This window comes from Pholis gunnellus (genome assembly GCF_910591455.1).
Source record: "Pholis gunnellus genome assembly, chromosome: 10".
NCBI lineage: Eukaryota > Metazoa > Chordata > Actinopteri > Perciformes > Pholidae > Pholis > Pholis gunnellus.
This window is the reverse complement of record NC_136537.1, coordinates 21,283,522-21,412,120: the sequence shown is the minus strand read 5'-3', so window position 1 is coordinate 21,412,120 and position 128,599 is coordinate 21,283,522. Positions and strand designations below refer to the sequence as shown.

General features: G+C 39.6%; 2 protein-coding genes across 3 annotated transcripts; both read right to left on the bottom strand.

Annotated features, from left to right (window-relative positions):
* Window positions 1-44,712: 44,712 nt before the first annotated feature.
* gria2b (glutamate receptor, ionotropic, AMPA 2b) lies at window positions 44,713-89,793 on the bottom strand (the record flags this gene model as incomplete). Of its 2 annotated transcripts, none has more annotated exons than XM_079167391.1 (15): window positions 89,753-89,793; window positions 89,479-89,619; window positions 66,679-66,918; window positions 58,548-58,744; window positions 56,702-56,755; window positions 56,440-56,598; window positions 54,613-54,780; window positions 52,723-52,827; window positions 52,454-52,561; window positions 51,834-52,040; window positions 51,379-51,746; window positions 49,462-49,660; window positions 48,498-48,745; window positions 47,066-47,180; window positions 44,713-44,958 (listed from the first exon to the last, which is right to left on the bottom strand). In XM_079167391.1, the coding sequence occupies exons 2-15, from the start codon at window positions 89,564-89,566 to the stop codon at window positions 44,713-44,715; spliced, it is 2,502 nt and encodes an 833-aa protein (XP_079023517.1). In that variant the 5' UTR covers window positions 89,567-89,619; window positions 89,753-89,793. The 2 variants fall into 2 exon arrangements, with proteins under 2 accessions (XP_079023517.1, XP_079023518.1); XM_079167392.1 differs by lacking the exon at window positions 47,066-47,180 and adding an exon at window positions 46,444-46,558 and having other exon boundaries at window positions 89,753-89,771.
* Window positions 89,794-97,457: 7,664 nt separating this feature from the next.
* On the bottom strand, window positions 97,458-120,750 carry glrbb (glycine receptor, beta b; the record flags this gene model as incomplete). The annotated part of the gene is made up of 9 exons (XM_079167522.1): window positions 120,620-120,750; window positions 117,487-117,593; window positions 116,063-116,130; window positions 110,574-110,800; window positions 108,382-108,464; window positions 107,676-107,816; window positions 104,331-104,483; window positions 100,502-100,794; window positions 97,458-97,754 (listed from the first exon to the last, which is right to left on the bottom strand). Exons 1-9 carry the CDS (start codon window positions 120,736-120,738, stop codon window positions 97,458-97,460), a joined length of 1,488 nt encoding a protein of 495 aa, XP_079023648.1. The 5' UTR covers window positions 120,739-120,750.
* Between the last annotated feature and the right edge of the window lie 7,849 nt (window positions 120,751-128,599).

Sequence of the window (128,599 nt, the reverse complement as noted above, 5' to 3'; positions counted from 1 at the left end):
CGCCCTGATTGATGGCGTCAAAGCGTAGCCCCCACCTTATGGTTCCTCTTCTGGTAAACACTGTCAGCTCAGCACTGTGGACGTAGCCGGATGGGGGCAATAGAAATGCTTTCAATCTCGAATGTTGCACCTTTAAGGCTATATCTACATTTTCTGACCTCTTATATTTGTGTGAATAGTGACTGTTGTCTTTTAGAAGTAAAGGCAGAGGCCCCACTGCAAACACTCCAATGTAAGATGTCCGGGTTGATGGTCGGATGAGTAACGTGTCTGACTTTGACTCAGGGACTGTAAAATGTTTTCTGTCTCCAACAGCAAACTTTAATTTCCTTTAACCATGACCACAAAACGGCCCTTACCAAAACAAAATGAGTTTTTGTGCCCTAAAATAAATCTGGCCTTGCTCACAATTAATTCTGTGACAGCACGAGGGCCAAATTATATCTTATGTAAGGCTCTTGACCGTATCTTTGATCATGACACCGGTGAGGAGGAGAGAGGCCAGGAAACTGACAGTGAAGATGCATTAGAGGTGGAAGACATAATGAAGACAACACAGATTACGATCCAGAACAAGAGACAGCCAATGCCCACGTCCTTTCTTCGCTAATGAAATCATTCGTCACTTTTGACCGGGAACACAACAGATGCACCTCTAGTGCCTCAAGTTCTACAAACTCAGGGCAATGAGGCCTACAGGCCATAATTAGCAAATAGAAGCTCAAAAATATATTACTTTAGCTGCTAACATTTGTATTAATATGGATTTATAATCAGCTATAATGGGGAAGTCCTTTTAACTGTAAACACATGAGAAATTAACATAAAACATTAGAGTTATGAAGAGAATGAGATGTGGGATATGAGGGAATGGCATAAAAAAAACATATACATACATGGAAAAAAGAGGATTGTGTGTGGTTCAATAGCAGCAGTCATGATGGTGCAGTTTTATGTGAACAGTTAACAGTGCAGACAGCAGATATGCACCTGTGATGTGGAATAAATATGTTTATGAGTGAAGAAGCCTGATGGTCTGGTGTTCTTCAAGTGATAATCTCAATGATATTTTTATTTTAATTAATGTCCCTTAAGTCAATATCTATAGCCAAAGGAGGTAACACAATGGTGATTGAGCCAATGGCCAACTGATGATACGATTGCAATATTTATATATTTGCAGTGTTACACACTGTGTGAGTGAAAACCTGAAGCTCTTGTATCAACAAAAATACTCTCAGCATAAATCCATTGTTTTCACTCAAATAAAGAAGATGTTTAGATGTTTAGGGGACATTTTGTGCTCATATCCAGGTTCATACTTGTATTTTTGGTTTATATTAGAACATGTTTACATGCTTTAATGTTAAAAAAATGAATAATTCCCAACTGTATCAACCCTCACAGTAATGATATAGCATTTAAACCTGCTTCACAGTGGAACATACATGCAAATCTCACTTTTTATTATGAGGGACCTTTAAGGATTTCCATTTAAAGTCCAGTACCACAAAAAAATCCCATTTGAAAAAAGCACTTGCCTGAAATACATCAGAAGTGTCACCAATTCTGTCTCTGCAGCCGAAAAACCAAACCAAACAAAACAAAATGATATCCAAGAAAATGGCCGTCAGACTACACATGCCTGTATCTCACTGTGGTAAAATCAATCTCCACAACCCAACATTGATAGCTGGTCGAGGCTTTTATTCAAAATGTCCTCATGATTTCAAATGAGTATAGCTGGAACTAGAGAGCAAACACAGTCTCAAATGCTTGCAGTGCAATCTTCTACCTGCACAGTTAAACAGGACCACAAGGACACTGTGTAATGAAAAATGCATCATTCATACCCACAGAGTGTCTTCTCTCTTGTCTCTCTGTTCATGCGGTTTTCTGACATGAAGCCTTGTCCTTTGGGAGATGAGAAACTAGAAATACTTCGACCTCCTTGTGTCAAACCCCTCCCGCCTCACAGGGTGAGGCTCTCTGGTGGCCCAGCTGACAGTGACAAACTGACAATGGCCGAACGCTCCACTTCACTTCTCTAACCTTTTTCCAAAAATGCACAGCGGAGAGCGAGGGCAGAGGTTGACTGAGAAAAATAACTTTCAGCCCTCCAAAGACCTTTTCCATGAAGACTTATGGGTTAATAGCACGGACATGTCACAGGGACAGAACAAGGACAAATGCTTGAACGGGGCTCACTAGGCTCCACAACTGTACAACAAAATGAAAATTGAGAGTAAAGTTGATTCGATGTTTCAGGAATAAAATTTGGCCACAAGATGATTTGAATATTGACGTTACTGAACCAAATACATGTTTCATGAATCCGTTTCATATCAGCCTCGTATGTTGTGAAACGATTAGGTTTAGGCAACAAAACAGCTTGGTTAAGGTTAGAAACAAATATCATGGTTTATTTTAAAATAACAATGTAACGAGAATGTATCGAGCATAAATAACCACCCATTGCACACTTTCTTAACGTTATGTAGCAAGTGCATCATCGCTATGTAACAAGCGAAGGGTCAACGTTTACTTTTGGTTTCTCACAGGACACAAGCAGTGGAGTCCTGGGTGAAAGTCCGGTAGTTGTTTGACCCATCCATGTTATAGGCCTACTCCGTATTATAGCAGGTAACTTTAAACAACAGTCGCTCAGTACACTCCGTTACCTGCTCTACCTGACGCTTCTGTTCATCAAAAACGTCCATGTTCAACGTGGTTTGCAGAAATGTACAATGCCAAAAAACACTGTCTGTGTGCCGGTTGGCTGCTCGACTACTGAAATATCATCACAGCTTAAAGCTTTCTCCTTTCCTCTAGTGTCATCATCAGATCAACGTCTGACTCGAATACTTTGGTTTACGACCAAATACCTGCAAAACAAATGCCATCAGCCTCAGTAGTAAAATGCCAGCATGCTGAATTAAGATGGTGAACACAGTAAACAATATACCTGCAACATCAGTGGTCGCATTATCGTTCACATTAGCATGCTGACGTTAGTGTTTACCTCATAGCACCGCCGTTCCTAACCAGGCGACGGCCTCACAGAGCTGCTAACATGGCTGTAGAGCTTCATCCCCAACATGGCCGATAATATTTACAAAGCAGCATATAAAGTTTAAGTTAATTCTATTCTTTTCAAATCTGTTGTATTGGACACTTAAAAGGTATACACTATATATGTGTTTTGATTGATGTTTGCCCTGTTTAGAAATGCCAGTTTTCCGAATTATTTCCACTCAAAATCGTTGATGTCTTCCTCCTTGCAGTTCGTTTTTTGGACTTTTTAGACCTTGTACATGTTTTCAAGTCGGCTATGGTAAATCTGACAGTAAAGTCTCTTCATCTGACTTTGGGGATGTCAGGTACTTTTCTTTCAGCGGCATGAGTTCAAGATAGGTGTGAGATAATGAGACAGGACACCAGTTGGCAGGCTGCTGTCACCACTTTACACAGATGGTTTGACATAAATGCCTCATTCCAGGAACAGCAGGAAAATGCTAAATATGCACCCATGAATAGCAGTTTTGATCTCCAGAAATTAATTGCTTGGTATCTGGCTTGAGATGTGTCAAAATGACCCGCTTGGCGATTTAAACAGCACACAAGCATGTTTATGTCTGTGGCCCAAAGGAGAGTTTGTCATTGTGCAGACACAGGAGGACGGGATGATACCACTACAGTTACCTCCAACCTGCAGCTAACACGTCCCAGTTGCTTTAGTGTTTTCATCAGCTCTGATGCTCTATGATACCATTTGAAAAAGCGGCAGATGGAAATGCATGTTTAATTTCGCAATCACACTTAAATCTGAACCATTTGGGTACATACTCCAAAATCTGATATTGAGGCATAAATCATTGTTCAAGCTTTCATAAAGTACATTAATATTGTGTCATTCTTATGAGCATATTTTGGTGGCAAACAGGGCACACTAGTGCCACAATGGAAGACACCATTAACTGACAGTATTATCTTCTCACAATGTAGAAGATTTGGAGCTTGCGATGGGAATGTGTGAATATACTTCAAACAGGAGGGCAATGTCCATTTAACACAATTCTTATTTTCCCTTTGAGCGCTGCAGTATTTCATGTGACATCTCAAGAAAACCCGATTAACAGTGGAATTATGGCACTACAGATTCCAAGGAATCCAAGAGAAACAGGTCCAGGGGGAACTGGGACTGTCTGTAATTTAGCTTGTCTATCAAAGCGCTTTCATCACCTCCCTCTCACCAGCATCCTGCCTCTCCGCTGAGGGTAGAAGCTGGCACTGATGAATGAGATGAAATAACATTTGGACAGTACAAAGTCGGCAGCAGGGCCTCCCCTCTCCACTTTCCTCCTCTGGGGACCGGAGAGAATATTAACAGAGCTGGATAGACTGAGAAAGAGAGAGAGAGAGGGAGGAAGAAAAGGAATGAATTGTGATACTATGTTAATCTCTCAGAGGACAAAGAATAAAATACAAAGTGAGAGTGACCACGGGAACAAGATGGTATTACTCATATTGAAATGTTGTAACCTCTTTTAAAACTTTTCTCTTTCTTGATGGTGATGCTATTAAAAATTATGATGTCTTAGATTTCAACATTTCACTCAGCGTGAGCTATCATATGGGTTCAACGATGAAGAACAAGAAAAACAAATACAGAGAACAAAGAACACAGAGAAAATCAAAGGATATTGAACAAGAGAGAAAGATGAAGACATGTAAAGACACAAATACAGCCAGAGATAAGAAAAGCAGCAGAGAGAAAGAAAGAGATGTCACCTCTTTGGGGATTGAACTTGACACAGGGCAGGGCTGAATCCTTGGATTTCTGGGGGGAACATCCATCATGCACCAGTCAGAATGAGATTGCGTCCTCCCACCTACAGCACAGCAAACATGATATCATGTTTCATTTACATGCTACACATCTTCTGATATTCATCGCACCCAGCATACCCATACATAGGTATGTATGGTGGGTGTGTTTTCATTTCTGTAATATCTAATGTCTCTCTCTCAATAAATGAACAGCAATCAATGTCATCTTCCATAAAGAATCATTTGAGTTGTGTAAAAGATCACACCACAATCCACCCTCACATTATCTAATATTATTTCCTTATATTACTAAAACATGTTAAAGGAAAAACAACAACAAAAAAACAGCTAAGTTACAAGATAGGTTTGGCGTAATATTTTACTTCTTTTAAAAATGATATGCAAAGGCCAAGACCAATTCTACGAGCAAGTATATAGCCTGTGTAGCCGAAGCCAGAGCTTATTCCAGTGATTTGTGTTTGTGAGTACTTGTCCAGGTGTTTATAGTTCTGTCTGTCTGTCTGTGGACAGAAAATGTCAAGGTGAAAGTGCATCAACCTTATAAAATGCAGTCGCAACACTTTACAGGTGTGTAGTTGAGATGAAAATCAACGCCGAATTCGAAGATGGGTTGTGGTTCGAGCAAGGGCGCAGGAATTAGGGGGTAGGAAGTGAGGAAGGGGCCAATGGACCCCCCCCTCTTTACGCCCCTGGCCCCATTTTGGCGTTGCGGCTGGTGCCTGCCAAAACCTTCTTGGTCATCAATTTCATCTTGTTTTTATTCACTCTTTTGTGGTACATTTCTGTCTTCTTATCATTAATTTGACCTAAAAAGATCAAATTAAGGTTTGATCATTTAAAAGTATTTACACAGACACCCAAATCTGAACTTCGGTCAAACAACGTATCAGATTGCTTTGAATACAATATTCAGTTTCCTCTAAACACCACAAATAACAGACTGCGTCATTAGATTATTATACATATTTTTAACAGGAAATGCTTTACAGCTTAGAGAAATGGATTTACGTCGTTATTTATTTTGCCCATGTGTTCATGTCATAAACATCAAAGCGTAACACCCCCGCGCTTTATTGTTCCATCTGCAATTTTATTGATGCTCCATTAATGCATCACATCATCAGTTAAATGTTGGAAAAAAAAGAAAAGGATCCAGATATAATGAGTCATCGGCCAAATATGTACTGCTGAGGAACAGTTTGTGCTGCATGAAGCACAGCGTGTCAAGCACCAGCTGTTAATGCATTAGATATCACCCACTCAAGATGCCTATATATAAAGTGTGTGAAAAGAACAGATGAAAAAGAAGAGAAGGCTGAAGGGCAGGTGGACAGACCGACGATCTGAGATAAAAAAAAGAGAGAAAATGTTATGTTTGGGGGAACAAGGAGGTGGGTGGAGATCGGAGAGGGAGCAGACAAAGACAGACAGGAGGAGGAAGAGAGGAGCAATATAAACGAAGAGACAATTTCAAAGATGAAGCAAATTCAAAGGGGAATCTGTAAAACAAAATGATGCTGAATACTGTCATTAGGAAACAGCAAGACGCACCAGAAATATTTAGTTACTCTTCCCTCTATAACTGAGACACTTGAGTCCACCAGGTTGTGCTGTTGCACTTCAATCTCAGTCAGTGAGGAAACAGTCTTGAACTTATGTGAGGAGGAGGAGGAGGAGAAGGAGGAGGGGGGGGGGGGGGGAGTTCACGCAGCAATGTTCAAAAGATTTACACAGGCAGTGAATGTGAAAAAAATACATGTGAGAGAGGAGGTTACATAGGACACGGCTGCAATTAAAACCAGACAGCATCCAGCTGAAGACAGCAATAGATCTGAATCAACAGGTCGCAGGGACAATATATTAGCATGGACAAGTGCTGACAAAGCAGTGGATGCACGAAGGAGAACGTAACAAAGAGTGATTGCATTTTGTGAATTTAGGAGGGCACTGTAATTGCATGCAGTAGTCCAGAAATGACACTAAACGTGCACTGAAATAGATTTCCAACATGTTTTAAAAACACAATACTCCCAAGAAAGGGTGATAGAAGGATGCCACATGATAATGTGCTATTAAAAAGCTGCAGATTTCATTAAAGTTGAATTTGTCGAACAGAACAACGCGCCCAATTTGACAAGTTTACTCAGATTACTAATTTATTACACAGACGAGAACTACCGCCACTCCCAGAACAGGAACTTTGGTAGGTCAAAAACTAAAAATCAATTTGTTCCCTACAAACCAGAGTCTAATACAGTTTATCTATCATCAATGATTAAAGGACTGAAAATGAATCCTTGAATTCAAAATAACAGGGATTGTAGGAGACATGTAAATCTTCTCCCTTCACGAGTCCAGGAAAAACCCAAGCCTGTAAATTACATAATGTGCTTCTAAGTCGTGCTTCTCGCTAAATGTCATCCTTACAGAATGTCAAAAGAACGTAGTCCTCAAACAGTAAAGTGTATACCCTCTATTAATGGCAATAATGTGTAGACGGAAAGCTTTTCATGATGCATTAATGTGTCCATTTTTATGGTGAGTGATTTTCATTTCTTATTTCCCTGGCCACAGTATTCCTAATGCAGCAACAGTGTATTTGTTCCCCTCTATTCTATATCAGCTTCATGAAATGCTAATGGTTTTGGTGCCAGTCCCTGAGAATCTAATGTGAATAAATGCTTGTATTCAGATTAATCATTTGCACTGACAGTTGACAGTCATACAGGAAATAGCCTATCAGAGAACAATATTTCCCCACCATCAGTCGCAGCATGTGCTCTCAAACGGAAACTCTTGCTCGTATTTCTTCCCTCTCCGCCTACTCATGAATTCTACATCTGGTAGAACACAAGTCTCGCATGTTCTCTGGGGTTGGCTGAAAAGCATTGTGGGAGATGTAGGAAATTAGTTGACGAGACAGGTTGAGAGAATATGGCGATGAATGAGAATTGCATCAATAACCCTAACAACAGGGGGCATTTATCTTTTATTCCTTACATCAGACTTGTACAGTACACTACGTATTATGCTTTTGTATTAAGAGACACTGAATACACCAGTGTAGACAAGTTATATGAGGATTTATTTCATTTTTACAAATCCATTTGTTCGCATCTTTTTGTTTACTTTTTGTTTTTGTTTTACCTCTTACCAAAGGTAAGATGTAACTCTCATGATTATACGCTGTATATGAAGCTACAGCTAGCGGCCAGTTAGTTAATCTTAGCATAATAACTGGTAACAGGGGGAAAGAGCTAGCATAGTGACTCTGGATAGAGGAAACAACAGAACCTCGCTCACTACTTAACACGCTTAATAATTAATCCTTCCGAAAACCAAAGAGCCTGGCAAACTATAACACCTGGTTCCAGATGCATGTCGCAGTTCTGAAAAAGTGAGAACTTAAATTGCGTCGCCCTCTGATTTGGTCCGCTTATCAGCATGGTCAACTTGCAGCAGAAGCAGAACCTCATTGAATTCAGGAACTGTACTTAAGAAACGATTTGCATCAAAAATTGCACCCTGCTTAGAAATACTAGAAAAACGGTGCCAATGAAATAAAATGTAACGCATTATACCTCAACGCACATGCCTTCTTTGTTATAACGGATTATGACACAATCCATTGATGGGGGAAATAATTCTGCTCATCTTCAAGATCGCAGACATTTTGAATCTGTGTTGTGTTTGTAATCCAAGACAATTTCCATTAGAGTGTTTCTCTGGATTTTTGCATCTGCACCACACAGTTAAAGTGTTATAAGTCACCTCTACTGGTAGGGAATGTGTTATTGCATGACACAGATAATTAAAAAAGGGTATCAGCTGAAATGACCAGATAAATGATTGGCTCTTAGAAGTTATTTCAATACTGTGCATCCTTAATTTATACTACTTCATGCTGTGCTACCACTTAACGCTGATTATAATGCTACATGCTGCGCAAACTAATTAATTCAGCCCATCTGAAAGATGATTTAAGGGTAGAACAAAAACAAAAACTGTGTGCTCTACATCACAGATGAACATCAAAAGTGCCTGGCTGGCTACCTGCGAACTCACACAGAGAGGTGGAGAGGCCGCTACACAACCACAGCAACCACGCTGAGCCCTCCCCTGGTGCACACACACAAACACAGCAAAGCCTGCACACAAGACAAGGAGGAACACACACACTCTCCTCCTGGATTCTGACAGCTGTACTTGCTGCCATCCCATAATATTACCCCTGCTGGATACTGGATACTTCGAGACCAACAAGCACCCATCTCCCACGGCTCAGGATGTGGGCAGGTGAATCAAGGTGCAGAGGGAGTACAGAGTCGTGGTCTCCAGGGACAGTGAGCTGATACAATCGACTCCTCCTGTCACTCTCCTGCTTACACACACACACACACACACACACACACATAGACACACACAACCTGGAGGTAGTAAGTGGACTTGCTGAGAAATGGTTGCCTTACCCAAGCATGATGTTGATTAAATTAACTCCCACTGTTACACACTCCCTCCTACAAGACATGTCACTCCCACTGGAGAGGGAATTAGACCAGAGAGAGAGAGAGAGAGAGAGAGAGAGAGAGAGAGAGAGAGAGAGAGAGGCAGAAATATGAAACTGAAAGTGACAAGAGAGACAGTGATAGAGACAGAGAAAAGCTTAATCATTTTAAGGATAAGCTGTTTGAGCCACATTCTCTGCAGCTTCAGAGAGCTGACCCACTGTCCCTTCAAAGAGAGTGAGTGGAACCGACCAATCAGTACACAGTCATTTGACACTTTTGAAGGAAGTTGTAGGACCAAAAAGTGGTTTCAATACAGATGCAGCAAAATATTGAAGTTGCTGTAGAAAACATTGGCAGCTGGCAACTCTAGAGGTTTGAAAAATCTCAACTTCAATATTCAGAAACACCCAACATCAGTCAAATGTGCCCAGGTCGCTCATGTTCACCAGCTCAGCTCGTCTGTGATGTTTCTTCACCAAAAGGGATAAAAGAGGTAAAAGATCTAACGAGGTTGAGTTGAGGCTTTTCTGGATGGGACGCTCTGATCGCTGCTGTTTAGAAGACAGTTTTCTCCTGTGTTAATGTGACCTTCATTGTCGGGAACAGTCTGCACTTGATGAATTAAAGTTTTAATTGGAAGGGATGCGACACAGTTTTCCAATGCAGAGCTACTTTGTAATTCACAAAGGGTGGTTATATCTTCTAAAAGAAACATTTTATGGGCCAATTATTGTTACACTCATAACTCAAACTTGTAGTCTCAGTGGTGTTAAGTATGTATCAAAAGCTGAACATTGTCCTTTGTCCAAATCAATCAAATCCTGATCGTTTCTCTGCTTGAGAACAGTCATCTACAAATTGACTTTTTTGAATGTAAAATACAGCATTATCAAAACCAATGTGTTCACACACCCAACGTGTGTCGCAGCATGATAAATGCACCGAGGCACCCTTTAGCATCTGTATGGGACGCACCAGGCTTTCAAAATCTCCAATGTAAACCCATCGGCTTCATTATTAGTCAGAGCAACTGGTAGAGTGAACTGCGTCAAAGTCCTTGTTGGGCGAGTGGCGTAGAAGCTCGGATGGGACAAAAACACGGGACTTTCACCCCTTTTTCACCCATTTTCAATCATCATCTTTGAGTTATTTTACCGTAGTTTTGTTACCTAACTTCCTGACTTTACAAATGCTATTAGATAACAAGAGCAGTTATTTCATGTAACAGACATACCTTCTTTTAGCTCAAGCCCGGATCATTTCATACAGCAAGCCTAGACACATGGTTCTGCTGCCTAAACCTAACCATCTTGTTTTGTTGCGAAAGTAAACCTAAAAAACGAAGTAAACCTATATTGGAAGTTTATTTTGAAAAGGCACGATGCATGTAACAAGCGGAAACGTGATATGCCGTCCCTGACACATCACGTTGAACAATGAAACTATGAAACGTCTTTGTGTCTGATGTATTTTGCACATTGACAACCACAATAAAATCACAAGAGGTCGACAGAAAGAGATTCAAACAGTGGCTTTGTTCATATCCTTTGTTCATCTGGGTGGTGGTGAGGGTACTGCTCTGCCAAGGCTTTCTGAGTGAATCCTCTATAATTAAAAGTGACGCTGTTCATTTAACAAGTCCCTTTTTACAGGAGGCCTTTAATGCAATGCCATTAGGCTCCACCACCCACTCCGCACATTGTAAATAGTAAATGTCCCCTGCTCGTTCGCTCTTCTGTTGTAAATCGGGGCTTTATCATCCCTTAAAATATGTCTTCCTACAACAGAGGCTGCCTTCATCATAACCTTCAATGACTCCTCACTTCTTTGTCTTTTCTTGAACCTTCTGGACCCTTGAAACCACATTGCTCTCCTTTGTTTTGTTTAATACTTCAAAAACAAGAGGAATATCTGTACTTTAATCTGTCTACATCAAAGATTTTTCATACATGTTCATGAGAAACTGTTGACTCAGCATCGTATTTCTTGAATGCTTCACATTGATTTGCTACCAAGTTGCTGGCACCATTAGGAAGTTTACCTGTTGCCCATGATTCGACTTCATTGGAGATAACTGACACCCTGTAACTAACTAAAACGTTATAATAATCATGGCATGACAGTTTCAGGAAACGCTTAAAGCCAATAACATATTAACGTCCCATCGCTAACTTCATGACAGCTGGTGTGCCAGAAGTTCTATTACATTCCACCTGCCATGGAGTGACGCCAAGTCAAAGATCAGATTTCCACTGTGCCCCGGCTCACTTCCATGACAGAATGAGATTCAATTAAAGCTTAATATCGGCCCACTGCAATACTCCTAGCAGGTGTGCACAGCAGATGAGTGCTTGAGCTTCTTAATGTATCACACACACACACACACACACACACACACACACACACACACTCATAGATACATTTATCCTCTGCGTCGCAGCCAAAATTCAAAGTAATGGATTGCAAAATCAAAGTTTGTTGGTGCAAAGTAATGGCTTCTGAAATAACTGAGAAAAAGAATGCTCGCTTCATGCTTGTCACGCCTCTTTGGGTAACGCTTGAACCAAAGCCAGTTGTATGCAAAGTTGAACATTTCTGACAGTTTACTGTGTTTCTGGGAGTTGTTTGGAGTCACAAAGGTCTTATCTTCTTCTCTCTTTTAAATGCAACAATAGGAGACAGTGGCACATTATGAGTGGAACGCATGGCCGCATACTCTGCCCGGATGGAACAACTTTAAATGTCAGTTTGGATCAGCACCTTTGTGCCCTTTTTGTTGAATGGCAACAAGACACACTGTGGGGCGTTGTGTCGTATACAAAGATACAGAAATGCTGTGTCCTGACCAACGTAGATTTAACAGATAAATTTAGACCGCACTGTCCCCAAGCGGAAATTCCTCTCCACAGCACCGGACATGTCACACAATAATACATACAACAGCACAAAGAACATTCAATGACAGACAACAGCACACACTCGGGTCTGTTCAGAGAGGCCTGTTGTTTACGGTAATGGCAGCTATGGCTGCAGGGGTCAGGCTTCTCCCAAAGCGAGCAATTACGCACCTCAGTGTTCTACCAGATCGGGGTGATTGAGCGCAATGGCCTCATTCAGTGTGTGAAATACAATGAATTGAAACCTGAGACTACGTTAAAGGCTCAACGATGCCACTTGTGATTTTCCAAACATCTTTCATAAGCTTATTGTATATTATATTGATATTGTATACCCTGTTGTTTCTAGTAAGGCCTTCTTTCAAGGGTGGCGCTGTTGCAAATGGTCAACTATGCAACATGCGACCTGAAAACCAGTGGAGTTTTCTATGGTAAGATAGAATATTTTTAGATCTCTAGACTGTTTGCTGTGACTTTTGATTGAGACCTGCTGTGCATAAGGTGAAATGTTGTACAACTACACAAGTGTGTGTGTGTGTGATGGGTTTAAGTATGCACGTGGGTGTTGAATTAGAGAGAGAGAGCTAAATTGTTGCGTTGTTGTGTACTTGTGTGAGCGGCCTCATTGTTAACAATATTAACCTTGGTGATGTGTGTGCAAAGCGTCCTAGTAGGTGATGGCCTTGGCTTGCATCCATTTAAACCAGCAACCTATAAGTGATACTGATACGTAAAAGACTTCTTCATTCGATATCCATCATGTGAATGGAAGCTGGGTGCGTGTTCCACTCGCCGCACTGCAAAGCACTCGTACAGCGATTACCACACACAATCTCATCCCCCAACCCACGATGACGGGACGCCTTGTGACGGAAGCGTAGAGCATCCTCTGGTTCCCTCCCAGGTCAAAACCGTTAGCTCTGTCAGCACTGTTACCGCTGTTTAGCTGCTTGCGCTGCCAACTGCAAGCCGCCGCCTCTGACAACTCCATGTTCAGAGCCGTGTGCATGCAGGTAGGAAGGGTTGGAGCTGTTGTGTGAAACAATGCGTTTGTGTGGGTAGTGGGACAATTACACGACAACGTTAATCGAAGAGCGGTTGCAGCAAAACAAATAGTCTCTTTTTAGTTTTTTAGACCTGGGCACAAAAATGATCGACTGTAAGTGATGTTTGACTGCAGAAGTTTTTCGATAGTTGGTACTGGGTTATTTCAATTCAACCTTAAAGGCTATCAAGTAAAACCCAGTCCTAAAGATGTTGAAGCAGCACTATATGAAAGAAGCATAAACATGTCAAGAAGGTTTACCAAAAAACTTCAAAGTGAGGGAACAAAAAAAGCGAAACACTTCAAAGCTGCAGCCTTAAAGCAAGCTACAACCTCCTACTTTAAACAAAACCTCTTTTAATCAGGTAATCTCATTGAAATCCAGATCACTTTCGTGAGAAAGACCCGAGCACAGCGGAGAGAAAGAAAAATAAACAAAGCCAAAACTAAAGTTAACAATTTAAAATCAGCCTGTGGGACATTCTAGTTTTTTTAAATCCTCTGTAATTAATACCATTTATATCATCTAAAGTAGTGAAAGGCAGTATTTCCAAGTTCAGGATTTACCCAAGAGGGGACGAAAGTTAAACATGCCTGAGATAGCAGTGAGTTTAGAGAAGACGAGTAATATACAGAGCTAGTTTTTGTAGAAGACCTTCATGAATAAATATGATAGAATGTAGCTCTCTTCTTGTTGTTAGTGAGGACCAGCTCACTTTTTTATACAGTGCACGGTGATGAGTATGATACAGGATTAATATTCTGTAATGAAACACAAACTACAATGACGAGCTGCATTAAGTTGTTTTACGGTAACAGACAAAGAGAACAGAGGACATCTGCACAGTCAAGCACAGACACAACATTTTACCATCTCAGCCACACCTGGAACCTACCATCTGCCCAGGTAAGCACACACACACACACACACACACACACACCGGCAGAATCAAATACACAAATATTATGTTTCTTCTTTTTTTCCACAACACAAAATCTGGACAATCATTTTTAGCACAAATAGCCAAAACATAAAACAGGTGTTTTCCTTCAGGTACCATGCTAGAAAAATCCTCCCCCTTCCAAAATGTAATTTCTATTCATTGCTTCTTCCTTCAGGAACACAATGAACGTGAGCTGAAACCACACAGGAAGATCAGCGAGGGCTAATTCTGCCTCTGAATCGGACAACTCCATTAACCATAATCCCCTTTGCCGCTCCTGAGGTGAACGCAACACACAGCTGCTATTGAGGAGGAATTAGGCTTCACGTTGAGGATTTACAGCCTGATGTCACGAGGGGACACACAGTTGTTGGTGCATTTTGAAAGAGATGGAGCGGAATGTGGAAGATATTAATGAAGGTGGATGTTGAAATGATTCATGAATGAAAAATGTGACTTAGCTCCTCCGTGACATGAAGACTTTGCAAGATGTATTCTTAATGCCCAAATTCTGAACTTGTACATTGAGCCGTGTACATTTAGGTACACTCATCCAGGTTCTTGAAGAGTTTAAGATAAACATGGAAAGTTATGCATGGAAGCATAATTTCAGCTTAATATTCTAAAAGGTAGCCTACTTTGAAGCCGGGGAAGATTTCAGAACAGGTTTGAATATTAAGAGAAAACGTAACAGTTATTTTTTTTTGCTCAGATCTAAAACATGTCAGAGGATTTTTTTCATCTCTATCCCTCAAGATTTTGTTCCCGGAAAATAATGTATGTTAATCTTCAACCGAGGCCGAACATCTGTTGTCGAGTAAACACAGGTCAAAGGGGACGTCATCATAATCATGTATTAAATCCACAGTGTAGCTATTGGTCTCAGAGGAAAACATGCAGTAAACTCTTTTTATTTTAACAAACTCGTACCAAAAACAATTGTCTTTTCACTTGTAAGTGCCATGAAACAACTCAGAAGATACAAATGTTCAATTTGAGGTTTAATAGATAAAAAAATACACAAAAATTAGATCTCTGTCTTTCTTAAACACCAAGTAAGATTAAGAGCAACGATTGTATGATAAATCCTGTTTTTACGGCTTCGTATTCTATGCACCACAGGTGGCAGCTGCAGGTTGTGGTTTAGCTTGAAGCCGGCATCTGTTCCTCAGTCCAACTGAGCCAATTCAGAAAGCGAAAAGACAATTCCTCTTCTGGTGATTCATCATTATGTCTCCGTAACAACCGGAGTATTTATGTAACAATGTAAATGTAGAGTGTTCAATACAAAACAGGCTTTTATAATTCGATGCCTGACTATATTTCTGAGAAACTGGGACATCTTGCCTATATTTAACTTTACCGTTCTTTTTTTTTTTTTCCACAAATGGGTTCATCTGCTGGATCCATGCCAGAAGCTTTCTCTACAAAAGGCGTCCAGTCTGCCTACTGCGAAAATGAACGTAGAGGAACAATCCACATGGGTTTCATGACGTGAATGTTACCATATCAAAGCACTAAATCATATGGATGTACTATTTAAAATACTGACTTCACTGTTAAAAATGTATTACAAATAAAATCTTTCAGGAATTGCGTAAATCAATCACATTAGAGTCTGGTCATATGTTTCATGTTTACCTTGTTGAAGTGGACAGAAAAACAACTTTGCAGTTATATATCATTAGCGCCCACATTACACACCCAGCAAAGCAGCAATAGCATTTATTTAGAGCAATGTTTTTACCAATCTGTAAAATTCAAAACACATTCAAGAATTACAGAATATCCACCTGTTCTTATTCCCAACTCTTCACAAACGGACGTCACTTAGTCTACGTGACGCACTTGCTTTGCTTTGTCTGTCAAAGGACATATCACTTTGTTTTAAAAGGTGCACATAAATAAAATTTTTACAATAACTTCGGTAAAATAAGCCAACGTGCATTGGTTTCACACTGGACATGAGCAGCTGTCTCCTGGGTGAAAGTCCCATTGTTGCTTTTTATACTACGTCAGTCGCTCTGAGCAACTAATATTGCTGATGATTGGGTTCACATTGTGTTTACTTGAAGGCCTGGTGCCTCGTGCTCCGGTATCAGACACAGAGGGCCATAATAAAACGTCAGTATTTGACACCCTGGGAATGAGACTGGGCGGAGAATATAAACGAGTATTTTTTATTGTAACTTATTTTCTTCATCTTGCTCGTTTCTTGCATTTGTTTACTTCCAACATTAAGAGGGATTTGCTTTGTTGAGAGAGTATGTTTGAATTTATTTATTTATTGTGAGCATCGGGTTTTACACAAAGAGAGCAATATTGATAACAATATCAACAGTGGAGTCAGAGGTTTTCGTTATGGCTGCATTGTGTTCTGGTATATTGAGGCGACTGTCAGTGGGGAAATTAATATCTGACTCTCTTCATGATGGATTTCTCACTGTACTATTGTATGTTGGAACAAACTATCTAGCCCGTCTTTGTCTGCAAGAAAGGGCCATTTAAACTCTGAAAATGATTGATGATGTCATTGTTGATGCCTTTTTTATCATCATAATAATGCTTATGCTTTGTTCCAGTCTAAATAGCTATTTATACATCAATCCACATGTCAAACATTTTGTTCCTACACTTTACAGAAGCGTATCAGAACAATATCACTTACAAGATACATGCAAGGAGGCTCCAATTGTGCAGTTGCTGCCAAAGCTCCAAAATGAGTTTGACGAGGGGAAACCCACTGCTACCTGTTAAAGTGGGCCTGCTGAAAGGCCTCATTGTCGACTCCAAGGCTCCAAGGCTGCATTGATTTGTGACAGCGACCACCCAAAGACCAGTCCGCCCCGACATCCACCGTGTTTGGTGAACAACTTTATGTCCTGGTGAGTCGAAAGCTGATCGAACATTTTCACCTGAGGCTCAGCCCACATCCCCTCGAAAAAAATAAAGAAAGTCTCATCTCAGCAGACAGAGGGGTAATAGGAGTTTCACCTTAGTTTCTTCCACTGTGTGAATACAATATGCCATTACTGTTCTCTGCCAAAGTGGTTTGAGGGTGCTTTCACACCTATCCAGTTTGATTTGGGATAAAATAAAACGTAGGTATGTTTGTCCGCTGAGTACAGGTCATTTTGCCAAACTGAGAGCACTTAAGAAGGTGGGCCTCGGTCCGTTGTCAAGCGATGTTTGTTTGTAGTGTGAAAGCAAATGAAACAACCACAGTATTTCATAAAAGAAGATATGTGATTTTAGCATGAATTCAAAAGCTAAACTAATAAATCCATACGCTGATCGTGAAGTATGTTGAGGAAGCAATCTTATAATTGATCTGTATGATATGGAAGAGTATTAGGGCATAGTAAAATACTATTTTGATAATACATTTTAAATGTTGAGAAGTCGAATAACCACCTAGAGAATGAAGACAACTGTCAAGAATAAATGTAAGACTTCTGAGATTAAATCACACAACCAGCGTTAGCACTTATACTGAAATCTTGATTTTATGTACATCAGGGTGGGTATTTTTGCCTGCTTAATTGATCAGAAGCTATTAAAGCTGCTGTGTTTGTGTCCGACTCTTGTGTACTTTGTCCGTTTTTTTAAATCCTCCTGTAGCGTAGTCGTGTATCTACCTGTTAGTTATTGTTCATAACATGCATACGATTTGCAGTCTTATAGCCTAAGACCAATAATGCTTACAGAATTATCAATTATTTCTTTGTGAGCGCTCTGTGACATCAGAAGCATTACAAGTGCTGCATAAACTGTCTTTAACCTTTCATACACTTCTTATGAAATAGTTTCCAAAAAGACCTTGTTTGCCCTCATTATGCCATGTGGCAAATCTTTAACTTTGCAGTTGAAAGTTTAATTGAAATTCAGTTTTTTGAACAAAAAGAACTTGAAGTTTTTTCTCAGATTTTACTTAGTATTTAGTTTCTGTTCCATAGTTTAAAACAGAAGATGGCTGTGATGATAATGCTTGTTAGATGTGTTAGAATGCTGATTGAACTGGAAACGCTCCTGCTGGGCTGTATATTGATGCACACAGTGACCCCCAAAAAAGGCCAAACAAAGGCTGAACTAATCCTAAGCCTCTCCATTTATCTGCCAGTATTGGCTGAGATGACATTGTACCTTTTACAGCAGGGTGACAAAAGCAGGGTGACACCTTGTTTCACAGGTCACAGATCTGACCGGCGTCCACTGTTTCTAAAAGGCCCTGGCAAAAAACATTTTTCTTAATCTGATTCTTTTTCTGGGCAATGGGAACTAACAATAACACACACTTTTCTGCAGGAGTTAGAACCGTTTTTCTTCTTTCACATAATAGATTTATATATTTGTGCCTTTGTCGTGGCTTTTCTCACTGGTTTGATGTTCGTGGGACAGAATATGATTGGAAAAAGGTGATTTTAATCCCATTTTGATCACATTTAAATAAAAATATGACAGTTTGCTCACGTTGACTGCACTCCCATGTAGTCAAACCACAACTACAGAGATGTGATCAATCAGATTATCTGAGTTTTTTAGTGTTAAACTTTAAATTAATGGGTTTTTATAGAGCGTTTTAAAACCACTTTTTCACTGGCTTTAAAGCTTTACTTATTTTATAAATCAAACCTCCCTATACAGTAGTTTTCATTGTTATCGGCAGGGTCCGTCATTCCACTGCTGGATTCAAATTGCCTTCACACGAACAGAGGATTTACAGGAAATGATGCATTACTGTTTTTAATCTGATCTCATTAATGTGAGCCTCAGTGTTTACTGTTAACTCTCAGCTGCAAACCAAACATCCTACTGCTGCAGCCTCCCATTAAAAGCATCCAACCAGTCACACAGAGGGCATCGGAAAAGCATCTACCAAACAACACCATAGTCATTTTTAAGCATTTTTCATCAGTTTTAATCGTTTCAGGAGATCGAGAGACATGGTTAGCTGTTCTACGAAGGGCTGCATGCTGCACACCTCCAGCATCTTAGCAAGGTTACATACTCCTTGTACTGTATCCATCTGTTGGGTGGAAAACAACTGTCTTTGTGTGGTTGCATTGTAAACAGATAACCCTGCTCCTCTGTTGTATTTTTATAAAGTTGCTGCTCAACAAGTGTTTGCTGTTTCCATCAATAACCAACAAATATTCAAAATGATTGTATACATTTGAAAAGTAAAAAACAAACATAAAAAATTTGAAAATGAATATTCAATTGTGAAAAAAAGCAATATGCCTCGTGCACACTGACACATGACGGAATTCATTTTCAATTGAAAATGAAATGTAGCGTTCGGTAAAGCTGATCGAGGAATAATTCAACAACACCCGTAATGAAGGCATAGAACGCGGCGGCAGAGCGTGACACTGTGTCCTCGCAGCAAGTGCTTCGTTACGTCATGTAAACACACCACGCACCTATCAGCTGTGGGCTCCAGATCAGACTGGAGATGTAATGTTTTAAAAGACGAGGGAGTTGACACTTGCTGCTATCTCCAACGTTTGTACTTTTTAAAAAGAAATTACACATTTTATTTTAGGATGTTTACATATAATATAACAAATAGCAAGTAGTAAACGTTCATGCCACATCCCTCAAGCCTCCTGCCATCTCATCAAGGTTTTTCTACTTACTTCTCGTTTCAACTGCACAAGTCACCCGTTCCTCTTCCATTGCAGGCTTTCAAAGCTAATGGCAAGAATAAATAGAAACAGGGCGTCCAACAAAGGTCCAGATCAAATCGGCCCGCTGCACAGTGCTGCTGCCTTACTTGCAATTATTTAAAATCTCATTGACATAATGCACAGAACCAGATATTCAAGATATTTTGTTTGTTTTTAAGGACAAATACTTCGACGTTTTCTTGCGCTTTTTTGGCCAACTTTGCCAGCCCTAATAACCATGGGTATCGCTAGCACAACTAAAGTCTTTACGATTATAATCTAAATGTTTTGCAAACACGTCTTTGAACACACCAACTAAAGACTGTCTTTGGGTTGGGTTCAGTTTTGCCTGCGTGCACTGCATCAGTGCTGATGCCTTTCTAAATGTGTGATTTCCAACCCGAGGCCAGGGGTCAAATCATCATTTTGGAGGTGTTGGGATATTTTTGGGATATGAGAAAAATATATATATTTATAAATACAAATGGTGCGTTTTGTTAATGAGCTCAGTGAAATGCTGATAAACTCCCCTGGCTATCTCACCTCTGCTCCCATTTCAGTCAATGTCAACCCCCTCCTCTGGCACATCTGCTCCAGGACCTCTCGTCTCACCCTGTAATATCCACCGCTGCTGTGCATGGCGAGAGCAGATGGCGTGTATACACTCACAAACGCACACACACACATATAGACATGGATGCACACACACACGCACTTTGTACACACAGGCCCTTGTTTGTTCTCTCTTTTAAAGGGGTGGAAGTCAGCTGAGATGGAGCTAGAGGATGGCGAACTGGACAAATAGTGTTGCGGGGTGATTAATCAGTACACAGTGTTGGGCTGCAGGTTACACAGGGGTATGAGGCCATTTTGAATGCCTGATTAGATTTGATGTGCGAAGTGATGGCTTCGCTTGGCCGTCCTGTTCCATTAGAAGTCAGGCTCACAAGGCAGCAACAACAGTTCAAGGACATTGGTAAATGCAACGCTTGCAATACGGGAAACTGAGGAGATGGATGGATGGTTTGTCTGTGCGTGTGTTGCAGTGAAGTGATGACCAAGCAAAGGTGCATCATGCAGGCTCGTCAGATTAGCTGTTTTGATTTTAATTGGACACAACATATAGCTCACTTCCTGTTTCTGGATGTTTGCTGCTAACTTTTTTCATGCATTTTAGTCAAACTCTGTCACTGAAATGACCGCACTGTATTTGATGGTCTTGATCTAAGAAAAATGTATGTAAGAAATACACGGCTCATTGAAACAACAGCTGTCTTTGGCTTGGTGGTGCTAGAGTTTTTCTCTTGGAAATGTGTCCACACTCCGGACTCGATAAGTACCGACGTTTGATTTGTTTGGTGGACATTTTGAAGAGATTATCGACAAACAAGTACAAATTTGATTAATTTGTTATTTAGCTAAAAATGAATCGCATGCTTGTCACTGTATCCTATCGCATCAATAAGAAAACAACACATCTTTAAAATAATACTGAGCATAGCTTGTGGCTGGTCCACCACAGTAAAGACATACTGCACACACACACTCATTTTTACAAAAGAGTTGTCTGCGTTGACACTTAAAGCAAGAAACATATGCAACGCAACGAGGCTCCTTCATGGCCGGGGAGGTAAGTGACTGAACGGGGCTGCTGGTGGTGGTGCTTGCAGATGGAGAGTGGGTGGAGAGCGATTCATTGTGAAGCGACGGAGTGGGTGAGATGGTCGGAAGGGGTCTGTCGCACAAAGCGCAGACGCACAACTTTGCTGCTACAGGGAGCAGGTGTGCGGAAGCAATGCATTAATGTTGAATGGAGAAACAGATGCTGAAATATACATCACAGCATGATTGCTATCCATTTAGTGTGTGTGTGCGTGTGCGTGTGCGTGTGCGTGTGTGTGTGTGAATCATATGTGTACTCCATGCTGCTGTCTATAACGTAATGTGAAAATAGTAACTTCAGTAAAGTAATCTGAAACACTTTGCAATCAAGCTTATTGTTACAGTAATTACACAATAATTATTTTTGCTTCTTTTTTTCCGCTACATGCATGTTTTCTAGTTTGTGGTGAAAAGCTATAGGCTATAAAACCTGTAATGCCAATTCCTTAACACGAACACGGGCACTATAGAGATGTTCAATGTTGTTCAATAGGATCTGGACTGTGCTCATAATCATAAAAAAGTCAGCTTCACCTGTTGTTGATGAACTTAGTCTTGATTGAATGTACACATGCTGCTGGAGATCATTTTATATTTATTGTCCTGTCTTCATTTCCTAAGTAAGTAAGTAAGCCTGTCCCATAGCTCACTGTCCACTCCGGTCCCTTCAACAGCCACATCTCAAAACTTCTCCCTCAACAGGGTCCGTTCCGAACTTCACACCGGCACCGCGGAGAGTTCCAGCTCACAGCTCCGTCCTCAGTCTCCCACTCCACCGTCGCAGGTAAAGATTTCTCCTCCGATCACTCCACCTCTCACCACGCTCATCATTGGAGACTCGATCATGAGGAACGTGAGGAGAAAAGCTGCGGCTACCTTTTGCTTTCCGGGCGCAAAAGGTAACTGACATCCTGGAAAAGTTTCCCAGCATCGTGGCCAAACACCCACTTTCCCAGGACGTGGTCGTGCATGTGGGATGCAATGACATTTGAATTACTGAAACAGGATTTCAGCATTCTCCTGGACTCCCTTGCGGTCCACGGTAAACGGGTCTTTATCAGTGGACCCATACTATGGAGCTAAATCCAGGTCAAAAGTTTTGATCATTTGAAAAAAAAATGTAACCTGAAAGTTCAAGTTGTGGTCTTGAACATTGAAAAATACAGCAATGTATTCAAAATAAAAATAAGTGAATGAAAACATTTGTTGGGTTGAATATAATTTGGATTCAGTTCTGGAATTCTTTTCACCATTTAGCAACTAGAAAATAATTTGCCTTGCCTTATGGTGCACTGCTTTCTTCATCAATGGTACTGGATGCACTGTAAATCATGAAGTGCCAGTTTTTTATTCCCAAAGATGCAGATTGGACAGAGTCGCTCCTACTCTTTGAAGTCATAGCTAGTTAGTTAATTGACATACATTTTATAGTAATAAAAAATAGTTTAGTCCAATATTGTCAGGTAAGTATAAGTTATACTCTCTTGTCTTTGGCTATTTAAAGTAGATAAGGATCATATAAGATAAAGACATCTAAATCATCAGCCTTTTTCCAGAATATTTCAAATTTTGCTAGCATTATTTGTCAGAATAATGTGCAGTTGCTCTCGATTCAAATGGCATGCTACAGATAAAACCCCTTCACGGTTACTCTTGTCCAATTACCCGAGCAGCTTTATGCTCCGTGACATGCAGAGTACAGTCGGTGAAGGAATCCCAGACAGCTGGAAGCGTCGAAACATACTTTCATGTTTTGAAGCAAATCTGAGCGAACAGCATTATAACAGCTAACAGCAGAGACATCTGGCTTCCGTGAGTCTCTGTTACTTTCCGTGTTGCTCTCTTTGTCTTCATCTGCCTCCCCATCACCTTACATGGTATTCATTAATCATCAATATAAATGTAAACTGTATGCCCTTCTCAACCTGTCTGAACAGGTGCTTTGATTTAGAAATTCTTAAAAGTTGTCCATGCTTTGTACATGATGATATAAAATGGTCATAATGGATGTGACTTTGTCTCAAACCTTTTACCATCGCCACCTTGACAAGTAGCTAATGACAAGCGCCACACAACTTGCTAGTGTAATGAAGTACTCAAAGTCCCGTGCCACACTCTCATACTCTTTCTCTTTCACCATATTGTTCCATCCATCTTTGAACACCTCCTTTCTCTGTGCTTGTTTCATTTTCCATTATCCCTTTTTCCCAGTGCTTCCCTATATAATTTTTTTTTTCCCCGAAGAGTTTATAGACGCCTGGATGCACCCAAAACCCCGGGCAGGCAAAGCAGCTCGACCGTGGAGCTGCTCGGCGGAGGCAAGAAACTGCAAAGCTGCAATAATAACGTCCCCCTGAATATTTTAGACACAATTTATTTTTAATCCGCCGGCTGGAAATCAGAGTGATTCAGTCCCATATTGTGGCCCCTGTGGGTGTTTTGTTGCTCATGCTTTTTTAATGACCACACTTCTGTCCATCCAGAGGGAAGGGGCGAGCTGGGAATCAGTATACCGTCATATATCTCTCAGGGTAAAGGACATGAAAAGTCAGATGAGATTCCTCCATTTGAAAAGAAAAAGAGCCACCTGTACCTCTGAAATGAGTGATGGAAAAAATGCAATCAATTGTTATCCATTGTAATCCAAACAAAGGTCACATTTTCCAATAATAGTACTGTAGATACCATACAAGCCTTTGTTTGACAAAATGGTAACATTTGGAATATATTTCATTTTTGATAAAGCGTGACAGCATGTGTTTTTTTTCTCAGTTATTAGCGCATATTAAAATTGCCTTGAGTGGTTGAAGCTGCACATATACTCCAGTCTGTTGCAGATTACATCAGTTCGGGAGTATGATGGTGGCCTCGAGGTCTACGATGGATCCAATGTAATGACATCATCCTTTGATTCCAACCAGTGACATGTCGTCTCTTCTCTCCTATATTTAAAGTATGAGGAAGACAAAATCAACAACTGTTAAGTAATGCCCATATGCATGAAGATATATCAGTTGTGCTGAACTAGCAGGTTGCCTCTCTCTCTGTCTCTCTCGTTGAGTGCATCCTTCATTGCTGAGCTTCACAAAGCACCCTCATTGTATTCGTTAACATTTAATTGAATAAAGTACAAGTGCTTTTCTCCGTCTATGCGTGGCTGTTTTTGGCATCATATGTGACTCATGCCTCATTTAAGCCTCATTTTGATTGGCACCTGGAGTCGCAGTTTCCTAACACATTTTATTATATTTCCTGTGTTAAGGACCGAGCGAAGAGTTTCATAAGGGCCATTATCAAAGATTGTATTACTAAATTAGGCTCGTCAGGACTTACTTCCTTCACCGGAGCAGTGCTGGTGCTTTCCCAAGGGAAATGAAGAAATATGCAATCGACGGATTGACAAAAGAGAACATAGAAGCACAGCTTGAGGATGGAAATACATTTTCCATTCAGCCACCGAGATCATCTGACAGTAATGTGTATTCATATTATTGCAATGCGCATACAGGAGCCTACAAACTGTACTACACACACAATGATACTAAGAACAGGGAACATCATAGTTGAAGTCATAAAAGCAAACATAGATATACGAGGGGTGGTGGGAGCAATCTTCATCAACCTGGGCTTTTGACACAGTGAATCTTTAAATACTATCCACAAACTGGATAATTACGACCTTTCCATAAATAACTAAATTCGATTCACTCATACTAAAGTGGCCAACAACAGCGTGTGCGGAAAAACAATACATTATCATCCGTAAAAACCTGCACCATGGGAGTGCTATACACTTATGAGAAAAACGCATTAGAAGTCGCCGTTTCATAAACTAAAGGAAATGGAAAATGTTGCCAGATGACATAATGACTTCTAAATGTCGGAAAAGACTGTAAATTTGTACTTTTCCAACTGTCCTGACATCTGTAGTAAGTTTGCTACAACCTGGTAAATTACACCTCACCTTATATTATAAAAGGTTAATGTTCTTTCTTCAAATAAGAAACACAACATAACAATAAATCCAACACACTCCGTATCACACAAACACAGTAAAAAATCAGGATAATCTATAATTGACCCTCACTGATGGTTGGAGTTGGGGTCCTTGACGATACCAATGTTGTTATTATAACCTAATTCTGTGGCGGAAGTCAACAGGCATTTCCAGAGTACATGAACAGACATATCAAGGGTGGTTGTGGAGTTGCCCTTTGGGATATCGTGTGACATGATGTACTTTTCATGCAATTATTTTAATTCATTCTGCAGAGTGCGGCTGCTCCTTGCTGACATTGATGTCACTGCAGTACAACAAAAGGAATTGGTATGAAACAATGTGTAAATTACTGTGGATTACTGCCCTCATTGGTTGGTCATACAGTTTTGTAGTCTTGTATTCAAACAAAGCTTACAAGCAAATATTTTCATGTTGTCAGAACTAATGACTGGATTTATTGCGTATCAAGCTATTGTCATCTGAAGAAAACACTACACGATAGTCATTATAATATTATTTATTACCTTTTATAATTATTTTGATTCTGAAAAAAAAGCAAAAGTCATATTATATTTGTCCGTACATTATCCCCCCTTCCGATGTGTGAACTGAAAGAAAATATGCCAAGTAACTTTAACTATGCAGTGATCAGGATTTCCAGATTCCATCTCCAATAACCTCAGGGCTTTATAGGCAGACTGTTCATAGACCATCCCCCATTCACTTCAGCAGTATCTTTTTAGTGTGCCATATCCTGTATGTACACTACTCCAGCTTGCCACTGAATACCGGCATATGTTGATTCTGGAAAGCACCGTTTACGGCACTCGTGTAGTAATTGCACTAAGAGCAGCTGTTCACAGGAAATTGTTCAGCTGACACTCTTATCCAGAGTGACCCCAAATTAAGTGCACCAATGCTTTTCCCATGTCACACACAATGCACGCAAACAGATAATGCAAGGGTTGGATGGAGATACTATTTTAGAATCAGCAACAATGAAAAATAAAAGGCAGGAAGAAACCATCAAAAGTGTTTTTTTCATCAGACCAGACAAGACCTGAGTGTACCCGTATAATATACTGCAAAACCCACACCCATCTTTTTTAATTTTCTAATTGAAAAAACGTTTTTTTTTCATGAAACCTGCATGATATTTATTTTTTTCTTTGCTTCATAATTCCCAACATTCATATCTTAACGTTGGTATAGCTCCACTATACCGTCGTTCCAATAATGAAAATGACAGTTGCTATGGGCATTATTCCAGAGGTCCAGACAGGCCAACTGTAATAATCGTAGATGCATTTGAATTGGAAGTTACTGTCAAAGACGACAGTATTCAACTCTGAAAATGAATATCCTTTATGTATGTATGAATGTATCTTTAATTACCAGTGTCCTCCTTACTTCTCAAACACAAAGACACTTATAGACCCTGAGTTTGGTTTGGAATTACAAATCTCAATATTCCTAAAAACAGGAAGACAAATGTGCGAACGGCAACCCTGATACATTTGATATCATGGGTTTTAAATTACTGACGGAATGTTCTTCACTCAGCTGTTTTTCCATCATGAAATAGGGTTTTAATTAATAACTGGGGCAACAAAATATCCTTTGTTGAGTATTTGAGCTCATGTCTGTTACGTCTTTGAGACAGATAATTGACAATCAGAATAGAGTGTATATAATGTTCCTGTCTTTATCAGCTGGACCAAATATTTTTTAAACCACATTATCAAGTCCGTGTATTGAGGCACCTTACACACATTTCAAGGGACTGAGTGTTTTAATGCCAACTCTGGAAAACACATTTGCAGCGGGAGAATGATTCTGTTCTTATGGGCTAAATTATTAACACGCAACTACAATGGGTATTTTTAGTTTGGACCATACTTTACAATATTAATAGCATTAACCATACCTGCCCATCATCTCCAAATCTGTGGACCTTTAATTGAATACAGGAACATTGCAGCATTAAGCAAATTTTCCAACAAAGCGGCAAAAACTCTTAACGCTGTGAGGATGACAAAGGCTGTTACGGTTTAAATCTGGAGTCTGATGATGCTACGCCATAGCATGGGGCGCTGTAGAACATGTGCTTTGATATCACTGACAAAGATTATCCCAGAGATGAAGTTATTTATTATTGGAAAATATTATAATTAATGTAATTATATCATTATAATAGCATAACATATTTGTTTTATATTGAATTATTCTAAAGCTTAAACATTATTAATTTACTCTTTAATTTACCACTTGCTGAGCAGCGCTTTAAAACTATCAAATGAGAGAAATTACCTCGCACAGTTTTTTTAATCCCCTGTGATGAAAAGAAGAATGAAAAACATGTCTTGCAGTTTTTCAATTTGACCAAATAAATAATGCATTCGAGTGATTCCCATCTGAGGTGTGAGAAGTGTGTCATTTGTCTCTTTTTGAACGTCAGTATGGGTTTCAATGGGATTCTTCTATGTGACGGCCTAAATGCCGTGGTCAAACTTTGTCCCTTCAACTGTATTAAGGTGATTTCAAAGTATATCATGAATCTATGGCAGGAGGGGAAATAACACAAACCAAATGATGAGTTGTTGATGCTGGGTTTTATTATTCAGAGACAGCAGGAAGACGACAGAGAGATATTTGCTGCCAGATGTAAGACGTTATGGAAAACAATTATTGGAGATTGATGTTTTGGTTGTGGGTTAGCTGATGCTTGGATAGTTTATGGTCACCCCTAAAAACTTAAAATGTTGGTTGTTAGTACAATTTGGCAGTGGGAATTGGCTGTGGATGTGGATCTATTTCTCTCCCTGGCCCCACTTGCTTGTCTTGCTGATAGACTTAACACTGGGATGACCTCATATGCATGAAAATAACTCTTGATATAGGCTCTGTAAAAGTTTTAAGCCCTTATGGTTTAAAAATTCATACCTCAAAGAGAAGTAAAAAGACTGTCAGCTATTTTACAGACGTCCCTTTTGTAATGGTGGTTTAAAAGGGAAATGCCTTTTTGGGAAACAGGGGATTTTATTGCATTAGTACAGTTGACCACTGGGGTAAAATGGCTGCAATGCTGGTCCCCTTTAGTTTAGCTCTCTTATTACATCTGTGATAACTACAAGGCAATAGCTGTTAGGTTATATGCCGCAGTAAGCGTGCTCCATAAAATAAATTGCAGCTAGTGGAGTGAGTATAATTTAGTGGCATCTAGTGGTGAGTTTGCAGATTGCAACTAACTGTGCTCACCCGTCTCTTTCCAAGCGTGTTGGAGAGCTACAGTGGCCTTCAGGTAACATAGAAACTTGAATAGTCCTCTCGAGTGCTCCGTATGCAGTTATGAAAGGCAGATTTTAAGGAAACACAAACACAACAATTCTTCGTTACAGGTGACCATACACTAATGAAAACATACTTGTTGATATTATATTCCATTTCTGCCGATAGATACCCCTAAATCCTACACACTACACCTTTAAGGGACAAGAGGAGTTTGTGTTGGTTCATTTTTGACGCACTGGTCTGTCCAAATCTGAGGAAAGACCGTTTTATGTCTGCATGCTGGTTTGCTGTTGGTTTTGTAGCAGACTACAGAGAGATAGACAGAGATAGAGGTCTAAGTCTAAATGTTAGGCTAGATCAGGAATAAAGCGGTGGGTGGGGGTTGGCGTGGGTTTCCATTTAACAGATAACTGCTGAGGAGCACCTGTCATCACAATCTGTCCACCTCCACACTTTAGCTCTGCAAGTCTGCACAGACTTGCTTCAAATCTGTGGTTGTGGTATTCGGTTGAATTGTCTGATGTCGATCCGTATCTCTGCTTCTCTGTGTCTCATTACAACTGCAGCTCCTTCTCACACAAACATCTCACTCTCCGTCTTTCTCTCTGAAGCATCTATAGATTCTATATCCTCTTATGTAGCACAACACAGCTATGTTTATGTCTCACTCTTTGTTAATATTCAATGGATGACACTCTAGTGAAGGACACACGTATGTGCCATTTTCAAGGACCGGGCTGGTCGCATTATACGAGGTCATCCATCCCCCCTTTTTATACAGCTCTGTTATCCTGTGCGTGTGTTGTCTTTCCGCATTGTCTTTGAAAAATGTTGATGGATGAAGTTTATCTGGAGCAATGAGCGTAAACATAATATTGATGGGCGTGGCCCCTGGGTCTCCTGGTTAATGGTTTCTGACACCTTGGCATGGGCTTGATAGATCAGGGGCCAAATAGACGAAGGCTGCAGGCATGGGGAGCCTTATTACAGCCTGACAGAGGAGAGAAGCTGCTGAGATCCATCACCCTCTGGGGAACTGTGTGCATGTGTGTGTTTGTAGATTTGGAGAGGGTGGTGTGTGAAGGGGACATCACTGGCAAACGGAAATCTACTGAGTGCCAGGCTTCACATAAGGTGGGGCTGTCTTGCCGTCTGGACTACCTTGAATCTGTGTGGGTGTTTGTATGTCTGTCACGAAGAAGATTAAAAGTTTTATAGGTTTATAGGTATTTCAATGTTATCTGTGCGGACTGGAGATGAATTTGTGTTGCAAGCCAGCCAGCAAGTGAAAGATGTGATACAATTTAACAGCATTTCCGATCAGGCCTGGTTGCCACTCTGGTTATCTAAATAAATAAAGAATTTAATCAGGATGAAATTAGTAAACAATCGAGAATCTCTAATGAACCAAGTTCCTTGACATTTGTCCCAGACCAAAGTTTATTGATAAGTTTTCCTTGATCATCAGAGCGAAATGGTCCAAAATAGCTGTTTTTCTTTCATTATTTTCGTCACAAATTGCTCTAAAGAAATAATTAATTATTTAGAAATGATTAGTATTTTTAGCTGAGACTACATCTAGACCTCATATATCATGAATAACAACACTAACAAAAACAGACTAGAAAAGAGTTGTCTTGTACAGCTAATATACCGTCATATTTTTCAATGCAGTACTGGAAAGTGTATTACACAGGTGTGACAAACTTTTGTCTGATGAGATTAAATCCTTGCTTGCTGATGTGGATATATGTTACCATGGTTACCAAATGACCTTGCATACACATGCGGATTGCCTATAGAGATCGCTTCAGATTAATTTAACAGATGAATTAAAATGTAGTTTAGCATTTCAATTCATGCCGAAAAGACAGCTACTTTCAATAAATCCGGTTACTGTAGTCTGCTTTATACACCATAAATGAATCACACCTGATTGGAACAGGTGGACTCTCACGCTTCAGTTGTTTGGGCGGCTCCAGAGTTCATTTGACAGCCCAAATGAAGCAGACTAAACAGGCACACCCACCAGAGTGTCTTCCAACAGAGCCAAGGAAGTCTGGTGTGAAAGCACCGTACGTCTGTTCCTCAGGCCAACATTGTTCATTTAAAAAAAGGAGCTGCCAAAACAAGTCCTCTATACTCTCTATATACTCTGTGCTCTATACATCCACTCATGTGACCAAAGATACAGTGACTATGAATGAACAAAGTGATTCAAATCAGCTATATACACCTTTACGGGTGGGATTTGCCTCACTACTTGGAACTGATCACGCTGAACAGGATCGCAGATCAACAATTGAAAATTAATTCAGCCTCTCTTCCACATGTTGCCAATATGTGCCAGGGTTCTACTACTGCTGGTGGTTACCAAAACTACAACAGCTAGTGGGTAACAAAGACATGCGCTTGTGTACTTGCATGCAAGTACCCCCTGTAGTCACGGATAAGGAAACCATGCGACACCTTAGCGGGATATTCCCCCTGGCGTCCCAATCAGTGATGGTGCCAAAACCCGGCACTGCCGACAGACCTCCTGGCAACATCAGCTGTTGAGTTGCACCTTGTCCAACAGGCCTTATGTACGAAGTTGTTTTCCAACATGTTTGGTTGCATTTAGTTTCCTTGTCAGTATATATAAGGAAAATTAAATATTGTATTGCACTGCTGTTGCTGCCTTTGGTGTTTGTTCTCATGTTGGTACTGGAAAGTATTGCATGTGTAGCTCCTGCTAACAGGAGAGGCTGGGGAAAGCCTTGGCAGGCCCATGCAGGAAACTTATGGCTATTACTTGTTCCTCGTGGATGGGTATCATCCTGCTGAACAGCGGCGCGTAAAATCCTGTCCCAATCCGTCCCCATCCATGGGTATTTTCCACCCACCCACAAAAATGTCCTCACTGCCTGTGTTGAAGATAGTTGTATCCACCTGCATTACACCCCTCTCACCAAAGTCTATGCTGACAGCTGAGGAGAAGTGGTTCCCCAGGAGTTGTCAACGACAAGCACGATAATACACTCTAACTGGCTATGACTATATCAGGGGAAAAGTGAATGAATCTAAAATGGCAAAAAAAAATAATGATGTAGATCTACATATGTTGGTATGGTGGCAGGCCATAAAGCAGCCACACCTTTATATTCTCAACATGAATCAAAGATCAAGACAGACATCAGGAAGTATTTTCTGAGCCTAACGGCCTGTTTGACGACTGAGCAAAGACACATCCTAAATGGACTTAATCAAACATCTTTCTATTTCTCTATGAAATACACCCAGTATTCAGTAAGGGAATATCATTTCTACAGTAAATCTTTAATTTTTTTTTACACTTAAGATTGGTTGTGAACACTGTGTTCTGTAGGTAAAAGAGAGCAGTAAAGTGGTGATACTGAAACAGTTGAAGCAAAGGAGCCATGGACTCCGATCACTGAGAAATTACCCATCATCTTAATAACTTCCATTTCTTATTAGCATATCATCAAGCCCAACACCAAATGCTTTATTACACAGATTTCCTGCCGAGTTCCACAGGGTACAGTAGGAACCATTATTCCAGTTGGAAAACTCCAGGTGGTTAGTACCAGTGTGTTGTTGGAGGGGTTGTCCCAGAGGGAATGTTCTATCTATGACAAGCATCCTAGACACATCCTATGATAAGCAATTTATGAGTTCTTAGTCTAAAGGGCTTTGCGAACCCATCTCCAGTCTTTTGATTGATGTTGTTTGTCCTGTCTCCTTTCTTGTGCCCAGCTGCGTCTTTAGGGGTGGTCAGTGTGGATCCGTGAGTTAATGGGTGGATCTGTGGCCATCAACTTTAAATCATTAATGGCGTCTCGGTTTGTTACTTATCTGTGCCACCATGTTGCTAGACTGGTTGGCATAGTTAAATAAATGACTGAATACAGAATTTTCTGCAACAGTGTCCTTCCCAGAATTAAATTATGTTTATACCACAATTTATTAGGAAATCACATTTTCCTGCCTTCAGAATTTTCTTTTTCAATCTTTGACTCACTTAGCTGAGCCGAGGCCAATTAGTTGAACACAATATCTATGAAAGTGAAAAGACAAAAATAATTCCCAGTGGTTGAACATAGCAAAATTATATGAGGATTTCATCAAACCACTTCATCAGAGAGTATCCAACTGGTGGTATGTTCTCTGAAAATACTTCAGGGTTGCATGCTGGCTTCCCCCCTGAATGAATTAGATCCTCTTGAAGGAAAATCAATGGGCCTCCTCCTGAGGAGGTGTTTATGAGAGTGAAAACAGAGATTGAATCCGGGTGAGGGGACTGTATAACTGGTCATCCATCCATGGAAACAGTGTCAATCCACCCTCCCCTCCCCTGCCAAGTGTTGGCCTTCTGTTCTACCCTCTACCTTGGCTCTCATAGCCAAACCAGCCCTTATGTCAATAGCTCCCCAGGGACCATTACATGCTTCCACTTAGGCTCATGGAAAATGTAAAAAGGAATGAAAAAAGTAAAGCAAACAATGTTAAATGATGTATCTGAAAATCATGAAAAAAAAAAAAAAAAGAATCATGACACACAAGCAACCATCATTGACATAATGCATTCGCTAGCCTCTAGAGCCCTGGTCTCACCAGCAGCAAACAGCAAAGCTCTGTGGTAAAATCTGTGAACTTTGTTATGCAAATGTGTGTTGTTAAACAATTACAAGCCGTCTTGACAGTGCTCATTTGATGGAGCAGAGAGCCAGAGCGTCTTAGGTGGAGGAAACAAGTATTGCCTATAAGCTGTGTCGTACAAGCTACGTTTATGTAACCCTCCTGTGTTGGGGTATAGAAACTGCTCCACAAAAGAGGCCCAGTTTGCTTCCTAGCTTGGAGAGCTTTTATTCTCTCTTCAGTGACTCTTTATCTACTGAAATTACGTACAAAAAAGAACGCACAAAGTTATCTATAAGCGGTAAACTCACCAACTACAGTAGTTTATCAACTAGCCATGTCAGTAGTCACTACGCCACAAAGCTCCTAGAACCACATATTTTGAGAAGTAGCATAGATACATTTCACTGTGTCACTTTCTGGTGACAGAGCCCTACTTATAACCTTCTAACTACCATGCCAACACATTCTCACTCCCAACTGAGGCTTGTGCTGCGTTCCATTTGAGATGGAGAGTTGAACAAATCCACTCGAAAATTTCAACTGTAACGCCACCTGAAGTCAGATTTTCGTCTCAGAAAGTCTGAGAAACCCCAACTCCATCCTCAAAACAACCAATCAACATTAAAAAAACTATAGTAATGTGCTCTTATCAACTGTTATTGCCAACAATGGCTAACCTGGCCAGACAGCATACCACATTCAACCAAAACACTTGCTTAGGTTTGGCCAACAAAACCACTTAGTTAGGTTTAGGAGGAAAGGTGAAAGTGAAACGTAACGTTGTGAACACAGAGAGACCACGTTGTTGGTTTCACGGGACACAAAGAGCTGTCTCTTGGACGAAAGTCAGTTTTTTTATTTTTATTCATCCACCTCCTCTCACTCCCCCCCTATGGTTTTTTTTATCTTAATAGTACATTATCATAACCCCGAAGCATTTTCTCTGTATGTCTAGTAACGACGCGGATGGGTTTACATTGCATAGTTACTTGAAAGCCCAGTGCGTCTCATACAGACACTAAAGGGCGCCTTAGGCGTTGACAGACGTCAGTATCTGATGCCCTGGGAATGAGAATGGGCTGGTGGGGTGGTTTGGCACTGACCATGTTGTGGTATTTGACGAGTTGGGGGTGAGACAGGGTTGGCCTTGCCTATCCCCTTATTTTAATCCTAATCTAAACAGAATGTAAACCTAATTGTGACCTTGAGCCATAAACAGTGCATTTGTTTTCTGAACACGTCCTCACTCTTAAGGTCTAAAACTCTAAATGGTCCTCGCAAAGATGCAGGCACTACAACAAACACACACACAAACATTCCCCCAATCCCTCACCCTTATTCTCACACACACAAACACTCAGCTGCCGATCAAGAGCAGTATGAGCCTCCGCTCATGCATAGCTGAAAAGCAGTTTGCTCATGTGAATAGCACTGCAATCTACATAGGTTACATAAATCAAGGCAAGCCAGTGTGATGAAAGATTTAATCTCGGTGGTCTTCAGTGGACATGGAAGATCCATCTTCCCAGACGAGAGGTCCATTTCCTCTAAGGTCCGTGACAATGCCAGCTCCATCGGCAACCTAGACATTTGGAGTCAGATGGTGTCTGTCTGAGAGTGGAATATTCCTTTCATAACCAAATGAGTCCCATTTCTAAAAATTCACTGACGCTAACGCCTCAGATCTCTGGTTACCATTTCATTTATTAAAATTCAAAGTAAGATTTATGATTTTTTTTTATAGGAGAAACCATGACATGTACGTAACATAAGTTACAGATACATATATATATTTTTTAAATGATTCTATACAATAAAACTAAAGATCTGAATTCAAATCACAGGTCATTATCAGTAGAACTCAGTGTTTTTTAATAAAGGTGGATTGGAAACAGCAAGGGACTGAGTTTTACAGCTCAAGACTTTTTTGCACAGATGGCAACTCACTTAGACACACCCCATACAGCTGCTGCATAATTTGTCCTTCGTCAGATGAGCTGCAATGTTGTTTACCAATTTCCTATCACAGTCATCATTATTTTTAAGCTTCCTTCATATATCATTTATAGTGGATCGACTCATTGTGGCATTTTGCTGAATTAGGATTCTGTTGTGACACGTGTTGTGACACGTGCAAATTGATGTTTCCATGCCTCCTGTATTGAATAATCAGAAATATCTATTATAAATGAACCTCACTAATTGTGAAAAACATGTGCATGCAAATTCACAAAAATTCCTTAAAAATATGATGAGAAGAAGAAGAAGAAGAAAGAAGAAATAAATGTGTATATATATATATATATATATATATATATATAAATATATTTATTGATTCATTCATTCAATGTTTTCCCCAGGGTTGTTAGAATGGAAAGAAACCGTACATCCAGAGTTCATATCCATACAGTACATTTCTCTAATTTGTTGGAATGATCCATTTTCTTGGCCTCGATGGCCTCTCTCTCTGTACATCCTCATATGTCCTATGACGTTATGAGACAGACCATTAGTTTATTGCTCAGTCAGCAATGGCAAGCTAGTGAGCGGGAACAATGCGAAAAATTGTAAGAGGACAGGGAAAAATTATCCACCGATAAATTGTGATTGTTTGTTGTTTTTGTTCAGTTTGGGCTGCTGACTTGAATGTTACCAAATTACTCTCAGTCTAGGAAAACGGAAATGAAGATAGATCTGGGATTGGTTTTGTCTTTGCACACACATGCACACCTCTGATTGACTGCAGCACGCATACTACTTAACCTGTCACACCGCAGAGGAAACCCATAAATTAAACAAATGTGATCAAAGTGCAAATCTTCAGTTTGCTTCCTTTTGAATGTCACTGCCATTAAACACAGCTGCTGCGTCTGCTAAGTTGCATCTGTGACATTTGCAGAAGAAATGCCACCTCGAAAGCAGCTCGCACACCTTCGACGTGCTCGAAGCGATAGAAAACAACAGAACAACAGCTTTCCGTGGTCCGTTACCATGGTAATGTATTCGACCTCGTTCACTAGAGAAGCTCTCGGGTTCATTTTGAATCGCCGCTCACTGTCACTCTATCCCCCGAATCACATATGACCATAGACCCGCTGTACAGATAACACCTAACGGCTGTTTGTTTTATTCTCATGGGTGACTTTAAATGGTGGTATGCATGGAGGAGTAGACCCCCCCCCCCCCCCGCCGCCGCCTCACACGCCAACGTGCAGCTACAGGGATGACACGCTGTACTGGAACATGAGAAACCCAGCTAACACTGTTGCCATGACAATCCAGCCAGAGGATAACTGTTTCACAGCATACAACGCCACCCACCACCGTGGCTGCTCGCAGGAATATGTTGCTCTTCCCTGCTCTGTGTGGCACCGAGATGTGAGACGCTTTGGTAGTAACTCGGGGTTTCTAATCACCGACTGTGGCGGTTAGTGGAGGGACTATGTTCTTCAACCCATTAGAGCTATATGGACAAATGAGCGGAGCATGAACCATTCCGCTGTTTGCTGTGCATAACTCAAGCAGAAATGTATTGAAAATGTCACATCTGCATTTAAAATGTCATCGGTTTTAAAGAGGTGTACCCCAACTCTTAACATTATATATGTTCTTTAGATTACCACTTAAAGAACATGGCTATAGTTTATGATGTCAATATTTTATAAGACACATTGTCATCTACCTCAAACAATAAAAATGTAAAAATAATGTCTTCTTTGTAAAAGGCTTAAGGGACAGCTCACCCCAAAATCTGTTGGAGATTAGCATTGTGTTGGAGATATCGGTTGTAGAAATGTCTGCCAAAAGAAAAACACATTTGAAAAACTCAACAGTAATGTTTATTCCATCAAATCATTACGATAGGAACTATTTTCTTTCAACCATAGTTCCTACAGAACAAGGTCTGTGGATTATGTTGAGTAACCGGGTCATGATTTCTGGAAAGAGCACCACAGGTACGTTTTTTTAAATTCTTCCTCTTTTTTTGGCTTATTATATTATCAGTTGTGGTAGTATTGATGTAATTATGAGTCTAAATGAAAGTTGACATTTTTTTCTCCTGTATTTTAGCACAGATTTCATGGTTTTCGTATCCTTCTTCTTGTCAAAACACTAATTAATGTGCATATTCTCCTTGACAACAAGATAATTGATTCGCTAGCATGAGGAGACATTTTGGGTTAACTGACTCCAAGTGCTAATCAATCATCATCATCCATCTCAACCAGTTAATAATCTACAAATTAAGAAATTGCTAATGCATGAGTACAACACACCAACAGAAGTTCTTCTGCTCAATCCTGGTTTAAAGACCGGAGGTCATATTTTCTCATGGCATGAGAATGAAATAATAACAAGATCTTAATTTGAGAAAGTAATAATAATTTCACATCTCCAGGCTTCTTCTCGTGGGATGAAATGTATTCTATTGATCCCTAAGATGAAACAAGATTCCAATTAATTATGTTAAACAATTATTTGTGACCTATTCATCAAAAATAATTAAATCCACCAAAGCAAACACTGGGCAATGCATTTTGTAATCGTGCTTTGCTGTAACCAACACATCACTGTTGGGGGTTTGTAAACACAAACAAATCCCTGTCCATGGCCTTCTGAATCATTGTGATGTAAATTAATCTGATCCTGAATTAGCATTCCTGTCTTACCCGCTCAGGTTCTAAGAGGTCTGGACACTGCCGTCCTCTGCCTTTCATCCCCTATGAAAGTAATGCTGAACTACTGTAGTAGATGGCGTTGAGTTGTTGTTGTCATTTCAGTTACAGATGTTTTGAAATTGAAAAATTGTTGAGTCCTGTCATATCGAATGTTCCATGCTCCATTGGCTTCTTTAAAACCATGATAACTTGATGTAAATTGTCACCTTGATTGTATTCTGGTGACATTTAGGTGAGGCGTCACCTTCGGTTAGCTGGCGGACGGACTACTAAGCTGCGAGACAAACCACAAATGTCACTGGAAATGTGCATCAATATGAAAATAAATGACACCGGATCTATTGCTCATATCTTATTCTTTATTTTTAACTAGAGAGAAAAAATGACATTCTCTCAATTTGCTGTGAGTTGATTCAATTTGTAATCACTTCTGGTTGCAAAAAGCTCTTTCATCTTAAATCTGCCACATCATTGCTGTGTGAGCATTTCTGTGCCATTGCTGCATTTTAATGAGGCCACGGCAGGAAGACAGGCCTTAGTTAATAAACCTTAAGATGAAGCATTGCCCTGGCTGTGCTATTGATGTCTCCTATATGAGGTGGCAGATTAAGGCCATTCCCTGTGTACCTTCTGTCATCATTAGCTTCAGCCCAGGGAGGATCCTATCAGAGCAACCATGGACAACCAGCAATGTGGGACACAGGAGAAAGAGAGAGAGAGAGAGACAGAGCTCATGCATCTCAGGCTGATTGCTCACATGGGTGAAGATTAATTTTGGTTAACCATCCCTCCCTGTCATGATTGGCTGAACTAATGGCCCATAAGCACACTTGATTGCACAAAGGTGGTGAGACTGATTGGTGGAATGATAGCGTCGCTCATGGGGAATATAACTTCAATAAGTCATTTCCACATAGAGGAAAAAACTAAATAGTATCAAAGGTTGATTGACTTTCAAAAGTCAGGCATCAACAAGATATTTCTCATATGTGCAGAACTAGTTGGTACTGATAATAAGACAAGTTCAAAAGCAATAAATGGCAAAAAACCTCAGGCTGCGGCTACTCTCATAGAGAAAATGTTTGCAATGTAGCTATGGGACAGTACTAACCTTTATAAAGTCATTGGTCTTATGTAGAGGTTAAAACTACAAAAAGCTGGACATATTAAGGTTATGCAAATCTATTTATTTTGGTTGAAAGTCAAACAGCATTATGGTGCTTGGAAAGAAACTTGGAACATGAAAATACAGGGAAAGATTGTCTAAAACCGAAATCTGCTTGTGTTTGTATTCAACTTTAAAAAGCATACATTATTCAGTTTTATAGGCAAAATATACTTTTTTGTGAGAGTAGGACCTTCTTTCAAACTAGATATATCTAATTTAGCTACTAAACCCTTCTGTCTTTAAAGGAATGAGGATCAAGAAGACATAAAACAGGAGGGCTTAATTCTTCAACACCTTTAAGCTGTGGAGGGACAGTAACTCTCACACACAAGACTTTTCTCATTGAATTTCATCTTATGAGATGGTTTCATATTCAAGCTAATTATTTTCTCGCCTTTTTCTTGTTCGCAAGGGCCAATAGAATTATGTTAATCTTTAGATGTAGCTTAAATGTAGACAAATCTAACTTGAATCTCTAAAAATACTGTATCTGTTTTCATGCCCATATGTTGTGAAACATGGCTGCTGGCAACGTGCAGTTGGTTTCAACTTTTATCATAAAATCTCTTGCATATCATAACCCTTGCATGCCAAAGACTCCATAAATCCTATTATATCTAAGACGCGGTATAAGGTTATAGCATCAATGTCCTCACTGCTCATAAGCTTTGGTAGACATCAATTTCAGAGGGTCACATAGCTTTTCAAAGCTCTTTCATGCAAAAAACAAACAAGTAAGCAGGTTTTATCGCAAATACTTATCAACATTATCAATCACAACTGTTATCAACGACTGTTGAAGTTAAGACCGGATGGTTTTGTAGTTTTTTGGCCACTTTATTTGTAACATTAATAGGCCACAGTGACAAATCCAATGCTGAACAATCCCAGTAAAGCCACATCCACAAGGGTCGTGAGTATCGGCAAGGCAAAAATGACGTCACACCAACAGACACGGCCCTTTGCATGCGTTCCGTGCATCAGGACCAGCTCATATCATAGCAGTCTCTTGGATACTTCCGGGTCATTTCACTCAATTAGAAACCTTCCTAAGCAAGAAAGTGTTTTAGCTGGGAGCCATGGCTTCCATCACATTTGACTGAACAGACATGGAGCAGGTTTCCTCCTGGGTGTGACAGCAACAGAAATTGCATGCCAGACCTGGGCAGCAGCAATTATACATACTTGCATTCTCTATGGAATTGTAAAGAGGAAGTGGGACTTATTTTGGTCAGCCAAAAGTCTGGTTAAAGACAAAAATGCCATGGGTGAGGAACGTTCATGGCTTGGATGGAGATACAGTACAATCCTCAAGGTTGAGTCCTCGGTTCAAAAGAAGAGCTACTGCCTTTGAAAAAATGTGGTTCTTTAAAAAAAATGAGTCAAAGTGTACAAGCCTGCCCGCATAAAAGGATGACTACTAAGAGAACGGTTGGTAAGAGAGTTCATGTGGACAAACATGATTCATGGTTTTAATATGATGTAATTAACTTCAAGGTGTGATGGAAAATGAATACAAAGAACTGGAGAGGGACATATTGGGAGACAAGAGAGATTATCCTTTTGGAGCAGAGGGGAGTCAACCATCTGCATGGAAATATGTGACATTCATTACCACTCAGCAGAAGGAGGGTGGACTAAATAAGGCACCTCATCACTCTTTGCTTTAAACTGCTTTAAATTCATGAAAGGAGATTTATTCTCCTCCATGGATTGTAAAGTTCTACAAAGGCTTTGTCTTGAGTTACCAAACGGACAGAATTCTGTATTTAAGAAAAAATCAAAAAAAAAGATTAATTTATTGTGTTTTTACACAAATGACATGGTTTGAAATGTCACAAGAGGTGGAAAATATTTACATTGACCTGTTGAAATACTATAAAGTAGTGTTCCTTATTTTAAAAAAAATATTTTGATATAATGACATTACTTTGGGAAGAAAACTGTTTCAATATAAATTAACAAAACAACAACATTCATTGTTAACTATTGTACAAATTAGGGCTGCGCACACCCACACAGGTGTTTTCAGTTATCTGGCTGATCAGATCTCTGCTCAGTGTGAAGTTGGGTCCATCTGCACTGCACTCGTGTTTTTAAAATTTAGCAAAGCTAAAGCTTCTCACAGCCTCACCCTGAGCAGAGGGCTAATCAGCCAGAGAAATTGGAAACATGTGGGTGTAACAGGAGTCAATCAAGCACATCTGCACACAATCCCGAGGAGAGGTCTAATCAGGGAAAATAACTGACACATTTGTGATTGCACCGTGGTTTTGTGTGTACTAAACCAATTTACATCAGCCAAATAATGCTCAGTTGTTGTTTTTTTTAACTCCACAGCCAGTTGGCAACTTAATTCATAATGGCTTCAAGAAATGTAGTATTCCATCAAAAAATAATCTAAAACTTAATTTTTGGGATGGACTTTCACTGTAGGGTCACCTTTTCCGTAAACAATTCGGCATCATTGAACTGTACTGACATCTATTGGCATAATGATTAAAGTATTTATTAATCCTCTAAATGAGTTTAATAAACTGATAAAGTCTTCTACTGTTAAGACTCTGGCACTCGTTGCTCAAATTGTCTAACAAACAGACAGAACTAACCATTGTTTGTATTTAAATAGGTTTACTAATCATGTTCCATCTCATTTAAGACATTTAATTGCTAAAACCGTACATCACTTGATCTGTAAGGCCTTTGTCAGGATTAACAGCAACTCATCCTGAATAAATGACACACACAGAGAGATAACAAGAGATCAGCCACTTTTATTTAGAAAGAGTCCCAAAAAATAAACAAGTTAGCACACATTCCATATACAAAATGTCAGTGAGAATAGCCTGAATATGCGATGAAATTGATAAGCGACTACGGTATATGTTTCTATTGTTGATTACAAAAACAACAGTGATAATAATAATACAGTTCACCTCCCTGTGTGCTGCAGTGGAGGACTCTTCATAGGTCAGTTTCAGAAAAGAAGATAAAATAAAAAGTGTCTTATAATTAGGGGTGTTTTAAGTAAGACTGAAAAAAAGAATCCTGTATTTTCTGAATAAGTAACCAAATTTAGTATTTAATGGAAGTAGAGTAGCTTTGAGGCCACAATGAAAAGGGGCTATACTTTTTCATATTCAACCTTTTTATATAAAATATATGTATATATGTATATATTGTATATATGTCTAACATTGTATTTCCAATTTCAAACAATTAACCTCACAACTTCAACATTAAAATGAAAACGCATGTTTGGCAGTAATGAAATAAACGTATGTAGTATTTGCGGCAACAACATGCAACTGGTGCTACTTTATTGTCAGATCAATGCAAAATACATGGAGACTGGAAAACAAAGCGTAAAGGCTATTGTATTAGCACTGTCATTGCCACCAACTGTACATCTAGTTACAATAGTTACAGAATGTATCATTTACATTCACTGAGATGACAGTGATTGATTATAATAAGACTATATTCATGTCTACTGGCACTGGAATTTGGCACTCTTACTTATTTGGCATTCTAAACCACCACTTAAACCATGTGGATGTCGATGCCTCTTTTTGATGTCACTTCAAAATGTGATGTGATAAAACCAGACCGTAATATTTTTCTTTTCCTTTTGCATCGATGGCGTGTAAACAGTTCAATTTCTCCTCTTCAAACTAAAACAAGCCTGGTACTCGTCAGAAAAAAACACAAACAACAAAAGCACTGAAGCAAACAAAGAGACAAAAGTAGAAAGCAAAACCGCTGCACCAACTCCAACAACAAAAACATAGAAGGATTGATTCCAAATGTCAAGCATTGACATATATTTCATATCAACACCAAATGTTAAAGAATAAAATATACAGGAAAGTTTAGAGTAGGAATTAATTACATGATTTGAACATCTCAGCCCCATATGCAATGTATTTGGCTTTAAAAATATGGAACTAGAAGCTGTTTAGTATTTTTTTCTGTCTTAATACTCACACATCAAGATGTTTATATCCAACCAGTATGTAAGCAAGTTTATTTAAAAGCTATTTTGTGAAAATACATAAAAATATTTTTTTTTCAATAAACTTTTTTCTAGATTTTTTTTATAAAAAAAGGACAATTTCACATCTTAATGCAGATGATATCAAGTGTGCTTGAAAATCCTGTTTGGCGGTGGTGGCTACAGAAACGGTGTGTTTATGACGACATCTTCCCCTGACACACACAACCCCACACTCTGCACACACGCACACACACACATACACACACTCACGCAGTTGAGATGACTGAAACTCTTACTCCCAGAAGCAACCCCTTCCCGTCAATCAAGCCCTCGTTTCCATCTCAGTCCAGTCCAGGCAGTTAGATAGGAAAGTGTGGTGTCGTCAGTTTAGAAAAAAAGAGCCTCCCTTTTTAAATTCCGAGATGTAATTCCAACCCGAGAGAGAGAGAAAGGTGTTTTATACGGTGAGAAATAGAGACAGAGAGCAACAATACAAGTCTTTGTGAGACACAAAATGAAGCCTCCATCTCCCACGTTTCCTTTTTCACCAGACAGAAACATAAAAAAGCGCCAGAACAGAAGGAGGGAGGGAAGGACAGAAGAAAAAAAAAAATCGCTCTTTTGAAACCATTGTAAGGCACTCAGAAGTTTCTCATTGATCAGGACAGATCTGTCAGGCTGACATTTAGTCCCATGTCAGGTCTCGCGTACGGGACAGCGTGGACAGCTTTAGGAAACTCTGGAGTCATCACCCGACCATTCTCCCCAGTACTCCCAGTGACGGAAAGTCTTGCTTTGTTCCTCATGGCGTTCCCAAAGGTCATCTAAACACACAAAAGTCACGTGTACGCACAGACACAAGCAATCACAAACATCACCACATTCACACACACACAAGAATCCCATACACAAACAAGGAGGCAACATGTTAGGTTAGAGCATCGCCACATCTGAAAGCTTAAAAGATTATAAATGTTCAAAACATGAGAATGTAGATGAGAACTTAACATGATCTCAATGGGTAACACAATGCACGATTTAAATGATCAAGTAAAGGCTTAAGCATGGTCATTGCAAGCATTATTGTTGAAATGTGTTACTAGGACAGAGGTATTAACAAGCATGGCCATCAACAGTCATACATGAAAATGGTTTCAAATAGCAAGGAAACTTAAATGGACAAACACAGTTTTAATCTTTAAAAAGGGGGATATCTCTTTCTCTCTCATTAAATCATAATTCACCAGTACATACGATCCTTTGGCCAACCTCTTCATTCACTAACACTCAAGGATGGGACGGATGGAGCCATAAAAGCATGCATTTGGGGGGAATTTATGAAAACCTCGTTCCCTACCCCCTAAATTTTTACACTTTCGATCCCATATACGTTGTAACCTTCCTTATAAGTTGCAAAATTCTGTGAATTCTGCGAGGAAGTTGGGTTAATATTCTGTGCATTCTTTGCCACCTTCATTCGTTTCGCCTCGGCTCGGGACTTGTAACAGAACTCAATCAAGGCCACCAGCATGGCCAAGCCGAGTCCTCCGACCAGAATGTAGAAGACCCCAGCCACGTTGCTCAGGCTGAGAGCGCTCGTCTTCTCCTGCGAAGTGCACACGAGACAGAGGTCAGCGGCACGGCAGGGGTGAAAAGGTTGAAAGATTTAAAAATGCACATGAATAAAACAGTCACAACCACAACTACAGGTTTTTGACAGCCAATAATATCTAAAAAGCACAGTAAATAACAAGACATAACACACAGGTGCTTTTTCATTTTGGGTAAATTTGAAGCAATGTAGTGGGGTTAGGGTTAGTACTGTAATCATAATGAAATGCAGCAGCAGTTTGTATGCAGTGCATATAAAGTCTATGTGTTGTGGATCTACATCCGAAATTTGTACTGTACAAGGACCATTTACATGGGTTGCCCATTACAAAGGGCTAAGCTGTTACAAACGTGCTCAAAGACTTTTACTTATAGACAGAGACAAGAAGGAAGACAGCTTAGTAATAAACCAATTGGGGTCTGACACATACAGTACAGTGACTTTTCTTTAGCTTATAAAAACACCCATGTATTCATTTCAGGTGGACGCCAAATGGATACATAGGGCTCTACCTTGTCAAAGTGGTGCACAATATAACTGTGTGTGGAAAAGTGACAACATGACAGCCATAGACAACACAGTTACAGTTACATGTTTTAAAGTTGGGAGTATTTAAGTGACAAGACAGAGGTGATTATCAATTATCAAGGAAAAGAAACAAGTGCCGACTGAGGAAAGAGAATCACTCAGAACAAAGTTCTTCTTTTTTTTTTTCCACACGGATCATTTCATTAATAATTGATGTCATTGATTTCATGAAGCTTAACACTGGAACAAAGGGTAGGTAAAGGAGCGGTTTGCTATTAATTTGAATTAAAAAAAAATGGTGGATTTCTCATCATTTGTGATATAGTTTAAGTGACAGGAGTGAGAGGAAACTGTTGTCTGTGAAATCAGTGTGAACTCCATTAATAACACACTAAGATCAACACGAGGCCACGCAAAAAAACAAAACATTAAAAAAAACACAAGACTCACAGTAGTACACAGTGGAAGACAGTGATACAAATACAACAGAGAGGACATTTAACACCATTGGACACCCTCAATAGATGGTCCAGAGATTAGCCAATCACTGTCAGATTTCAGTATTCTGTGCTGTGAGCGTTTCCTTTGTGTAGCTGTGTCCAAATTAAAAAATTCATAAATATCTCATGAAAGCTTTTTTGTAAGAAAAAAACTTTGTATTTCATTTGTATTTGGAAATTTGGGGGGCTGGAAAAAGAGGATTTAACGGGTCATTTTGATAAAGAAGTGCACATTTCAAGAATGACATTGCATGCATTACTGTATTATAAAATAATATAAATGGTATTAATCATTAGTAGGTCTGCAGGCATTAGTAAATTACATCTTACCAAGGCATCTCATGCTTTGTTTGTGCATTTGCTTGAAATGATTTATCATTACTTTAAATGGGGTCATTCCCACTAATAATTATGAGTGTGCTTGAATCACATAGAACCTGCAGCGACTAACCTTACTTCCAGAGTCCTTGGCTCCACATTCACCCTTATCGTACCACCATTTGTTTTTCAGCTTGTCTAAGACTCCTTGCTCACTGAGTTTCAATACTGCAAGGTTTACTGGCGTTCTTCACGTGGAAAATAACATAAATAACATTATCAATGTTATTTTATGTTATTATTACATTTACACTGATTAAACTTTTTTTTCTGTCTTTGATTCTCTTTCTTACATTTCTTTCTCTTCTTTCCGTTGCAGTGGCGATAGACGTTGATGCGCCATTTGGCCTAAGCAAAAGCGAGTTTTGCAGAGCCAAATGTGCATTAACGTATCGCCTTGAAGTAAGCAGCAAGGGCAACAGATATATACTGTATCTCCAAGTACAGTGAGCCAATGGGAACAGGCCAAACTACTGAACTCGTGGTTCATGTCTTGCACTTTCTTTAGAGAACCTGATTGTCAGCAACAGCATGTGTACGTGCTGATGATTCACGTTGCTGAGGCTCGCTGGCTGTGCAGCTGATTCAGCAGGTGACTGGCTTGCTGTCAGTGTGAATTTGGACCCTGTGCTGGTTTGCTGCTTACTTTTGGGAGTTGCATTGAGTTACCCATCACTTTGCTCACTGGGGCTGACCTTGGAATCACCTCCCCCGCTGCCGCACTCTCCTTTGTCGTACCACCATTTGTTTTTCAATTTGTCCAACAGGCCTTGCTCATTCAGTTTTAGTACTGCGAGGTTAACCGCATTTCTTGAAACGATAAAACATACTTGTAAGACAGGGTGAGCCACTTATCAATTGTCTGTCTATCACTCCCTCATTTTAGAGATTAAAACAAATTGATTTACGTCTATTAACCCCCCCTCCCCTCTCATGGTGTTTGGGTAGTTCTATCACAAAATAGCTTATCTCATGTAATCAGGATCAAATGTGAGTGCAACATGAATATTTGTCAAAGGTGGCAGAGCTTAGCCGTAACACAACAGTGAGGACAGAGTGCTAAGACTAGGGGGACTAGTGGCTACAGCAACGTACTCACATCCACAACATACATATAACAGTGTCTGGCAAGTGACTCCACTAAAAGAGAGACAGCAAAACAGCAGTAATGGGGAAAAAATGGTTAGACCTCATGGAAATATGTCAAAAACATGCAACATTTCGTAAAGAAATCACCATCTAACCCAACTAACCCATTAATATATATATATATATATCTATACTATGTTTGGGGATGGAGGGAGTTTTTAGTGCAACTGATCCAATTGAGGGGCACACTTAGTAAAAGACTATTGTGATCTTAATACATATCTAAATGGTTTCAATATTCAACATTATCAAATGCATACACAATACATATTGAAACCCAAGCAGTGCCACAATTAACGGGTGGTATACCATTTTTAGTAACTTCCAATTTCTTTCCACAAAGGAAATGTTCATTAAGTCATTAAATAAAACAAGTGTACTGCAAGGGTTTAGCAAAACACAGTAAGTAATAAGACATTCAACTATACATTCCTAAAATATCTTATCAGAAATATACAAACTAATCAATCATTCAAAGGTCAATCAAATGAGAAAAAGGGCAGAACAACAAGGCAACATGTTAAGCATATAGAAACATGTAAAAAGACATAAGCTAGGACAGTACTAGACAGAAAGACTATAGGAGAGAAATATAAATTTAGATTAAATGGGTGAAGCTATAGAAAAGTTTCAAATCAAAATTAAATTATTGATAATACGTCTTAAATAACCAGCTGAAATCCAGCCTGGATAAGACACTCTAAATCATTAACAATAACAATTTGGGAAACTATTGCAGCAAATTTGTCAATTATTCAAATATATATATGTATTTGTATATATATATATATAAAAAAAAACATTTTGTTTTTGCAATTTATCGACTTACAATAAATTGCAATGGTTTTTAAAGAATTTGAAGGGGAAGGGGCTTTACCTCATCTCCTTATACAAACCAGAGACAAATAAGCAAAGCTACATCAGGGTAGGTGGGATACTATAACAACATTGGACACATTGTTATACTATTCCACCCACCTTAATGAGGATCCTTTCGGCGTGGCGATCCCGTAGCCTTTGGAGTCCAGGTTGCCTCCCACCTTCATGGTGTCGCAGGGTTTTCGCTGCTCGATGTACTCGTTCATGGTGGACTCCAGCAGGTAGGCATACTTCCCCTTGGACTTGCGGACCCTCACAACCCCCTCAGCTGTGGTTTTCACAAACACAGAGGGTTCCGCACTGCGCATGTATGTCCACATTTTGTCAAAGAGGGCAATTTTTGAGCGCTGTTTTGGGAAAAAAAAGACAATGGCAGAAGCACCTGCTGTTAGTACCATCAGGTCATAAGAGCTTCCAAGCACATTGACTTCTTTACACCTGACATTATAATTTGTCTTGTTTTTAGATATGATTTAACCTGATTACATTTACCTCTGGTGTTGATGATTGTGTCTACAGTATCCACATTGAGATCCAATGGAGAATTGATCACTCTGTCTATAAAAGAGCTGAGTGCAAGCCTCCGGAGGCTGCATTACTCACACCGTTTAGGGGGAGAGGGCCCTCAAAAAAATAATTTGAGGTACGTTTACACTTGCATACATAGAGGGATGATTGAGACTTCGAGCGCAGACTTTCATGTGGTCATGCACTATCCGATTGCAATACGATCACCCAAAACAGATGTTATAGCAAGGCGTTAAGGATGTCATTATTTCATCCTCCAAATTGTATGTGCTGCTTACATGATTATTACTGCTTCAAAGCATACAATTACTATTATAATATATATTTCTTGGCGGTAGGTATTTTCTTTTTATGTCTTGGGACAAAACCTCACCACCAACTGGAATTTCAAGATACTCCTTCATGAAAGATTACATTGTCTGCACCTACTTGAATTTTCAGCAGAGGAGCATGCTTCAGTAGCATTTAAGCTATTAAGGCTAAAAGCTACAGCCTTGTTTCCAGAGGTGTAGAATACAAAGATAGTATTTCATACCCTGAAAAACTCTTTAGTAGAGCCAGAGTCCAGGGTCCCATAGGCTATCTCAGTCTGTTTTGCCAGGTCTTCTGCACTTTCAATGGGAGACACCATCCTCTCGACAGTTAGGAAAGCAGCCAGGTTAGCGGTGTAGGAGGAGATAATGATTAGAGTGAAGAACCACCAAACGCCACCAACAATGCGTCCAGACAGAGATCTATTGGAAAAACAAAAGAAGAAATATTCACTTGTGTTTGTTATCGTTTAAGAGAACTTGACACTCTCTGTTTTATCAAATCATTAATTATTAACAGAAGATTCCACAACTGTAGTCAATGAGTGGACGTGATTCCAATGAAGTTTCATTTATGTTAAAACACTTTTCTTAAAGAACATTGTGAAGCAAGTGAAAGAATAAGTGAAATGTGAAAGAAAAAGGTTTTAAAAGTAAACATGATAGCCTAAAAATGAGGTCACTCTATGACCCAATCAATGATCAATGTCATCTTGATTTAACATAATTGAGAGACACTTCAATGAACACTTCATTAGTAAAACGTTTCATTATAGTGGTCAAATGCTTGATTTCTGTGGGTTTTCTTGAAATCCTACCAATTGTAAAGAATGCATTCACAAACAAACACAAAGACTTGAAGATGATTCACCCTTTGCAGTGTGCAATAATACAACATCTATGCTTAAAGTAATATGTTGAAGTTCTGTCTGGGGTTTAATAACATGGCTCTAAGCTCGACAAATATTTTAATTAAAGGAGGACAGCCTTGCTTCAGTTGAAGTAAACTAACATTATATCGCACAATATAACACTGTCTCCTGATTTGGAGTCATGCTGACACCTCTCACATCAGCGGGATGAGATGTAGAAGACACGTTGAATCATCTTTCATCTCTGTGGAATACATGACTCAAAACGTACTTGCAAGTGCCTCCTCTCACAAGTTATTAAATCTATATGTAAAAGTTCACCTGACACTAAATTTATAAAGAAGCACCATTACCCCAACGCGACCTACAGGATGTGTATGAAGAAAATACAAAATAAAAGAGTGAAAAGAGTAAATCTAGAGATAATATACATATATATATATTGCCACCTATGTATAAATAAATACAAGGCAGGACTTATCCTACCAACACTGAGCCTACACACGCTGAAATATCCTCAGTACTGCCAGTGGTCCTAACATTTTGTAAAGGTCATTACCAACCAGAAAACAACATGGATGGATAAATACTGAAAGGACTATTTTCCTTTATTTCTGAAGAAATGTGCCAGAAATGAGAAAGAGGTTTGTCTTTTGTGTAGCAGCAGAAAAAAAGTTATTGTCAGCTGAATCAAAGACGTTTATTTGATGTGCAGTAGCAAAGCTACATATGACAATGTGTTAACAGTACCTTGTTAACATACAGCTAGAATGTCAACATGTATGTTAAAAACTACTGTGTGTAACCATGCAGATGTTCAACACATTTGTCATGCTAACATGCTCAAATTTAGCATTTTAGTATGATGTGCTATTTAGCATGTAATTATTGCTCAAATTAGCTTTAAACAGTAATTTGAGAGGAGTTACAACTGTGGCTGACAGTAAGTAGACTTTATTAGACTAAAGTGTTGTAAAGTTGAAAATTAGACCCGTTGGCGTAGAAATGTGAGTGAATTGTCAAAGTCAATCAACCTCTTTGCCTATTGATTCTAGTTAGTCCATTACAAACATACTTATACTTCACTCAAGTGAACTAAAGTGTTGGACCAACAGGCCGCTTTGTTGACTCGCAATTTGCAACATTACAGTTGCCAATAAACGTGACAAAGCGCACTTACATTCCAAGTTATAAATGCATGAAGTCACAAATTATTGTTGGTTAATTAAACAGAGAATAACACGGCAGTCGATGGTGTTTCTGACCTACCTAGGTGAGATGTCACAGCCTTGGCGCATGAAGGCTCCAAGGGAGAACCAGAGGCTGTTAAATATGCCAAACTCGTTAGTCGACTCATTGGTCTGGATCTGCCCGTCCTCATATTCTTCAGTGTGCCACTCATACGGGCTGAAGCGGCTGACGAGGAACAGCACCACGCTGACACCGATGTAGGCAAAAACGATACACATCCAGATCTCGTAGGCCAGCGGGTCCAGGAAAGAGAAGACTCCTGGTTTGGATTTCTGAGGCTTCTTTATCATGATAGAGATTCCCAGAGACATGAAGGGTTTGGAGAAGTCAATCACCTCCTCTCGGACCAACGTGATGGTCAGAGGAGCCACTGCGATGTCTGCTTTCTATCAAACCAAAGGACAAAATAACCAGAATAAGTGGCATGCGGTATTAATTAAGACTTAAGTGACCTCTGGATGAAGACAACTCACCCCATACACTAACTCTCCAACCATCCCATTCCAGATTTTGGTCTCTGCATCTCTGGCTCCATATTTCCCATCCCCCACTATTTTCAGTTGATATTTGAAGCCGCAGTGCTTCGCTATCTCCGCAGCCAGATCTACACAGTAACCCTCGTAGCGCTCATTGTCTACAAAAAGGTCAGAGTTCTTTTTCAGCATTACATACGGAGCTTCCTGGAGGACAGAGACAAAAACAGAAAACAGGACTCAGCACAAGAGGTTTGAAATTACAATGTTAAAACGCAGCTTCAAAAACAAGGGTTTCAGATCAGGCTGACACGTCATCATGAGAACATAATACAGAGGGCACTAGTCTAACACAAACCAAATATTTGTCGCAAGAGATTAGTAGCCTGGTATTCTGGTTGTCATTCTGAAGACAAGATTCATAAAGACGTGGTGTGCTACTAAAGAAAAAAAAACTATCCTCTCATTAAAACGAAATGTGAGATTAAAAATACTTCCATAGTTTAGGCAAATTCAGTCTAAATCAAATAAGCTTTCCAACTGTTTCCCCAGCTCCACCAGAAGGGAGACACTGGAAAGACAATTAAAGAAGCTATACATTCATATATTCTGATATTTACCAAGATGGTGGTGACAATAACTGTTTTGTTTTCCATTCCTGTTGAGTCATTTGCAAAGACGTCCGATTTGGTGACAGCCATTTTGTCAACTTCATTCCAGTATCCAATCTGTTGGGAGGAAAAACAATAACATCCATGTAACATGTGCAATTATTCTTGAGTGCTACTTTAAACTTTACACAATCTGATCCTCAAATATAAACCATCCACAAGATAAAAAATAAAAGTTATATTAAATTAGATATGTATTTAACCATCCAGATGCTGACCTTTACGGGACCGTTGGTCTTTAATTCCATGATGTTCACTGAGTAGTTGACTCGCTTGCCGTGCTGATCGAACTGAATGTTCCCTGTCAGGCCTTCCACACGAACCTTAGAGACAGAAAATCAAACCTTTACAACATGAAATCTGCAACCTGGCTGACACAACATGTACACAACGATTGCTCAGTCGCATGGAAACAGTTTTTTGTGTTTTGCATAATTCATCATACTGCATTCTTCTTGAAACAATTAGTTGGATGTAAGTTGAAGTAGAAGGAGGTATGTAAGCATGGGAGAAGTCTCTGAACTCTTCCTGTTGTCCAAGAGGCAAAGTGGGTTCTTCTACAAAGTTAGGCTACACCAAACATGGCGTTGCGGCGAAAATGCCAATCCTCCCAATAATCTGAATGAAAGAGCGTTTTAACATTGGCTCTAGGGACTGCAGGGAGTACTGGCAAAAAAGAAAATGCCTGCAGAAAAAAGTTGAAACAGAATAAACTTTTGGAGAAATGCAACCCTCCATCATGCTGATGTGGCTGCATAACTGGTGATCCAAATCTGTACAACCCAGCCATGATGAAACGGAAGACGTTAATTGTTGTGCAGTAGATTGGTGTCAATGGGCAACTAAGTGAGACTTCTACACAACCCTGCGCTATATTGCCGTAACGGCTGTTTTGATGTGATTGCAGCCTTAGTGCCAAGATCCAAAATACTTCAAATGGTGTTTCATGCCCAGCTACAAAGCAGCAGAAAGACATGAGTGTGTTGAGAAACTTGGAAAATATTTTCCATCTCTTCTCTTATTAACTTAAATAATAAATGGGCCAAAACAGGAGCGACCAGAAGGAAGCTTATAGGTATCCTGTGGAGTTTTTTTGTTAAATCAGTTGTGTTTGAATGCAGTGTTTTTACCAAAACCTCAAAAACATGTTGAATGGGTTTCATTTCTCATAACAAATGAGCATAATATATGTGCTTATCATCGGATATGATTGATACCGACCCTGTGTCCGCTGTCTTGCACCGATGGGGTGGCTAAAAATTGCTATTCCTCACCTTTTATATGCATATCCAGACTTCCTGTGTAGCAGTCGAAGGCAGCAAGGCCATGTTCTGATCAATTCTGGCAAAAATCTCACCCTGGATACAATTTGGTTGTGGATGCCCATCTCTACGGAGCCACATGGCCAATAGGGAGGCCAAGTCAGAGATACCCTTTGAGCATCCTGTCAGTTCAGCCCTGTCTCCTAAAAAACACTTAACATTTTTGTTTGTTTTTAATTTTGTAGTCATTTTAAGACAAACCATCACGTTTTTTACTACATCGAACCAAGTAGATTTGTTGCCAACACCTAACTAAAAAACTTCCCTTTTGAAACACAATTGAGAGCACAGTTTAGTTGTATGGGAAAGTAATTTTGTAGGAAACATGGTTGGTCAGTTGATCGATTGCTCTTATCGAAATCCAATGATGATCCTGAACCCTTGGTGCAACATAATAGGCATTTTTTCTTCATAAAATATCTTTGACGTTTTTGACAGATTGTCTAGTGAGATCTTTTATCACTTGCTCCTGGCTTAAAATTCAAGAGTTCAGATCCTGTAACTACAACCAAAAAACACTTTGGCTTCACTTTGGCTGTCAAGCTTCATTTCTCAGCAGGAGTGAAGCTAATCTTGATTCAAAGCTCAGAGGACAGTCTGTGGGTAGACCTCTGTGTCTCTTCTGAAGAATAGCTGTCAGCATATCTGAGCATGGTGAAAACCTCAGTCTTTCAATGTGAAGTACTTTCTGTGGGTGTTTTGTGCATTTCTTGAGGGAGATCTGCTGTTACCACGGCAACACGGCTTCACCAACAAAAGGATGCGTGTATCCGTGTAATGTGTTACCTGTTTCAGCGCGCGTTCGATCTCCATTCCCTGAGCCCACGGAACAGCAGGATTGGCCAGGCAGTCACCATTGTTGGCTCTCCTGGTGAAGTCGATGCGCTGTTTGTGCAGGTAGCGGAAGGCCTCCGTCATCACCTGCACGGCGTCGTAAGTCAACGCTGATGTGTACTAGAGCAGAACAATGGGAAAAGAAGTTAGGAATGAGGTTGTCAGAGAGGTAGGAATTAAGTTGACTCTCTCCTATGCGTGATATAGCTTATTCCTGTGTTGTTCAAGAACTGTTAAAACTCATCAATCAGCCATTCTGTCGCAACGGATGACATGTTCTTTCATTACATAATATTTATGGGCTCTGTAGTTTAGTTTGAGTTGAACCCACACATGTCCTGCTACCATAAATACACAAAAAGAGCATCAAATACACAACTGGAAATAGTCCACAACAAAAAAACACTAAATTTGTCTCCTGATTTAGTAACTTTTGCTAAAATCTAAAGCAAATGTTTTTGGTTTTGGCCTTTTAGGATTTGGAATTTATTTTCAGTCTTATCCTTTCAAGATGTAATAATTTTCTTCACTGTTTTTTAAAGCAGTGACAGAGTTAAATTGGAACTTTAAGACCAAGAATTCACAAAATGGATGTCAGTAAACTGCAGACTGTGCAGGCAGCTCATCTTTACCAGTGCAGCCAAAGTTTGCTTCATACCAAAGGATACCAAATAGATGTGAAGCAAAAGATATAACACTGGTGTTGGGTGAGAGCCTCCAGGACATAGTTATTTTTTGTCACTTGTTATGGCTGGGCAGATTTCCCAACAACTTTATTCCATTTGGGCAAAAAGAATAAATCTGTGGGGTCTCAATTAGCAGGAATGAGACACTTCACTGCAGATGGCTTTGTGACTTCTCTCAACTGCATCCATGCTTCTAAATATTATTCTTCAATGTCTTGAGGCAAACTACATAGGACGTGTCACGTCTGTGCCTCAAGTCAAAGCATGGATCTTTAACACAACCTCGCCTCATCAATCTTTTAGGGTTTGAATAATTAGTTGAGAAAAGAGGCTATAACTCCAAGTTGTGCCATTAAATTCAACTTGCCAACCAGTGAGGACCAACATGAATATCCTCCTCTGAAGTTATAAACACACAAACAACACACCCTCTGTTCATCCTCCTTGGCATTTAAGCATCTTGTCCTAATTAGAGTGTATTTTATAGCCTATTTCTGGTGGTATTTTATTTTTCCTGCTGTATTTATGGTATGTGCTGCACTAGTTTGTTCTGAGTTGTAAATGTCAGAGTGATTTTTCACCCAGACTTGAATCACTTGCAGCAGCCTAGCTGTGTGGCTATAAAACAGATCTTGAACTTTGACAATTTTGCAGACAGACTGTGGGAGAATATTGTTGCCGATGGCTCATGTTTCAATGTGAGAAGTTTACAGTGAGTAGTTTAGAGACAAAGAGTGGGAGGCGAGAGAGAGCTGGTACTATATTAGTTACATCAAAGGACAAGGAGAGGAGGTAACTATCATAACATCCTGATTTAAATTACTTGCAAATAAAATGATTAATGTAGTATTAAACATGCCAAAGCTCAGCTCATGGGAAAATGTGTGCGTGTGTAAGTGTAACAGTGCATAAGAATCTGAAGGTGTTTAATAATGCACACAGTGTGTACTTACAGTGGTGAAGTTGGGTGATGCTGATGGAAACAGCATACTTTTACTTACATTAGAGCAAATGAGCCACTTTTAAGTGCTTCCAAAGATATTTTCACTCAACAATCCCAGCCCGCCAATATATAAATAGAAAGAAAACTCACCCTTATTTTATCGTCAGCACCAGGATATTCCTTCTCTTCTAGTGCCTCCCATCTCTGGTCAAACTTCGACACCAAAGGATCATCAAAATCAACAATCTGAAAGCCTGACACGTTGGCACCGCCATACTGGATTTTGGTTAGATCCCCATCAATGAAACCCTGAAAACATAAAATTAAGTTATTTTTCTATGAGAAACATTTTTGGAAAAATACAAAGTGATGACGCAATCTTTGAACAAATGTAGAAGTTGTGTCAACTTACCAGATTGGCTATGATGTAGTGGTAGCCTTTAACATGTCGGCCAATTGTGATGACCTGTAGGGTTACGAGACACACAAAGTATAAGCTCCCACTGGAATAAAGAAACAAGTCTTGGGCAAACAAGATAGCATTATAAAGGTTTTTGAAAGAAGTTCTTTTAGACAATTTTGGCTTTTTTTAAAGATGACTCACCATATGATTAATAGCCATTTCAAAGCTGTATGTTATTATTATTTTGGAAAATTTTCATTGCAATTCTTTAATGGACCAGGAGTCTGATAATCAGAGATAAGGCAATCATAAATGTAATAAAAACAAATCTACCATTATATTCAGCCATTGCAACCCTAACATGACTGACAGTCCAGGGTATTATCACTGAATGAAAAAAACGGTGGTGTTTACAGTAAAAAATACTGCTAGACAGAGGTATCCAATTGTGAGTATACTTTCCTTATCAGTGGAGCAGAAAAGCAGAAAATAACAGAAATATATCAGCTATGTTGCATTTCTGTACCTCTTATAAATGATACACCTGAAACTAATCCCGCTGCTTGACTGGCACCTCCGTTTGTCAGGGCCGCTACTTGAAGCAGATTTGAATAATAACGTCTTGTATCTCCCACGTAAATATCTTTGACATGAAGCAAAAAACCTCCACCTGAACGGATTCTGTTTTTCCCAGATAAACAGGCACCGAGGCTGAGGGCATTGATTTCATTCAGCATTTGGTTAAACAGACGTTGGCATGCTTTAAATGCTAATCGATAAGCCTCTCTCCTGGGTAGAAAGTGAAGTAAATATAACTTGTTTATGTGCATCTGTTTGCATTTTAATTGCAGTTTTGTTTACAGCCTGAATGAACAATTCGTGCAATTGTTATGGTGCCTTTCAACATCTGCTGGGCTGCCGGGTCCATGTGACAATGTTGTTTTTATAAAGGCTGTATCAAATGCACATATTTGGGCTAAAAAACACTTTTGTCCTGCAGGAGAAATTAAAGGACAATAGGGTTGTTAGCATTTCCTCCATAAAACTAATATAAAAATACTGCAGGTAATTCCCAAGTGTTATTTACACTTCTTGATTGTATTCACATATAATGAGATATTTAGACTTGTGTCTACCAATGCGTTGGTGAATATTTGCATTCTGATATCTTTGGAAATGGGATATCTCCAAAATACATTGAGGCACCACTCAGTACATCAAATCAGAAGCAACCCAACCAGAGGCCTTTATGGTCAGCAGTGGAATCAAAATCATATCTTAAAAAAGTGAGATGCTAATAGATTGTTGTAATAATATTGAAGCAGACAAAAGGCAGCATGTGAACTATTGTTCCCTCCATTGTGTCCCTCCATGTTTCTGATAGTCAAGACAGGATCATAAGAAAAGAAAAGATACTAGTCTCCTTGCGTTACCATCAAACCAGAGGCCGGCCTCACCCAGGTCTATGCAATCTGAAATTCCATTCACACGCCAAATGTGGAATGGAAAAGTAAAAAAAAGACAAACTGAGCAACAGTCTGTCTCCTGAGAGCAGACTACTACAGTCAGTGCATTATTTGTTCCAACAGCTGAAAACAGGCAGGAGCATCCCATATTCCTTTACCTGAATCTCAGTGCACCTAACTCGCTTGAAAGTCTGGTGTCAGCGGGGAAATACAAAACTGCTTCACTGACACTTCACTTTGACATATCAAAGAAAGACAACACAACAACACTAAAATCCCTGTGCTAACATTGTTAAATTTGGACAACCAAGCAGTCTAAATCACGTCAAGAAAACTCCTTCTGTAGGTTCTCAATGAACGTGAACAGAATGATACGAGAAACTCTTTACCTGCTCCATGATATCTTTGACTTTGTCCTGTTCACAGTCCAGGATCACCCTCCTCTCTTTCTTGTTCTCCAAATCTTGGAACAGAGAGCGGTAGTCCTCATCCTTCCTCTCGTCTTTCAGGTTTCCCACGTTGATCGCTGTCACATGCCACTTCCTCTCTGCCGCTGTGTCCAGAACAACCTGCAGCGTTGTTAGGCCTGAGGACGGAGAGTGGAGTTAAAACATTATTCATACTCTCTGTCTGACTGATCTATCCGTTGTATTCTTTGGTACTGAAGACAATTGGAGTTTTTGGTTTCAGAGGTGTCCTTCTACAAATGGAACCAAAAGCCGTCACCATGGAAAGGTAGGAATAAAAAGGTTTTCTGCACAGTATCCTTGTCTCTTTGTTGCCCTTTCCCATTTCCTTGAAACCAGCTTTCTGGTAATGGGGTATTTTTGGTTGTATATTACTTTCTGTGTGTCCTGTTGTAAGGGCACAGTCACATACAAACTTTAGAAGTGGCCACAAAGAAGGAACGTCATGGCAATAGAGCACAAACACCAATGGCGGAAGTAGAAAAGATGTGAAAATAAACTCAAAACAAATGTGTCAGACAAGACTTATTCAAAAACATGGGTAAACATAGTTCTTTCAATTCAGACTATTGACTGTCTGCTTATTTAAACCCTTTGGATGTTTTACAGAGACTGAATGCCTTATGTAAGGAGCTCATCAGGATGACTCACAGGTATGAACCTGACCAACATGTGGGAGGCAAATGGGTCTGTCAATACACTACCATGCTCCAATACCAAGACATTTTTGAGTATTTTTCTTTCTAGATTTCGACTCAAGGTCCACTTAAGCTTTTCACCATATACCACAGCCCTTATCAGCAGATGAAGATTCCTCAGTTGAGCTATAGATGTTCAAGCCTTCCATAATCCTCATCACTTCTCGTAATTCATAAGATGTTCGCTGTTTACATATTCAAGTATGAACTGTCAAGTTTAAACCAACATGGTGTAAAACTACAAAACGTTCTCAGGATCACCTGCTTTTGAATGTTATCAGCCAAGTGAAATTGCATTATCAGCGGTTATAAACATATACCAATAAATGGGTATCGAAATTATGCTTTATCGAAGCACTGTGCCTGGATCAACTTATCCCTGTCCTCTGTCGAAGCGGTTGAGTGTTTTTATTAAACAATCTTTACATCAATCTCATCTTATGAGCTCAACAGTTTCATTCTTTACTCCAAAACCAATAAAACAAAAGTATACATTAAAGAACATGCTGTAGTTTTCAAATCAATTACATGTAGCACCTTTCCATCAATCTGAAGCAAAGTCTATTAAAGGCAAAGACTACAGTCTCCATTCCAACCTATGTCCGTATCATCTTCTCTATCTAGTTTCACAGCTGAATATCTCTCTGATATTGATCCCTGGTCTGCAGTGGGCCATTTGAGAGAGGTTTGATAAAAAGGTTGAGCGTTTCCTTGCTACAGTGAGGTGAATTACAGATAAAATCAATTCCATGCGAAGCAGCAATGGTTTTATGATGGTGGGGAGGAAAATGGGGACTTGCAGTTTTATCTGAATGAACTATACATCATAATTACAGTAAGGTCATTATAGTGTGGTTAAATTTGACTGTTTCATCAATGCTTATTAAATGAGATAATTTTAATTTAGAGTGATTTACAGAGAAGATGCATAGAGGACACAAGCAGAATGTAAGCGTAAAGGTTGATTCTAAATTAATGGTGGTTAAGGTTAAATGATAATTCTCTGAATGATTGGTGTCTTTGACCAATGGGCCTATATGAGAGTGGGGCCATCCTTGAATCATTACTTTTCTATTGGCTCTTATGTAGCAGCCTCATCACTATTGTAAATTAATACTCATAGCTGGAAGGCTACTCATTTTAGCTGTTACAAAGCTCCAGCTTCTCCTGCTCACAGCAAGAGAGTAATGTTGAGTAATGATTGAAAAAGTAGTGCCAACACAGTTTGATTAAAGGAAAACTGTGTATTGGTCAAAACATAAATAGACATTTATTTATTTTCATGACATAATCTGTTTACATAATGCGGTCCAAAAAAATGATCTAAAGAGATGATTAAAAATGCATGCTACAGAGGGAAATTCCCCAGAGCTTCACATCAGTGCAGCCACAGTCTTTGCATCTTGCGTTGTGTGCATTATTATTTGATAACTACCTCACTTATATAATGGTCACAAAAAACGTTTATGTTGGCTATATACTGTATGTATATGTTTGGCTGGCAGGTGTTCAGTAAAACTGAATAACTAGACATTTATACCAGTGTAACCAGTATTCTAAATAAGGGCACGAGTTAACTGTAGCAACATGTTTTTATTAATGACTCATTAGCAATATTATTCGTATGCATCGTTTGTTCTATTACTTGCGTTACTCAGTCTAGCTCTTTCAAATGTGCCTTTAGACTTACACGCTGTGACTGTACTTAACAAAAATGGACTATGGTGCATTTCAGTTCACAAGCAGCCAGCCAACAATTTGAAGAAAAGGTAGACTGGCGTGAAGTGAGGTGTGTTATCAGTTTAATATCCAACAACAATTCCATAGGTGTCTTTACCACTGAGTTATCAGCCCCAAGACAATCAAAAGGCCACTAGACCACTACGCCATTGCTTATACAATTCTAATGTTTTTGGATTTCTTTCTCCAATCTGCTGCGCATCAGTTTATTCTAGATATCATCAGTCCATCCGTACAATGAACCTTGTGATATAATAATAAATAATAAATGCCTTTGTTGCTCCTCTAAATACAGAACTCAAGCGGAGACTTGGCTTCGCTGGTTTCCTCTGCGGTTCAAAGACTGCTGTATGCAGCATATTCCCCTTGGATTAGAACGGTTTGTTATCACTCCTCTTTAGAATGAGACATATGTTGTGTCTTGGCTTGCAGCCAACATTATGCCATCCATTTAAACAGGCAGAGCGCTACCATTGTACTGATGTGATTGCCCATTTGCCACTAAATTGCACTGAATTTAAAAGGTCAGGGGAGAAATCCATGAACTGTATGCAAAATGGCATTTTTTTAATTCAGCAATTTGAGCATAGAGATAATCACAACTGTGAAGGTGGAGTAACAATAAACCATAACTTCCTCTATCCAAGTGAGAAGATTATTTATGTCCTAGTGATCACACATGCAGCTTAACTCAATACTCCTTGATCAACAGCATCTCGATGAGTTGATGGATGTGACTGCATGATCATATGCAAAATATGATGGAAAACTATTCAAATGAGGCAAGTAAAGCCTCATAAATAATGCATAGAGGAAAGCAGTTCAATACCGGCTTCATATGTTTGCTTCAAGCTATTGTTTCCTCACATATCCGCAACGGTAAAGGTTGAACATCATTCCCCAGGTATACAGTACATAATCCACCTTCTGCATAATACCAACTGAAGCGCCACTAAAGAAATCAATTGGTAAGTGCTTATAGGTAGTAGTGTGGCAGTAGTGCTGCCGTTAAAGTAATTTTAATTTGAAAATGGTATTATAACAGCTCCCAAATATTGTGAAAAATACAAATTAAAACCATCAAAACATGCAAATGGTTACATACATTGTCAACGAAAGTAAGAAATGTTCCACTTTGTTCGAAGGCCGTGAGACAAATGTAGCCATAGCCGCTGGCTGCATCAGGGTTGGCTGTACCCGGCTCTTGGGATGGGTGCAGGTAAGATGCTGAAACAAAACTTAGCTGGAACAGCAAAAACTAAAGCCATAGCCACAACAACAAAATGGCTATAGCCACAGTTAAAGGCGGCCCACCCAAACTCGCAAGCTTGGTTTTCCTCACAAAGCTCCGTAGAGCTGAGGGGTACTACGGCATCAGATGAGTTAGTCACTACTCTCAAAAGCTTTCACAGACACAAAGTAATTTGATCCACTGTTAATTTAAATGGAGTGTCTATTTAAGCCCAGGCTTCAAGATGAATATACTATTTGATTTAGCAATAGTTAGCTGGTCTTGTTGCCTAAACCTAACTGTACGTATATATTGTAAGCCCAACCCTGAATACAACTGGTTTTGTTGCATAAATATGATTTTTTGTTTGTAGCTTAATGTTGCCCTGAAAATGTTGCGATGAGTATGAGACTATCTCACAAACTGCGGTGAGACTGTGTTGAATTAAAGCAGCTTTAAGTGTAGAGCCTGACTAGGCAACCAAACATAAATCCAGGTTATGGATGAAAGACACAGTTTTGAATTATTTGTCTATGAGGGGTCTCACACTCACTACTTTAAAGGGCATTACACATTGAAATTGGGTGTAAATGGTCAAATGCAGAATCAAACACAATTCCTTATAGGAATGTTGATCAAAGACTCAGACTGTAAAAAAAGTAATTTCCTATTCTTTCTTTGTTTATTAGTTATTATTCTAAGTGACAGTGCTAAATTATCAAAGAGAACATGTAAGCATTCGGTGAGCCAAAGGAATGCAAAACACAACGCTCAGTTGTTTCTATACGCCCACATACAGTACATCCATTATCTAAGCTGACTGACTGACAACAGCTGACAACAGTAGTGTTGCTTCAGCCAATAGTCTCAATGTGCAAATAGAATTCATCATAACCAGTGGCAACTCTATTCCCTCGTCTTCCTCGGCTCCGTCTTTGACTCGCTCAGACACTTATTCATTCTCTCTCTCTCTCGCTCTCTCTCTCTGTGTCTCTCTCCGCACTTCTGTTTCCATGGGAATGAGTGGATCACACTGACCTAATTAGACAGCCATGCAATGATGAAATATGCACAACAGGCCCTTTAGTGCCACAGCGGACGTACAGTAGCGACAGCGGGTCAGAACTAGCATTAGCATGAGGACAATCTAAAACAGCAGGTTGGAACCTGCCCTCGGATTTTGGAGAGGGGCAGTCAGTCAGGGCAAGGCTGACTGGGAGGATTAGCAATGGATTCTGGGAGAAGAGGACGAAAAGCATGTTGAAAAACGATGAGAATGAAGGTATAGCATAAGGGGGATACTGTAGATAGATCATGTGTGGTAAGACTGTAAGTGATGACAAACAATAAGTTAAAGTTAATACAGAGCAGAAATGCACTAAATCTCTCCTAAACCATTGGTACTACACAGTATTCAGCCTAAACACTAGTGTATAGAAAGAGATCCCACTTCCTGTTACTTTAAGACATTCTGTATATTACTCAGATTTCTGATAAGCCATCTTTGGGGTTTCATCAAGAATCATTCAACACCCGCAAAGTGCTTTTTGGAAGTTATCCCAAAACTCCTTCCTTTTAGTGTGCAGAAAATAAGAAATAATTTTCATTCTAACATGAGAAGTAAAAAAGGGGCTTAAGAAGTGTAACCTGAAAGACGAATATCCCTATTAGAATGAAAGAAAAAAGAAAAGACTTGATAGTGTAATTCCACTGTAACTGGATACGATTGAGGTTTAATTCTGTTCTTTCACTGAAGAAGCAATTTAAATACAATGGAACACTATCTTTGGAAGAGATTTCCTTTTCAGTGCTGGACAGTCCCTCTGTGCCGCAGGAGGCTGCATTGTTCTCCAAGATTACGAGTCACTGAATCACAATTAGCAGATGACACAACGAAGTGAGTGACATGACACAGCAAAGAGAGATAACACACAAAGAGCTATTGTGTGTTATTTAGCCTCATTTGGCGTTATCGTCTTTACGCTTTACACACCATGCTGTGTGATATTCAGACATCAGATGTGAGTGGAAAAAAAAGCTAAAATGTGACGGCTGATAAAGCATGTGAAGAACCATTCAGACAGCTAAACATCTGCTAAATTAAAATTCCCAGACTTACTTCAATCTTGAATTGAAAAAAAAAGAATCACTGACGAAAGGGATCAAAGAATAGAGATGGAATAGATTTGAATATGAAGTAAGTCTGGATATTACAGTTTGAGGGTGGATCATTTCCATCTTGCATTAAATCAGTCCATGATCTTAATTGGGATCGCTCTCACAGGTGCACTCACAGGCTGAGTAGAGAGGAAACTGCAAAATTATGATTTTTCTTAAATGTGCAGACCGACAAGTAATTAGTGTAATAATGATACTAATCAATTAGCAGACCAGGAGGTTGGTGAAGCTTGACATTGAGTTAGAGGTAGTGACCACATAATCACCATTTACTAACCAGTGTGTGTGTGTGTGTGTGTGTGTGTGTGTGTGTGTGTGTGTGTGTGTGTGTGTGTGTGTGTGTGTGTTGTCAGATGTGAAAAACAGATAACTAAGTAAAACATTCCACCGGTATCACTTCCTGTATGGCTTTTGTGACGAATACAGTAATGCTCTCCCCTAATATGCAAATGTCAACAGCAACAATTAACTTATCTATGAATATTTAAATGGTAGCACTTAAATATTAGCATACCTGTTTGGAATAGTGTCATTATTTTTGGAAATTGCTCATAAAGTTATTGGAAAACTTCAACTCCCCAGATCTCACATAATACCACGACTGGTTTTCACAAATTACAAATCATAAACTTTTTACAAATTTGTGACTTGCCCTTGCTTCAAAATCTGAGGCAAAATGGGAGGCAGTTATGGGCGTTTTCTGTAATATATTTGCATATATATATATATATATATATATATATATATATATATATATATATATATATATATATATATATATTACTGTTATATATACTAAACTTATATAGAAACACGATCAAAAGAAAGTAATGACAGATCCTGTTTTGCATTTAAATATTCTCCTTCGGTACTACTCGATAATATTGAACAACTAACTGTCCTCATATAGATTTCTCCTGTCTACCACTATAATGGGGACACACTTTTAGCTCTGAAGCCAGATATAACATTTTTTCAGTCAGTGTTCATAGCATAAACACATAATGCACACAAATCACTTTGTAGAACGAGCGTGGAAGTCCACAACTGCAAGGCACATCACCTTTACTGTACGTCACAGATGACTGCCTCCCCTTCCCTTGATATTATGTAAAACACACTCCCAAACACAGGAGGTGCTATAGTTGATCGTATGTGACAAGCTCTTTGTTCTAAACCAAAAATGCACGTTACCTGGATTTACCTGTGCTGTGTCACATGCTTACAGTCAGTGTGTTTTGCATATGTTGTGTTTGTGCTGAAAGAAGCGGTTTGAACACAATCGTTGGATTGCATGAGGTCAAACCGTTGCAATCTTTTTTTGAAAGAAAAATAAAAATATCGTTTAAGCAAAGGGCAATGGACGATGTCACTTTAAAATGAGAAAAATGTCATTTTCAAAGGGCAATGTAGTTTTTAATAAAGGTAGAAATAATTGCCTGCACTAAATATTTAGCTCAACCTGTTCCCACTCGCAACTCGTCGCATACAGCAGCTTAGTCAGTGCAGCTCTGCCTGATATGTCTCAGCGGGGCTGTGGGAACCCTTTAGTTAACTCCGGTGTAAACCCTTCTGCGTCGTTATTAAATGGTCAGAGCAAGTGACGAAGTATAAAGAGCTTGAAAGTCTGTGCAGGGCCAAACACAGGGACTTCAACCAGGAGACTGCTGTTCATCTCTGTGTGAAACCAAATCAAAGTTTACTTCTTTCATTTTGTTATGTAACATACGCAGCCTACTTATCGCCATTGATGTAACAAAAGTACAGATTTTACATATTAAACGGCATTATTTAAACCCAAACTACGAACTTTTCCTAAGCCTAACCAATTACGTTTATGTCTTACATAACCAAGTTGTTTTGTTGTGGAAGTAAACCTACAAACTAAGTAAACCTATGTTGGAAGTTAATGTTGAAAAGAGACTGTATTGTATGACTGTTATGAGTGGAAACTGACACGTGTTCCTTGACATGTCCAAAACCGATGCTAAAGGGGAACCTAGTCATAGTTTGAAGCTTAGAGCGTTGGTATAAGCGTTGGTATTTGATAAGCGTTGGTATTTGACGAGTTGTCTTGCGTAGCTATAGCCACATAATGTATTCTATCAGACTATCAGATTATTATGGTAATTTTATGATGCCAACATTAGTGGTAACATTTGTGGAATCTGAAAAGATCCTTTCAAAAATGGTGTCCATGACTTACCTCTGTCACTGTCGTACAGGTAGGCAAACTTTTCCCACTTGTAGTACTCGATAAGGCTCAGGAGAGGCCCCTTGATATCGGGTCTCATCTGGATGATGAACTGCTGATTCCCGTCCAGAGGGAAGCTGGGTGTAATGAAGGAGACATGGAGCGTCCCACAAAATGACGTGATGGTGTTCACGGACTTCTTGTCGTAGAAGCCGAAAATGGCGTACACTCCTCTTGAGAACTGTGAACAGACTGAAGCAGAGGGAAGAGGTTTGTTAAAGGTGTGTTGCTCGATGTTTAGCACACATCCCCTGAATCGGAACAATGACACTTTTCCTCTGTGAAAAAAACTGCAGACATTTATTTGTGATACTTTCAAAGCTCTCTGCCATAATTCACAACAGTGTATACATCCAAGACCGTTATCACAATCCTTTAGAGCACATTAGGGCCGCACACAACTATTACGGGTCGCCTCTTTCTGTTTCTCTTTCTGCTGATTTATAGATAGCTTTTCATAAGCTTTGCCAGGGGAGCGCTTGTATTCAACAGTAAAGGATCCACTGTACGCCAGTCACTATGTGAAACTTTTATGAGTTGTCCTATGACTTTTTGATACTGTGGGAATAAGTGATGTTGAGTATATCAAGCAATCACCAAAACTGCACATTAATTCTTCATATGGGATATCCATCCGTGCTCTACCATGAGATTCTGAAATGGTACTGCCTTCTGTTTGATTTCTGCTCATGCAGAAAACCATTTTAGGCTACTCCTATGAGAACATGTGGCAGGGCAGATATGTTACAGTGCACAGCTTCACCACCACCTACCAGCAATGTATGTGTCCACGGTAGATGAGTACTTAATGCATCTTCTTTAGAGCCCACTAGACCGAAATGATCCCCTTTGTTAAGATCCTTTTAAGGTACGCTACCAGCATTTATGAGGACTTTATGTGCTTGCATCAAATTATTTGTATTGGGACCTCATCTTGTTGACTCTGCAAAATCACCTTTGTTCAATAATTCATGACCCATGCTCAGGTACATACAGTATAGTACCTATGCTGGACGCCAACATCCATTATGCACAGACTGGAAAAGGGCACTGTGCACTGAAGATAAACATGGACACTGTGTTGTTTTAGTAATCCTGAGATTGCAGGCTGTTTCTCAAACATTTTTCCAGGGTCAGCAGGTTGGCATGTTGCTTGTAAATGTGTATTGATCAAATGTAAGTTAATCAGGCTTATTGACTTGTACATATGTGTCTTCCAATGTAATTAATCTCATGAGTAATTTCCCTCGCTACAATATAACTGGGATGACTTGCTGACAAAGGGAAGTGGAATCCATAAATCATATATTAGCTGGCTTGGTTTAAATACTGTAGGCTTCCTGCCACTTCTGCACTGGCTGTGGCAGCTATCGTTGATGAATTGAAACATGCTGGGCAGCATAAAGAGTGTGTGCCGTGGGCTTAGCATGGGAATGAGGGAATGTTATCAACAGATTCTCATAAAAGCTTTGCTCTTCCGCTTTTATGTTAAAACAGGATGTTTAGGAAAGGTTTATTCAATTCCCTGCTTTAATGTTTCACTCATACACACAGTGAGCACTCTTTACAGCCACTTCCGTGTACTGTTAAACACTGAGCAGCTTCATTAGTGAAGTTTGGGTCAAAACGAACAGCAGCTCATTAAAATGTGTCTCTGGCGAACGAATCAAGCAGCCTGAGTGTTTGGTCGTTGTCTATTCTGCTGAAAAAGATAGACTCACTTGGATCATGAAAAACTTAAATTAAACTTTCTGTTGCTAATAGAGTTTTGAGGAGTTTTGAGGTTGAAGTTGGAGATGGTATTTCGGGGACCCAGGGTTCCTAAAGTAAAAGTCCAATTTATTTCCTTCATAGACAGTGGCAGGTGACTGACAGAGCGCTTCAACAGCCTGGATAGACATGCATCTCTGGTTTAAAAATCAATAAAAAGAAGACAAGCATCTGCTTCTTTGATAAAAAGTCAAATGTACAAGCCTTTGGTTAACTACTGTATTACTCCCAACATGGAGTTTGGTTTAATGTGATGATTCTGATACATCATGTAACGACGGTTAGATAGTGAAAAAGCACAGTTGTTGGAAAACTGAAATAGTTCTGATTCTGATTCTGAAAATAATTTAAACTGGTGGCCAGAAACAGGTTAAATTATCCAGGAGATACATGTGCTTCTATTTTAAAGGGCACTGGGGATATGATTAAAATATATACGTCTGAAGTGGGAATTCAGAGTGGGTAAAAATACTTCTGTAACCAGCAACTCTTCCCACCTTACAACTCTACACTACTGTACATGAAGTGGTATTCTAAAATTGTGGGATTGTGACATATAATGATAAAATGTAACATCAAATAGTAATGCTAAAGAACTGTGTCTCACTGTCTCACGTCTTTGGTTGACAGTTTCAAGTCTGTTTCACGTCTGAGGTGTGCTCTCTATGCACCTGTAACCACACCAATGATGTCATGACGTACTGACACATCACTGTGTACACTTCTATATCACGGACGCAATGTCATGAGTACTTTCACACAGAACGTGAATATTACGTGGCAACTAAAGTGACACTTTTATTTTTCAGGACGATTCAATCACGTTGTGCAGAACGTGATTGAGTTGCGTCTTTATTCATAAAACAAACACACAGAGGTTCCATAGTCAGAACAAAGACGGCAAACCTTATTACTCCTTTGAACCTTGACGAGATCAGAACCACAATAAAAGCCCTAGACATAAGATTCGTAGGCGAGTATATTGCATTTTTGTGTTGTTTATTTCACACACCCACATGTGTTTGAAAGCCTAAAGTTACTTGCTTTACTCTAGTAAACCAAGCACTATTTTGTGAGGCAGTGATAGTGTTACTAATACAGTCCAAATTCAGAATTTTCTATTAAGACTGGGGAATCCAAACCATTCTCCACATATTGAAAGGTAAACTTCCCCATCATTAAGGCTACTTCAACCTGCACTGTCTTTGTACCCCCGAGTACCAAAACATGCAGAGCTCATCAAGAATGGGCCAAAATAAACGGCTTTCATCCACTGCCAGAATCCATGCGCTGCCCCAAATCTTTACCGATCCATCGACTCGAGCAATAAAAATGTTCATCAATGTCGTCCGGGACAAACAGCTAATGGCGGTCCTACCGCCTCCATCAGTCCGTGGCACCGTTCCTAATCTTTTTAGCAGACGACAGTGTGGCCACAGAGAGATCAGACCTCACTAATCTAATTTCACTTGTGTCTAACTGCGAGCTAAAAGAACCCAAAGTGTGTCGTCTGCTTAACCGTGGCAATCTAATTGGAAATTATTCTGCACAATTCAATGAAGGCGATGACACATTCCTCAGAGAAGATGTTAGGTTACATGTTAAACAAGCCATGGCACACTGTTCATGGGTTACAAATGTGAACAATTTTAATTTGGTTATATTTTGGATAGTTTTTAGGACCGATTTGCCTCCAAATGTAGTCCCCATTAATTCTAATTACTTCATTAATGTTCTATCTGCTATATTTGACTAACACAGCTCACTTCTGCTCTTAAAAGTAAAAAACAAACAAACATTCTATCACATTATGGCATCATAGAACAGAAATAATGTATTCTAGCAGCCCTCATTGCCAACCCCTGAAGCTAATACAGCTGTAGAGTTTCTGCCTGTCCCTGTGTCACGTCCGTCCATTGTCATGTTTCCAAGGCTTTCTTTCCTGGCACACTCTCGCTGGTGAGCTTGCTGAGTTTGCCCAGGATTAAAACTCTCTGAGCTCATGCTTATGAGAGACTGGATATCCTCCATGACTGGTCTGCAGCTTATGCCAGAGCGAACAGTTTGACAACATGTTACTTTATTACCAAATATGGTAATTCACATCCAGAAGCCAATGCACTACCCGTTTCTCCATGGAGCGGCTGTTTTTGCTGGCATTGGAATGTGACAGCAAAAGAATGAGGAGCAAAAGGTTTTTAATGGGCGAGACATCTACGTGTGCCTCTTCAATAGGGAATTTAGAAATGTTTGATAACGGAAGAAATGAAAGGCACAAACAGCAACATTTAAAAGCGGTGAGCAGAAAGCCATTAAGCCTCTGTCACATCCGACCACTTTTCAATGACACCAGGGAGGCTTGCTCACAGAAATCCTCCTCCGGACACAGGACAAAAATAAGTAACTGCCTATTTTTTTTTTTCCCCCGTGTTGATGAGGTCACCCTTATTAGTCACCAAGAGCAAAATGTTGAAACAGATATTATTGCTCTTTGCTGGGTCTGTACGCTGTGGTATAGACCCAGTTTTTCCTCTATCCTTCTGTTAAAAAAGATAAAGTGAAAAAAACTAAATGCAGTTCTCACTTAATCTGGGAATGTTTAATTAAGTAAGATAAAGACACTGTCGACTTGGGGACTTGTAATACTTACATTCTAGTTACAGACAATAGTGCATAGAGCATAACAGACTGATTTTTTCTGTATTTGGTTGTTGCTGTGGGTTGGTCTAAGAATTCCGTTGGAAGGTTGTTAATTATTTCATCAGTGAACCAGTAATAACAAAGGAAATGGGCGTTTTGATGAGGATAATGTAAAAGTCACAGTTATTACAGTATGTGATTTATTCAGCTGCATCAAAAATGTCATTAAAAGTTATGTTATTTCAGAAAAATACCATGTACATGAAGAGAATAGCTCTCTAAAAGCATGAAATTGAACACACTTTCTACATTGGAATATGTTCAAACAAAATGACTTTATCATCAAAAGTGCTTTCAGAATTAGATTAATGGAATCTGAAGCGCCAAGCTCTTCAGTGAGAGTCTTGGTTTTCTCAAAGCCTTCAGACCAAAATGAGTGGATTTGACACATGCTTATCCTTGCAAATGTATATCTATACCCCCATACTGCCTACAAGTGGAATTGTTTACTCTCCACACACACACACACACACACACACACACACACACACACCTCTACCCTTACACTTAGACTGAACAAATTCTAACCTGGACCTTAGAACCATGTCTTAACCATGAAACAGGTCTTTGAAGAAGTGAGGACTGGCCAAAATGTCCTCACTTTCCAAAGATGTCCTCGCTCAGTTGGTGGAAATGTCTTTAGGTCCTCACTATGTAGCAAGCACAAAGACATAGACAAACACACCACAAGTGAAATTGTTTGTCTGATTGAAAGTGGAGGACCCAATTTGCTGTTGTGAGGTTTTGGGGACTTTTAGTAAGTTATCTGTGAGATTGTTAAGCTTGCTAAAAGAGTCTTTTAGCTTATGTGGTTATCGGAGGCAGCTTTACAAGGAAAATTCAAACCTTCAAAATCCCGAATGAACTTACACTGTATCAACAAATGTGCCAAGTGACTACTCTTACTTTCACGGAGAAAACAAACATTATGGCAAACCTTATGGCAATGGAGAGTAGACTATGATTTTACTTATTCATTCATTTATTTTCCTAATTTACGATTATTAATTTAGGAAAATGGTTTATTAATTGAGTAAAATACATTGTTAATGAAGTTATTATGTTGAAATTGGTAAATAAGATCAAGACAAAAAAAAACAAATGCAATGGTAACTGTCTGATCCACTGTCTGTGAGTTTTAATTGTGTTGTCTTGTCTAAAGTTTGGGTTGGATTAACGGCTGGACTCTGGAAAAGATTCTCATACGTTGTTCCTGCGGTAGTTCCTGTACATTACTTGTACCAGAGATGTATGAGCACTCGTCAGACACTCTGTGGTCATCAAAAGGCGCTAATCACCTCATTATCACCAGCTGTGACTTTGGATCTGTGTTTCACCTTCAAAGGAGAAGATGCGCCCTGTGAAATATATTTAGCCGTCCCAATTAGCTGACCTAATTTTCACCACCATGGCACTGAAGGCATCTCCAGCGCTCCACCACTGTTTACATTAGTGCTCGGTCACTGATCAGAGACTACATTTGCATTAACTGGTAATTTATTTAGTCTTTTAGCAAGCTTTTATAATTCTGTGTTCACTTCTTTGCAAATTAATTTAGTTTGATCATCTCAAATGAGACCCCAAAACAGACATATGAGTACATCAAGGTTTGATAGTAAGGTCAATGAGTATAAAGCCATTATTTTATTAATATTTTCTGCATGTTTAAATATGACTGGTATCTTACCATACTTAGGCTTTAAGACATCGGCTTTTTGTCATACTGTACAATATCTAAAACAACATTTAGACCTATAACTCAATGTTATGGGGAACATTTGCATACATTATCTTTTTAATTAATAATTAGTTAGAAAAATAACTGTAAAAAAAGGAAATAGAAGGAGCAATAAAGTTTAATTGCATGCTTTACAGTAGTTTTTTATTCTGCTCCAATGATCAGAGATTCATTTAATTAGCAGTGGACAACACTGTGATGTTTAATGGAAGACCCCCAGAGGCCCACTGCATCAGCAAAATTATGAATCAGTTTAACACTCACACAGACACACACACACACACACACACACACACACACACAGACCACGTCACTGTGGTGATGATCATCAGCAGTCCAGTCACAGCGAACAGAACTGACTGTTAGATATCGCACCCTCTCCAACACTCCTGTTCTCACCAGAGAAAAGGCCTCTGGGCTATGGGACTTTTATGTAAAACTGATCTGTCACCAGTTGAAGAGAAAGCTTAGAGCCACCACTCCTTCTGTCAGAGAAACCTAAGCACATTTGTCACTGATATAGTTGCTGCGCGGCTAGATTTTGACCTTGTATGCCACCAAAAAAACTGTACAAACTAGTTGGTTTGTCGGTCCTTCAAAATGATGAATTATGACCAAAACAACTCGCTAACCTGGCTGCTACCCGATGTTTAAGGTATGGTTTAGGCAACTAAACTGCTTAGGAAAAATATCACGATCATAATTCAATAAAACAAAACGGTGACTTTTGGTGAGAAACAGGATGGGAATCATAATCCCCAGTGTCCAAGTCATATGCTTCCTATACCCGACCACATCTCCAGACTTCTTCTTCAGACTTTTTGCAGCGGTATATTGTCATGTTGTTTCAGACTTTGATATTAAGTGAAAATATATTGGTTATTTTAAAATTCGGTCGATTGTCATTTTTTGTCATCGTCAATGAGTGTACACCAAAATATTCTAGGGGCATCCATGTCCCATACAAATCCTAGTCATGTACAGGACATTGTCATCAGCGAATAGTTTTATAGTATTTATCCGGCTCACTACATTTCTATTTTGAACCGATCTGCCAAATTTTCACTGTCAATTTATCTCATTTGTTAATCTTGCAATATCTGCTCCTAGTAAATCATGATTAATGTTATTACCGTTATGTTCAGCCAGCTCAAACCTTGTGATAGAATAGAAGGTTGGACATTTTGGGAAATACACGATTTCACTGTGTTACCTAGAGTTAGATTAGGGGAATCGACTAGCATGGCTCTGCTCAAAGTCAACAACATCTGCCTACCAGCACCTCTAAAGCCCAATATTTTACATGTGCATGATAACTACTTTACTTATCAAAAAATATTATTGTAAATATAATCACCAGGATTGCCAGACTTTTTTTGTTTTTCTAATTCATCCTATACAGCAGACACATTTCATGCATTTAAAAAGAACAGCATGTCTTGGCTCCACTTAATGATTTGTTACCACTTTTTGAGGCCTTTCAGAGTCCTGCTGTCTGTCTTGCACTGAAGCAACTTAAGGATGCTTTCAAAACAAAAATCATTGCTGTCTTCCTTTTGTAATTTCAGAGTGTTTCCTTCCTTATCACTACACCTCAGACAGAGATGTTTCTGACTTGAGATCCTGTCACAAGAACAACTTTGACTCATATCTTCTATTCTCGTCTTCAGTAATACTGTTCAGCTCTCAGCTGAAATCTGCTTCACACCGTTCCCAAAGACGTCTTTAGGTTAAACGACCTTGGATTGACTTGATTAATTAAAGACTGTATTTGTTTCACCATATTAGGACCTGCAACTCTTGTGGGAAATAAAATATGTATCAATAACCGATCGAATTTGATAAGTATAGGCAGTGTTGTATAACTTCACAGAGCTTTGTTTGCAGCCCATAAAAACATGATCTGGTTTCATTCCCTCTGTAGACTGTTGCCAGGGTAACATATTTCAGCCATGTTCCCCCGCCACACTGCAGAATATATTCATCTCTGCACGTCATTTCATGTAGTTTTGAGGCTTTAAATGTCAACTTTTCTGAAAGCAACTGAAGAAATGAGCCAAATGGGTTAGATTCCTGCTCCACAGCTCAACTTCTGAAAATCTTGTCATTGTGAAATCTTTCTTTGGTAAGAGAGGCATATATGCACTGCAGCACTGCTGGCTGCTGCCTCGGGTGACAGATCTCAGTGACGCTCTTGAGTGGCCGATAGGAAGACTTCTGGGAGGTGTCACTGTGGGCCAGCGAGGCGCACTGGGAGGTGTTTTTGTCTGCCTTCGAGCAGCTCTTCCGGCAGCTGGTCTCGAGAAGAACATTACAGCTCAGTTCTTATCAACTTCTGACTGCCCCTCCTCCCATCCTATTCCTCTCTGTCTCTCTTTCTCCCTCTCTCGCTTTGTTCACTGACCTGTTTCCTGGAGGCTTTCTGACTGAGGCTGTGGATAGAGGATGTAGGGGTTTCACAAGAACGGGGTCTGATGAATGTTTTCCATACTATAGGCCCAATATGCTATCGTTGAACAGCTTCCCCAATGTCCCAATCGTCCTTTCAGCTCTGCCTTTTGTTGTTATCTAGGCACTTTTGAATGCTTCACCAGTAGGGATGGGGTAAGTAGCGACTGTGTGCAGAGCCTTGGAAGCTGACAGAACAGCTCATATATGCCAGTTATTGGCAAAGTTGAGTAGCTGCGTCACTTACCACTAACTAACAATGTACCATTCTTGCCAGCATTTCTCCTGTGAATTTTAAATCAATATCATTAACAACATCTAAACAGCTCCGCTGATGTTAGACATAAAAGTCAGTTTATTCATGACTACTCAGCCAATGAATAGAATTCTGTGGCTCTGGAGGAGCTTTTTTTCGAGTCTGAAAAAACTAATCCAAGTGATGCCACCAGGGTTATCTCAGCTTGGATACATCTTTTACAACATCCTCTGCAACAGACTCAAAAAGATGCCATCAAGTTGCATTGGTGTGATCCTTTTGGAGCTTGATAACAGTGTCCTCTGAGCAATTGAAACCTACACTTAATCTGTTTCTTGCGAGCTCCATGAACGTATGGAAGAGTCTTTCAAGGTAACAGCAGTATCATTTCGATATGAGTGTAAAAAAATCACAGCTAACTTTCCTGATCTCCTCCAATGAAGCCAGGATAACCCCTTTACCGTTAAACACAGCGGGATCCAGTCACTAAAGGTGTGTGAGTGTGTGTGTGTGTGTTGCCCTCAGATTGATCTGCTAGCCGAAACAATTGTGTAGCAATTCCCTGTTCAGTCGTGCAAGACCTGTTTTAAACACTGATCTGGATTGGATCTTTTAAACACCGCACATTTCAAAGAAACACTATTACATTACATTATTGGTCCAACGGGGATTCTCGAACGTCTGATTAAGTTACACCTAATCTTGCAAAAAGGTTTAAATTAAACAAAATCCAACAAGCAGCAGCCTGCAAAGGCTTATTTGTAGCTATCACACTATAACTACGAGGTGCTTTGACAATATATCTTTTAGTATTACCTATCAGAAACACGGAGAAGTCTTAGACCTTAAGAAAGAGAAGCACTGCGTTGTGTTGCCGTGCAACATCCATCCCACTGTGCACAATACACTCCAATCCATCCCACTAAGCACAATACAGAATTCTGCAGCCTTATTGATTCTGTGAAGTCGGCCCATTCATCACACACAGCTACTTTGTTCGCATTCCATCTGCCTCCTGTAATAAAACATATTGTACGTCCACTGACCTTTAGCGGAAATGCCAAAGCAGGGTTGAGATCTGCTGTTCTATGTTCTAATGATCTTGGAACCTGTCCGAGCAAAATTAGTTACATCTATGAAAAAAAACACGGCTTCATCCGGCATCTGAGGAAGCAGCTGCCATAGAAACCAGACACTGAGTGTTTGCTGAAGATGAATAAGGACAGAATCAACAAGATGGAGCAAAGCAAAGAGGCAACGCACATGATCCTGTGTTAGATGGCTCCTGGTCAAATTACTTAAGCTGAATCTAAATATTTTCAGAAACATTGTAAAAAGTATGTGAACGGTACCCTCTCCCTCTTGTTTGTCTCTCATTTCCCTTCTGTAGGGTGTTCCTCCCTAGGTCGCTCAAAATGACCCCAGGCCTCTCATCAGATCTCCATCTCCATTGGATCCTTGACTCTTCCCCTCTTTCATGGCCCTTAGCTCCTCCCTCTGTCCCTGACCTTCACACAACCATCCAGCATCTATTTATTTCAATACGTCAATGAATACATTCACTGTGACATGGTTGAGACGGTCTTACACATTACTTCTACTTTAACACATGAGGCTGTGTGGTTGTCAAAATCAAGTATTCTCTTATTTCCATACATAGTTGATTAAGATACAGCCTTGCTATCAATTTCAAATAAAAGCATTTGTTTAATGTATTAATACTGGCCAGGGATGAGGCCAGCTCAAACTTATCTAATTGAGGCAGGGAAAAAAAGACTGAATAAATATACAATAAAATACAATGTAGTATTTGGAAATGTATGCTACACTATACCATAATGTATGCTAACAGAGAATATGACATAATGAAACATTTCTAAATGAATAAAAGGAGATGATGAAATGGAAACCGACTGTAGACGACAGCAACTCCTGAATCATGAATTCATTTTCCATAGACTGTCAGAGCAACTGATTTGTTCGCCACTCGCTAATCACGTGAGTCCTTAGTCAACCAGTAGTCATGTGAGTTGCTAGTCGGTCGAGTTAACTATAACCACGATCTTTCCTAATCCTAACTAAATGGTTTTGTTGCCTAAACTTAACTTCCTTTGATGAGGGGCGTTTATTATTGAAACGACACTATGCATGTAAGTGGAAACTGACACGACGTCCCTGACGGCTATCAAATTTGACACTAGAGGGGTATTTAGAGTGTCATATGTCGGGGCTACTGATAGGGCCTCTGTGAATGTGTACTTAAAACACTTTTGGCATTGTATCTTTGTCAAAGCTTTGAATAAGTGTTCCGTAGAAAAAGATGGAGTTATACTCAACTACTTCAAAGGAAAAAAAACAGAGTTGTGACCTTCCGGAGGCTTCGGTTTTCAACCATAGAGTGAGCATTAAAAAGTAAGCTTGGGGTTGCAGCTGTGGCCCTTTCATTGGATTTGATGTCTTCCTCACTGTGAGGGATTTTCATACAAATCAGACAACTCTGTTGTACAGAAGGCTGCTTTGTTGTGCAGGCACTAGACAAAACATAACTCATTTTGTTAGGAGAACAATGCACCATGACATAGTAATACTTCCTCAGCAGTAATCTTTTTGCATGGCTGAAAATGTGATAGCATGTACAGTGTAGCGGTGTATTAAGGTATTAAATGTGATTCGGATAGTAATTTGGTGGATTATAGACAGAAATAGGTATTTCCCTTACTCTTTTCAATCAAACTTTCCTTGATTAAGCAGCTTAATGTGGGTGAGTTGATGATAAACTGAACAAAGTATCTGTAATAAAGTCTGCATACTGAATTGGCAATGAATTGGCATTGTAATAATCCTCTTGTTTCGTTGTTTAGATCTTTGAAATAAATATCTTCTAATTCTTCATTGACATAATATTGGACTGGAGCATGGATCAGAGTGTAAAACCTACTCAGAAGGACTGTATTATTATCTGCTTAGTTATAAACCTGGGGACAGCACTCTCTGTCAGATGGTCCAACACTTTGGTCCAGAATGTATCTACAACTGTTGGATAGATTATCATGAAATGTTCATGGTCCCCAGAGGACTTACTTTGGTGATGCTATGACTTTTACAGCTACGGGACTTTTACAGCTACGGGTCAAATGTTTCATAGACATAAAAGCATGTACAGACATTCATAGTTCCCAGATGATAGACCTTAATGACTCCTGATTTTTCCTCTCGCACTACAATGAGGTTGACATCTGTGGTTTTCAGTACGAGTGCCACCTGGCACCTGATTCAGACTAGGGATGGGCCTGTATTGATATTTCAATATTTTAATTATTGTGTTCAACATTTTCGTGGTAAACAGGATTATCTATCGTCGAATGTACCAAAAAGACAACTATTAGTGGTAAAATATAGTGCAATTACTTAATCAAACCTAACTAAACAATGAACTGTGTACTGGCTGCTATTAGTTCCTTTTTTTCATGTTTTTTACCTTCCTTTGAGAAATTTTCCAAGATTTAGCTGTCTTGCTTTTTCTGACAATGATCATGAACTGCATCTGTAAAGGCACCATTCATTGAACCAGGATACAAGCAGCAGCAATATTATACAAATCTGAAAATCCCTGTTGTTTTTTTTTCACATGAAAGCCCGAAGGCAGAGACAATAAAAGGTCATCATCTGAATACATTTGATTGGATGTAATGCTATTGCTTTGTTTTCTCTCCAGCCAGAAAATGGTAAAATCAGAAAATGTCATAATGTATGCAGCTGCCCTCTTTTACCAGTGTTTCTCCTGCTGTTTCATCACAGCAGGTGGGATGTGGAGCTGCTAAGTGCTGTGAGGGCTGTTCAGCATGCGTAATCTCTAAATGTTTAAGCTGGATTGGACTGCTACATCATACTGTAGGTCCAAACCCATTATGTTCCAAACTCAGAGCCATGAGCGACCTTACTCTTATTCTAGTTTCGCTGTGTTGAAATAGGAGACGACAGTTGGGAGTCAGTCTGGAGTTGCCTCTTGCCTGCTGCAGTAGAACACTCTCTGCCTGTCTGCTGCCTGAGTGTGTGCGCGGCTGAATATATCTGCTCTGAGAGTGTGTCTGTACGTGTCTGTTTGTTTGCCCTCTCTTTCAGACACCTGCTGCCCACAATGAGCTCACCTGCGAGTGGACGCTGGTGCTGACCTCGCTTTTGTGGGCCCGCCGCTGGCCGTATTCCAATCTGTCACTGTCATATTTCACTTGTATTTGTTTTGTTATCTTTTAACTCTCCATGTCATTGTCCATTTAAAGGTTTTGTCCCAGTACCTAGTACATTCTTGTCTGTCCTTGGGGTTTATTGCTTTTAGAATTGATTTTACTTTTGGGAATTTAACCTCATCTGAGGGTTTGAGGGTGACAGTGGTGAGTACACTACATTCAGTTAGAAATGATGGTTTTCAATATATACTCTTTTGTAATATTTAGCTTTTCGGGCCTTTTTTTTAACACAAAGCATTATATTGTTTGTGATTGATTTAGTTGTCACAAACTACTAAATACCTACTAAATACCCTATTACAGCGTCAACATGTAAACACATTTCACTGGTAACTGTAGCTTACCAGCCAAGGACAGACAGTATTTTGTTGCGTAAAAATAAAGACAATGCCATTTAACTTTTAAAATGACCAATCAGGTATGTTGTAGATAAGAAGGACACATTAGCTAAAAAGCTAACAGTTCAACATCTGTGGCTCTTTGTGTCAGGCTGCTTTCCTCATTAATCAATAATAAAATAGTAACATTTTTTATGTGCAAATGAATTGATTTAATTGGCATAATGAAGTGAAATCATCTGTCTATCAAACGGGAAATAATGTCATTCCGATTTAGTTATTCTAATGCACAGGAAGGTTTTGCCAAGATCAAGCCAACTATACGAGATAAACATGCTGTTTACAGAACCGAAACAGATTTGAAACAGTAAACAGAGATGTGTTATTTTAGGGCATCATTTAGCAGTTTAACCTGCAGCTGTTGTTTTTCTCTGGAAACTTTTTTGCGAATCCTTTCTGCCACCTGCTATCATTTTTGCTTTGTCTGATTTTAAATTATTTAATAATAACCTTGCGAGTTGGGAACAGACTGTTCTCTTTCATTTGTATCTCTGAGAGCAGCAGGGTAATAGACCAAAACTACACAAAAAACACACTAGAACATAAAAAGACCTCCGCACAAACCATCCTGACATACAGACACAATGTAACATCTCCTGCCACCCTAAAAGAACAGAAAACTGTTCTGTTTCCAATACATGAACACACCGAACAGTCCATTGAACCCATCCCTGATCAAAGAAACTGCCCACAGACTGTGGCCTTACAGGCCTTCACATGGTGAAACATCCATGGTTCCTTTAATGGGCACAAACATCTTCTCAAAGCCAGACCTTAGAGGAGCAAAACAGGTGGATACGTGGCTGGAAATCAAATCAATGCTCCCTGTGAGTCAACACACTCACACACACACACACACACACACACCTACACACACAACTTTGTGTTTATAATAAACAGTTCTCTGCATTGGACGCTTTTTTTACTTTATTTACCTAATTTCTTTTAGGTCCCTAAAAATAAAAAACAAAGACAATTTTATATTCCCATATTGTAAAAGACTCAGACATCAGTTTTACCTCAATAGAGCAGAATTCATTGCTTTTGGATTGTCATTACTTGTCCCACCTAGATGCATACCAAACAGCTGAATTCAAACAGGTCCGTCTTCTGAAAGATGCAGAAGTCACTCTGGGGTATACAGGACTGTCTCAGAAAATTAGAATATTGTGATAAAGTTCTTTATTTTGTGTAATGCAATTAAAAAAACAAAAATGTCATGCATTCTGGATTCATTACAAATCAACTGAAATATTGCAAGCCTTTTATTCTTTTAATATTTCTGATTATGGCTTACAGCTTAAGAAAACTCAAATATCCTATCTCTAAATATTAGAATATCATGAAAAAGTATACTAGTAGGGTATTCAACTAATCACTTGAATCGTCTAATTAACTCGAAACACCAAGGGGTTTCCTGAGCCTTGAAAAACACTCAGCTTGGTTCAGTAAACTAAATCACACGTATGGGGATTATCACAATATTCTAATTTTCTGAGACAGTCCTGTATGTAACAAATGAGTAGCTATATAAGTTGACAAGGCAGACAAAGAGAATATGAGTCCAGTACAGACACAGATTACAAAATGTTATCACACCTAGAATACAACATCATATAATGTCAATTTGAAGAAATCAGTTAAAGTTTTTTTTTCTTTCATATGTTCTGGAAGCGCAGGGAACATAAACAGTACATCAGTTTCACAGCTTGCACCTTCTGATGCATGAGAAAAATTATTTGCGATTGAATGAAATGCAACTGACAGGCCAACAGCTGCTGAGATACATTGGCTGGAGTCCAGATGAGACCTTTTGTTTAAGTAAAATCATCAGGGGACAAGTTCTTAAAAGAGCACAAAAGCACTGTCTGCAAAATAGACAGTGCTTAGCAGCCACGTCGACAACATAAAGCAATGTTTCAAGTGGATCTAGGCTCTAAATTAAGTGGAGAAAGTTAAGAGACCGGGCTGAAAAAAAGAGCACACCTTCGAGGAAAAGTACTCTTCAGCCCTCCATGTTGATTCATTGGGTTGTTGGGAGGCATGACACTAGGTTTTTCAGAGACACACTCTTTAAAGAAAGGTTAAGCTGGTGAGAAAACAGCTGAAGTGAGTCAACATTACACAGAATGAAGATGCATCATGCTTACAATTAGAAAATGTGGAATCATTATGTATAATGCTGAACAAAGCTCTGTCAGCATGCATTTGCTTTTTGTGAATTAAGTTTTATTATTCATGATCGTATCCACCTTTAGCCTGAAGTCATCCTGCTCTTTTTTTAAAGGACACAGCTGAAGACAGTCGCTCCTTTACAATACATTTTCATTTTGCTCAGCGAGACATAACATTAGAACCACACGGAGCACTGGGACATGTCTGTCTGCTCACTGCACTCTTGCTCCACTTATCATACTTTAAAGTCATTCTGTCCTGTCATTTTCATTTAGTATTTCCAATTTCTTTAGCTTTCTCTCTCTCTCTATCTACACACACACACACTCAAATCTTAATAAGTTTCACAAGAACCAGACCAGACAAGGCAACCGGATCAAATCTTAATCACAATGATGGGAAGGACAGATTCCCTTCTATGCATGCTAATGAGCACTTCAGCAGAAAAGGTCAGTCGGTGAATTAAAGTATCTGTCTTATTTAAGTGAGCCATAAGACACTCAGATTCATATCCATAGCTCTTTAGAAACGCTTTGTGAAATTGCTAAACACTTGTGAAAAACAAGCCCAAGTTAATGTAATCCAATTTGAGCTTTTTACTGTTTTATTTTAATGTTCGAAGACAAACAGTAAATCAAATCTATAAAAATGTGTTGACAATGGCCATGAGATGTGGCAAAAAGCTCTGGAAATGGTCCAGTAAATGGTCCATGAGAATCTTTTGACTATAAATCTGTTTTATTTCAGGTTTTTAAGGAAATGTGCTTGAATGTGTTGTATTTCAGAGTATTTTCATCTGTCATATAACCTCGGCTTGCTATTAATTAATTTATATTTTCTAAGTTGATGCCTAAATGACTTGAATGTTCTAAAAACACGACCAGCTGCTTATGTTTTCATGCCTCTCTAAGATGCTACTGAATCTCCATTCAACCGCAGGCTTGTGGATGCAGTTGTGAAATGATGCTCTTCATCATATCAGTGATGAGTTCGAGATGACAGCTGATCTATAGTCATTCTAGCCATCCTGCCTCTCCAGGACACGGTGCCTGACTCTTATGATAGATTAAGCTTCTGCCCCGTCGACAGCCCTACTCTGAAACCTCACTTATTCACATACTGAAAGAGTCAGAGTAAATGGTTGTTGCTGTCGATGCTGTTGTCGCTGTACAAGCTGTTAGAGCTTGATAAAAGGCTGCAGAACAATGAACAAGATTTTTTTTTTTTTTTTTATAATGAAAGATATGGGAGGGAACATCTAGATAGTCGGCCAAGGATAAAGCCTCGGTTACATCTTTTTAGGATAAGGATCTCTGTTCTGAGGGGACAATCTCTGGATCTCTTTTTGCCATCCAAAGCAAATAAACAAGTAACGTCGCACTGGTGCAGAGACACGTAGTGCTGGTAGACGGGAGAGGAGTTGGTTTACTCTAACATTGTGAGTGAATGAATGAAACCCAAGTCCTAGTAACTGAAGTCACTTTTTTTTGCTCAGCCAAAGGATGGGACCCTCCATCTGGCAATGAAAGCCTATTAGGTGACTACATATTGCATAAATTGTGTATCATGAACTGAACTGGTGTTTATAATCAATTGGCTGTGATTCATTGTGACTAAACAGTGGATGAATAGTAACTGGAAACTAATTTGCATATATGTAAATTCCAAATATTAAAAAACTAGCAACAACCAAATGGAGAAAAATTTATTAAATTGAGCATACAAATGAATCCCCCCCCCCCCCCCCCCCCCCCCCTCCAGAGCTTTGATCTACATTTCATGGTCTTCATCATTCAATGAAGTTGACTCAGCTGCCATCACTTTAAAAACATGTCTTCCGTGTGTCTAGTGAATTGTGCGACGCACTAGCCACTTTCGCTGGAGGACAAAAATGTTTGTTTCCTGCCTAGCCTAGGGCAAAAGCTGCTGTTGAGCCACCTTCCTCAAAGGCACAGAGCAAAGTAAGTCATTAGATACGAGACAGGAAGGGACTTCCAGCTGGGAGCCTTTGAATCTCGCTGTAAGTGATCTCAGTCTTGTGTTTTATGAGGACAGAGTGATACGGGCTTGGTTGAGGGCTGTATTCAGGGCAAGCAAAGATCCACAGAGGGTTCTTTAGCCTCGTTTTTCTGACCAGCCAGCTCCCAGGCCTATTTAATATTTCACGGCTTCCTCTGAAATGGAGGAGAATGCACTTAATTAAGTGTGAACAATAAATTGGCTATAACCAATGCTCCGCTGCACATATACGGTTGCTTTAAGCTTTTGATCATACAGCGAGGTTCCTGAATGCATGCGTCCCTGAGATGCTATGTGCATGCAGATGCATGAAATTACAGTATGATGCAATTCAACCATGACAAACTCAAACTTTGAAGTGTTGAATCGCTGGCCGGCCGTCAGTGACCTCAAACTGCTCTGCTGCTCTCCGAGGAGGAAGAGCGGTTTGCTTTGAAAGTGGTGGGAGTGAGAAATAAAAGCATGGGAGCATGCTATAGCATAATAGGAAGTTTGATTTGGCAGGCAAACACATGTGCACATAGTCAGGTGGACAGAGTGATTTAAATGCTTTTCACTGCATTAAAGGAAAAGGTCATTCCTAAGCATACACTGCTAATTATCATTAAGTAGTGATGTCCATTTTGGTGTAGAAAATCTAACAATTTGCGATGATACCCAGAAAGCCTTACAATGATCATGTGCTGCAGTTGTGTAGGTGGTTTGTCCAATTAGAAAAAAATGTGTGAGGACACTGCTGAGCCTTAGTCACAAAATGTGTCAGAAAAGGTCTCATATAGTACTTTGCACTGCCGATGACAAAAGTGCAATATGCTGTGTTGCTCTCTACTGTAGAGACTGATTATTGGAAGTTCATGCAGAATTTAGGCTTCAGAGTTTCCCAACCATTCATGCACATGACCGCTTTATACAAAGCAATGTCTATGAACCGTCATCAGAGGGTGCATAACTATGAGTTCAGAGTTCAATTGAAGAGTGAGTTTCCTTTTTGTTTCATCGGAATAATTTGAATAATAATGCGAGGACAGTATTTCACTGAAACAATGCAAAGATTAGAGAGAAGACTGACAAAACAAGCATCACTTTGTGTTGCAAAATGTTTTGCCCTTTATTCAGCCCTTATAAATGAATCACTACCCCTTCATCTCGTGGAGGGGTAGTGTCTACTGTTTTCTGTTGATGGTTTAACACAACTGAAATATTTAATCTCATTAGAGCTGTTCTCCTATTGAGCATTGCTCCTCTATATAGCTGGGGGACTTGAAAAGAATAGTCAAAGTCACAACAGATATATCCTGACATGTAGTATGTGTCAAGCTCTTAAAACACTAATTTCTTCATTTCCCATAAGCCAAGCTGAGATAACCCCGATGACATCATCCAGGGTTATTTTCTCATTCTTCCCTCCAGAGCCACACGAGACACCATACCACTTATCACAGGCTGAATTGGATTCTTCATGACGAGTACATTGACCCCCCCCCCCCCCCCCCCCCCCCCCCCCCCCATGTGTAAATTGGTGCAGTTCCCCTATAGTCTTCAGTGCAACTGTGCAGGGAATATTCCATTATGATCCATTATGTCTGTTTTGTCCACGGAAAAATAAGAAAGTACCACTTTCGAACATGGAGTTCTTTATAAGAGGCAGTGTGAATCTAATGCATTTGTTAATGGTAGGAAAATAATTCATTGATGAATTATAGATCAAAACCGGGCAACCAAAACGTTGTGCTTAAGAGATTATTGCTGACCTATAAAGCATTTATAATTAGTTGAAAAACACAAAACCAAACAGCATCATGGCCCCAGAATCCACCACACACACACATATATATATATATATATATACACATATATCTATACACATATATATATGTATATATATATATATATATGTTATTTCCAACAGCAGTGTCGTGTTTTAGGGTGCATTAGTCATTTAACCACATGAAGTCTCAGAGGTGATCTATTCTAGGAAGTGCAAAGAAGAATATGTTCAATGTATTGCTCTGGGTGGAGACAGCACACCACTGCACACACACACACACACACACTTTACATGCACACACTCAGTCCCAATGATTCCCCTGGACTTGGCAGCAGATGCACGCCTGTCCAGATGAACTGTTATTGATGGAGGAATGTATCATCCTTCCTCCCACTGTCTCTGACACACTGCATTGATGAAGTATGCTGCTGAGCAGGCCAAGTACAACCAGAGTGTGATATGTCTGTGGGTTGCAGATCCCTTTTGTCGAAATCGTATTTAATAATTTCAGATAATGTCTTCATTGTATTATATTGCTCTGTCAAGAAAATAAAAGACGAATACATTTTATAAGAACGATAAAGCAAACAATTAATTAAATTCTGACACAAGTCAGGAAATATCTGATTAAAAGAATATAATATTAAAAAAGAGGTCTGCGGCAACATTTTCTCCTTAGACGTTTCCAAAACATTGTGCGACATACAGTTTGATCAGGATTAACATATTGAGCTTCAGTTATTGTGATCGACTTCATTAACATGTGATGTAGCTCCACATTTTCAGTCATGTCTTCCTCTTCATTAAAGAGAAAAGTGCTTCTGTTTGATCCAAAATGAAAGCTCACACCTGACACACAGCCACAGTATGCAGCAGCTCTTTGGTAATGGAGTGTGTGAGGAGCTCAACAACAAGCTTTGAAAAACCTATGATTTTTTTAGCTTTCAATATGCCACGTCACATGCAATATTCCTCCCTTTATTCCCCACTGCGTGCAGTCTCATAAAGTACATTTTAACAAAAGGCAAAGTGGTGGCATTAATACACTATAATTACACATGGAGGTTGACTGTGAGGCAGACTGCCATCTACTGGCTTAACCCCACCCCCACCCCCCTCCGCTCCCACTCAAGTAGTCAAATAGAGGAGTTATATAGGGTTCATGCATGCACATTTTGGGAAAAAACAAGTATGTGCCACATATTTAGCCTGGGTGCTGTGTTGAGAGACAAAACAAAACTCAGACTATTAGCAGCCTTTTTAATATTTAATGTGACAGCCATTCACTCAGCTCGGCATCACTAATCAAATCTGCATCCAGCCATTCATTTGTCCATTTTCTACAGCCTCTAATTGCCCATTAGGGTCATCATGTTACTGTGTGCAGGTTTTAATAATTTTCCGTTTAAATGTTAGCCCAACGATAACTGAACTGGAGCTGTGTTCTTGTGGCATATGTGGAAGCCAGCAGTCTTCACGTGTGTCATAAATTAAGAATGGGACAATAAAAAACACTTTACTGGTGTTGATTTTTTTTTTCTAGAACTGATTCATAATGTAGTTTGTGTTTACTTTAAGAAATGTTGCATTAGGTTCACTCCCTGACCTTTCTCGAGCATATAATAAAAACATGATAAGAAATCAGACTGAAGTTATTAATTATATGCCAGCAGACGGACTGAAAACCTCAACTAGCCTAAATTAAATGCTATGACTTTGATCATAATTGATAAAGACAACCAAGTTAGCTGTTAAGCAAGCTTACTAATGTAGTTTAACAGAGTTTATGTAACACCACACACATTAGGTGTGGAAGGAAACAAACTGGGTTTCATATGCACTTTTGAATATGTGAGATAAATTTAAAACAAATCAAAAAAATTGTAAAACAGTTAGTTGCAATAATTGTCTATAGATTAATGTAGCTTGCTGTCAAGAGTAAATAAGTAAACAATATTTCCGGAGCCCCCCAACAAATCCTCAAGGCTCCTTTTTCAGATGTTGGACATCGACATGGCTCGCGCTGTGATCTGTCGGATACAACGAGGCTCTCCAAGCAGGAAGCTTTTATATGGTAATGAAATCGATTGGACCGATGCGCGCACCAATCAGAAGCGTGTGATTTATGTTTGGGGGACTGTTGAGAGGAGTAGTCGCTTGGCAACCGCCTAATGAAATGTACGAGCTGTATGCCTATTAAAAAAATAGCGACCTTCGAACCTATTTGCTGCCTTTTGTTGCCGCTATTTCAAAGAAAATACTCAGCATGGTTCTTTTGATGCAAGGGAGTCACGATTTCAACTGATTCTGACAACAACAAAAAACTCCCCGCTGTCTCGTCGACAGGAATAAGGAGTTGGATGTGAGAAGCTGTCTTTTGAGTCGTGATTTGGTCAATTATTCTCTGCATTTTCCCCAAGGAACTGACGCTTGAAGGGCCTCGGCTGTTAATTCAACCCATCCTATTAATCCTCGATGTACGATACAGCGTCGCTCAATGTAAATCTGTGTACGTATGCTGTGCTATAGGAGCCAGTAATGGATGAACACCGCTTCTTCTGAGCCGAGAAAAGACGTGACATCGCTACACGCTGCAAGAAATGTCCATCTCAACATGTCACATCGCGCTTTTTGCTTCAAGAAACATGAGAGAGAAGAAAAAAACTATCAATATGGCGATATAGATTGAATCTGCTTTGTTTCAAGCGCTGGTTTTCTTTTTTCAGGGAATAAGGGAGAAATAAAAGTCGGATCACGAGATTGGTAGTCAATCGAAATGACGTTTGGTTCCAGAAACAGGTTGATGTTAATTAGAATCAAGTGCAGTCCGACTAAACTCTCGTTCCTCCACTCACTTTGGTAAGAATCATTCGGTTTAAAAGGCAATTGGATGAAAAGAACCAGGAGGATCGATATTTCTGCAGCATAGCTTTGTATGATCTCTGAATCTGAAGGAATGGGAATTGGATGGATGTGACTGACTGTTACTGTGGAAACCAACTTTCCCCTGCCTACACGATGCCCCCCCCCCCCCCCCCCCCCCCCACACACACACACACACCTCACAGTCTCAATGTGTTTGCTGACAGCACAAATGATCCATCATAATAGCCGATACATTTTTCCAAACTCATCTCATAAAACGCACAATTAATCATTTAACATTGGTTGACATGCACACTTGTAAGAAAGATGTTTCATTAACAACAAAGTGGGATATTTTTGTCACTTACAGCAGTTGGTTACAGCAAAACTGTTCGCCACTTCCAGATTGTCAATGTGGGGCGTCAATCTGAATTCCGAGGTGCCAAACTGAACCATCCCTATCCGAAATGCGCTGTACTCTTGATCCGCGCCCCTTGGAAAGAGTCCCCCTGAAACCCAAATGCAAATATGAGCTACACTCTCACATTGTTCTCTGGTAATTAAACAAATTCTCAGCATTTTACGCACAAAATCGTCGCTTCAGTCCAAATGGTTGTTATGTTCAAACTAATGGATACGTACCGATTTGAACACTGGGCGAGCCTCCAAGCGCGCATCCCCATAAAACCAGCAGAACTGACACGGATAAATTCACTATCGTTTCCATGTCCACAGTTTAGGTGTCCACATCCACCAGGGGAGTTTGATATTCCTCGTTGTCTCCGGAGCTGTTAGATCCCACATATATTGGAGACTTTCAGAAAACAATTCAAATGTGCAGAAAGGGACCGTTTTTTTCTGCAGGTGGCTAGCTGTGAAAGGACGCCAGCAGTGAAGGAATGGTCGCCTGGACTGTAAGTCTGCTGTCTGTTCTTCCGCTCCTCCTCGTCGCTCCGCTCCTGCCGGCAGCTGATACCTCCTCTAAGCGCACAGGGACACTGCGCGTCTCCGCTTGGCGCGCCGGAGATCCTTTCAGTATCACACCCACAAGTGAGGAACGTTAATGAGAAGGCGGACAGAGACGAAAAGTGCCGAGCGGCAACCACTTTGTGTCAAGAGTGAACATTACACCTCCAGCTACAACGGGGAATAGAGCTCCGGTCTGTTTTATATGAAAAGCTTTAGTTAGAGGCATTAGGCATTAATGCATGGTGCATTGTTAAATTCATAACCTTCTAGAGTCACTATATGTGCAGTTAGTCACAGTTGTTCAACAAGTCTTTCGAAAGTCAAAAGGCTTTCTAACCCAACACATACAGCACCTCTTCCTCACCAAGCATGACTTAATTAACTGAACTTCCCTTCTTTACTAACCCATTGGATTTAATGTAAAAGTCAATAGACAAACAAAGAGACTTAAATGTGTTTCATGATCATTTTTAAATGTTTACACATCAGCAGCATAGTAGAGTATCTTCTTATGTTGGCACGAGGTACACTTCCTCTCAATGAAGCAGATAGGGAGAGAGGACAGACCTGCCGGTCTGATAAAGGTTGATCACTTCATTCTGGGATCACACTCCTGACCTTAGAAGTATACCATCTCCACAGTTACACTGAAGATGCATGCATGGCTCAATGTGCTGAATATCGTTGGCCGACAGATTTTAACCATCTGATCCTTTCTTCCCTGCTGGTTGCAGAATGCACAATGGAATATAGCTCAAGATGTTTTCAACCTTAATAAGAACTGTTTTGTATAATTGACAAAATGTCAGAAAAGCAGCAAAAATACATCTTGAATAGACAATTTGATTTGAGGCCGGCAAATGTTTTTCGGTCACTTGAAAAAAGAGTCTCCTCTACGGCACGTTAAAGGCCAACATTTCATACTGAGAAAACTCATCAAGCGCATCAGCTGGAGGCCATCACTCATACCCTCCAGGAATGTTAACTTTGATCTAGCACTTATTTCCGCCATCTGCATACAAATCAATGCAATGTAAATCTGTGGCTGGTTGTAACTGACATTTAGAACAGGGTTAAATGGAGGAGAGCATGCTTCACAGCTAACAGGAAATAAATGGCATTCCTGTCCCCTTGTTTTATGATATACATATCTCAGCCCACACAGACAGATGTATATTAATCATTGGACGGTAGTATGGGAGCAAACTAATGAGGTGGGAGCTCAGGGTGGTGGCAGTTAGAAGCAACAGTGTGTATCATATTTCAGCACCATGGACAGCACATCACATATAACACTGTCTTCATTTATATGAGTAAATGTAGGGCTGGGAATGTTAAAGGACATTTTAGGTTTGTGATAACTTGGGTCCTATTTTCTTGGTTTTGGCCATCATCTCTTTTGGATACAACAGAAGAAAAACAAGTAATGTAGGTTGCAAACAAGTCAACTGTTTAGTCAGATTATCTAAACCATTTTATTTGGAGAAACAACTGAAAAGGAAAGGGAGTCTGGGAGTTGTCTGTGTTTTTGTCTCACAACTTTAACCTTTTAACAGTTTGTGAAAGTTAATTGGTACATTTAGAACAACTTAGCTCCACCATTTGGTATTACCTCTCGTTGCAGAAAACCAAGATGGTAGCGGCGTTAAACCAAGATGGTGACTGCCACAATGCAGATTTCGAGGCTACAAAATCTATGTCCACAGGCCAATGGGAGACATCATGGTGACTAAGTCCACTTCCCTAAATACAGTCTAGGGATGTCAGCAAATAACTTGGGAAGCACAATATGTATATTAGCAATAGAGACGATGGGCAAAACTATGAAAATAAGACTCAAGTTGAATGGAACAAGAAATCCCCCCATAAGTGCCAAACCTGTTGCACTGAACTGGACATCCAAACATTTGCCTTCTGGTGTCATTCTTACTGTATCTCCTGTTTATGGCAGACTACATTGCATGCTCAGCTGCTTGTGTTTCACATATGCTCATCTGTTTGACCTTGTCTGGAGGTGCTGTCATGCATGGATTCACTCTGCCGCTGCTAGACTGATATGCAATTTCAGTTTGATTATCTTACAGCACATTCCGCAATTCACTACATTTGCAGCCTGCGAGATAATTTAACTGTTGCACCGCTGAGGAGCGTTCTAACGAGTTTTTAGGAATGAAATGAGAGCAACTCATAATCAAATCAAGAGCCAGCTGACTGTGTGAGAATGTTTACCATGGAGGCAATTTACACAAATAAACCTTAAGAGTGAGATGGGCATTTTACACGTGCTAATGAAAACATTTGGACCTCCTGGAGAATCCAGCACTTTATAGCTGTTCAAACCAAGTCAGTGACCTTTTGAGCAATGTTTAACCACCGTCTTCTGTATTCCCAGAAATCCTGTGCAGCGACTGCCTCGTGGAAAGCATTTACATTTCTGGCATTTATTTGTTGCTCTTATCTAGAGAGGCTCACAATGGGTAGCATTTTAGTGTCTCACTCAAGGTCTCTGCAATGAGACTCTTAGCTTGTGATGGACAAACGCTGGCTGTTACTGTGGGGATCTGACACATGACCTTTTGGTAACAGAGTTTAATGATTTGAATGAATCCCTTGCCATCATTAGCTGCAGTACACAGAAACAATGGATAAGTGTTTGTGCAAATATTCTCTGGAAGTCCATTAGGAACCTAAAAGGACTCCTGTTTTCTAAATTACTTTCTTTTCTCCGATGTGTTTTTTTTTCATATTTTATAATTATGTTTGGACTCACCTTCAAAAATGAGTTGAACAAAGACAATCTCAAGAGATTTGTACTTTTTAAAATCAACAATAATTAAAATTAGTTGCATATTCAATCTACTTGGATGCAAAAAAATAGAAGGCCAAGATATTACACAGCTTGAAGTATGAATTTGTAGGTTGTATCTCGTACCTTACAGTCAGAAAATGTCAAGAACATTTTGCTATGTCATACAGGAAGTTCCACAACGGAGCATGTCTTAGCATGCACTGAGCTGGCAATCACATTCATGTATAAAAGTTTCCCATCCAGTTGAACTGCATGTCTAAGGAAAACACTTGAGCAAGTGACACAGTATAGGGATTGGCTGTTAATTGTGTTGAATAGAAAAGAGTATAAAGTGCGATAAAGTCCACAAAGAGAGTCGAGAGTGGTGGTGGATTGCTCAAACGACGTATTTAATCATATTCACACTGCAATTGTTACACATCTTAACTGCAACTGAAAGTTATGACAGTTATAACTCCAAAACAACATTTAAACCAAACATTCTACTTCGTTATGACATGGTTTTGGTGTTGTGTAAATTGATCAGGGATTTGAAACAGGCAGTGCCTCTGTGACTTATACAGTGCTGACGTGACAGTGACAGAGTAAAGTAAAGAGGCGATGTGAATACATAACAGGGCCTTTGGACCCACCGAAGTTGCTAAGCCAAGCATTTACTGCCATTAGAACAGTTCTGGGGAGTTAAACCTGCAGGGATCGGTTCCAAGGTCAGAACGAGTGCTGAGACTGGACACTTTGACTGCATCAGCTTACGTCAATACCATTCAATCCGTACCAATGTTGCGCTGAGCACTCTTATAATGTGACCTCTAAAACACTGCCTCAGCCCTCGGATCAGATGAGAGGTTCAAAACTCAGACCCATTTAATCCTTATATAAATGATATCAAAGTTCTACTTTTAAAGGGTGTTATTACGGGAAGTAGTCATGTTCATGTAAATAAGTTGTTTTAAGAACAATGCATAACTTTTATTCCAAAAATTGTGTTTTATTCCATATTGTCATATGTGAAATGTAATATTTACTCACAAAAAAGGACAGACTTAATCACTTTGAGCTCAAACTGGGCTCCTAGATATGAAGACGTGCAAATGTGAAGCGGTGTGGTGCAGATAATCAGCATTCATTGGCTCATCAACAAGACTAATAGGTTCCAGCTGTCTGCATTGTGTATTTCATCTCTGGCATCCATTTTTTTAATTTCCCTTTGCCTTTTACTAATGATGCATCCTCCTGAACCTCTTGCTGCTTGATGGTTTCCAGCTGAGCAGTCGTTGTTTCACGACTCTATGGTCATGAACACCCATTCAAAATATCAGTTTTAAAACAGTAAATTGTTTTTCAATATTTGAAAGTGTAATTCAAATTAAAGACACAACATTCTAATTTGAGAGTGACACATTGTCTGGCCATCCTCTGTCCCCTCTACTATCAGGCTTTTCAGACTTCACCCTATCCTTTCTCTGGTTTGGGCAGAACTAACTGTAATGTAGGGACCCACAGTCATGGCTTTTTTAGCGATTGGTCGAATCTGGCTGGAACTGAGCTCCTCGCTACGTTGACCTCTGACTAGCAAATGGAATCCTCCACACTTTCTGCCAAACAGCCACCTTGCCTGTGAGGGAATGGGAAATTGTGGCTGACCTGAAATCCACTGTGGCATTTGGAAAATAGCCTATTATGTCTCAGGTTTCATAGAAAACCATTATTCCCTCTACACTGTGACAATAAGTAAACAAAGAATCAAACCAACAGAAGTGACAGACGTCACTAGACTATTGTAATGGTGGTCAGTTAAAGTATATAAAATACACCCTTGATTCTAGGATATGATATTGTGGTAGAAAACAAAGGTATCATTACATCGCTGGTACAAAACCTACTTCTTTTGAATAAATATACAATGCTTACTCTGTGTTTAAATATTTGTGGGGCTAGGGTAGTTTTGTAAAAGCACAACACTGATGTGAGAGAGCCTTGTTCACAGTAAATGAGCTTCCAATAAGCCCTGTGGCCTCTCCTCCCCCACTGTTCCTCCACTAATCATTGCCTAACTGTCATGGCGGTTTTCTTGGTGGCCTGGGTGGCAGCCTGGTGCGAGATCGTGTCGGATTAGAAAGCACCTTGTGTGATATAGGTTACTGCACTGTGATGCTAGCAGGGTGCTGGGGTGCGGGGGTGTGCACAGACACACACACACACACACACAGAAAGAGGCACATGAGTCACAAGGACTACTTGATACATCTACTGTCCTGGTGTTGAGGATTTCATCTTTAAACCCCTTAATATAGTGTCCTTGCACCATCGGTGATCTGTCATCTGCCCTATTTGCATATTGTAATAATAGTTGTGTTTGTTGCCAGGAATGACCAGGATTGTAAAATGTTAAACGTGTTTTAAGAAAAGCAACTGCTAACATGCAAAACCTCACTTCAGCTCTTCTAAAGGTTTTTTACATGAATAATTTAGTGTAGTCTCACCACTGAACATATCTTATATATTATATTTTATCTCTTATATTAGGGTGTACCAAACTGAAAACCTTTCGCCTGTATTTTAGCATGAAGTGGAAATCAACGCACTCTAAGCACAACCTGGCTCTACATCTGATTGTATCTCCCAGGAGAGCATTTCATCTCATTACATTAAACAAATATAGATTTGACCATTGGAGGGCACTGCAATGCAGAATCCTTCTCATTTTAGATTCATTCAGAGCCTAAATTAGTCCTCAGATGATTCAAAACCAACCACAGCTAAAGTTTTTCATTAGTCTGTGAAAACAGATGCGTCTCTTGGTGATTGAAGATCCATCTGTGATTTTAGAGGCTTCTTCCACTTGAGTGTGCATGTAGTTACAGTCTGACTCCCATACTGAGTCTCAGGCAGGATTATTTGTAGTGACAGACAAAAACCCTTTTCCATGTCTGTAACCATGGCAGCCATGAAGAGAGAGAGAGAGAGAAAAAAGCGTGTTTTCTAATTTAAAAAAAAGATCCCTGCAATGGCCTTCCTTTACACGAGCAATTGTGGTCCTCAAACTTCATTAATATGACTCTGTTGTCATGACATAAGGTCAGCATCTATCTCGCTTCATTAAGCTGGAGACTGATTTCATATGAAACATCTTGCTGATGATAGTCAGGGGTCATTTTTCCAGGCAGGTTTGCATGAATAATAGATGGCTGGTGATGGTTGATTAAGATAGGTCAAACCTCGGTGGAAAAACAGCTGTGTTGTTGTGTGATACATGGCGGCACAACAAAAGGGAGATGCATACACACTTGTTTCTTCCTGAGTCCATCCAGGATTAAAAATACAATAAAATAACATGAATTACTGTCACCAAAAGAAGGAGCACACAGTGTTTGAGAATTCAAGTGTGCTCATTTTAATCACATCAAATGGTAAAAAGTGTTTTGGTCATTTATTTGTCTTTGCGTGTAAATTTCACAAACACACGGTCACAGCTCAGTAGTGACCCATTTACACACGCTACACGTGGGTGATATCAAACATTAAACTTTTTGGAAAGGTGGCAGTGTCGCATAACCATCTGAACAGGAACAAAGTGTTTCACATACCCGATTATCTTCTCAAGAGCAAATCATAAGAATAATAAAATTTAACAAATACTTTATATATATATATAAATATATATATATATTTAGATTCTATCTTCATATACATGCAATTTCTTTTTTTTAACATGCAATCTAATTACAAAGTTACACTTTGCATTGAAGCTTAAAGAAATGTGTAAACATATTAAACTTGTGGGCAGACTCCCAGTTTGCGAAGGTGAAATTAATTTACTATTTACAAATGCTCTTTCATAGATCTGTGCATTTTCTGATCGGTTCTTACGCAATCAGTCTTTGTGGACTTCACAGTCCGTCCTGTATTAACCGCTCAAGTACCATTGTCAATAAATGAAGTATTTCAATACAAGATGCTGTATATACACTTTAGTTTAAGAAATATTAAATTAGAATCATTGTTTAATACACAAATCACAATAGTTGTCTATTTCCATGTAAATATAAATGTAATAATACATTGATTGATTTTCAGCAATTATCTTGTATGGTTAAGATTCATTAAAAGGTATTTGTGCACTCATGTGCATCCTGGGTATCATGTGTTTTTTGGAGTATCCCTGTTATCCGTTAGTCATGTAAACATCATATTCTGGTTTCAGAAACCTGGATACGCTGGCTGGAGTATTCCGATAGAAAACAGGATACCTCGGCCATATCCAAGTTTCTGAGTATTATTTGTTAGTACAGAACATAGAGGCTGAGATGGTGAGAATACCTGCAGGCAGACGATCAGATACCTGGATTCTGTAATGATCGTGTATACGGGGGTATGAATAGAAAAGGTTTTCATGTTCCATGTAAACGCCGTATCCTGAATACGATTAAACACAGGATAAGACTGAAAACCAGGACAAGTGGCATGTAAACACATTCACTTTGGAATTTTTTCGAAGGTAGTCAGATCAACAAAGAACTCGTGAGAGTGAAGTGGGGGTTTTTACGAAACAAGACATTTACAAAATAATCACAAGTACACGGACCAATAAACCACATTGAAGAAGAGGAAGGAGAAAGGGAAGAGGGCTCGGGCGTACAGGTCGACTCTTTTGGCAGCAGAGGGGATGACCGGCTTCGGGGGAGGAGGTCTCTTCTTGTTCTTGGCCTGGGATTTGCCGTGAGCACTGGCGTTGTTGATGGGTTTCCCGTAGCAGTCAAAGTTTGACAGCTCAAAGTCCCGCGGGAGCGAGCCCACGATGCTGAAGTCGTTGGTCCGCAGGTCTGATTTAGAGGTGCACACCTTCTTACAGCGAGTCTCCGCCACCTGGGTGTACGAGAACGACATGAGGGAAAACAGAATTGATGATCACATTTTCAACCTTTTCTTCTAACCAAGACAAGATAATACTAATAATCTGAATGTGCTGCTGGCAGCCCCCGAGGCTGTTTAATCAGTCCAAACAGCGACTGAGCAGTAGACTGGGATGACTCTTGGTTCTAACAAAGATTATTCCATCCTGCAGAATGAAATATTCTTAAAAATAGTGATTAAATACAGTGGTTCTTAAATGTATTGCAACTAGTATCCAGTGCATCTCATCTCTACTGTACACTAGCAGCAAATCTGTCACCTACAAATTAAGGTTCCCAAACAACTGCATTCTCAATTACGTTTCAAGGGAAACATATTTTCTCCTGGATTAAGGTTGCAGTTTGGAAAACAAAACAAAAAATTGCAACAGATGTTTCGGCTAAAAGAAGGACTTGGTTAGGTTTGGCCTAATATAATCATGTTTGTGACGTAACTTAAGTTACGATCGTAAATTGAAATGAGGGAACACCGACCGTCCCACCTATCCATTTCCACCTCCACCCACCGCAGGCAATGATTAGAAATGTATTTGTGATATGCGTTTGTGATCCCGACACATCATTGGCAATGCAGTTTCACTGTATGGGATCCCATGTTTGGGGCAAAAAGTGACTCTAGCTCTCTAGCCCTTGTCCTGTTACCTGCCTCCCTGTCTATGACACCTGCCTACTGCTAGTTTGTTTTTCCAAAACCTGAAGCCTAAACATTTTTTTATTTTTTTTTTATTTCACCTGATCTATGTCTGTAATTTAACACCATTTCCATTTACTTGTGTCCCCTCCCTATCTCTCTGTGTTGACAACAGAAAAAGAAAAAAAGTGTAATCATATAAAGTGGCAACGATGTCTCTGAGAAGTCACATCTCAGCAGGCAGATTTCATCTAAACTGTGAAGAACATTTCAATGAGGCTTGTTTTGGGCTGTTGGACTCGATTGAAAACAAACTATACTTTGAAAACCCAATAAAGGAGCCGTTTGATCCTGAAGCTTGGACAGAACTCATGCTGCTAATTCAAAACTACTGTTATTTTAGGATGAAAAAGAAAGAGTTTTGGAGCCAAGATTAGATTGACCATGTGCTCTACAATGCTGCCTAATATGGTTGCTGTCTCATCTTGAGTCTTGTAACTCCCCTACACCCGCCATGTGTTATCACAGCGGACAAACAGCATGAGAACTATCAGCAGAAGGACGTAGTTTCATTATGTCGTCGTCCAAAAAAATCCTTTCATCAACTTCCCTGAAGGCCTGCGGCGTGAACGCGATCTAAACAGACTATGGATGCTTACTCACTGAAGTCATTAAGCTCATTAGAGCTTCATTATTTTGATTTGGTTTTGACAAGAAAACCCATTAGACCTCAATGGAATAGTGTAATCCTCTCAAAACCAAATGTGGTCTGGACAAACGTAGACTCAGAGGTAAATTCATTTCAATTAGGCGTACAATTGAGAGACCCACACACCACGCTGCATGCCTGATGTGCATGCGAGTGTCAGACTTGAGTCCTGACTAAGCTGTGAGTACGAGCGTGTTAGAGACAATGCCAATTTTCAATGATTGGATTTCTCTGTGCCTCAATGGTACAGGCCTGCCTGAGGATGTTTGATTAGGAATATGCATTTTTTCATTGTACTGTGTTGTTGCTGTAGGTGGGAGGTTACTTGGAATCATACACATGAACACAGACGTAGTGTGCAAACACACACATAAAGCAACTAAAAAGCACCATCACCGATATGTTTTGGTGATTAACTGCAGCTTCAATACCCAAGGGGACGTTCTTTATACGTATGGATATGAATGCAATACACTCCATATTTAAATCCGATACATATATAGGACCAGGAAAGACGCAGTCAAAGTTAAGTCAGTAGGAATAGTTGCATGATTTCGCATCAACAAGGTCAGTGAAAAACAGAAACTAGCCTCTGATCCTACAACTATTTTTGCTTGGTTCTAAGTTGATGCAATTTTGTTTTTACGTAAATGGTTTTCAACACAAAAAAAAAACCTGTACATGAATAGAAAAAGGAGAATGTAAATGTTGCAAGAACCCTGTGTGTACATTCTATGAGTTAGTAATGTCAACAACATTCTTTCTTCTATTTCCATTTGGGTTGAGTATGTTTTAAAATGTTGGCAACACGTGTTACCATCATCATGCCTTGAATTCTGCACACATAAAGTGTTAGTTTGCCATGGAGTCAGGGGGTTAGCTGTTGGCTACACCTGAGCCCTGTATCGTTTGCTTGTTGCATCAAGACATGCTGCGTTAGCCGTAAGGATGTTAGCATGCAAGGATGCAAACAACAGGCAAGATGACTTCTGATTAAGAAGAACAAGTCTCAAGTGTTATTTTTTAAGCAGTTCACTTTTTCTTTTAATTGCAGCAGTGTGGATACAGACAAACAAGGGAAGCTAGAAAGGGCTGTGATGAATGGTCCTTGGTCAGATGTTGCAATCATATGGTATGCATCTTGATCAACGGGCCATCAGGAAATACAAAAGAAAGGCAACATCTCAAATAATACCGGATACATCATTGTTATTGGAAAGAGTAGGTTTAGATGATTTTAGCAGTATAAGTTTAATGTCTGTAAGTTTAATTCTGGTGTTACATAGTAACTCTTGAAATCCATGAATGGTAACAAACACACACACACACACAACAAAGTTATCAAATGAGATCCACTGACTTGCAAGGTGCTGACATGAAGCGGCGTCCCTCCTGTCCCGTTGACCGTGTTGTTCTTGGCTGCGGGGCTCTTTCCCGCAGCTTTCTCCTTGGCGGCTATCTTGGCCTTCTCGGCCTCGATGCGCTTCGGGCTGTTGAGCATCACTTGGACCACGGCGTACTCCACCAGCGAGGCGAAACCAAACAGCAGGCAAGCGATGAGCCAGATGTCGATGGCCTTGACGTAGGACACTTTGGGCAGCTCCGAAGCCAGGGAGGTGCACTCGGAGGACAGAGAGAGCACTGAGAGGATGCCTAGACAAAGAGGGAAGACGATTAACCTTGTCAGTCAGCAGAGTGAGAAGAAGTTGGATGAAAGAAAAATGTTATTGTAACTTTTTCACCGACAATGACTAATCAGCAATGATCAGCTGATCAGTAATGCGAGTTAAGAGCGTCAGAACTTAATTGGTGCTTCCATAACACATTTTTTCCGTTTCCGGCTTTTCTAATGCGATACATCAAAAAGCACATCAAAATATTTGAACGGAAACACAGCTAATGTCAACTTCTGGTACAATTTTTTTATATTTTGGCCAAGAAAGTATTTCAGGATCAATACCCAGCTCCGGTTAATCATATGTTGAGAGTTTAAGTAGTAATGAAACACCGGTTACATAACACAGTCCTGCTTGTGTCGCCTAAATGCTCGTTTCCACTGCGGAAAAGCATTTTATCAACCTACTGCTGAGAGAAACAAAACTGATTCATTTGCTCTTCAAAGCTCAAAATACTGAACAAATTAATCTCCCAATATGCACATACGCTGTAATAAAAACCTCACATCCACACGGGGTTTCTTAGAACATGTCTGCTATTGTGAATTCATGACCGTTCCTTTACCTCTTTCATTAGGACGTCTCCAAGAGCTCAGACATCCTCTAATTGCAGTAATTTTAAATTGTTTTTATCTCTGATAGCTAACGAGATTACAGGTTAGAGATTCCCAGTGCACAGCAGAAATAATTGCAACCACTCTTTTAGGATGGTAATATAACCACCAATGAATGGCTTTACTCCAATTTCCCTTCCTGTGATGATTCTTTAGAGAGGTAATAAATACAATGGAATGACCGGTGGATTTTGCCTCCAGGCCTCATTATGGTCACTCGTCAAGGGAGAGTTCGTACAGGGTTCAGGATTTCTAATCAAACTGCTCCTTCATCACAGCAACGAGCTGTTAAACAGAGTATTTGTCATCATGGAAGCCAAACTATTATCCACGAAGAGAGAGAAACACGAGGTGAAACAAGTGGTGACGATTCGAAAATAGCTTTGTTTGACTTCCCAATGACACACTCAGCTGCCAGCTCAGCTGTCCAAAGTAAACCTGGACTTTGTATCAGACAGAAAATCTAAAAAAACATATTTCTGAAACGCAATGGTAAACCCATTTAATTGTAACATTAACTCACACCCCCCCTATGGGAAAAGACAACGCACCGTGTATCGATGAAAATACACAAAAACGCTCGGTTAAGTAAAACCCCATAAACACAAAGACATGGACACACACTTAAAGGCTAACACACACACAGAAGAGCAATAAATGAGCGTAGTCCCACACCTAAATGTTGACTGACCTGGACTGATCCCATTTAGAGAGAAGTCAGAGGAGGCATCCAGGAGGAGTTGGAGTGATGATGGGATGAAAGTGGTGATAAACAACTGGAGGGAGGATGGAGAAAAGGAGGCAGTGGACGACTGGAGTGAGATAACAAAATGATTATCTCATCCATGCAGCCCAGCACACACACAGAGGTGCCCCTGGGATACTGTTTGTGGGTGACACTGACATAATTATGGAGAGGTAAAAAGTAAGAGGTGAAGAAGTGGAATGCCCATTGTTAAGCAAACAGAAGCTTTGCCTGAATTTTTAATATCGTGCGTCAATTCAGCCCGTTCTCATTGCCTGGGCGTCAAATAGCGCCGTTCTGTCACGCCCCTCCACGTCTGATACCAACGCACAAAGCACCCTTTAGCGCCTTTGTGACACGCACCAGGGTTTCAAGGAACTACAATGTATACCCTTCAGGCGTTGTTATTATTAGACGCTCAGACGTCTACTCCTGCAAAAATGTTGCAGGAGTGATGATGTAGTATAACAGCCTTCTCTCCTAAAAATCCCGTTCCTGCACAACAAAACTGCATTGTGAATTACGTTTCGAGGGTATTTTGTGATGGATTATTTTTGGTTTTAATGTTTCACAAATACATTTCAAATAACTCCCCGGAAGTCTGCATGGGGAGGTGGTTGATGAGGTGGATGGTTCACAACACACAGAGCTAAAACAGGAGACTGCTGCTCGTGTCCTGTGTGAACTAAGCACTTTTGCTGCCTAAGCATAAATAAGTCTTTTTTTTTTTTTTGCTTAAACCTATCAATGTTTTTGTTCCTTTTTCAAGTTTTTTTTGTATAAATTTCCTAGTAATTTTAAGTTTATAACTAAGTTGTTTTGTTCGTTAAGCACGTGTTTGAAATGGTTAAATCAGCAAAGACGGTATGCTTCCAGAGAAACATAATTGACATTGCAGTTTAGTTGTATGAGAACGTAATTTTGTAGCATACACGGTTACTTTTAAAGAAAGAATAAAGCCACATCGAGGGCGTGTCAAACAAAAGGGGTCTGACAAAGCGTTAGTATACGATGAGTTGGGATGGGAACGTGTTGTTCAGTTCTAGCATGTGCAGTGTTAGCCTGGATGTATGGGAAGTACATTAATATGCAGCACAGACTAATATAGTAACACATAATATAAAATAATATCCGTTGTTTGGTGACTTATTACAAATAAAAATATTCAGGGCTGCAAAAAGAAAAAAAGAAATGGTGAACCATGAAGATGTGATGAGAAGAGTAATAAGTAATAAGGTGAGGTCATCACTTTCATCAGTCGTCCATTTGGACCAAACAAAGCACTGCTCCTCATGCGCCTCAGCACAGCCCTTCATTAATTTGGGTTAATAGAGATCAGGTGAACCTCGTTGGCCAGCTGAGTGTCCTGGTTCTCTCTGTCTCCTGAAAAACTCTTGTTGCCCACAATGATTAACAGAAACACAAGAGCCTGTAATCGTTTCCTGCATACTTTAGCCAGTAGCCAAAATGTACTAAATGTAGTTAAATTGTTTGTGGCAAAAGGGATCAAATCAGCAGGGAAAGTAACTGGTGGGGTTATATTTGAGATTTTAGTCATTTGATGTAACTGAGTGCGTTGGCAGATCAATGACAGATGTGGAAATCAAACCTATTAGCCTTCGGTTCTTTCCAATGACTAAAAACTAGGGAATTGTGCAGTAAAAAGTGCAGTAAGTACACTTAAACAGGGGCTCATATCCCCATTCATTGAGACGTAAACTCAATAAATGCTACTTAAAAGCACGAATGTACCTAAAGCACCGCTGTGGTGGGTCCCTTCTGTCAATTACAGCTATATTCAGTGATTTATCACATAAAGAACAACACTGGACATGGCACCATGGTTGATAAATATAGTCCTTTGTGGTGTCAAAGTGATTGATGTTGTCAGGATGGAGGTGAGTGGGGCGGCGATGTCACTGATCCCTAAAAATGTATAAATCCAGAGTTTTATTTGATCAACTACAATATTTTTCCCATGGATTTTTCACACCTAATTACCTCAATGACACCCTCATTCTCACTCAGCCCTCTTTTTGCTCTAACATCCAACCATGCACTCGACCCTGGTTGAACAGCGCAAGGAATATTTACACATCATGTGTATTGGTAAATGTCAGAGGAAGGTGGTGGGATTGATCAAATAATCCGTACCCAAAGGCACCCTGGCGGCACTCGCATCAGGGTTGATCCAGAAGGAAAGCCAGGAGAGGACTACGATCAGCAGCGTGGGGGCGTAAACGCCCATCATGTAGAAGCCAACCTGTCGCCTTAGGGTGAAGATAACCTCCACACAAGTGTAGTACCCTGCATGAGGAAGGAGATTATGGTCAAATATGACTTAAATAACTTCAGTAAGAAACACAGCTTGCCTTGAAATTCAAATATGAGAAGAAGAAAGAGTCCACAGGTTACTGGCATCATACACAAGGTAACGGAGTTAGATACAAACAGCATATAGCTACTTCAAAATACGAAATAATTAATTGTGTTAGTGTTGTTTTTTGTGGTTCTTTTCAGACATTCCCAATATCTCTTTGGAATCACAAAGTGGCTGAGGTGAATGTATTTTCCAAATCGGCATCAGACCATTATTGTCAATTTGAAGATGTTGGCTCTATCGATGCTTATTTCACTCTAGAAATGTGAACTTCCTTCCTCTGAATTGAAACCGAGGAGGTGAGCGAAATGGCCTTATACTGACTTTGTTAAATCCCCATTAGGCATTTAGAGGAAAGATAGCAGCCAGGTTAAGTCCGTTTGATCCGGCTCTTTTAGCTCCAACACAAAGCAAAGCACAGCTGCACCATTAGTAATACAGAAAACACACGAGAGGAGGGAAATAAAAAAGGTCAATGGGCATAAGGAATTTAACATCATGTCATCTAACTTTGTTAAAGCTTGGACCCGTTTCAGCACTCAGGGCAGCATTCCAAAAAGCACCGCTCCCAATTCAGAACTAGATCTGTTCTCTGCCAGTTCCTATTACAGGAACTAGTTCCTGTTTTCTGAAGGTTATCATTCTTAACAGTGCAGCATAAATTTACATCCGCAAATGATCAATTACAAACCGATCCATCTCTACTAGGAACGTGGCCTTCATTATTCGGGCTCTCAGCAGTATGGAATAAGCATCAATAGGCTTCAGACCTCCTGCAGCAGCGTTGTGTTCCTGCTCTCTTCGAGGCTGGTTAGTGGGTCCAATGGGACGGTGGAGTGGATTGGGGCTGAAGTAATATTTAACTAGCCCGGGGATCTCTGGGGTGAGCTTTATATGGCATAATAAGGGCCGCCTGTGTCGCGGAGCAGGCTCGAACCAGTCGTACACAGAGGTGATCTTTGTGTCTGGCCAGGTTGTCATGGCAACCCGTTTAAAAGCATGACTCATTGCCAGCAGTGTGCGAGAGCGCTGAGGTCATACCCGCTCTTTTGGCTGATAGAGATTTTCCATTTCATTGTGAATGTCGCCGTGTGCTCACGCTTGTCCGAATACACGTAGGGCACACTACCAGGACCGTTCTTTTGTAGTTTGAATACTCAGTATTTTTTTTGGGAGAGTGACGTGTTGTACATCTGAGTATGTTAGAGTTGATTTATAGCTTTTCTCTGACCCGACATCTTGGAAATATCTACGTATGTAGACACACAACATTTGGTCGAATGGTACAATGCAACTTTAAATTCCCATGCGAAGTGTGACTTGTGCCCACTGACACTAAAGGAGTAACCAAAGGATTGGGATGGACAGGTGAATACATTCGACTTCAACTATTCTTCTCATTGACGCTGGTGCTGGTGCCCAAGAACATGTAGTAATGTGCCAACAGAGGCAGGGAAGAAAAAGACTCCATGCAATGCAAGATTTAACTGAAAACAGTTTGGACTGTGGCTACTGAAGGACATTTCTTTCACATTTGAAGCTCTTATTGAATATTTTTGCATGAAGCTTTAAAGTATGTCGCCCTGAAAACCTTTTAAAATGTTTGAATAAAATCCTCAATTTTAATAAAGTGATTCATTGTAATTGAATGTGTTCATCTTTTTATAATAAATCACCTTTCTTTGAGGAATATAACTCGTCAGTGCATGCCTCCCTTTGTCTGCGGCATGCAGGGCAGCAGGTGACTCTAGTGAAAAAGGTGTTTTCAATTACGCTAAACAGCTCCTAAGCAGAATATATTGTCAGATAAAAAAAATAGGATTTTTCAATACATTTTGACTTTTGGACTTTAAAATGCTTTAGAGTCATTGGAAATGTTTGGATCACACAAGTCGGAAACAATCCTGCGCAGCCATCTTTGGAATCTAATTCTACAAATTAGTATAATACTAGTGTAGCCTAATCTTTATCTGCAACTCTGCAGAAATACTGAGTTTAAACAATATAAATATACATGTGCAGCATTCAAATGTTGATTTAGGATTTTCAATGTCAACCACATTCTGGGTCGGGCTCTGGCATTCCTCTAACTCAGTGTTAACATTAAATTATATCTCAGAAGAGCCAAGTTTTGATTTGTAATGTGTTTTATTTATAAGCTAAATCCTGCTTCAGCTTTACCAAGGTATGTTTGTCCAAATTGAACCCACAAGATAAGACAAATTCTAAATTGTTCTAACTCTGGAGATTCCTCAAAGCAAACACATGAACTTGTCACAGAGGGGTAACCATTAAATACTTCTTTCCATTCAGTTGTGCAACAGAGCCAGAGCTGTGCATGCTGGCTCACTGATACACCTGAATGGAATAGAGACATAATCAATGATCAGTGACACCTGTGGTTTTCCTGCTATGCCAAGTCAAAATGTCTGCCATGAAGAGGATCTATACTTTCAGACTATGAATATATATATACACACACACACAGTATATATATTGTTTTTATATTACTGGTCACTTAATGTCTTCCACTCTGTGATTTTAGTTGACATGAACAAACAATAAAAGACTTATCTTAAAAACATAGTTTTTTATACAGGAGTTAAATTACATTTTGAAACAGAAGCAGGTTGACTGAGGTATAATAATCTTTTGGCCTTTTACCAGAGAAAATAAAGAAGTCACACAGCATCCCCTTTAGTCAGATAAGAACATTCAATTGAAGCTGGCTCGCTGCAGCTCAGGATCCGATCTGCTAAGATTTCATCTTTCAATCAACAGCAAGCAACTAATCTTACCTTAACAAAAGGACCCATTACCCTCACTAGATTTCTTAGACTAGGAACCCAGAATAAGACAACTTAAATTCTGAGAGAAAAATCCATGAATGGATGAAAGGAACGGCACTCAAGTCAAAACCCTGTTTGCTTCAAGACATTGTGGCTGATGGAAATGCTAGAATATTTTACTTTGCCATACATTTTCAGTTTTGCTCCAACAGGGATGCCTCAACTTATGGCTAGCACTGGTTTAAAAGAGTATTTTTTTAGAAGGATTAAATATCTACTTTTGTAACTTCCTGTTTAAAAATATGGGAGAAAAATGGAAAAGGACAATACCTGTTCCTGAATAGAATTTGGTGCAGTTCCCATAATCAATATCTTCTTGTCTGATATCAAACTGTGGCAGAGCGATGGCGTCCATTTGCACTGGGTCTCCTGTCTGCCACATAAACTGCAGGTCGTCTGTGGTGTAGCCAACTGGATGAAAGGGGTACACAATGGGAATACACAAAAACACATATACATTGTTGAAACCACGGTAGTGGTTACACAAATACATATTTAAATATCTAGTTTATATATACATTGTATCTGCCCACAATATCTGCTTGTATGTTAAACATACAATCAGAGGACAACACTATAATATATACGCACACAGACTGGCGGAAAAACTATACGTCTCAGCAGTCGGGTAAGCCATTAGAGGGTAATGGCTTGAAGTTGTTTTGCTAATTCAAGTCTATACTGCTTTGTAAACAAGATGCAATAACCACAGTCAAGCTCAATTAGCTGTGAGACTTTCACAACAACCTTAAAATATGATGATTTATTCCACTTCTCTAAGTGTTCGCCACTGAAATTGGCTTCTAAACACAAGCAAAAAGCTTCCATTTACCCCCAAAATAACAAATATATGCATACCTCAAAAATGCTGTGTCTCCCAAATACAAACAAGCAGACCAACTGAAATCACATTTACAAAGCAATACTGTGGTTTGTGACTGGTGGTTGATGGTGATATTGTTTCAGGAGAACTCACAGCTTTCAAGTTGCATCTTACACCTCTGTGTGTCCATAGGGAACAATGCGAGGTCCAGAGGACAGGAAAGGGTGACGGACAACCTGGAGGGAGATAGAGAAAATTCAGTTGATGTGCTCTTGTAACCCTCTTCTATCCACCGCTCACAGAAAAGCCTCGTATTACCTTGAGATTTCAAAGGATTTTAAGGTTTACCCGTATTTGCATGGGATAAACAAAATATGTTACTCTCAAAATTACAGACGCATTCACAAGGATTATATTGTCTCTGGAGACGACTGAAACCAAACACAGCGGAGTGTAGCTGTAGCCCCAACTAGTTTACAGTGAGCCCCTTGAACGTTAAAATGTTGTTGTTTTTTTACCCAATGCTTTGCATGTCAACAGTCTCATTATCTTTTCCAAATTTTGCAAATGATGAAACCCCAGGGAATCCTAGCAAGTAAGGGAAACGAGTCTTTCCTAACTGATTGATCAGTCAGGAATAATCATTACACATTTGCAGGGCATTAAGAGCACAAATGACCAATTATTGTATAACCATATTAGGGTCTCCAGGTAATAGTCCAACTAGGCCTTTGTTTAGTCTTGTGTACACACGTATTTAAAGCTACATTAGGCGAGCTTTGCACTGAGCCTAGTGATGCCATTGAATTGCCATTTTGTTACACTTCATTTATCCCATCCGACAGCCGACGTTTGTCCTTCCATTCCACAACTTATTTTTCAGTTGACATGTAATCTACGGTAGAAGCTTTCTGGAAGAGTTAACTTACACAATGATCAAAAAACTGTTGATTCAAGCCTCGGTTACACTCCCAAGTGGTTGTGTTTATACTGTCCACTTGGAGGACGCATTCCACACACGTGCAGTAGATTGCTACACTACCACTTGTAGCATAGTGGCCACAGGGACAAGTCTGGACAAGTCTTGTGACAACAAATAGGTCGTATGTGTCTGTACAGGGCCTACGCGTACACCCTCTGATTAAGACATTTACGTCACGTGGACCCTCACGGATGCAGAAAGTATAATTTTGGCTTTAGCTGTCGTTTGTAAGTAGACTTAAAACCACTTTTATGACTTTATTCATCATTTCCTGTTGGTGGTGGGATCCCTGCACCAAACATTAGGCTGATATCATTTAAATAAAGGTTCACTGTGAGATATGTGGTGAAAGGCAGACATTATTTTACATAGTTTCAAGAACATCATTGCTAACTTTTCTTATTACAAGGCTAAATGAAGACAGGGGTTGGTTAACGCTGTTTTTTGGGGGTTTTTCATATGGAACTTGGCAGGTGTGGGAAGCATTATAGACTACCGTCATTCACGCATCTTGCGGAATAGATATGCTTCTATTTTTTTATAATTTATCACCCCAGTAAGGGGGGCAGAGGTTGTTACTACTCTCTCTTTACCCCACTTTGAACCATCATTACTTTCATGCACACTCCCCACATTTGTTCTTTAGTCTTTTCTCTTTACTTTTTTTTGTTTTACGTTTAGTGACAAAGCTGTTTAATTCGCACAAATATCCGGCTGTATATGTGTTCTTAACTTACTACCATATCTGCAAAGAATAAAAATACACTTTTTGCCCCAGTTGTTCCCTAGTTTAAAAATAAGATATAAGACTTTTTCTCTAAAATGTTGGTCAATACATTTGTTGAAATACGTGTTAGTGAGCACTTATCCTTCTCCAAGATAATCCATCAAACCTGACAGATGTGGCATATCAAGACACTGATTGTGTGTCTGTTGTGTACTTTCCTGCTTCACTAGAGGCAGATTCCCCTTACTCGTTACGGTGGACGGGGAAATAAAATCAATAAATCAATACATGCTACTTTGATTTCTTCGTTCATGGAAGACTGTATTTTTTCGCTTCCAGTGGGGGATTCCCAGTAAGATCAGGTTAAGTGGTGCAGTGGGGAAAAATGAATGTGGAATATGCCAATCAGATTTATTTACTTATTAATCAATGGTGCCCACCTTGCACTGTGTTTATGATTTTTAAATATTAGACACTCCGCTAACGGTGATGGGACATCCTCATGTAACAATTACAAAACTCTGTAAACAACAAAAGAAAAATATTGAATCAGGCTTTTAATTTAAACATTCTGTTAGAGCAGGAAAGAATTACTACTGTTATCTTAAATGGATGAAAAATATCTAAGATCATTACCTCATACTGATGAGGACGTCTCCGTTACGGAAAATGAAGAGGAGAATGTTCTCCTGGGTAACGTCGTGAAAATTGGCGCTCTTCTCGTTAGCGAAGAACAGGTCGGGTTTCCAGAGACATTTGAACATCTTTGGATCGACGGTGAGAGAATCAGACTTGAAGTCCTGCGGTAGCTTTAGCCTCGGGTCGTTCCATCGCTGCCGCAGGAAGATGTTGACTCTGTAATCCTGTACAGCAGACAAGCAGACATGGTTAATGTCTGTATCATGTTAGTACTAACGGATTTCATGATCTTTGGGGAGATCCCTCTCCATAACACTGTAAGATGTGTCTCAAGAAGCATTTTAGATACTTCTCACTGACACAAATAATTTGTGTTTTAAAAACAAGAAGAAAAAAAAAGGACATTATCCTGTTAGCACCTTTCCTACAAGACTTTTAAGACAGTGGTAACTTTGTTTAGGATACAGAAGTTCCAACTTATTGACATGTTCCATTTTCTCACAGCAAACATCTCAACAAGACCTTCAACAGACCACTTGAATGTGCCGAGTGATATTTCACAGCTGCAGTGAAAGCTTGTGTGACATCTACTTGTAACGCAGTAAACATAGAGAAAACACCACCCGAGGGTCAAAAGTTATCAATACAGCAACATGTGATACAGCAAATGCCTCATTAGAGAGCTTATTAGTGAAATGTCCACATTCTTGTTGGTGGGAAAGTATCACTCAGCGAGGCTTTTGGACGTTTGTTTTTGTGCATGCTTTGATGGCGTGCCTCAAGCTGCTCTGGGACCAGGTGTTGGGAAGGACTATTAATGCTGAGTGTGAAGACGGATGACATGTCAAATAAAGCCGCCACAATACCAGCTGTATGACTGTGTGTGTGTGTGTGTGTGTGTGTGTGTGTTCCTGCGTGAGAAGTTAGCTTCCACCTTCCATCCCTTCATTGTTCCCAGGATTTATAATATTGGTTGCCTTTTTTTTTATTTGTTTGATGCAGCAGCGAATGCAAAGTCGGCTAAATGGCAACATTTATCATTGCTTTATGCTCGGCACGCAGGTGTTTGAATTTAAAATGGTGCAATTGTTCTCATGGGAACATAGTGTGTAGGTGTTCATAAAATCAGCAGCAGGACCCTTAACAGACCGTGATAACATTTACAAGGGAATTTTTTTACAATCCCAAATTTCTCCACCTGGTTGAAATGATAAAAATGGGGACTTATGCTAAACTTCTGCAATAGACTATGTAGGTGTCGGTTTTCCTTTGGCAAATCCTTCTAGAGTCAAATTTAAGTCAGTGCAAGGAAATCCATCCCTTTGAATCACACATGTACTAACCGAGTTGGTCTAACATGGTTGTGCATTCATTGCAATGCAACCCTGTCTCATGAACATGGTTTCCCATTAAAGCGAACTGCATTTGCAGTTATGTTTCGACAGAAACGTGTCTCCAACTGGATTACGGTCACTTGCTTTTAACGTTGTGAATTAAAAGAAAAGAAAAGAAAACCGTTGTAACAAAACTACTTACTAAAATAATATATTAATATAGCTGTTGGCGGTCCATAAAAAAGTGAACTTAACAGTTCAAATTGTTAGTAGTTTGTCAGGAGTTTTAAAAAGTCTGACGCTGTTGTTTCCTCTGTCGTGGACGTGTTTGGGTCACATGTCCTGCAATTCCAACTTTGGCCACCATGACACAAATCATCAAACCCCCCTCTCTCTGGGCTTGCTTTAAACTCAGTGATCCTCTTACTCACTTACTTCATCTCTTTCAACCCTTGTGGGAAACAAGGCCGCAACAAACTCCATCCATTGGCTCTAATCCCTGGCAACATGTTGAACCTCTCCCTGAGTTAAGTTTATCTTGGCTTCAGTTCTGCAAAACATCATTTTTGGTTTTTCAGGTGTTCTTCCATCTTTTCTTTTGTTTTGGAGGAGTCAATCTCAACAAAACCTCTGGGATACCACCTGCCTCCATTCACAACACATGGCTCGCAGTTGCTACAGTGATTCTCCCTTTGCAATTGCACATTTCTGACAACAAATATTAGTTTTATATATATGTATATGTGTGTGTGTGTGTGTGTGTGTATATTTAACTACTTTAGTTAGAGCCAGGTTTGACAGTGAGAGACAGCCAGCTGACATGAATGTGGTTTTATAGTGCATCTGTTCTTCATTGGTTATAAGATTTTATTTTTTCAGCACTATGAAAACTTTTAGTATCCTGCTTTACACTGAACTGAACTACTTGTGTATTTACCAATATGATCTCATGGGAAGGAGTATGAATAGCATGACATTTTTATGGACATTTCGCACTTCATTACACATTTTAAGCATCCCTACATTGTAAACTTGAAACGGTTGCGGTTATGTTTAGGCAACAAAACAACGGTAATGACCGGAGTTATAGATTTAGGCAGCAAAACCCCTTAGTTTTAGAAAAAACATCACAAATGGGCTTGAAGGAACGTAAAATAAATAAATAAATAACGTCACATAAGTTAGGATCACACGTAATAAATGTGTATGTGTAATAAAGAAAACACATTTCCCTAAAAACTAATTGAGGATCCAGTTTAGTTGAACAGGAATGTAAGTTTTAGGAGAGGGGGTTGATCCAGGATACACAGTGCATACACGGGAAAATGTTCCTGGAGAAAATGCAGAAAAGATACAATGTTTGATTGATCCATGTGACAAATTACACGGAGTGTTACATGCTGACGCACAATGTCTTTGAGACAAGAAACCAAATGAAAGGTTTGTTGTATATGCATTAAAAAATAGACAGGATTTCAAAATGTCAGCTAACACCAGTTTATACACAGACATCTTAGGATGGTTTATAAATTCAGCCATGACCCAGAATGTGCTTTATTTCCCTGCCAGTAAACATTTTTGGGAGAAGGAGCAGTGGTCAAGTTGTTGATATCTCATTTTGGAAAGCCAGCCGTCTTTTCTATACAACCTAATTTTAGACTCCAACTCGTCCTCGAGCGACAGCAGAAAAAGCTACTGCTGGCTCTTCTCTGTCTGACAGAGATGCACGCCAATTCCCACACCTTCGCTTTCCTGAAAACCAGACAAGGAGATATATCTTCCCTCTGGCTCACTTTCAAGCTGCCTGTACCGCATTCGATTCTGGAGAGATTTAACACAACCGCTCAGTGAGGGAAAACTCAAGCTGTGAGGCAGTACAAAATACACTCAACCACAATTTATTTCACCTCACAACATCAAATTAGTCATCCTCTACTGATGATTACAAGCACAAAGTGAAAATAGATATTTTAACTACAGTGGACACAAGGTGGTGTTTGGCCTAGGGAGCTGTAAATGATGAGAAAGCGTTTCCTGAGATCAGATACCCCACAGAGGGATGAATTAAGAGTTGACCAGCTGTCCCTTCTTTCTCCTCCTGGATCCATTTTGAACCGTCCTCAATTTCATTTTCTCTCTTTCTTTCGTTGGGTGTCCAGGGAAAAGGGAATACAGATTTGCCATCTGTGAGTCCCTTGTCTTTCATTCTCTGTCTCAGTCTTATGCTCTTACTTGTTCCTTCTCGATCACATCTTTTGCCTTCATCTGGCTTCTCTTTCTTTCAATTCTAATGTTCCTTTTCTCTGTTTTTCCCTTATGTTATCCTTTCCACTCTGTATCATTTCTCTCAATCTTCCCTTGCTCAATATCCTTCTTTTTCATCTTTGGCCTCTTGTTGTCTTCTTTCTCTGCCCCCCTTTTGTTTCCCCTTCGTTCACTTTCTGCTTACTGCCCCATATTCTTTTTCTTCCTCAGCTCTTTTCGGCCTTAAGCCTTCATGTCGCGTGCTTCCTGATCTTTCATTCTTCTTTTGATCATTCTCCTTGATTTCCTATTTTCCTAACCCCCTTTTTTTTGTTTCCTCCTATTGTTTTTCTTTTCGTCCATCATCCGCACACTCCGGTTCTTAATACTTTGAGTTTTAAGGATTTCACATTTTCAGCACTGCTCTGTAATTGGTCCTGGTGTGAAACTCTCCGCTGGAAGATTTAACAGGCAGACACACTCTACTGATCTGCAGCCAGAAGACATATCTCCAGAGAACATTTTCATGCAGCTCCAATTCCAGTATATAAGATCTAAGGCTTTGTCATGAAATGAGGTAGGAAAACACTGATCACTGCTTTGGACTGAGAACACTTTCCAGACCTGCAACAGGACTCCGGGAGCAAAGGTCTAAAATCTAGCACTATATCTTTCCAGTGAAGACAGACTGGCCGTATATTCCAGAACTAAAATTGGATTGTTCATACAAATCAATAGCAGGTTTCTGAGCAAAAAGGCACGGAGTAACTGAGCTGCTACACAATACACGGGTCTGCTAAACTTGTCAACAAAGTAATGTTGCATCTCTTGCCAGTCTTTAAGACTTTTATGCTTTTCTATGATTTCATCTTTAGCTCTTTTGTTTGAGGAGCATACAAATTGTGTCTGCTCTCCATCACATATTGAAGTCATCTCCATCAAGCATGAATGCCACTGACCGAACATTGCTGGTTCAGTCACAGCATTTGCAAACAATTCAAATTATGTTATAATTTAAGTTGTTAGTGCAGGTCTTTTGTTGTTGAAAAAAATTTCTTCAGGTTTATTATTTGGTGTGTCAAAGCCTAGTAAGTACACTAGGCAAGCAATAGGAAGTACACTTTGGCAATTGTTTCATTTGAATTTACGTTTGGAATATTAAGTTTTAGAATAGAAGTTTTCAGAATAGAGTTCTTGTAGTAACTTTACTAATGTATTTAGCTTGCTAAGAAGGTATTTCTTTGATCTTTTCTTTCCTAAACCTATGTCGTTCCATTGCCATTTGGCTCGATGATTCACCCAAAAAGTGCCTGCATGAGACATGTTAAAGGGAAGATTTTATATTTTGCTATCAATTATTCTGTGAAATCTGGCTCTTCTAATGGAATAAAACTCCTGGATTGCAAAGTGTAAATCTGCGTTGCATAGAGGACACAGTCAGGTGAGACAGGATCAAGCCAAATTGTGAATTCTATCACACTGCACTGCATTCATTTCAATTACCTTGTCACATTATTGAACATATGTACTGAGAAAGAAACACTTAATGTTCATTGGCTCCTCCCAGCAGCTTTAAATTAAAACACGGCGGAAAGCCGGGCTCATTATAAACCTACAATAATCTTCCCTTTATTGTTTCCTAAGCGATCAAGAGTCGACCCCAGCGCCGTCCTTGACGTTTAATCTGTTCACTTGACTTCAAACTGCACTTCTTTATCAGCAATTAAGCCATCAGATAAATGAAGCATGGAAACCCCAGGCCTTCATAATGATTTACTGCTAACATGTTCATCCCTCTTAAAACTTGTAGGACGGAGCAGTTTTCAGCTCTGACCCTCTGCATCTGACTGGCTGACGTATTGATTATCAATACTGTCAGGCTGAAGTGGAATTGGAGTAAATTCTTACCATCGTCGTTTCTTGAATGGAGCCAAAACTGTTGATGAATATGTTCACTTTGTCTTCCACAGGAATTCCTGGATTTTGAGAGAGGAAAGAAGAGTTTGTAGTATCGAGTCCTGTGTTTTACAGTTGCTTTGCAATGAGATTTGGGCTCCGCTGTGGATGTAGCTTACAGTAAGTGTCAGTGTGCTTTGAAACCCTGTAAATCTATATTTCTACATATTGTACCTGGCAATTCAATTGATTGTGTTACTGATCAGGCATTATGAAAGACTATGTCAACATTGCAAAGCAATATAAAATCCCCTCTGCTAAGTTAATGCTGTAAACGTACATACTGGCACCTCTCTCCACTCAGTCTTTAGCATAAACTCATAAAATCCTTGATGAATGCAGACTGCTCACACTCCTTTGAATAAATGATGTCCTTTGAGGTGTTTACTGGAGCCTCAGGAGTTTCACAGCCTAAATTTGATCATGCAATTCACAAAAGGAATGTGCATAATATGAAGGTGGCTTACAGCTCACAACTTCCATGCATTAATGCAACCAAGCGAACTAATAAAATATTCCACAAACACTTCTGCTGTGAGCTTAAAATTCTCTATAGGGCCTATAAAAGCAGCTCTCCATTTTTATAGGCCTGGGCAAAGCAATGCACAAGGCACAGTTTAGGATGTAGTTTGGAAGATTATGACATGGATGTTAATGGACGGGGAGCTTTCAGCCCAACCTGAAATCAAGAGCAGATGTTTGGCTGCTGGAGCGGTCGCAGGCAGTCAGAAAGGGAGCTGATTCTGCTCACAATACATCAAACAGTGAGTCCCAGATACAGCTTCTGCTGCCAAGTGCCAGAGGATGGAAACTACCTGAAGACTCGTGAAGACCATCAGTCAGACGCAGAGGTCGTCAATCACCTCTCACATTATTTTTATGGCTGTCTCTGTGACACTGAAGGCCGCTAAAGTGTGACACTTACACTGTAAACACTGTAAAGATAGATGCTTGTGAAGAAGAGAGTAAATAATGAAAAGAACAGTGGCAGATTCAGGCTTGATATTTGAGATAACAGTAGTTAAATATATTATAAAAAATGTACACTGTATGTTCTTTTTTTAAGATTTGACTGTCTTAATTAAGTCACAGATTTCCTTCCCATAACAGCTTGTGTGTGTCAATCAACAACACAGCCAACCCGAGAACACCGGCTTATAGTTACACTGTTGAAGTAAATATGCAAGTGTGTGTATGAAAGGAAAAACATTTTCACTAATGCCTCACGCACCATTTACACAGATAGCTGTCCCTGCACCAGGTTTAGGGAGGTACATATTTACAGTATACTTGTATCTTCAATTAGCATGACAGCACTGCAGCAAAAATGTAAATTCAGAATAGACCGAGACAGATGAAGAGGAAATGAGACTTGCCTTTGAAGTTGGGCCTTATTCTGGGATCATAGGTGATCAGTAACTTGTTCAAGATGGTACTGGTTGTATTCTCAGGGACTCGGGCCAGATCCTCAGCTGACAGCTGTCTGCAAACAAATAAGACAGAAAGGGAACTGCAGGCACGATTACATTAGCAGGTCAAATTCCTGGCAGATGCACACACACACACACTTTTACTCTGTACACTCTTTGATTAAACTATAACCTTAGAGAGCTACCAGTTAATGGGATTAATTTAGCTTTTAATATTTGGTCCACACGGGCAATGTTGACTGAAGAAGTTGGCATGATCCTTTAGGCAGATAGGGGACATTTTTTTCAGCCTTCTAGGACAATTATGTAATACCTTTTTGAGAAAAACGTGTGCACATGTATGTAGTCATTTAGTATTATATTTATAGCAAAGCTATGCATGTACGCCAGCTCTGTGAAGGCTGTAATTAGGTTGAGCTGTGCTTTGAGCTAAATGCTAACGTCAGCATGCGAACATGCTAACATTTACAGTGCTTACACATGCTTAGATTTAGTAGGTATGTTTACCATGCTAACATTTGCTAATTAGCGTCAAACACAGTACAGTTGAGGTTTGGTTGTGTAAGGAAATTATTTTTGGTTTGTCTGAGGAAATTTGAAGATACAGTAAGGGGGTCAAATGCTTATTATGTTACAACAACATTATCGAGAAATAACAGAGTGGTACAGTGCATGCCATAAAGCCACAACATCACAAGTTCAATTCCGATCTTGGGACCTTTGTTGCATGTTATACCTTTATCTCTGTGTCCCCGTTTCACTGTCATCTATTTAATAAAGGTGAAAAAGGGCAAAGAAAATAAAACGGTAATTTTCTTGGAACAACTTCATTTGCAAAGTAAACAAGTGAAGAAGCATTCAACTCCATTTTTCCCAACTTAACTGTAGTTGCCTTGTAAAAATCCTTTAAATAATTGAGTCAATGAATCAGCAATGTGGGTGGCAAAGAGTACACATGACTTGTCAAGACAAACAGTATTTTTTTTTCTGTATATTTCCACTTTTCATTGAAACCAAAGTGAAAGTTTCCCGTCGAACCATCCTGCAAATTAGCAACACATAAAAAAGAAGCTGTAAATTACTGCCATAACATAAAGTGGTGGCTTTCAGAGACGTTCAACCGTACATCATTTGTTGTCTGAGGTTGACTGATGGGAAAAGAATGGGACAGAGTGAAGGAAAGGGGAGAACAGGATCTGGCAGCAGAGAAAGGAGAAAAAGAAAGCCTCCTTGTGGGTGGCAATGATTTTCCTGCCAAAGAATTCCCCTTTCTCAAAGCACTTTACATATCATTATGTAAACCTTATCATGCACTGAGGATGAGTTAAAGTGCTCCACAGGAATGCTGCGCAGCGTGTGTATGTTCTGCGGTTCCTCTGATCAAAGTGAAACACATAATTCCCATCCACTAAACCTCTTTTTTCCCTCTTTTTTAACAGACCTCTCTGACAACCTCAAGCACAACAGCTAAACTGGAACCAAGTGGTTCCCTTGATCCACAAAGGCATCCGCAGCACTAAACTCGAAATATGTCATACAGCTTACACTTGCCAATACTGGGACTACATCAAACGGTTTCTCCCTCATTTCAAGAACTTTTCATTGTTGAGCCATTTGTTACCATTTAAGGAAGAAGCGGGTGCAGCTCACCACAGTCAAAAGGCATGTTAGGACATATTGAGAATGTCTCTGACAACTTCCCTATTTATTTGAGACTGTCTTAAACAGTGGCATAATACCTGACAGTTGCAGACGGTCAGCAACTACTAAATAAGGAAATGCTCAAGCAGTGGCCAAATCAGTGTTGTACAAAAAGCTGTGACCTTTGCCTTGCAAGTATTCAGTATTTTTAACACCACATGCTTTTGTCGGATTTGGTGTTGATTTTTGGGACACTCATTGTTCCTTGTTGACTGGGTTACAGGTTCATATCATACTAGTTCTGCAGTGAAGCAGCTGATGAGATCTGGTCAAAAACAGACTGGTGGATAAAGATTGGAAAGTATGTGATACTTCAGGTGTAAAATACACAAAGTTATGCTTTAACCCTTAGAGACCCTCATATAGACATTTTTTGTCTTTTTTGTTACGATTTTTGACTACTCAAAAAGTGATAAAAATTGTCAAAATCCCTCCAAAATCCCACATTAAGACACCAACACCTTAGGGAACACCATAAAAAAATCCATGATGTGACTTTTGCAAGAATTGCAATTGGATTTGCAAAAATCACAACAGTATGGCGAGCAGTTCTGTCAAGTAAAATCCTCAGAACCCCCCTCATTGTTAATATACATAGGAAAGCCATGTATCCTCTGCATATCCTAGGTCTCAAGTTTGGGATTGAAAAGATCCATGAGGCTGTGTTCATCCTAGAGGTCACGACATGTCACATATCAAGAAATGGTCTCACTTTGGGGAATGGCTACTATGGGGACTAACATGAATACAATTGGGGTAATTGATTCCACAAGAGTCTCAGCTTTCCAGTCAAACCCAATTCATGCAATTCCAAGTCTTTTTAGGTACTCCAGTATACTTATATTATTTATAAAATAAGTGAAAATAACACATTTGTACTGTATGCCAAAAGAACTGCTTGGTTTTTCCCCAAACTACATGTGATTATTATAAAAAGGCATATCTGTAAAGGGGAGACTTGTACCCATAGAACCTTTTTTTATTAACATCTTGAGGTAAGCAGTCAAGGGACCCCTTTGAAAATGGCCATGCCATATTTTCCCTCCCCAAATTCCAGCCAAACGTTGCATCGCTAATTAGCTTTATTCTCGTCAAGCTTGCATGACATGGTTGGTACCAATGGACGCCTATGGTTGCCTAGTTTCATATGATATCATATAATATACTAAAGACAGACGATCCACCGGGTCTCATTGTCGCATAACAACCACTATGGGCACCTCTGATGGTCACACATAAAGGTCAGTTTATTAGTCGCTGGGGTACTACCAAGCCAATGACAATAGCTGTACGTCTATTATGGCTACCTGAAGCATATCATGTTGTCAATTCCACTGTACAGTATGACAGCCCATGGTGTTGTTTATCACATACTTACGATGGACAGTAAACCTGCTTCTCTTTCTTTCCCTTTCTTGTTCCCTTTTCTTTGGCGGAACCTCCCTCTAGACAAAGAGAAAGGACCAGGAGAAAGATGGCGAGCTTCTTGGTGCCCATTCTGGTGTGAGATGAGCCTTTGGAGGACAAAAAAACAAAACAAAGATAAGGGGGTACAGCATTTAAATGACTGTGTGCAATTTAATAAGCCGCACTTAATTGTATTCTCGTCACATTCAATCAAATCATAAGCATTCATTTGAACATGTGACAGAAGACAGTGGCTGATAAAGCTTTGCCCTCAGTGGGAGAATACGGCTTTGGAGTGATTTATCTATTTTCGGAACACCGTGACTTTTATTTTTACTCTCCTGACATAATGCATTTCCATTTACTCAGGATGCATGTCACATTACAGTAAATGTCTGAAATGTAAATGAATCAATTGGACATGGTTTAATCAAGTATTGCGAGCATAAATCCAATCAGCGGGAGTAATGCACCCGAATAACAATGGTCATTCAGGACTCATCAGGTGAATGTGACCCTGAAATATCCTCTGCTTCAGTTTACAACCTGCAGGATAATCAAACCTTAATATTGCTGTTTCTTCATGCAGCTGTAGTTTCTCTTTTCTGTCGCCACAGTTGTTTATCATGATATTTATGAACTATATCATTTGGTTTGATCTATGATAGCTGTGGTGTTATAGTTCAATCCATTCTCACACAACACATAGTAAAATGTAAGACATAATATGGTGCTGTGTTTGCCATAAATCTCTTTGTTAGAAAAAAATGAAGCAGAACGATATATGGACACTTCTATGCACAGGCAGTGTGCTTTTACGTTTCTTGATAAGGGGCCATTAATCAGCTAGCAGCAGTAGTACCAGAGTGATTCATTCCCCGTCTAGGAAACCGTAGCCCTTTCATTGCATAGGGACACTGAGACCTCAAGCTAAGCCAACAGTCTCATCCCCCGTCCTGCCAGCAAGACTGTGTATTAACTGAAGCAGTTTATTGTCTAGACAGAGACGCTCTCCCTCACTTTCTCACCGCCTTGACCCAGTAACTCCCAGACTGCTCCTCGTCTGCATATTGAACATCTTCTCCAGCGGAAATCGTTTCCACCGCTCAGTTCAGCGCCTTTTGTATCCATGCAAACACCATGCCTCACCTATAAGTTAACTGTACATAGTTTCATCCATTTGGAAGAGTTCTGCAGAATGTGGGGTTGTCCCACTGTGGAGAAGAGAGTGGAAACCCACACATATCAGATGGCAGCAGCTGGAGTGACGGGGAATGTTTAACTTGGCAACCAAGCACATTTCTTAGAAACCACTTCTTATGTGACCTACAATTTCTATGCCCCATAAATCTTATATCAATGGTTTGGTTTGGCTGTTTTAAAAATGACGGCCTGGTCACACACTTTCTCATCAGTGAGCAGTTTACCGTTGAAAAAAGTCTGCGGTCACCAGTGAAAAGATGTTCAAAATTGGTTAAAGCTATTTGAAGATGTTGATTGAGAATTCACATTTTGACCATTTCACTGATGATGTGTCATCCTCTCTATTGTGTAAATATTAATATATCATCATTTTGGGGCCTAACTAAGAAACAATCCAAATTTCTCAATTGAAGTTACAGTCCAAGGAAAAAAATTCAATTCTGAACTTCTTTTCACCATAACTGTTTGTTATTAAAGACCTTTTAAACTTAAACATGCTCACTGTTAAAGTAATAGTAATTCATGTACATAGTCATACTAACCAATCAACAGTTTCCACTTAAAGGACAAAGAAAACCATATGTAACACAGGCTAAACATGTATTTGTATTTATTAAGCAACAATTTAAATATCACAGGAACAATGTTCTTTAAATACATTAGACAAAAAATAAAAATACATTATTGTTTACAGTGCAAACAATTTAAAAAAAACTCCCTTTTCTTATTTAAATGTTTTTTGTCAAAGCCATCCATGAGCCTTCTTCAGAGGATCTGCCATAGAGTGGACACCTGTGAATAAAACAAGTATTAAGCATAACTGGAGTTTCTGTGATTGCAATTTGACATACACAACTAAAGACAAACATAGGTTAGCCTCTCTATTTCACACAGTATCATACTCAAACAGTGTTTTGACCCTCTTCTTGTTTGTACACCACAGTATTCAATCCTAATTATATAGCTCCACTCGCTTTGTGCAAGTGAAAAATTCAATTTTATAGCCTACAAGACAGCCCATAAAGCCAGTCACATTAGCAAGCCAACATTACACACACACACACACACAAACATGCAGTGTGTTTATTTTCACTGTTGGTCCATGATGCATTGTGAGCAGCTTGAATTTAAACTAATGGTGCTAATTTCAGTTTGCTGTATTGAAATACGGTAGTCCAAGTACTTACAATGTATGTAGGTCGCGTGACGCCTCACGTTTATTTCGTCAGCTTGTTCACCCGGAAAGAGTCTCTCGGCGGCGCTACCTTCGAAGTAGTCGAACCGGTCTGAGCCAAAGCATGCGCATGCGTGTTACAGCAGTAATCACACTTTCTCTTTTTACACAAATCCATGTTATTGAAGCAGATATGAGTGACTTGTTTAATATTGTTGATCTTGTGCACTTTGCTGTGTGTACAACTTAATACATTTCAAGAGATAGCCAGGCCATCGTGCACACCCATGCAAAATGGATATCTGTGCAGAGAAATGTGGGTTCAACCGAGACCGAGTCATAAATTGACCTTGGCACTACTTGAGTCAACTGTGCCACCACTTAAGAACATGACCCTTGCTGTGTTTTGCTACTGGCGATGTTAAAACTGCTGAGGCTTTGTCATAAAGTGGCTGACAGTGACTCAGGCAGGCTTACAGGTCTGCCCCATGGGTCCAAGGTCAATAAGCAATTTCACTCTGACCACATCTTTCACACAGGCTGTACATTTTTTTTAGAATACCATAATAATGTCATGATTAATGTCAGAAGATGAGAATACATAGGAAAATGAGAATGAATTATTGATTTGCTATTAATATCAACAATAATACAACAAAAGCAACGTGATTTGGTGTCAATCATATTTATGATTTACCATTTCTTTAAAGAATATGATACAATAGGCTACCTGGTGTTCTTTACCTGTAAATATATTTCACCCACGAGGAAAGGCCTGTGTTATGCTTTACGCAGAACAATGCAAAGCCCCCTGTATACGCGCGGACTACCGGGGCGCTCACAACCTGTGGCTGCTCGTCACATTGGGTCTCTTTTAAAACATGAGAAAAGTAGGTGACAGAGGCTCACACTAGATCACAGCCTGAGCACCAGAAGAGCAGAGGGACACAGCCACCATGACGGGGGGGAGGCAGGAAGACGATGGCAATAAATATGAACGCGAGCATGCAATTACGCATCACATGAGCGCACGTTACGACCATAAATCACACGAAAGTCGGTCATCACAAATCATGCCGCCACTTACCGTTTAGACGTGTCACCTGTCAATTCCTAAGGAAACTACACCCAGTGAAGCTGACAGTGCAAACAGACGTTAACAGAGCTTTCCAGACCAGACGTTGTCTTTATCACCCATTTTGTTCTCCGCTCTCTCCGCTGAAGCAATTTGTGGAATTAATTTGTTGTAAAAAAAAAAGTTAAATCTCGGCAAATTGCCAATTTTTCTTGATTTATCACCGCGCCCGGTTTGTTGTTATTTTGGAATATGTGTGTGTATGGCTGCTGCCCTTTCGCCTCAGCTCGGGAAGCCCAAGATGGAGGCTTTTGCGTGGTACCTGTCATGCAACATGCGCAGAAGCGGCTGCACTGAGCACGAAAGCATCAGTCCCCCCCCCCAACAGCACCATGGACAGCAGCTCTCCTCCTCTTCATCATCCACAGCCGCTGCTACACGCTGAAACGTGACGTGACGGCAAGGGGGGAAAAGAAATACTCTCGTTTACGTGATGGGTGCAAACGCCTCAGTATTTATGGCCGTGTGCTATTTAGCGGCAGACTTGAACAGAGGGGCTGAGCATCAAGCAGAAACTGACGACAAATTAAGGACGCAATAAAGCTCATGCCCAGTAACGTAATTAATTATTATGTGGTAATTCTAAGGAAGCCATAAACAGACACGAGGCACACATTTTTTTTTATGCCGTTATCTCGAAATTCCGAGTTAATTATACCTCGAGGAAACAAGCCTTGTTTTCTCGAGAACACGAGTTAACTAATTGGTTATCACGAGAACACAAAAGGTTTTTTCCTATTATTTCTTAAAATGTTTGGGTCACACGACGGTACATGTTTTCAACCCATAAACTGTATATAAGAAGATTTACTGATCGAGCTGACAGTGATTGGCTTGGTAAAGTTAGCGGAGGGCTACACGTGTGATTACATCCGGTTTTCAAAATAAGATGTTAACAATGTTATTTACGAAATACATATCAAATCATTTACCGTCTGCTGATTTTTAAAAGCAACTTTTTTCTTTTCTTGTGATAACAAATCAATTATCTGGTTATCTCAAATCTGATGTTACCTATAAGCCGGAAGTTCGTTGTTAGATGCCTGTGACTGTGGTTAACACAAATTTAAGATAGTCTAAGGTGTTTGTTGTACAGTATAACATCACTAAAGTCTAACATTTTCTCTTCTGCAGATTCAAAAATCAAAAAAGTGGTTTTAATTTGTGAAGTTTATCATAAACTTGTATTTGACACATAGCTTATAACTTATTTTCTGCAGGATTCCAAGGTCCAATGGAAAAATACCATTGATGTTTTTTATTTTTTTTAAAACCTTGCGATGCTAACTTGCAGATTTGGTCAAATTTTGTTGAACGATGTTTTATGAACAAACTATCTCACCACAAGGTCCCAGAGCTGTTCCAAAAGATTTCGATCACATCACATGATCTTCATCAGCAGATGGAGAACAAAGTCCTTTAAGTGACAAACTACATCTGCTGATGAAGATAATGTGATATGATTGAACCCCAGGACAGCTACTAAATGGAGCTTGTCAGTGGTGCAGAGACTGAACTGCTGTGTCCAAGGACAATTAGTCAATGTTAGCTGTCAGCTATATGTTTTTCTGGAGTTATAACAGGTTGATGTGTTTTTGATCTTGGTGGTGTGAGATCCCTTTAAGGAAGTCTGGCTTGTGCTTGGGAATGAACAAAAGAACAGATAACCAACAGAATGAGGGATAAATTAATGAATGGCTTTTATCCGAAAAAATATTTGGCAAAGGACCGAACAGTTACAAGCTCCCCAAATATTATCACTTACTATGGTCTCATCATCGATTTTATATAAAGCCTTGGAGTTTATGAAGCACATTAAAGACTTTTTTATGCGACGCATGATTGATGTTCCTCTGAAGTACAAAGTATTCTGTAGGGAGCTGAGCTTTCTGCTGGTGGTGAGTAAAGTCTCAAGGCTCGACTAACCAAAACAACAGTAAAATACTGCTCATTCTTGTCAAAATGGTGTGTGTGTGTGTGTGTGTGCGTGCGTGCGTGCGTGTGTGTGTGTGTGTAAGGCTTAGATCAGCTTAAAGTAATGTTGACAACTGCTAATATGATGGAGTTTCCTCTCCTTGAACAGCCACATGCTGTCGATTTAATCTTGAAAAACTCGTTGAGGTGGATTACCCTTCCTTCTACCTCACCTGAAATGGACAAGAAAGGATGGTTATTAGTATATAACAGCAATCAGCCGCTTACTATGTATTGTTGAATCTTAGCTTTCCAGTTTTAGCGTTGGATGCCCATATGGCTCATATAAAGATGTAGACTCTGGTGTAATGGAATCATTCCTCATAAATTGATACCAAATAGAGTTGATTATCATGGTGATGCTAGAAATTGCAATCATACTTTCTATGTTACAAACAGAATTCCCTCAAAATATTTGGCATTTGTTACTAAACCACAGCATGCGCCTGGATTTGCTTGTGGTTTTTACTTTTTCCAAAAGCCAGAACAGTTTGTGTCATTTTTCATTCATTTTGTGAGTTGATTTAAAACAGGAAGCCAGGTCTTTTGTTCTCTCAGTGAAAATGAAATTCATTGCAGAACACAACTGAGGCAACTTTCCCCACAATTTTTCGATCAGTATCTCATTCATCCATCACTTAATGTCAAACAACGTGGGCGGCCTTTCCACGTTGATCCCCGTGGTATAATTATTGCCTGACAAGGCATTCCATTTGCGTGCACAAATTAATCAGCACCACATGCATAGAGATTAATGATTTATGTCACAGGGCACGGTTCTGGTGTTACAATCAAGACGCTCGCGATGGAGCACAAGGATCCTTTTGTGTTGTCTACAAAAACGTTCACTTGCTGGCTACGAGCCATGTGTCTGATGGACAACCATGTGCCGTTCCAGGAATATGTCGGGCTGGATTGAACCAATCTGTTGTGGTATTATACCTGGCATGCAGAGCACATTTCTACTTCACTATGCTGTAGCTCAGGGGAGTTATATGTGTTGTCACATTCTTATTCAAATGAGAAAAAAAAGCTTTTTACAGAGGGAGACTCGCACAAGCGTTGCCACTGAACATCTTTTTCATTATGTGCTGCTAAGTGATGGGTAGTTCTTTTCCAGAGAATGTTCATGGACACAACTGCAGATCAGTGACAAGATAAATCCCTTGGAAGAGGAAGAAGCAGATGTCATATGTGCTGTCAAAGGGAAAGAGACTTTAATGGAAATCACGAGGGATAAAGATAGAACAAAAAGCCGCAGGACTGATGGGGTTTGTGTGCAAAGTGGATTTGATGAATTTTACCATTATACATTGTTTCGGTTAAAGGAATGAATACCAAAATAGTAGTAAGTGGAGATTAGTTATTTGTAAATAGTGCTGTAAAAATGTTGATCATGGGATCTGATCCTCAAGGGGAGTTAACAGTGAACCGTTTTTCCTTGCCAGCACATCCTTCATATGAATTATAGATGAGGTTGTTGTTTTTCTACAAGCACCCAATGCCCAGAATTACATTTTTGATGTTCTTGAACTTTTTATATAAAACAAGGTTTACTATATTTAGGTTTATTGTTCAGCTTTGTTTTCACTCCTGTTACACAAAGCCATATTATACGTGCTACAACTGAAGCACTTTAACATAAGGCAGATATACAACATTAGCCACAAAAACAACAGTGCATTCTGTCCAAACTGCACAGACTCAGTGTGCAACGCTAACCAAGATTATGATGGCGGCATGGAGCCAGAAAGATGTTCAGTGGGAGTACTTCTGGCAGGTGAAAGAGGAGAATCCTCAAGGAGCAAGAGGATCTTTCCAAAGTATGAAATATGAAATGTATATGAAACTAACATAATGGCTCCTCTGTTGTTATCAGGGAAACAAATATAATACAATACATCTTGTGATTGATTTTCCTTTCTTCAATGTTTATATTATTCCAACATCATAATAAAAACACATAAATGTGTTGTTTTCTTCCCAGCATGTTCTATCATACTGCAGACTCCCGTCTCATTTTCAGAGCATCCAGGAGCGATAACAAATAGAGTCAGACAGCATCCTAAAATTAACAAGTGCAGTTCAGGTTCTGCTGTGAAACACTGGCTGCAGAGAAATGTAAAAGGTTAATGCATCAGACAAGAATATCCATGTTTGGGTGTAATTAATGGGTAGAGCACAACACTGACACGCTGAATTCAGTGAGTACTGGTCCACTGGGGCCACACGTACAAGTACTACTGTACAGCAAGTTCTGTGCTCTGTTAACAGCACTGTCAGTGCTTTTAATAACTATCACATTACATATCTTATATATAAATGATTTGATTTAGGAGAATAATTAACTAATAAACTGGAATCTAATATCTTGCAGTGAACGATTAAAAACATTCTTTAATACTATTTTATGTCACTTTATGCTTTACAAAATATTTCTTACCCCATCACATTCATTTGACAGA